The sequence below is a fragment of the Colius striatus genome, chromosome 1 (genome assembly GCF_028858725.1).
Source record: "Colius striatus isolate bColStr4 chromosome 1, bColStr4.1.hap1, whole genome shotgun sequence".
NCBI lineage: Eukaryota > Metazoa > Chordata > Aves > Coliiformes > Coliidae > Colius > Colius striatus.
This window is the reverse complement of record NC_084759.1, coordinates 156,409,276-156,542,024: the sequence shown is the minus strand read 5'-3', so window position 1 is coordinate 156,542,024 and position 132,749 is coordinate 156,409,276. Positions and strand designations below refer to the sequence as shown.

The 132,749-nt window shown below is 48.2% G+C and overlaps 5 protein-coding genes across 5 annotated transcripts; 2 read left to right on the top strand and 3 right to left on the bottom strand.

Moving 5' to 3' along the window:
- Positions 1–7,249: 7,249 nt before the first annotated feature.
- LOC133628050 (uncharacterized) lies at positions 7,250–14,467 on the bottom strand. The gene is made up of 5 exons (XM_062015844.1): positions 14,290–14,467; positions 12,457–12,645; positions 8,499–8,634; positions 7,778–7,957; positions 7,250–7,472 (listed from the first exon to the last, which is right to left on the bottom strand). Exons 1-5 carry the CDS (start codon positions 14,465–14,467, stop codon positions 7,250–7,252), a joined length of 906 nt encoding a protein of 301 aa, XP_061871828.1.
- A 9,018-nt stretch (positions 14,468–23,485) lies between these two features.
- On the top strand, positions 23,486–43,699 carry LOC104561819 (solute carrier family 23 member 1). Its single transcript, XM_010207651.2, has 12 exons — positions 23,486–23,539; positions 26,758–26,907; positions 28,197–28,354; positions 31,633–31,792; positions 32,901–33,082; positions 35,979–36,099; positions 36,366–36,522; positions 36,722–36,975; positions 40,553–40,717; positions 41,030–41,138; positions 42,202–42,297; positions 43,431–43,699. The coding sequence occupies exons 1-12, from the start codon at positions 23,486–23,488 to the stop codon at positions 43,697–43,699; spliced, it is 1,875 nt and encodes a 624-aa protein (XP_010205953.2).
- A 5,268-nt stretch (positions 43,700–48,967) lies between these two features.
- On the bottom strand, positions 48,968–64,230 carry STRA8 (stimulated by retinoic acid 8). Its single transcript, XM_062019351.1, has 9 exons — positions 64,198–64,230; positions 63,339–63,536; positions 60,664–60,739; positions 59,498–59,582; positions 58,944–59,096; positions 55,632–55,899; positions 54,391–54,464; positions 52,608–52,719; positions 48,968–49,042 (listed from the first exon to the last, which is right to left on the bottom strand). The coding sequence occupies exons 2-9, from the start codon at positions 63,528–63,530 to the stop codon at positions 48,968–48,970; spliced, it is 1,035 nt and encodes a 344-aa protein (XP_061875335.1). The 5' UTR covers positions 63,531–63,536; positions 64,198–64,230.
- Positions 64,231–64,478: 248 nt separating this feature from the next.
- WDR91 (WD repeat domain 91) lies at positions 64,479–84,389 on the top strand. The gene is made up of 15 exons (XM_062014872.1): positions 64,479–64,654; positions 66,281–66,460; positions 70,029–70,236; positions 71,114–71,196; positions 72,684–72,808; positions 74,705–74,882; positions 75,061–75,219; positions 77,282–77,481; positions 77,927–78,077; positions 79,516–79,610; positions 79,928–80,096; positions 80,877–80,985; positions 81,829–81,941; positions 82,685–82,882; positions 83,758–84,389. Exons 1-15 carry the CDS (start codon positions 64,532–64,534, stop codon positions 83,920–83,922), a joined length of 2,256 nt encoding a protein of 751 aa, XP_061870856.1. The 5' UTR covers positions 64,479–64,531; the 3' UTR covers positions 83,923–84,389.
- A 2,236-nt stretch (positions 84,390–86,625) lies between these two features.
- Positions 86,626–89,643, bottom strand: LOC133628012 (uncharacterized). The gene is made up of 2 exons (XM_062015740.1): positions 89,639–89,643; positions 86,626–87,718 (listed from the first exon to the last, which is right to left on the bottom strand). Exons 1-2 carry the CDS (start codon positions 89,641–89,643, stop codon positions 86,626–86,628), a joined length of 1,098 nt encoding a protein of 365 aa, XP_061871724.1.
- Positions 89,644–132,749: the final 43,106 nt, after the last annotated feature.

Below are 132,749 nucleotides of genomic sequence, written 5' to 3'. Positions count from 1 at the left end.
AAATGCCATCACTGCACAGCAGGGGATGAAGAGCTCTTAACAGACAGAAGGCCTCTAACAAGCTCTTGCACTTCCAGCCAGAGGTATTTAAAAGCTGGAACTGTGTGATTGGGGTGCTAGATTGACACAGCTCAGGAGGATGGCAGAGAACCTGAAATTGTGGAGGTACCCATGCAGAAGGATTTCTCACCTGATGCATGCTCTGTGATTCAGATTGGCTCTAAAACATACTGCTGACAGGAGAGGGCAAGGAAGGGATTTCTCACCACTGGACTGTTGGCATCCAAGGGGAGGAGATGGGGGAACTAGCTTTTAATGATCCAGAGAGTGGAATTAAATCTAAAGTCTGAAATAGAACAGAAAATTTGATAGTGGCCTCTCCTGAGGCAGTGCCTGCTGCTGCCCTGCAACCAGTGACAACAGTCTGCTGAAGGTACTGGTGAGGATGCAATGGGCCTTTGCTAGAGACAGGCATTTTTTTTTCACCTTTAACATTTCTCTATAATAAGGATGCTCTCCTGATCCTGAAAATAAGCTCCCAAAGCAGCTGTAACTGCTTCCTGTATATTACAGCAGTTCCTGAAGCTGCCACCTTCTTTGGTTCTTGGTTCATTTCTGTTGCAGAGTAGGATGTGCTGAGGGAAAGATGTGACTGTGGTCTGCGTCCCTGAAAAAATAGTCTTCAGGTGCTCAGGAAAGCATTTATTCCCTGCTACCATGCAAGAGCTTGTGAAGTCAGACCACTGACAAACTTGCTTAGCCTTCAGGAAAAAGTTTGCAACTAGAATGACTTTTAATGATGCTGCCGTCCCTGCCAAGAAAGGCAGCTTGATGGGTAACATTGGTGTTGAAACTTACCAGGGTCCAGGGTGATGTGTGGAGCTGCTGCTTCTGCCTCTCTTAGCTTGGCTTTACTGTCTAATGCTGATTCCTTGATCCTCCAAGTCAGGAAGCAACCTGGCACTTCACTCCTCTTCAACAACACGGAGCTCAGTTAGTTTCTCCTGATTAGTTTTTGTTGTTGAACTCCTCCTGCAGCAATAAATTCTGTACAGGAACCTTTATTGAAGGGAGAGCATCCATATGCTTCTCTCAGTGCATGGTCTGTTGTTCTGTATGTTGTATGGACACATACAGCTCTTCCTTGCATTAAGCAAGCAGTGCTTGACTAAAAGGCTGATGACCCAGGACTAGCAACACTTTTGGTAGATGATGTCTGATGGTGATGAAATTGGACTAAGAGGATGGACCAGACTTTTCCTCCAAAATGGATATGAATGTGTGTTGAGGGAAGGAAAGCATTTGTTAGCCATGAATATGTTGGTGAAAAGTTGTTTCATTTTCAAACACTTCTCCATCCAAGTGTAGTAATTTGAGAGTCAGCAGTGCTGGACTGATTGAAGGTAAGGGTTCCTGGCCATTTTTTTTTCTCCTTTAATAAAGAAATGATGTTTCTCTGGATTACAGCAAGGAGCTTGATGTCACTTTGTAGGCAAGGTGAGGAACTATTGCGTAATTTCATTTTCCTTCCTTTTGTAGTTTCTGTTTCCTACTTGCAAGTCAAGAGTGGGCAGGTATGTGCCCTTAGAAATGCAATGCCTTGACAGGGCTGCTCTAACCATACTTAAACCATCATTGACAGTTTCCATGACAGTTATTAGTCATGAAGTTGAGTTTGTATTCTAGTTGCTGAACCCCAAGCTTTTGTTTTCCTTCCCTTCCATCACAGACTCTGTCCAAGAAGGTGGGTAGTTTTCTGAGGTGCTTGTTTAATCATAGGCTTTAAAGATCATGTTTTTCAGGGAAAATACAGTGTGTTTGTGTTTTCTTGGGAGTAGTTTGGTTTTGATATTTTTGGCTTTGTGTTTTTGTGTGTTCTATTTTGAGTTGGGGTTTTTTACAGTTTGGTAGAGCTGGCCATGCTGCCATGGAGATTTTTGCCATGAACATGGGGTGTTTTTTTTTGCTTCTGGAGGAAACGGGGTCGTGCACCAATTTCCTCCCTCCCTTTGCAAGGAAGCTTAGAAAAATATATTTCAGATGGTTGCAGAACAGTTACCTGGGAGCTGCTGCTTCGTCTCTCTCCTCAGGGTGCATAGACGTTCCCTGAAGTTGCAAAGGAGCTCAGGTTTGGTGTCAGTCTCCAGCAAACATAAATGTATTTTGTGGTGGGTACTGCTAACACCCAGGACTAATTCCTTAGGGGAAAACTGTAGTGATACAATAAAAGCTTACTGCTTGGAATCAGTGAAGGAGCACTGAAAGGTGGCAAGGTGTTTGAAAGGTTAGGGGGCTGGAGTTGTTACTAGCCCTAGCTGAAGGGACTGTAGGTACTTGTATCTTCTTGAGGAGAATGAACTCTCCTCCCATCCCAGCTGCTGCTAACAGGAATTTTTTAGCTTGCACAGAGCAAATTATGTGAATTGCCTTTTGATATGAATCCAGATCTTAGAAGTAGTTGTTGCTTTGCATCTTCCAGTAGCATGTGGCTGTGTGGGTAGCTATAGAAGTGCTTTCCACTTCCCTGATGTGTTATCATTTCTTTAAGCTGAACTGCTTCCTCTTCACCCAAATCCCTGCACTTTTTTCTGTACTTCAGGATATGTTCCACTGATGGGAAACAGCTCTTAGATCTCTTCTGTTTATGGCTGGGATGGTAAACAAAGCTCCTAAAGAGAGAAAAGGTGAAGTATTGTTGTAGCTTTGTGCTACTGTGTAAGAAGTAGTGTAGCCTCAATGTGTTCTGGTCTACATGTCAGAGCACCATATGTGATCAAAATCTTCATCTTCCCATCCTTCTGGGGTTTGCCTTAGGCTTACACTGTTAGAATTATGTGGCAAAGTGAAGCCTCCTGGATTGTTACACACTGGCACAGGCTGCCCAGGGTTGTGGTAAATGAGATGCTGAGGGACTTGGCTTAGTGTTGGGCTTGGCAATATTAGGGTAGTGGTTGGACTCAATGATCTTAAAGCTCTTTTCCAACCAAAATGATTCTGTGATTCTATGAAATGAAGTTCTTGGCATACAAGTACAGGGAACTAGAGCGACTTGCAGGGATGCAGGAAGTTTGAGGTGAGTTGGGTGATCCTGTCACCAGCTTCGCTGATGAAAAGCACTTGTTTAGGATGGTCTGATGCAGTTATACCAGGTGTGGAAGTCATTCGGACACAGGTGGTGTCACTGTGGAGGAAAACAGTATAGAACAGTCCTTGTTAAGCAAATGGGCTCAAGACCCATCACAGGTCAGGCAGATCACTCTCCCATCTCCTGCATGAGATGGAGTCATTCATTGAGGTAGTACCATCACACAGTTACTATTGCTTTCTCCTGTTGCTGATTCTGGGTTGCTAGTTCTTTCCCCAAGTCCTCAGACCTGGAAATTTGCCAAACACCTCTCAATTTCAGAGATGCTTGGAGAGAGGATGGCACTTGCTCAGCACTCTACCTGCCAGCACAGCAACGCTTGAAGTGTTAGTCTGGAAAGCTTGTGCTGGTGGAGGGTGGCATTTTTCTCAAGATCACAATGAATACGGTTTTGGATAGCATTTGTATGGTACAGATCCCGGCATTAGTCTTGCCCAGATCTTCAGAGAGGGTCTAAAACTGCTTCTGTCAGTGTCAACAGTCCTAGGAGGCTGGAACACTGAGATTCACTAAAAAGTTTGAAGTTGTGACTAAAGCTTTATCTCTTTCTAGATAAGCATGTGGTCTGAGGTTTCCAGCAGGGAGTCTGAAGCTTAAAATGCTGTTTAAAAAAAAGCCGCAAAAGGAACAACTGAGGCTGCTTTCTCTCTTTGTTCAGATACAGTGCACTAAGCAACTGCTTGCAAGGTTGGCCTGGGACAGAATCAGCAATGAGCTGGCCTTGCAGCTATCTCTGTTCCTCTTCCTCTGTTCCTCTTCAGATGGTTTCCTCCAGTTCCAGGGCTCACCTTTCTGTTGGATATTGCATGAGTATCAATGAAATGAATAAATGTAAAGGTGAGATGTATAATGTATGATGTAATTGGATTTTGCATTTGATGTTGCATAAAACTTTGCAGCTACACATGTTGGAGCTTCTCTGTAAGGAGGCCAGGAATTGTGTCTGAAAACCCTTCTCCCTAGCACAGAGAAAGATGGAGTGTCTCTGGTGGTCTGCAGGGAGGAGACAGTGGGGAAGGGCAGCACATTACGTGCTTCTCTGTTGAAGAAACTTTTGGTAGGTCAAACAGGAACTGACAATGTGGTGAGAAGGTGTGGGACTACAGCCTTTTGTGAGCTCTGTTTCTTCCTGTTTACAATCTACTTCAATTACTACAATTTACTTGCTGATGATGCTCTCCCTGGGTGAAGCTGAGTGTGGCTCTTCACAACCTTTCCTCTTCTCTTTGCTGATCCATTGTGAGATGGAACTGAGACTAAGAGGTTGATAGGGAAGCTCATGGTAACGAGTTGGGCTTCCAGCCCCCTGTCTTTTCTAAATCATTTCTAAAATCTCAGTTGTAGAAAATGCTTGTTTCATGTTGACAGTTTTCTCTGTATGAAAAACTGCCGTGTCAGCTGACAGTGTTATGACACTGCAAAGTCAGCACCTTTCTGGACCTGTTTGGCAAAAGATTTTTGTATCTAAAATGCCCATCATTTCCGTTTTCAGGGAAGGCAGGTGTCAGTCTCTAATGTTATGGAGCAAAAAAAAATATCCCCCTTTTCATTTTAAAGCCTCACTCAGATCCAAGGAATAGCAAACTGTGTCCCAAATGGTTTGCATTTTTGGGAGATTTGTAATGAAGTTATTACATGACAAGGGAGAGGAACAGAGAAAGAAACTGATAGGAAAAGTCTTATTCCCATCCTCTGCAGTTTCCTGTCTGTGGTTTGGGAGGTTTTTTTCCTGCTTTCATCTCATAACAAGACAACTCCTTCCTACAAGTGGGCAGTGCTGAGTCCTGGGCTGAATTCCCTGCCATGAAACCTATTTTGGTGAGATAGAAGTGGAAGTGTAGTTTGTGGGTATAGCACCAGTGTACTCATCAGAGCCAAAACCAACCATAGTGCTGTGTCCATACTCAGGTCTGCATGGAGCTCGCCTTTTCCACAGGCCATCTCATGAGCGTCCCGGAGGGGAACAAAGAGCAGCTTACCTTGAAGCAGGATTATTCCCTTCCGTGTACATTAGACTTGGCTGGAAAAAAGAGGGTGGAGGAAAAAGGTAAGGTTAGGATGTGAACCGAAGGGAAGTGCAGAACAGGTCCTGTTTTTCCTGTCCCCTCTACAGCCTCAGTTGTCTTAAGAATGACAGAATCTCAAGGGCTGGAAGGGAACTCGAAATATCATCTAGTCCAACCCCCCTGCCAGAGCAGGACCTCCTAGAGTAGGTCGCACATGAACTTGTCCCGGTGGGTTTTGAATGTCTCTGGAGAAGGAGACTGCACAACCCATCTGGGCAGCCTGTGCCAGTGCTCCCTCACTGTAAAGAAATTCTTCCTTGAATTTCTTTAGAACCTCTTATGTTCCAGCTTATATCCATTTCCCCTTGTTCAATCATTGGACATCATTGAGAACAGCCTGGCTCCATCCTCCTGATACCTGCCCTTTACATATTTGTAAACATTAATCACCCATCCTTCTCCTCCAAGCTCAAGAGCCCCAGGTCTCTCAGCCCTTCATCATAAGGGAGATGCTCCACTCCATCATCTTGGTCAGAATCAAAGGGTGGTGGTTTTTTTCCTTTTCTTGGTGCAGTTGTTGGTAAATAGCCACTATGAGTGTTGTCATTTTTTGCAAGGGATCTGAAAAAGCTTTACCACCTGCTCCCGGCCTCCCAAAATCAGACTTTCCATAGCTTGGTGATGTGAAAAGACAACATAGGAAGTGGAACTAGGGCAGATTCCTTTATTATTTTGAAATAGCAAAACCAGTGTCCCTAGCCCTCTTTCCAGAAAGAAAAGGCAGTGGTTCCCAGACATCCAGCAGCAGATCTTGCCTTACTGTGAAAATGTGCTGCTTTACATCTTTTATGACTGCTTTCACTGAAATGTGATACACTGATAGAAATGAAGTCGGTAGACCAGAGCTGCTAGCCTTTGAAGCAGGATCGTTTCAATATTGCAGTTTGCATCCTGGAGCACTGGCTGGCAGGTGATGCTGGGGAGTTCGTGTCCGCACTGTTTGTTCTTCTTCCCTGCCCCATGCATACAGCAACTTTTGGGGCTGCCAGCACCACTTTAACACTGTAATGCCTCCCAAGATGCAAACAGCATCTCTGCACACACGATGACATGTTACTGGGCAAGCCCCACATGCCCAGGCTGTGTTGGGCATCCCACATCAGGCATAAATCTGTCCTGTGGTGCAAACAAGGGCTGAGGGATCCCAAAGCTGCTTGGCCAGGCTCTGCATGTGCTGCCTGGAATATTTCCACCCAGGAAATCCTGGACAGAAATGTAGGTGTCATTGCTTTCTGAATGCAAATGTTGGCAGTTAGGCTAGCTCTTTGGGTGCTGCTGTAGGTTCTGATATACCTGATGTGAATTTCTAATGCAGGAGAGAAGGGATGAAAAAGCTCAAGTGTTTTGGTTGGATGTTTTGTTTTGATTTGTTTGTTGGCTTGTTTGTTTTTTTTCTTCAAATGTACTGGATCCTTTGTGTTAAAGATTAATTCTTCTTTTCCTCTTGACTGGCTATCTTTGCACACTTGTCACTGCATCTTGCAAGTCTAAGATTGTGTGTGTAGAAGTGAGAAGATGCAATGAGATCTGAACAACAACAAAAAACCCCTTTAAATCTCCAGCCTACACTCAAGTGCAGTGAATTGTAAATGCTTCCAATTATCTAATGACATAGATTCCTTGTTCCTGGTAACTGTTTGTCTTCACTTTCAGCTGTAAAAGAAGCCTTGAAGAGAAAATCAGACTCTTGTGTTTAAAACCTGAGAGTCTGCACATGCTCAGCCTGTAGGTTAAGCTGGAGCTTCTCAGACTTGGCTTTATGCATCTCACGATAACGATCAATTAAGCAGCTTGTGACCCAGGAACTCTTGTTTGAAACGTGCATTTCTGGATATGGGGGGTGAGGGTAGGAAATAAAAGGATCATATCAAAAAAGCCTTTCAACACAAAGTGTCGAATTTTCTCCATTTGGAAACCCAGGTGCAGTGATTGGCTCCTGTGAAATTTCTCTCCTGAACTCTGCAGAGGTTCAAGGAACTGATGGTGTTAAAAGGTAAAAAAGGAGAAAAACAAAGAGGTTGAAAGGTAGTTGACATTTTCAAACTGGCCTCCCGAACTTGCTGAAGAGCTGCTGTTCCTCGTAGATGGTGTAGGCGAGGGGAGGGCAGTCTGTGGGGCGGTGGCCACGGCCGGGCCTGGTGGGCAGCGGGATGTGGTGGGACCTGCTTGGTGGCACGCCAGGCTGCAACACCAGCTGGGGCAGGGCCTGGGCCTCGGGGTGCCAGCTCTGCAGGGGTGGCTTGGGCAGGTTCTCAGGACTCCTGGGAAAGGCAAGAGGGAGAGGGGAAAGTAAGAGGGGGCTGTGCTGCCAACAGGAACCCACAGATAGCCCACCCAGGTGAGACTGAGGCGGGGTGAAGGGGAGCCCTGGTCCTCTGGCTCATCCCACTCATGAGAAAGAGTGGGGCTTCATTGCTGTTGGATGCCAGGTGGGGAGGGCATTGGAGGCTGAGGCAATGTGGGCTTTTACAATGTGGTTGCTCCTGCCTCCAGGTAGTTTTGGGAGTGTCTGTCACCCTGTGTGTGGAGCTGTGGGGGCAGTGCCAGCGCCGGGGCTGAGAGGTACCTTTGGAAAGACAGGTTATTGCAGCCTGAAAAGGCCCCTGGGAACACAGAGCTGGAGAGGGCTGAGAGGTGGTAATCCCGCCGGTGATAGTGTTTCAGCCTCCCAAAGGCGTTCCTCCCCCTCTCAGGGGCGGAGGGGTCACATTTCCATCCTCCTCTGACTTTCCTCCTATGCTGCTGCCTGCATGGTGGAGAGAGATGCCCATGGAGATGCTTTCTTTGTTCTTTGTGGACTGCTTTCTTTTACCACCCTTTCAGTGACAGAATTTTTTCTTAATATCCAATTTGAACCTCCCCTGGTGCAAGTTGAGGCCGTTTTCTCTTCTATAACTCAATACTTGGGAGATTGACCCCACGTGGATTATAACATCCTTTCAGGTAATTATAGGTAGATAAGGCCTTCCCTCAGCCTCTTTTCTCCAGGCTGAAACACACCAGTTCCCTCAGCTGCTTGTCGTGAGACTTGTTCTCCAGACCAGCTTCATTGCCTGTCTCTGGACATCTCACGGTTCCTCTTGTAGTGAGGGGCCCAAACATACCTTAATTTTGGAGTACCCGCTCTGGTGGTTTCAGATGCATGAACAGAAGAGGAGGGCTGTGCAGGGGGAAAGGTGTCCGTGTCCCGAGTGGGCTTCATGTCTCAGCAGATGGCAGCAGTGACTCTCCATCGACTCCACCACCCCTCCAGCTTACATCACTCCCCCTCCTTCCTCCATACTCACCCCCCGCTACTCCTCCTCGCCCTGTCCCGCCAGCAGCAGACGGCGAAGGAGATGGAGAGTACCAGGATAACGGCTCCGCTCAGCAGAGAGGCAGCCACCGCAGCTCGGGAGCCAGAGCCTGAAGGCTGCGATGGGGCTGTGGGGCAGAGCAGGGATGAAGGGAACATGGGATGGTTATGGGGGAGCGGGGACGGGGCGGGGGGCGCAACGCCCGCGGACGCGGGCGTTGCGCCCCCCGCCCCGTCCCCGCTCCCCTCCTCCAATAAGGTGAAGTGATGCTTCGAAGCGTGTGTGGGTTTAAAATGAAGAACCGGTTTAAAAAATAATGGATAACGTCCGTGGAGATAGAAAACATTAACACGTTCGGTGTGTGTCGCATAAAGCATAGGGGTACCTTAACTGTTCCTTTGAGGGGAGGGATAAAGAACCAAACCCCTCCCTAAAACAACAAACATCGACAAAGTGGGGGAAAGAAGATGGGAAGGGGAGCAAAAGATGAATGTGGGAAAGTGGAAAGGGGAGGGAAAAAAAGATGGGAAAAGAGAAAGAAAATGGAAAGGGAAAAAAAAATAGTCGGAAAGAGGAGAAATGTTGAAAAAGGAAAAAAGTTGGAAAGAATAGAAAACTTGGAAGAGAGGATGAAACAAATTGAAAGGGAGGGAAAGAAAAGTTGAAAAGGAGAAATGTTGGAAAAGGAAAAAAAAGTTGGAAAAAGGAAGAACAAGTTGAAATGGGGAAAATGTTGGAAAGGGAAAAAAGTTGGAAGAAAAGAAAACAAATTGAAAGGGGGAAATGTTGGAAAGGGGAAAATAAGTTGAAAGGGGGAAAATGTTGGAAAGGGAAGAAAAGTTGGAAGAAAGGAAAACAAGTTGAAAGGGAGAAAAAAGTTGGGGGAAATCAAGTTGAAAGGGAGGGGAAATGTTGGAAAGGGGAAAAAAGTAGGAAGAGGGAAAAACAAGTTGAAAGGGGGAAAAAGTTAGGGGGAAAATGTTGGAAAGGGAAAAAATGTTGAAAGAGGAGAAATGTTGGAAAGGGAAAAACAAGTTGAATGGAGAAAAATGTTGGAAAAGAAAGAAGTTGGAAAGAATAAAAAAAGAATAAAAAAGTTGTAAGGGAGAAAAGGTTGGAAAGGGAAAAAAGTCAGAAAGGTAAGAAAAATGTTAGAAAGGGAAGAAAAAGTTGGAAGAGGGAAAAACAAGTTTAAAAGGGGAAAGGGGAAAAACAATGTGAAAGGAGGAAAAAGGTACAAAGGGGGGAAATGTTGGAAAGTGAAGAAAAAAGAAGAGAGAAAAACAAGTTGGAAGGAGAAAAGTTACAAAGGGGAAAAGTATTGGAAACCAGGAAAAACAAATTGAAAGGGGGGAGAAAAAAGCTGGAAGAGGCAAAAAAAAAGCTGCAAAAGAGAAAAATGATGGAAAAAGAAAAAAATTGGAAAGACATTAAAAAAATTATGAAAGGGGAAACAAGATGAAAGGGAAAAATGTTGGAAGGGGAAGAAAAAGTTGGAAAAGAGAAAAACAAGTTGAAAGGAGAAAAGTTAGAAAGGGGAAAAATATTGGAAAGGGGGAAAAACAAGTTGGGAAAAGCTGGAAAGGAGAAAAGGGTTGTAAAAGGAAAAAGGTTTGAAAGGGAAAAATGTTGGAAGAGGCAAAAAGTTGAAATGGATTGAGGAAGCATGAGTATTTGAAAGAAAAATGGGCTTGTGATATAAAGAAAACACATAACTGGAAACTTTGATAGACATAATCATGGAATGGTTTGAGTTGAAAGGGATGTTTAAAGTTCCTGCAATGAGGAGGGATATCTTCCACTAGAGCAGGTTGCTCAGAGCCCTGTCCACCCTTGGACGCTTCCAGGGATGGGGCACCCAAAGCCTTTCTGGGCAACCTGTTCCAGTGCCTCACCACTCTCATAGTAAAAAATAGCCACTTCCTTTGGAATTTTCCTGGATGGATGTACAGACCCTCAGAGTGTACAATCCCTACCTGCAGTAATACCAATGTTCAGAGAGAGTAGATGAATTGCATCCTGATCAAACCATAAAGGGAAAGTAAATGATGTTTTCCTTGTAGATGTCTACATTTAGGGAATGGCTCTTATCCCAAGGGCAAAATATTATGGAAGAATTTGCTAACATCTGCAAAAATTGTAAGTTTAGGCTTTAAAAGTAATTAAATACTCAGATTAAAAACCCACAACCTCACGACACTTGCAAAATAACTGAGCTAAGACTCCTGAAAGTACAGGGATTTGTTTTTTGTTTCAAAGAGAACAAGTGTGTGGTGGTTTATTTTTTTTTCCCCCTCTTAAAACCTCTTTATTTTGGGGAACCCAAGCTGTGATTTAAAGTTTGGAGGTTTGGTTTTTTTCGCTCGCCCAATTTGTTTCTGCCTCCAGCAGTGCAGAAACTGCAGCCTCCATTTAGGGCTGAGAAGACAAGGTTTGCTAATGAGCTTTATGGATGTTTTACTATAAGAGTACCTGTAACCTATCGCAACGAAGTTTATTGCTTTTATTTTACCGTGTTTACTTTTATGAACACACTGACTGTGTATCACCAGGTTTTACAGCTCTGAATTGAGGTGAATTGCTTTATTTCTGCTTTTGTTTTTAAAGGGCAAGCTGCCTGGGGTAGCTCTGAGCTGGAGCATCTTCAAGGATGTCTTGTGGTTGAAGCACTTTGGTTTCTAATTTGACTTTTGTGAGGTGCCAGCTTTTAAAAACAACTTTGCTTATCTTGAGCAAGTGAAAGAGAAGGGGCAAAAGTGAATGTGGCAGACCTTTTTATTTTCATTATCTCTTTTTGGGGTTTTTTGTGTATTTTCAAGCTTTTGTTTTGTTTTGCCAGCTATTGCACCACAGGTTTACCAGTAAACTGCTTCTGAAAGGGCTTCGGGTCTTTGATTCTCAGTGTCCAGCATGAGCAATATAATTCACACATAAGCTTATGTAGCATTTACAGCTTCTGTGGTTTTGCTTGCCACTGCAAAAAATCTGTAACTTTCTTGAGGGCAATTTTCCTGACATCATTTTATGTTCATACACAAATAAGCAGTGCATGAGAGAAAGCTTTTAGAGCAATAAACTTTGCCTCTTCCACGTTAAGTCATTTGTTCTTGATGGGCTTGTACCACAAAAAAAATGTGAGGGTCATTTGCAACTGGCACATGCTCGGTACGCACTTACATAAACAGCACGTGCTGGGTAATTACAAAGCTCAGCCTTGCTCCTGCTGAAAGCTTTTGTCTGTGCCTTGGAGTCCCTGTGCCTGGGACCCTGAGACAGGTGTCAGCCAGTACCAGGTTTTGACCCAACTCTATGACTTCTACACCATTTACTGGGAGCAAGAGAAGGCCTGGCCATCTGCTGAGCCCGATGCTGGGTGAATTCATCTTTTGCCAGCCCCCTGCCTTATGTAGCTTGTGAAATACTGCAGTAGAGACCCTGCTGAAGCATGGCACTTCACCTGTGCTGATGACCACCACCGACTGGGTCAGACTGGACCTCTGCTGTCCCTTTTAGGGTGGCTGGGGCACCCCACTCCCTCCTCCTCTTGCCCTCACCAGCTTGACCCAAGTGAGGAAACCCCTATGCAGGAGCTGGTAGCTGTGCCTCCCTTTCTGCAAGCAATCGAGTCGGGATTGTCTGTACCTTGTTCATAGAATCATAGAATGGTAGGGGTGGGAAGGGACCTTTAGAGATATCCAGTCCAACTCCCCTGCCAAAGGAGGTCCACCTAGATCAGGTAGCACAGGAACGTGTCCAGGTGGATTTGGAAACTCCACACCCTCCCTGGGCAGCCTGTGCCAGGGCTCCTTCACCTGAACAGCAAAGACGTTTTTCTTGGTGTTTAAGCAGAATTTTTGTGTTCCAGCTTATGTCTGTTACTCCTTGTCCTGTTGCTGGAGACTACAGACTGGTGAGACCCTCTGTGTGGGCAGAGAGGCTGGCTCCTTACCCTGGCACTGGGGTGGGGGGTGGCTCCAGGATGATGCACTGTCATGGCGGAGACAGGAGAGCCTCTCGCTGCCCACCAGCTGATATCCCTCCTGGCACCAGTACACGAGCACTGAGCCCAAGGAGATGCCCGAGCCTCTGTCCACATAGTAGTATCCATAGCGTGGCGGGGGCAGAGCCATGCACGACGCTGGGGGAGAAGGGGAGACATTAAGTGCAGGTGCCACCAAAGCCCCTTCTGGGGCTGCTTTTGAAAAGGCTGCCTGGACCCTGTGTCATTCCTGTGAGTCTCTGCATTTAGGGATTTTTTTTTTTTAATATGCATAGTCCTAAAGAAGAGATGTAGGGCGGTCTAGTGGCTTTATCTGGTAAGTCCTCTAGTTGCAAACTTTGCAATGTAAGCAGCTACTGAACAGCAGAAGCGGGACTGGAAAGGTGCAGGATGGAGACAATGTGCAGAGAGCAACCCTTAGGAGGGAAAGGAAGAGGGCAGGCATCCTATAGTACTTCAGTAGTCTAGGGGAATACTGTTGGCTGAAACTCAAAAAACCACTACTCTATGCTTTAGAGAGGTACTTTTTCCATCTCAGACTTTATTTTTTTTCTAAGTTGTTACCCACAACTATTCAGAGCTACTCAGTTTATCCTGCTTAGATCATTCTTTATTCATTGCACTCTTTACATCTTTAGTCCTGTCTTTGTTCCTGCTTGCTAGTACCTGGTGAGAGCTGGGAACAAGGCAGGTTCCAAAAGGGGTGCCAGTCTGATTGTGTGCTTTCAAAAAAACCCTGGATATACTAACACAAGGCCAAGAACATGAGGACAAGTAGGTTCTTGTGTAACAGCTATCACAGATACCAAGAGCCTGAATTAAAGGAAAAGGCTCTGATCAACTCTAGTTAAGCCAAGCTTAAAACCTACAGGCAGAAATGTACTTTATCTAGCTTAAGGGGAACTTTTGAGAGAAATTCTGAGTGCAGCAATAAAGATAATGGGAGGGAGACGTTTGTTTTGCTCCTGCTTTTGCTGAGGTGATGTAGGCTAACATGAAACAAATCACGTTGAGTAAGATCAAACTTTTTCCATGTCCTGTGATATTGTTAACTGATAGTAGGGATGTCTGTATGAGTAAATTTAGTGGTGCCAGGGAGGCTGCCCAGGTGCCTGGGCTGCATCTATTGTATGGTTAAATTGCCCATCACTGGCCAGCACCTAGCCCAGCAATACCTCTCCATGATTTGGAGATCCTTTAAGTATTCCCACCAAGCATTTTGGAAACAAGATCTAGTTCAATGAGGTTTGGGTAGACGCAGGGTTCAATAGCACAGCGTGGGCTGCTCTGAACCGCTGCCTGCAGCGGGTAGGCAGTGACAGCCCCAAGGCCATGTCCTGCTTGCTAGGGAGCAGTGTGTGCTCTGCGCTTGGAAGTGGAGTGAAAAAAAGAATAATCACCTTCAGTATTTGAAGATTATTTGTGCCTTTAAAAAAATCTCCATCCTCATTTCTTCCGAAGGATCCCTGCTCAGCCTCTGGGGACAGGGACATGTTTAATGTGTCCATAGCCTAGGCAGGGAGCCGGCCCATCATCTTCTGCACAGAGGTCAGCATGGAGGAGGACTTTCCTCTCAAAGGAAGACAGTCAAGTGTTAAATTTCCTCTCTGTGCCAGTTGCTGGCACACAAAGCCCTGCATGCCCTCCACTGACTCTGCTCTGGGTCTGCCTTTGTGCCTGCCAGGACACCTTCATCAACACGTCCCCATGCCCTTCACCCGCTGTGCCTGCATAGCAGGCAGCGCCACAGAGGGAGAGGCAGGTGATTGCTTGCTCAAGTACCTGAGGTGTTGCTGTGCATGTAGGTCCCGTTGTCATTGTCTCTGGGCAGTCTCTTTCTGACGTGTCCTACCCCAGGTGAGGCGGTCCCAGGGCTAGCAGCATCACTCAAGGCAAAGCTCAGGCAGCACCAAGGCAGCAGGCAAAGGGTGATGCACTTCCCAAACCTTTGTCCCCTCATGGTTCGGCGCAACACAGCATCGTCAGGTGCCCAGTTGTCCCGAGTGCCTGCCGTTTCCCTTTTGCTTCTGAGCAGGAGTCAGCTGGGCTCTTAGGGCATTAAGCTTTGAGCACAAAGCTAGCAGCTGCTCTCCTCCCAGGGCTTACCTCTCCTCCACGTCTGCACAAGCCCTGTGTCCCTGCTCCTAGTGCTACCAGCCCTGCTCTGGCCACTTGGTTGAATGACTTCAAAGTTCCACAGAGAAACTAGGCATGGGAAAGAGAGAGAGAAGCAGGAAGCACTTGGGATCAATCTTTGACAGCTCCTTCCTGCAAGGACTAGTTGTCACCATCTCCCCAGGTGCTGGAGCTGAACATTGGGCAGCCCCCTCCTCCTCCAGCAGCCAAAATCCATGCACAAGCTGATACTCCTGAGCTGCAGACCCTCCCGTGCCTGTTTCTTCCCTCCTGACAGAGCCTAAGGCTGATTTTGTGTAAACAGCAGCAGAGTGGGATGTGAGTCACGGGAATCAAAATACTTTCATTGCAGCAACTCTGCCAGCTTTGCTGCTGTGGGAACCGCAGAGAAATCTGTGTTCACTTTTCCTTGGAGTTTCCTCCATGCAGCATCTCTCTGCCCGTTGCTTCAGGCTCCGATGTTTCATGTTTTATAGCTGGAGGGGCTCTGGTAGTGACCAGCTCTTCTCGCCTGGAATGGAGACTGCTCTTACCTCCTCCTACTCACCTGGTACCTTGTGTGCACCCAGGAAAGGTGCCCCATGTTGCCCAAGCACTTGAGACCAAGATGGTTTGGAGCAGGCAACGCTTCTGTGCCAAGGCTTGTATGCCAGCTGTGTGGGCAGTGGGGCTTTGTGGTGGTTTTTGGAGCATCTGCTGCTGTGGCTATCTTCTTCCCTCCTTGCACTTCCTGGAGCTCCCCTTGCCCTGCAGCAATCCTTTGCCCTTCCTGTCCTGCATCCTTGCTTGTGCTGGGACAATATAGGACTTAGTGCAAGTACAAGGGTTAAAACCCAGGCCGTTATTCATTAATAGCATTGAAATGAAGACAGTGGCCTCTGTAGCTGGGTGTGAGGACACACCCTCACAGTGCTCAGAGCTTGGCAGGGAGATGCTCTGACTCTGTGGGTTGGTTTTTGTTCACCTCTTTTATATAGCTGCAGCCAATGTGCTTGGCTGAGTACAGGTACCTGAGTGGGTCTGAGGGGCCAAAATGTTGCCTTGGGTGTGTGGGCAGCTCCCATTTGTAAAACCAAGCAGTGATCTTAATGGTCTTAGTGTGATTTACTACAGCCCATAAAGGGGAAAGAACAGTTTTGAGTGGACTCGAACCTCCATCCTATCCCATCTCATCCTAGGGATACAGCTGAGGTGGTCCATGACAAAAAGGTCTGCGGTGGTCTGTGGTGGCTGGGCAGAGGCTGGACCTTGCTTGTGGTCCCTCTCCAGCACTGGGAGCCCTCTTGCTCACACCCAGGGTGGCTCAGCAAGGCTCTGGCCCTCCTTGTACTTGCAGAGAAGTTCTTCGTCACCTCCATGGACCTTTGGACCTGGGAACGTCTTAATCCCACTCTCTGTCTCTCAGACACTGCATTTTGGTTTTGGCTGTGCTGGTACTTCTCTGGGCTTCTCTCCAGGGGATTTACTTGCTTTCTCTGGAAAATCTGTTTCAGTCTCTCGTGACTCATAATGATCCTTCTCAGAAACTGCTTTAATTTCTTCTCGTTCCTGGTTAATCCTTCTTAAATGGTGCGCTTTCCTTGGCTCCCCTCAGTGAGCAGGCCAAGCGTGGGGCGCATTTCTCCCCGCCTCAGTGAATATTGCTGGTTTCTTGGGTTTGGAGTTTGGGTTTGGGTTTTTTCCTTTCCCTCTGTGGCTGCAGAGATTTTGCTGCTTGTTTGTGCAGGGAAGGTAAGCTCTGAGGCATGCTGGGCTGCATGAGAGTGTAACGCTGGCAGCAGAGGAGCCAGACTCAGGGCATGTCTGGGGTGCAGACACAGTCTGTGCCTGTATAGCTTCTGATGATGGGCCTTACGAGCTGGACCACTGCCGCTGACAGATAAGGGACAGTGAGAAGAGCCAATAACCTCTGTTCCCCTCCCTGCTGCTGGATGTGTCCTGGTGCTATATAGCTGGGGACCGAGCACATGCTGTGAGTGTGGCCTTCAGCACGGGGCTGGCGGTGGTAAGCCTCCTCACATGTGCCAGGGAATGAACGGGCTCAGCAAAACCCCCAGCACACAATAACCACGCTTGAGCTTGTGATCAAAATGCTGAGTAGATGATATGGATTACTCCCTTTGCTAATGCTCTTAAGAGCTGTTCCTGGGGCCATGGGAGATAAAGGGCTTATTTTTGCAAAATCAATTTCTGCCGGGGTGGGATTTTGACACCGTTGCCTGCTGCCTGCTGTGCTGATGGCCTTTTGTGCAGTGCTGGGCTGTGCTTGCAGGGGTGACCCTGGCCTCAGGAGGGGATCCTGTCTGTGCCTCGACTCAATGAGCCTTTTCCTTGCAGGGAAGGCAAAAGGGAAGAGGGAGCTGGCATGGCCAGGGGGCTGCAGCTCGCCCAGCGCCAGGGTCTGGGGGGCATGTCCTTCAAGATCTGCTCCTCCATCACAGCAGCCTGCAAGGCAAAGCTCAGATGATGGCTTTCAAAGCTGGCTCTAGGGCCTCTTGAACCTGCACTCAGATCTCCCTGCAGGTTGATGGGAATCCACTTAGGGCCAATACTTTGCTGAGCCATGGTGACATTTTTCACTGCTTTCTCCTGTGACCATTTGAACCTTTTAAATAACCCTTCTGCAAAAGTGCCCCTCTCACATGTTACCACCTACATGAGTGTCACCCTGTCCTGGACAGTTTTCTCCTGAAGCTCCTGCTCTACAGTTCCAAAGCTGGGATCCCAGCTCTCCTGTCCCACAACCTCGCCAGGATGCCCCCAGCCCTCGGGATGGTGCATGGCAATCCTTCAACTTGTGCCATCCCTGTGCCCTGCCTCACCTTGTGCTGGTGCACCCAGACAGAGGAAGCAGCATCCTCATTCCTGTGGCACAGGCAGCCAGAGGGTGTTTGCATCAACGTGGCAACATGACACTTTAGAGATTCCTACTTTAATCTCTTGCAGGTGTTTTCTCCATCCTGGCGTGACCCACACTCCCATACTGTTCTCCTTGTTTTGGACAGTCTCTGTCAGCTCTGCAGCTTGTTATTATGCTACTTTAACACCAAAACCTACCAGCCCTCAGAGGAGAATAAGCACTTTTCTTCCACCTCATGATGTGAAGATGTCAGGAGAAGGGTCCTCAGAGGAGCATAGGAACTACAAGGGTAACCAACAAAGGCTATGTGGTGCTCTGCTTTGTGAAGTGTCAGTTGCAGTGCACCCCATGGCTTTGCCCACACAAGGGCTAGGCAGGAGCAGCCCTGCACATGGAGAAGGGCTCATGCCCTGTGACTGAAATGCTCCTCTGGCAGCTATGGAATCCACGACCTGTACCAGGGACAGGGCTGTTGTGTGACTGGATGAAGAATGACGGGAGGAAAGAAGAAGAGGCAGCTCGCAGGGGACATTTTCTGAGTGAGTGCAGGGGTCTTGCTAGAAAAAAGCCGGGGAAGCTTACATGTCACACCCAGCTGGGGGGTGTTGCTGTCTGTCTGCAGCCCGTGCAATTGCCTCAGGATGCTCGCATTTGCTTACATGGAAACCGACAGCGAGAATGTATGTGTACATGCCTCAGGGCCTCAGTGGTCTTTATACATCAGGTCGTTTGGAGGAGAAAAGGCAACTGAGAAATGTGGGAGGGGAAAGGTGAAGCACATCAACCATTCTCTCTCCAGGACTCAGAACTCAGTTGCTTGCTGTACCATAGAGATCCTGGTGCAAAAGTAGAAAGCAATGATCCCTGACTATTTAAGACAATTTACTTTGGTCACGTTTATTGACTTGTTGTGTTTTAACTAAGCATTTTTGCAGGTAAACTTTGTTGTATACCCCAAGTACATTGTAGTGTGTTACATTGGTTGCACTCAAGTGATGCAATCCCATTTCTCACGGGAAGTTGTTTGTGCACTTCAGCAGGCCAACACTAAAAGCACAGGCCTCATCCAGGTCTACTGAGCAGTGCAGAACTTTTCTGCCAAAGCCAAATTTCCACTACTGAACTCACAACTACGAATTTCCAGTCATGGGTAAGTCCTCTTTGTTCGCAGAAGGTTCTGCAGGTAGGATATAGAGGTGTTTTGTGACTAAATTGCACATTGTGAGTCACTTGCTTAGCTCTCTCAATAGTCCATCCTTCATGCAAGCCAACCAGAGCTAGATCTGTGGAAGAACAAACCATTCTCCAGAAAGATGATTCCAGGGTTGAGTGTTTTTTGTAAAGTCACCATGTCACACCTCTTCTGTACCATTCTGCTCTTCTTTTACAGCCCTGGATTCCCTCTAACCAAACCTTTTTCCAGTTCTGGTAGCTCTCACAGATTTGTGAGAGCACTGTGGATGAACCTGGGGCCATGGGAGATAAAGGGCTTATTTTTGCAAAATCAATTTCTACCAGGGGCTTGATGTGACTCCTCCTACACCTCCCTGGGATCTGTGTGCACAGCCTCACATGGAGGCACTCTTCTCACTCAACTTCAAACACATTTATGTGTGCCAGTCACTCCTGATTTTTTCATAGTTCAGGGAAGAAAAATATCTTGTTTTATCTAGCTCATTTGTGACTCTCATTTTAAGATGTGCTGGAAGTTTTAGAGGTGCCCGCTGAATGCAAAGGAAGCTCCACAAATCAGTGTCTGCATTGTGGATGGGCAAAGTCAGTGGGAGGACTCTCTGCCAGCAAACCTGTGTGTAGCCACTGTCAGTGGCTGGCTCTGCTACATGTTCAGATTTGTCACCACTCAGAATTTGGGGGGCTGCATGTGGCAGGCATTTACTACATCTATATCGACCAGTAGGGCCTTGGAAGTTGACAAGCTGGTGTCACCCAAACTGCAATTAGGTGAGGACTCCTAAGGAGTGTGGGAAGTTCCTTGATTATGGAGGTATCATCAGGGACACTTCAGGTTTGTATCTCAGGGTGACATTATAAGTTGATCCACTATGAAACACACCCTGGGAAAGACGTTGAGTTTTAGGGAGGAATGTAGCATAAGAGAGAAAATGACCCTGTCAGGAGAGTCAAGATACAGATAGTCCAGACTCTCCTTCTGGGTACAGGAGTCTTGAGGTCGAGCCTGTAGGTTTGAAGATTTGTAGATTTGTCTTCCATGTCCCCAGACTTTTCCTTGATTAGCTGTTTTTAACAGTCAGGTGGCTGTTTCTGCCCCCATGGGTATAAACTGATGCTCACTGGCATGAGCAGCTGGCCAGGTTGTTTAACTGATAGCAGGAGATATGCCAGACACATGTCTAAGGGGAATCCATTTTTTTCCCATTCCTAGGACATCATGAATAACAAACAGATGGATACCTGCCCACTTATTACTAAAAGCCATTCAGACAATGATTAGGCTCTCATGCTGTGCTCACACAGTCAAGGCCTTTACTCCATCAGCAAGTGGGCTGGGGGTGCACAAGTCGTTAGGAGGGGGCACAACTGGAACAGCTTAGCCCAACTGACCAGAGGGATTTCCCCACATCATATGGCATTGTGCTCAGCATATACAGCTGGGGAAGAAGAAGGAAGGGAAGCAGTGATGGTGTTTGTCTTCCCAAGCCACCGTTACACAGGATGGAGCCGGGCTGTCCTGGCTGAGCACCTGCCTGCCCGTGGGAAGTGAGGAATGAACTCCTTGGTTTGCTTTGCTTGTGTGCATGGATTTTGCTTCACCTATTAACCTGTCTTTATCTCAACCCAGGGGTTTTCTCACATTTAGACTTATGCTTAGTTTCTGGCTGGGGTTAAACCATGACAATAACCAGTAATTGATGACTTTACTCCTTAAGCATGCAGCTTTGCTAATTGAATAACTCCTTGCTCTGGAAAACTTCACAATGCAGTAATTTATTGCTAATCCTGTTGTATATACATAAATAAACACCGTACATACACATATGATTCACACGGATGTTTTCACGCGCACAGAGACTTCCTCCTTTCTTTGTTGATTTCCAAAGGCAGGGGCATTTCACACAGCCTCCATAAATTTCTACTTTGATATGTATATTGTGCTATTTCGAAACCTTCTTCTAGATTCCAGATTAAAGCATTAACCTTTTGTTGGCCAGAGACTAGTACTGTTAAATTCTTCATTCCTAACAGAACTACTCTGATGTCCAGGCTTTTGTCTACATAGGACTTATTTCCTGTGTTTTTCATGGAAATTCACCATCTCTTGATACTCTTAAAGTGGATTTTTTTTTTGCACTGCAGAGTTTCCCAGAACTGCAGAATTGTTTTCTGACCAGCTTTTTTTTGAGAAAAGGGATTGTTGTTGTTACTGTTTTTTTTTTTAATCACTGTTATTTTTTGTTCTTCTCTTCCTTTTCACATGATACTCATTGTGTGGGTAGGTTCACACACCAATCTAGGTGACATAGGCATTGTTATGCACCTGCACCTGAGGTTTATACAACAAAAGAGAAGAAGAAACCCTGGCTACTGCATGCCCAAGTCTCATCTGAAAACAAGGCAGGACGGAGGAGTCACTGAACAGATGCTGGGCTGAAATTAAGATGAGAGGACTTTTTTTGATAGGAAATCTACTGGGAAGACAAACTAGCCCCAGAGAGATATTGTACCGTGGCTTGACAAAAAAACTCAAAGTGAGAGAGATGGTGAAGCACAGAGAGCAGGTGATTCATGCAGTGGCATAGGGTTAATGGAGGGTATCAGAATGGACGGATTTAGATGTCTGCTTAGAGAACTGCACTGTGTCCATCAATAATTGCAAGCAGGAATGTACCTTCAAAAAAAAAAAAAGGAATAGAAAAATCTGATACTCTTTTTCTTAGAGCCTTGCAATGGTGCATCCTCACTGCTATTGCTTAATGGACACTGCCAATATATACAACAAAACAGAAAATGTGCAATGAACTGCAACCATACAGCACACTGGACAAGAAGAGATGAGTGTCTCTACTGCACCAGGAGGGTTTTGTGCTGCTTCCTCTGTGCTGGGAATTGGTAGAGTTGAGGGTGAAGTGTCCAGGGTATTTTGACCAGGAAAAGAGTTCTTGTTTAGAGCTTTCATAAAAACAAACCAACGAACCAAAAAAAAACCTCCCAAAAAATGGCCTCATGCCAAGATCAGTAGGGCTGGAAATGTACTCCCTGCAGTTAAAAAACGTGGGGAGATTCCTGTATAATGGTGTTGTCCAAAAAGCAGATCTGTTATCTGGTGTGCGACTCACCAGTAATCACATGCTCAGGAGACACATCGCTCATCTAATTTCAGGTTTGTGCCAGCCTGGGTGTTTGGTGAGGATTCCACAAATCAAGCACATCTGTCAGGAGTTTCTGTGCTGTATTTATACACAGAAGTTACAGAATTCGTGCACTCCCTGTTACAGTGATTAGTGGTTAGTGATCAGCATGCAATTATAATATGGCTTACATAATCATTTCACTACTGCACATGCCCTAAGAGGGTCTTTGGTGGTTTCTGGTGGTCCTTCATGAGTCAATGGTCACAATCTTCCCCTGCCTAAGTCACCTTCCGACTATTTTCTTTGTCATTTGGCAGACAGAGGTGGTTTGTGGCAGTCTCTTGACTCCTCGTTGGTTCTACCCAGGTTTCTGCTTTTCACTTGCATACACAATAGTGAATTGTTTCAAGCTTAACTGTTGTTCTTATAGTGTTCCTAGCAAAGCTGTCCTCATTCTTTTGAGATTTCAACATCAATGAGACTTCAGAGAGGAGATCTGGCAAAACTGTGGACACCTGATAATTCTGATGCCTTGAGATTTAGTTGTCCAGCAGCTCATAACTTCACTGATGGTGTTTAGGGCAAGGTTGTCTCATCCCGTAGTGCAGTCCTGGTCTGAAGAGAGGGTTGAGAACACCAAAAGTCCACAGGAAAAAAAAATAGGGACGAGAGTTTATTTCAGATGTGCTGCTTCCTGCATGAAAACCCAGAGATATTCGCAGTGGGTGATGACTGAGTACAGGCAACAGCGTGTCCCTCCTCACAGGAGCTCTCTGCAGCTGATCTGAGAAGTTCACTGCCTAGGGAAGGAGTTCAACAGATACTTAATCTGAGGAAGGCTGAGTGAGGTGGCTGGAAGAGCTTGATGGAGCACTTGTTACTTAATAGAAGAAGGGTAACTGTACTTCTGGATAATCATCATTCAGTTAGGAGCCTTATGATGGAGATAATCAGATGACCTGAAGTAGTCCTTTTTCTGTCTTATCTCTTTTATACCTCCCTGCTCTCATGTTTCGATTACTTGATTATCAGTTGCCTCCTTAAATAGGTTGTCAGTAAAATCTTAATTCTTATAATAGGATTATCATATGAGATGATGGTTGATGATATTTGTACCTAAGCCAAAATGCCGAACAAATGAAACCATCTAGAAATTGAATTTTCTATCAGCACAAAGCTCTTCAAACAGGCCCAACCCACATGGAAAATGCAAGTTGCCGTTGAATCAATAATGAAGCAACAAGGTTCAAGGTTGTGCCAGAAAAACAGGTAGCTGTCTTGCCTCTCTGACACCCCTCGATGCCCTCTGATGCCTTACCTATGAAGGAAGTTTTTCGTGCCATCAGTTACTGATTCACTCAGTGCAGGGAAGGGCTGCTTTCCAGTTTGGTTTGAATGCCAGTCCTCTAATCAGCTGGAGAAAAGGAGTCACTTATATAAGCCAAGCCAAGGGAAAGGAAATGCTTCTGTGATACAGCTCACATGAATAGCTAGGACTGAGTGCTGGTTGACTCCTGAAGTTCAGCCTCCACTTCTTCTCACTCTGTGTTTTTAGGGCTGTGTCGACTGGGAGAAGTGGCAATTTGGGACGCTTTCCTCTTCTTAATGGTCTTTCTTTTTCAAGGCAAGTCGGTGAAGGCAAGTGGAAGGCATGACCCTCTCCTCAGAAAAAGAGCTCAACGGGCTCAGTAACCCCAGCTTTGTGGTGAGTCTGCTCGTCTCTGAAGGTTAATTCTTGCATAAACGGGTGTGAGCCCTGCAAAAGGAGGAGAAGGAAAAAAACAGGGGGCTCAGACTAGCTGCAAGGATGCTGGTGTACAGTGAACCTTTGTCTCAGCTCCTCTAACAAGAATCTGAGGAATAATTTCCTCATTACAGCCTGCTGCTGCTGAAGATTCAGCATACTCTCTGTCACCCTTTTAGGTTCTTTTCTCTCTGTTATTTCTAAAATGTTAGTGTAGATGAATGTCAGTGCAAGTGTATCTGTACTGAAATGCAAGTGAGCTCATGGCTCCTTGTGGCTGTGTCCCCGGGTTGAGCATTTTGTGTGTTAATTAGTAAAATTATAATAGAAATTTAGCCTAGTAAGAAGAATCTGATTCTTTATCCTCTGGATCTGTTTCTAGTGGTGTGAATTGTCAGAGAGCTAGGGGAAAAGAGATTTGTGAATCAGCAGTGGAGGCCACCCTGCAGAATTACAGCAGGGTGGTAAAAGCTGTAAACGATGTGTCAGTTCAGGGGTGTGCAGTGCACTGGAAATGCTGCAGGCTATAGCAGCCATAGGGCAAGGGCCTCGGGCATGGCATCTCCCTTCCCATCTCACAGCTCCCTTCCTGTCTCCATTAGAAACTAAAAGAGCTGCTTATGCTCTGACAGCAGGTGTGAAGCACTGGTGTCTTGCTACCTTGACACAGACCACTCACCCAGGGGACTCTGAAGGAGGTATTTGACCTCCTGGTGTGTACAAGTCTCCCATTTCTTGGGTAACTCTCGGTGAGTTTGCAGTGAGCAGAGGTGTGGGTGCTGTGCCAGCCGTGGGCAGAGCCTCAGGTAGGTGCTCATAGCAAGCCAGAGGTTCTCTGTCACTGTTGTCAGTAGGGTTTCTCTTTCCACCTCTTTTGCCATAACACAGAACAGGCTCATGACTTTGGTTTAAAGCACCTCAAAGAAGGTAGAAGACAGAGGTCTTGTACCTGTGGTTCAAGCAGCTCAGTTTCTGACTGACTTCTCAATGTGTTTATGATCAAATGTGGTTGGGGTCTCTGATATTGTGCCTGGAACCCGAGGCACATGGAAAGTGTCCTCAGCCCCTTGATTCATGGGAGCAGCTTGGCTGAGAATCACCAGCAGTGGTTCCCCATCCCTCCTCCAGACTTCTTGTCCTCCCACCAGCATCTCAGAATCACAGACTGGCTGAGGCACCTCTGGAGGTCAACTTCTCCAACCCCACAGCACAAGCAGTGCCACTTAGAGCCAGTTGCCCAGGATGGTATCTAGACAGTTTTAAAATAACACTGAGGATGGGGAGACTCCATGACCTCTCTGGGCAACCTATGCTGTACTTGGTCATCCTCACAGTGAAAAAGTGTTTCCCGATGTTAAGATGGGACCTCCTATGTTTCAGTTCAAGCCCATTGATGCTGATCCTGTCTTATCCTGTTATCTCTGCTCCACTGAGCTCTGCTCACTTGCTCTCCTCCAGCTCCTGTCCAGGCCAGGCCTTCATGTGATGATCATATGAGACTGTTACTGGAACAGACTGCCTGGCTGGAATATGCCTCCTGGTTAACATGGGAAAAGTTGTAATGCAAGGAAAGGAGCTTACTGCTGTCCACCTAGCTTAGGATTCATCTACCCATGGTGTTATTCAGGAGCAGATGTCCCCAAATAACTCTGTGCATGGGCAGTATTAAGTACCTTAATGTACTTTTGTTAATCCATGGTCCAGGCTGTCTTGTTCTGAAATGAAAATGTCTCCATGGGGAGTTATTCAGGAAAACCTTTTGCTCTTGAAGTTCATGCTTGAGTTCAGCTTGCATTAACTCTGTCTTCACCAATCAATTCTGAATATCTGCAATGCTCCCAGACTGCCTAGGCTGGAAAATACACTGTGTTTGAAATGTGTTACGTAGCACATTTGCAACAGTGTGATCTAAAATGGCACTTTGGAGACTCAGTCATGAGAATGGAAACCTAGAGGTTTCAGGCAAATAAAGAAGCCCTTCAGGATTAATCTGTCACACCTGCAAAATTTACAGCTGAATGTAACATTAATGTTATATCTCTATTCCCTGACCACAGAATTGGCTGTTTGACTCCACTGGTAGGTAGGCCATGAGTGTTACTGCAGCCACCTCTCTTTGCTGGGTATCTTCAGGTTCCAGCAGAACCTGGAGGATAAGAAAAAGAAGAGGTTTGGTAGTGACAAACTGGTTGAGCCCCTCCTGACAGCAGGTTTCTGTCCTTGCCTAAGGGAGTAGGGCATCCCAGCTCAGAAAAGCCTTCTGCTGCCATGTGCCAAGGCTGGTCAGCCTCACCTCCATCCCTGTAAAGATGGTAGAACAACTCATCCTGGATGCTATCTCAAAACACCTGAAGAAAAGATGGTTTTCAGGGCGACTCAACCTGGATTCACCAAGGAGAAATCCCACTTGACCCACCTAATAGCCTTTGTTGATGGCATAACTGGCTGGCTAGATGAGCGGAGAGCAGTGGGTTTCATCTACCTTGACTTCAGCAAGGCTTTTGACGCTGTCTCCCACAACATCATCATAGAAAAGCTCAGGTAGTGTGGGTTGGATGAGTGGAGGATGAGATGGATTGAGAACTGGCTGAATGGCAGAGCCCAGAGGGTGGTGATCAACAGACCCAAGTCAAGTTGGAGGCCTGTGGCCAGTGGGATTCCACAGGGACTGGTCAGTCTTATTCAATATCTTCATCAACAACCTGGATGAGGGGACAGAGTGTATCTTCAGCAGGTTCAAGGGATCTCGGCCGGCTTGAGAGTTGAGTAGAGAGGAACCTCATGAGGTTCAACAAGGACAAGTGCAGAGTCCTGCATCTGGGGACGAACAACCCCATGCACCACTACAGGCTGGGGATTGACCTGCTTTTGGTTGCAGTTTCTCCATCTTAGCTAGACAGTAGTGATACTGATGTGCTTTGTCCAGATGTCCATTTTAGGCTGAGACACTCTCTAATGTTTCTTCTGATCTGGACACATATGTGCATATAAAAATTTGCCATAGGTGTTTGTACTTCTGTTTTAATTTTCCTCCTTGCTCTTCTTTTTCCCCCTGGCATTGTTGAAAGTTACGTATGAGGTGCTCCTACAAAATGTGGAGGGTGGCTGCAAGAGAGGCGGCTGCTGGGTGCCCACAGAGCTGGGCTGCAGCCGGCAAAGTGTCTCTCTCTGTTGTGCAGGATGGAGATGGGAGCCACTACTGCTCCTCACCGGATCACACTGCCCAGGGCCCAAAGGAAGCTGGAGGCATGGGCCAAGGTGTCAGCCAGCTTGCCTACACCATCACGGACGTGCCTCCCTGGTACCTCTGCATCCTGCTGGGCATTCAGGTGTGATGGGGGGGCAGGAGGAGGCTGAGGATGGGTGGAAGTTTAATGTCTATTCAGCTGTTTAACGGGGGTGAAACCTGAATTTGGGAATGCTTTACCTTCACTGGGTATGGCTGGGCCTGTGGGGCTGGGCCTGTGGGGCTAGATCTTGGTGAACTCAAGTCCTTTCCACCACTTCCCAAGCACCGACTGTTATCCTTGTGCCTATGGCTACACTGCACCCCTTGAAGTGCCACCCCTTAGGGGAGGCAGAGTCCTAAGGATGGGGGCATATAGTTAATAAGAAAAGGTGGATACCTCAGCTGAAGGTAGCCAAATGTGTAAAGGCTTGTGAACTTCTGCATTCCTGTGGCAATAAAAAATAAGCAGAAGGGCTCATGCTGCCTTGGCTGGTGTGACCAACCATCAGTGGTGGCTGGGCCATTGATACCCAGTGCCATCAATGTATAGAGCCTCAGGGAAGTGAGACCTCAGAGCAATTAAGGTAACAATGAACTGCGCTCAGAGCTTGGTGGGAATTTTGTACTTTGTTTCCTTAAACAGTAATTTCAAATTTAGAGTGTATTAAACCAAGGTTTTCTGAACACATCTGCATCATAATTTTAATAAAACGTGCCTCAGATGATCACAGTGAGTTTCTGAGTGCCACCACTGCAGTCCCATGCTCCGAGGTGAGAACTAGCAACTAAGGTTAATGCTTAAAGCAAAAGTAAGTTTTAAAAAAATATTTTCATGTTTAGTAATTAGCTGAAGGCCACTGTGATTCTTCTGAAAAATGCAATGTCTGATTTTTCCATTCTTTGGCATCTCTTTTTTATGGTTATCCGTAAGGGGTGAGAAAAGCAAAGCAGTAGCTATTTTCCAGCTTTAAATGCTGTCTGTGGTGCAAATGAGATGGATTGAAACATTTGCATTCACTTAGCCTGTTTGTGGTCTCCCTCCACCTTTGAATGTCCCCACCTTCCTGGAAGAGTAGCCTCAACAGCTTTGTCTGCAGGTGCTGGGGATAAACTCATCATGTCTGACAGTGGTCTGAGGAGTGCAGGGCACTACAAAAGGTCTTTGGGTGCAGAAAGCGGGAAAAGTTTGAGGGGATGTATTGCAGCTGTTGTAGGTGGTTTGCAACAGCCTCTAATAGAGCATTAAAGTGGCCCAAAAAATAGAGAATGGACAGTACTATCACCCAAACACAAATCTGTGAGTTACTTTTAGATTTCCCTCAACAACATGTTAATAATATACAGCCAGTTCTGTGTCTTCTTCACTCAGTCTTTCTCTGTGGCTCCTAGCATTTCCTGACAGCCATGGGAGGTCTCGTAGCCATCCCGTTAATCCTCTCCAAAGAGCTTTGTCTCCAGCACGACCTCCTCACGCAGAGCCACCTGATCAGCACCATCTTCTTTGTCTCAGGGATTTGCACCCTGCTGCAAGTCCTCTTTGGAGTCAGGTAGGCCAAATGCCAGAAGCGGCACACAAAAACAGTTTGTAGATGCAATTACTATGTGCTTGGGCAACAATCTGCTATAGAGTTTGTCTGTAAGTGAGGGTTGTTTGCTGCCTTTGGCAATCAGGGCATGTGCCAAAGCACCCTGAAATCACTGTACATTATAGCTTTTTCCTGGTACTTCATCCACCTTTTGCTGGGTTTGTAAGGAATCTGCAAAACAATAAAGCATTGAAACAGGCAGTAAACAGTATCTGTTTGCTCCATACCCCAGGGATCCTTCAGCTGAGGCCACATCCCTCTGATCAAGGGAGCACAGATCCCACAGGAAACTAGGGTGGGGGATAAATGGGGGAACTTGAAGCCCATCTGCAACCACTTAGGGTCTCAGGGAGGAGCTCTGTGGCACATTCTTTTACCTGGTGCCATTTCCCATGCTCAGGGATTTGTGGCACAATCTGAAAGCAAGGAAAGTAAAAATTCTTTGCTGCTGAGCTGTTGAAGAGCTGGTGGTGAGGAGACAAGCATGAGGTTGCCATTCACAACCTAGAAAATGAAGTACTTAAGTACTTGGCGTGACTATAAGCATTCTTCCTTGCCACAAGGACCCTGTACCTTTGCTTGCCTTGCAAAACTTCTTTTATTCCCCTTGTCATAACTCTGGGCTGCTTCTTGCTTTCCACAGGCTGTTTTTTTTCCCCCCTCCAATATGGTAAGAACATATGTTTCTTGATTCAAAGGCAAAAATCACACAGTCTTTGGCTTCCAAATATGAGGGACCTGATTAAAACTCATTTTACCATCAAGTCACTGGTCAACTGCCAACTCCATAAAATGTTTTTACTCCTCCTGTTTCTTTCCCCAGTATAGCTTTTCTATCTCTCTCTCTTCCAAAAAGTGACCATAGGCAAACTTTTGCCCTGCCTTGACACTCTGGCCATGAAAAAGAGAGACTCTGGTTCTTCCCAGTTCGCTTAAATTCAGGCTGGGGTACATGACCTTGGCTGTGGCTGCTAGTGCAACTCAGACTGGAGTCCTCCCAAGCACCCTCCCAAACACCTTGGTGAATACTTGAGAACTCTGACATCCCCTGCATGCTGCTAGCAAGGATGAAAGAGTGGCAGGAAGCCTCTCCTGTCTCTGAATAGCTAAATGAGGAACAACAGTTCAAATTAAGTGGTAAAGAGTTGTTCCTATGGGATAAGCTTGAATGGTTCTTGCTGTGCTGAGGACACAATTGCCTTTTTGCTGACTCCAACTATAAGGCATGAGGACATTCCTGGCGGAAAGGTGAGACTCAGCCTGTGGTGTGGCTGAAGGCAAACCAAGCCTGAGGAGACAGCTGGAAGCAGATCTGTTTTCTGAAACTCTGTAGTATTTACAAGCCACAAGACAGACAGAAAAGTTGTCAACAATGAGCAGGTGAGCAGGTGGGAATGCTTTTTACCTGGAAAAAATGCATCTACGCCACATTCTGAGGCCCTGGGGAGCCAATGATGGGTCCCAAACAGTCACTGGAAACACTATCCAAGAGGCTTCTGAGGGGACACTTAAGGTCACTTGCTATTATGGTGAGTCTCCCTTAGCAGATTCTTGGACATCATTTAGTGATCATCAGAGCATAGCAGTTCCTTCCCTACACCTGCAGCTTTCCATCTTGCAAACACTACTGGAAAGAGCTCAGTGTGCCCCATATGCATCGCTTCGCACCTCAGTTTTCCCTGAGACTACTCACACGAGTACTAGCTCGATGAAACATCTTGAGGGCCAGCAGATCAAGATCTAGAAATCTATTGTTAATTCTACAGTGATGGCACTTGGGCCTTCTCTGTTTCTTTCTATTAGTTTGGTTTTTTTTTTTCCTTGTCCAGCAAAATCCTTTGAAAGCTGCAACGTATTTGTCTGAAGGCTGTAAATAAGGGACTCTACAGATGACTGATATTCAAATATAACTCACTGGCAGAGCTTCAACTGTGCTTTGGTTGTGAGTGGTATGAATAATTGCAGTGGTATAAATGGTTTAGCTGATAGGGATGTGATGCTGTTGCAGTTTATTTTCCAGTCCTTTCCAGAGACTGGTTTAAATGCCTCTAGTTGGGTGAAATCCATGCCCTGTAAAAGCTCGCTTTCCCCAGCTCTCTGCACCATAGCTTTACTAAGCAGGCACTGTGAGAGTTCCTGGCACAAAGGAGAAGTTGCTTTGGGGCTGCTCCCAGGGGCACTTCCTAAACAGAGGAAGCAAAGGCTCCTCAGAGATTTCTCTCAGTAGGTCCAGAGCTGCTGTGTCAGCCTCCACTCTCAGGCAGTTTTGGGTTTTTCAAGGATGCTAGAGGAAGGACCAGAACAACTTGCACTGTAATGGGGTTTTAATGCCTGCAGGGCTTCGGAGAGCCAGTCAGGCCTTTTTGGTCTCTATCTCCATTTCTCCATGCGTGGAAAGAGAAGAGGTTGTCAGAGTCCACAGGAGCAACATCTCCACTGTACAAAACTCTGTATGAAGCCAGTGCTGAGCACCATTGGAGATAGCTCCTTGCTGGCCTGAGGCGTTTCTGTAGTGGGGGTTACTCTCAGCCAGAAGACATGTGGCATGGGTGAAGAGCCGAGGTCTCACCTAGCCAGTGAGCTCAAACCCATCCATATAGGTCAGGTCTTCTTTCCAATGTCAGTGGAAAGAAGGCAAAAGAAGTAGCTTTAAAACCCGGTGCATTAAAAGCCAAGTCACATTTTCTGCTGCCCTCAGTCTGAGGATGGTTGGGGCATGGAGAGTAACCAGTATATGTCCTTGTGTTCATGAGCAGGTTTTGAAGGAAACTGAGGTGACTGAAGTGCATGAAGGAACTGGATATCAGCAAGACTTGGGCCTGGGTTGATGCTGAGCTTTTCTTCAGAGTCTCAACATTTTTCTTCCTTGGTCTTCTCCCCTCCTCCAGCTTTTTCCTTTGGTGGTTGTTTTACCCTGTGCAGCTCCGTGGTCTTGTCACACCTTAGGAGGACTATTTTTTGCTTAATGCAGGGTAGCAGAGTTTGACTGCAGTACTGACATGCACCTTTGTTGCCAGTGTTTGGACCTGAGTTCTTCCCCTTGAGTCACTTGAGTGCAATGGGCAGCAATTCTCACCTACAGTCAGTGATGGAAATCTGCTAGAACACTTCAAAAGATACTGCCAGAGGCCATGGGCAGACTGTTTTTTAAGCTTATTTCGCTCTCCTTTCTCTCATTGCTAGGGAGCTGGGTTTCTTGCGTTCTTGCTCATGATCTTCTCCCTCTGCCCTCCTTCCAGGTTGCCTATTATTCAAGGAGGAACTTTTGCTTTCCTGACCCCCACCCTGGCCATGCTGTCTCTACCCACGTGGAAGTGCCCTGCCTGGACGCAGAATGCTACCCTGGTGAATGCCTCTTCACTGGAGTTCATCGAAGTCTGGCAGACACGGATGCGAGACGTATGTTACATTCTCAGCAACATCTGCTCTGTATAGGGGCTGTTTGCTTTCAGAAAAGCACCTGACCAAAGTGCTTTTCAGCAGGGCCATCACTGCTGAAGAACCCTCTATTCCCCACGGACCTTGGCCCTCATCCTGCTGCAGCTTCCTAAACATTCGTTCTTTGGCAAAAAGAAGCAGGTGCTTCGTGGTTGCTGAGCAGGGCACATGCAGACCTTGGGTGATTTATGGCCCTTGCAAAGTCTCCACTGGCCCAGCCAAATCCCTTCTCCATGAAGCATGGTTAGCATTGAGGAACAAAGAGAGGGAAGATGAAGATGTTTCCAAGGAAGAGACTCTGTCTAAGGACAGGAATCTTGTAAAAATAAATGCAAGGGCAGAAATAAGAGTGCATTCTTTGGTAGTCAAAAGAGAGGAGGAAAAGTCAGGGACCTCATTGCCTAGTTCTACATCTGTTGTCTTATCAAAGTGTCTAAATTTGCCGCTATTGATCCAGGGGCCCGTGGGAAGGAATACAGAGGACCCAGCCTGGGTTTATCACCAAAACTGTGGAGGCAGAGAGCAGCCTCACCTCTGAATACCCTGCCTGGATCTGACATGAGCAGTTAACACTGGCTGCTGAGCACTGATTGTCAAACACAGGAAAGCTCAGGGTGGTAAATGTGTCCTCAGAGAAAAGATAGAGGCTGTAATGACCCATCTGCCCTACCAGTGTGTTGAAGTGCCTCAAGTCCTTCCCAGAGGGGAGATGAGTGGAAGCCATGGCCCTGTTCCCATTTTTGGGAATCTTTCCCCCTGCATTTTGGGGGAGCAGGAGAAGCTGATGTATACTTGGGTGGCCCAAGAGGACAGGGAGGAGGGTATGTCTAGAACAAAATTAACCCTGGTGAGAACTAAACCCATCAGCCGAGGGGGATGTGGTGTGCTGGTACTTGGGTAGTCATTTCTCACACATAATGCTCATCTGGGCTTTGCTGAGAGGCCTCCGTATGGGTCTGTCAATGGAGGCTGAGCCTGGCACTCAAGCTAGATTTGCACTGACTTAGGAAGGAAAGGCTCAACAGCTGCAGCTCCTTCCAATCTCTGCCCTCTCCCTCTGTTTTTCCAGGTGCAAGGAGCCATCATTGTAGCTTCCTGCTTTCAAATCTTCGTTGGATTTTCTGGCTTGATTGGGTTTCTGATGAGGTTCATCGGCCCCCTGACAATTGCCCCCACCATCACCTTGGTTGCACTGCCTCTCTTTGACTCGGCTGGGGACGATGCTGGGCAGCACTGGGGCATAGCGTTCATGTAAGTCTCACTTCCCTGTGGGAAAGCTGAATGCACACAGGCTGCCTGCCTCTAATATGAAACCAAGTGTCACGATCTGTTGCAGGGTTGCCCTGGGTTCAAGGTCGATTTGTTGAGCACTAACATGTGGCAGGCTTGTGCAAGACATAGCCCTCCCCTCAGGAGGTTAGAGCCCTCAGCAAGAAAACAAAGCCCTCAAATGAGTTTAAAAAAAATCTGTTTTTTTGTGAAAATTCAAAGTTCACAGGTCAGTAGATAAATGCATCTCTCCTGCTTGTGATTCCTGTGTGTGGTTTCTGGAAGCAGTCTCCATCACAATTGTCTGCACATGCTGTCTTTACACACCCGCTGTTTACACTAAAGAGACATTCCTAAAACGGTGAAGCTGAGCACTCTGAGTCAAGTATTCCTTGAGTTAAAGTAACTGGTGATTTACATGTGTTTTTCATAGGACAAGGAGGAATTGCTTTCTCCACAGTGTGCCTGGAGAGCTCAGAAACCTCTGCAGTGTGGCTTTGCAGCATTGAGTGCTCCTTCAGGGGTATTAGTGTGCATGCCCTTGTGCATGAATGTATGAGGGTGCTTGGTGGCAGAGTTTCCTTGTTATTTCAGAAATGAGTTATTTTAAAAGTAGAAATGTCACTGCATGGTTCCCCTGCAGATTTGTCACCTTCATATCCCTGATGCAGGAATAACATATCCTCTCCAAAGGCTCCCATCAGTTTGCTACTACTTTCAGAGCTGCCTTTAGACACTGGAGGGCCAGGCTTGACTGCAGATCTGTGAAGGCAGTGTGCTGTTGCAGGGACATTTCTCCCTGCACCTGCCCTCCCAGACCCCAAAAGCCACCTTTCATCTCCCCCATCAGTTCCTCACCTAACTCATCTCTTCCACCAGCATTCCAATCTGACCCCAAACCCTGACTGCAACCCAGCTTTCTTTTCACCATTGTTTCTCCCACCCCATCTCTGGCTTGTCTTCTTTTCCAGCTCTGGTGATTCGTCCTAGCCTCTTCGCTTAGCCCATCTGAATTTTCCCTTCAAAGAGTATATCCTTCTCTGGACTATCTCCTTTCTCTGCCTCCTTTCTCCAGCTGCTGGCTCCTACCCTCAGACTCTCACTTGACCTCTTTGACCAACTGTACTGCTATATTAATGATGTCCTGGTCCTCCAGCCAGTGTCCCTACTCTCAACATAGGTTTCTGTCCGGTTCATTTCTGTCTCATCTTATACCTGTACTAATCCCAGTCCTTTCTGTCTTGCCTCAGACACCTTAGTCCCAGTCTGTTCACTGTGCTCTGAGCCATCTTGGTTATCTAATCTTTTGCTGCCTTCTTCATACTCCACGGGTGTGGAGAGAGAAAGAGGGAGAGTGACAATGGAGAAGATGGAAGACATGGACCATGTGGTCTCAGCTCTGCTGTTCAGCCCCATCACATCCCAGAGTCCCCATGATGGATGACACCCACTGTTGCTTCAAGAAACTGGTCTAGTACGTGCTTGCTTGCTCCCTGGTGATGGTGCATGCACAGTTTGTCACAGGGTAATGCTTGGATGTAGTCAGAAGGCTCACAATCTTTATGTAAGTGCTAAAGTCTGAGATGTTTCTGTGGACTGCTTGGGACACGAGATGGGTGATCATTGTTACAGACCGAGCATATCGGAGCATATTTTTGTGAGAAAGAGCAATATCCTTTACCCCAAATAACAAGTTCTACTAAATCTCAAATTTCTGCTCCAGTCATAAACAGAATCTGCTACTGCTCAAGGCAAAACGACCTTCTCATCACAGGCTATATGCTATGTCTATTTCCTGAACATCACTCATTGAACTAGGTTTAGGATACATTTTTCCAGAAATATTTGGCCTGAAGCAGGGGTTTTCCATGGAAATCTTCATCCTGAATGGGTAAATTTAGGCAGAATTATAAGTAGCTGAAACTAGAGGTTTTTAATAGAATGTGTCAGGCAACCTGAATAATAAGCAGTGACACCCACCTAAGATAGACAAGTCTTTGCAGTGATTCATAAGGCTGACGAGCACCTTTGTTAATATAAGTGCACAAAGTGTGTACCATTAGTTTATCTGGGCTCTGTAGCTCTAGAAACTATGAATGGAAACCAGTTTTTCCTTTTTTTCTTTTGAAACAGGGACTTTCACAGACAAATCAAATTCTCTAGGACAATAGGAAATTACTTCAAGTGGAGCCAGTAAAGATTTAGACTGGAGATTAGGAAGAACTTTTTCATTGAGAGGGTTGTTAGACACAGGCACAGGCTGCCCAGGGAGGTGCTGGAGGCATTTAAAAGCCATGTAGCTTAGGTGCTGAGGGACATGGTTTAGTGATGGGCTTGGCAGTGTGAGGTGAGTAGTTGGAGTTGATAATCTTAAAGGCTTTTTCCAACCAAATAATTCTATTATCTTTCTTTTACTCCATGCCGCTTAGTTTTTTGCCACTTGCAGAGCAGCATAGGTAAACCTGAAATCAGGAAACCAGTAAACCCTGTACTTCCAGCATATCTGAACTACACAGAGGTTTAGGGACAGTTTCTTATATAGCCTGCCTGGGCCTTGCATGTCTCTCGGGTCTTTCCTTTACTCGTGTCATTTTTAAGCTTCCCACAGCTGTGTCATACTCACCGATGCCCTATCTGGGAGGGTCACTCTTGAAACAAAAGGGGCAAAAAAGATATCTGCAAATGTAGAGGAGCTATGAGTATGATGAAAGGCTTGTTCCACCTCAGGCTTGCTGGAATGGGGAGCCACCCTCTGTTGCTGAGACACTAGTCTTTGGGGTGCTCTGGAGTCCTGGCTCCCTCGGTTCCAGGTCTTCAGTTAATGTGGGGACAGGCGGGCACCTTCTTTGTCTCATGGTCTGGTTTTCCCTTCTCCTAGGACTATTGCTTTCATAGTTCTGTTCTCCCAGTACTTGAAAGATGTCCCTGTACCACTGCCATCTTACCAGAGAGGCAAGAAGTGCCACTTCTCCCCGGTCTACGTCTTCCAGATCTTCCCGGTAGGTTGGAATTGCTGGAGATCCAGGGATCGTGGCAGAGGGGCCTGCCCTCACCTGCCCCAGGCTGCCTGGGCTCTTTCCTCTCACGTCTAGCTGAGTGAGTGCTTCCCAGCCCAGCCTGGGGACAGGGAGAAGAAGGTCCCCATGGTCCTGGCCACGGGGAGGGAGGGAGGGAGAGAAGGAAGGAGGGAGGGCCATCAGGACATCTCCTCCCACACAACTGTGCCAGAGATGTGACCATAGCCTAAGCACCACCACTGCTGCAGGTGCTGCTGGGGCTTTCCCTGAGCTGGCTGGTCTGCTACGTGCTGACGGTGACCGATGTCCTCCCTGCGGACCCCACTGCCTACGGCCACGTGGCCCGAACAGACACCCGTGGGGACGTTTTGTCCCAGGCTCCCTGGTTTCGGCTGCCTTACCCAGGTACCTTTACCCCACTTTGCCCCCTCCCACCATGCTGCTCCTTGCTGTGGCTTGCACCTCTACTTATGGCTGGCAGGGGGAAGTTAAATGCCCCGAATCAGGCAAACACACACAAACATTCCTGCTGTTCTCTCCACACCCACAACAGATTGCAGGGCAAATGTGCCTCACTGAGCTGAACCGAGCTCTTTCCTTGCAGGCCAGTGGGGCGTGCCAACCATCAGCCTGGCTGGGATATTTGGCATCCTGGCCGGGGTGATTTCCTCCATGCTGGAGTCCGTGGGGGATTACTATGCCTGCGCCCGTCTGTGCGGGGCCCCGCCGCCACCCAAGCACGCCCTCAGCCGTGGCATCGGAGTTGAGGGCATCGGCTGCCTCCTGGCCGGGGCCTGGGGCACGGGCAACGGCACCACATCCTACAGTGAGAACGTGGGGGCCCTGGGCATCACCAAGGTGAGCCACGCTGCAGGAGGGTGGCTGCGCTGCCATGCTCCTCCTGGGGGGCTTTCCCCCAGGAGGAATCATGTGAAATGTAAACTCTTTCTTTGGACTTATGAAACAAGATGGCGAAGGTTTATGTTTTAGCCTCTCCATAAAGTTCTGTGAACCCCTTGAATATGTTACTGCTTGTATAAAGGAAAGAAATTTCCAGAGACAAGCTTGACAATCAGATCATAGATTTTCACTAAGCTTTACAGCCATGGATGAGTATATCCAACAGCCAGCTGGAGAACATTTTGAAATCATTGTCAAATAAGCAGACATTGTCATGTCAGCAGAGCCGTGAGTCAGTAAATAAATGCAGAATTTGGCTTATGGCTCCCACACTATAATATTGCTTATTTCACTGGTTTTTACAAACCTGACTCACAATAACTGTGTTTCACAGACTGAAGCAATAATGTTTGACCGAGGTGTTTGATCCAGCAGCAAAGGCTATCTGGATATCTGCATGCAGCCCAGTTTAGCCTCTCACCACCTGTACTTTGTGACTATGAAATCTGTGCTCACTGATTGCATACCCAAGCCCATTCCAACCATATACCGGGCTGCATCAAAAGAAGCACAGTCAGCAGGTCAAGGGAGGTGATTCTCCCTTTCTACTCTGCTCTGGTAAGACCCAACATGCAGTACTGCATTCAGCTATGGGGCCCCCAGCATAAGAAGGACATGGACCTATTGGAGGACGTCCAGAGGAGGGCCACAAAGATGATCAGAGGGCTGAAGCACTTCTCTGTTGTTCAGTCTGAAGAAGAGAAGGCTTCCGGAGACCTTACAGCAGCCTTCCAGTACCTAAAAGAGATCTCCAAGAAAGCTGGAGAGGGACTTTTTACAAGGGCACGTAGTGACAGGACAGGAGGCAATGGCTCTAAACTGAAAGAGGGTAGATTTAGATTAGATATTGTGAAGTTCTTCACTGTGAGAGTGGTGAGGCACAGGAACAGGTTGCCCAAAGTGCCCGTGGATGCCCCATCCCTGGAAGTGTTCAAGGCCAGGTTGGATCGGGCTTGGAGCAACCTGGAGTAGTAGAAAGTGTCCCTGCCCATGGTAGGGAGTTGGAACTAGATGATCTTTAAGACCCCTTCCAACCCAAACCATTCTATGATTCTGTGACATGTAGTTTGCTGCATACATTGTGTGTATGGGATGTAGCATAGTGCACAGGTACCTACTCATAATTATCAGATTACCGGACATGTTTTCCCATGTACACTGTCCTTTGGGGGACATGCCATCCTTGCTGATTCAGGAGAGAGGTTTTCTTTAGATCCCAGTTCTGCTCACCTTGTTCACACTTAAGTGAGTAGAAGATGCAGTTTGATCTCAGCCTTAAATCAGTGTAAAGACTGTAACTGGGATAGATGGCGATGCTGAGGGCATAAGGCAGATTTCATGTCAGTTTTCATGTGGGAAACATATTTTCCCATAACAAATGGAAATGCAAAGGACTCGTTTCCACTGCTTAAACAGAGAGGTGTCCAGCACCACCTGAAACAACTCTGGAGATCTCAGATATCCACAGTGCCTGTCAGGTAAGGCAAAGAGAAGCTGCTAGCAGCTGCCAAGATCCAACATCTTAAATAGTACCAGGCACCTATATTTAAGCTACTTCATCAAGCCCAGGGTGCCGGTACTGAGCATTCATTTCCAAGAAAAGGAGGATTTTAAGGAGAGGTAAAGACCTCAGAGTCACCACTCAGATAGTAGGGGACTGTGTTCCTGACATAATTAGAACAAACTCTTAACTAGAGGCTTTAGCAGGGTAAGCTCACAGTTTTGGTGTCAGCGGATTAGGTAATTTGCCTTTAAGGCCAACTCTATATATTGGATAATTTGACATTTTGGCAAATTAAGAATCAGAAGCTTCATTTTATTTTTGGCACAGATAGAGCTGTCATCATTTATTAAATAACAGTTTTGATGGTAATGGTGTCCCAAGGTTTTAAGCCAAGGAATATAAAAAGCCTGCCTGAAAGCAATGCATGATTTTATTTTGAAACTCCCCACCAAATCTTTTTCCTTTATCTTTCACAATCAAGTAAGACTTAAATTATGTTAAAAGGACATGTTTAAGAAATATTAAAAAAGAGACACTACTAGTTACTGGGAACATATTTACTGAAAGCATTCACAGAAAGCCCTTCTTGTGAATATACATTCTTCAGATATTTAAAGGGAGGGATTAAAATATTTGATTGGATTATAGAACGTTTGCGGAGGATCACAGAGTTTCCCTGCCTAAGACACAAACATTGTAAATCTTAGCACGATTCTTTAAGCTGTCCAAGCTTTGGTGTGGCAAGGCCTATCTTGAATTAAAGTCTAATAAATATTGCTGACTTCTAGTTTCCATAGGCTGTAAATGTCTCTTTCACCCCTTTGTTTGGCGGCCACTCTTTTATTGTTTCCTGTTGGCATGCTCCAACAGATCTGAATGAAAGGCACAGCTTGGTGTGTCATCCCATCTTTGCTGTAGTGCCTAACCAAGAAAAGGCCACCCTGGCTCTTCCTAGGGGGAAAAAAAAAAAAAGAGCAAAAAATGTTTTTACTGAAGCTAGATGGGTCATGAGAGATAGAGGCAGGACAAGAGACCTCCTTGCTTCTCATTAGACATTTGTTGACCACAGAAAGGATATCTCAGATCCCAGAGCTTGGGATTTGAACAGCCAGCCAACTCTGGTCTCCCAAATCTTGATCTCCAAGCAATGGCATCATAGAATCACAGAATGGTCGGGGTTAAAAGGGACCTCTAGAGATCATCCAGTCCAACTCCCTGCTAAAGCAGGTTCACCTCAATCAGGTCACACAGGAACACATCCAGGAGGGTTTGGAAATCTCCAGATCAGGAGACTCAACACCCTCCCTGGGCAGCCTGGGCCAGGGCTCTCTCACCTGAACAGCAAAGAAGTTTTTCCTAGTGTGGAACTTTTTGTGTTCCAGCTTTTGTCCATTACCCCTTGTCCTGTCACTGGACACTGCAGAAAAAAGTGTCACCCCATCCTCCTGACATCCACACTTTAGGTACTTACAAGTATCGATGAGGATCAGTGTAGGACACCTCGCTGAAAGCCATTTTTAGATGGCAATCCAAACTCCAGTGGAATGATTGCCCAGCAAACTGACTGAGTGGTTGTAACACCAGCCTGTGGGTATGCCAAGCCATTTCTAGGTTGGAGCAAGAGCAAAGCTGTGCTTGGGGACTGCTGTGCTCTTATCTTTATAATGATTTTTTTGTTTGTCAGCAAACTGTTAAAGTCCTGGTAAGTCCAGGAAAGATGATAATGCCAAGTAAGTAGATGTGGACCCATGGTTGCTCTCAGTGCCTTTCATGGTAAGTATTTACTAGTGTGCACGTACTACACGCAGTGTGAGCATCCCTCCTCAGCAGCGGCTGCATCTGAACCTGCAACTGGACGTGCCACTGATTGTTTCATGCCATGGGGCAAGCCCTGCTCAGCAGGCTGGCACTGTAGCACACCATTCCTTGGCTCTCTGTGCCAGCCAGTGCCTCCTCTTCCTCCTGCTCCAGGTAGGGAGTCGGATGGTGATCATTGCTGGTGCCTGTGCCATGCTCCTGAGCGGCATCTTTGGGAAAGTCGGGGCGATGCTTGCCAGTATACCCACCCCTGTGATTGGAGGCATGTTCCTTGTGATGTTCGGAGTTATCACGGCAGTGGGGATTTCCAATCTGCAGGTAAGCAGCTGTGCAAGCACCATTTCACCCCTAGGGAAGGGCACTAGGCAGAGTCAGATAGAACTGCACTACAGCAAATGCAAACGTTTGCGTTGGCAGTTCCTTAGGTGAAGAGGAGAGGATGGACCCAGAGGGGCTAAATCGCAGAGGGCTCTCTTGGCACTGGGGGCAGCAGGATCACAGAAGAGCCAGGGCTGCTGCTCAGGTCTACTCCTGCATGCAGTGTTTACATCTGAGCCTGTCTCATGAACACAACAGTAATCCACAGATGTGGGTAATTCCAGACTTCATGTATACAATTTCTCTGTGCAGTACACAGATATGAATTCCTCCAGAAACATCTTCATCTTTGGATTTTCTGTATTTGCTGGCCTTACGGTTCCCAACTGGGCAAGCAAAAATAGTACCCTGCTGGAAACAGGTAAGCAGCAGCATGAGATGTATTTTCTGTAGCATAAAACTGAAGCAAAGGTTGGCCTAGAGAAATCTTTTAAAATGCTTTTTTTTTCCTGATAAAACCCTGAAACCTATGCTTTGACTATTGCCTTTTTATTTCTGTGAGAGTTATTCTTGCCCTTTGCTTTGTTGCATGGCTCTGGTGTGGAAATCGCTGCACCTGATCAGTGACTCCACTGCAACAGATTCCTATTGAGCTAAGGATGGTAGAGCACTTCTCTGGGACAAATTCCTAGTAGGGGGCAAGACAATACTGTGGGGCTGAATCTTGATCACGATCTCAGTAAATGAAGTTTTCTTACGTGCTCATACACAATAAAGCTGTGCTTCCAAAATGCAAGAGCAGACTCCTCTACTAAATTCCATCAGATTCACTTGAAACTTCCAGTCCTCCAACAGTTTACCTCTTCACTGTCTCTCCAGTGACTAACATGTTAATCACAAAGGCTGCAGTATCTTCTCTTAAGCTATAGGCACACTGGATGGGCTGTTGAAAGAGCTGGGCCCACAAATCACACACTGTGTAGACAGCTTATCAAATGCTCAGTACCACTGGGCTTTGCTCATGTCTATCTCGCCTTCCAGAGAAACACCACATCTGCTTAACTTGTGGTGAAATCCTGTGCTGTGTATGACTGTCTTTGGGGACCAAAGCTTGTGCTTTTCTAGAGAACTGCTTGGTGTTACGTTTTGGAAATGTAGAACACATTTGGAGCAGAAGGTGGCTTTTTGCTTTTTATTTTTTTCCTGGGACAGTGCTATGGCCTGCACTGTTTCTAGGCTCTAAATGTATTTATTAGTCATCTCCTGGCCACCAGCAGCTGGGTGAGGGAATAGTCATGCAGAATAAAACTGCCGGTCTGAAACTGGCAGTGAGATCAATCTCCCTTGCATTGACAAATATTAAGCTCTGCTTTGGGATTTGCAGGTCTTTTTTAAACAAGCATGCAGCTTCTTGGCACCAGGTATGTTGCAGGTCAAACACATGTCTCTCTGCACCATTGTCCTAAGGTTTCTTTTTCTGCTAGGAATCATCCAGTTGGACCAGGTGATCCAGGTGCTTCTCACCACTGGCATGTTTGTGGGCGGACTCCTGGGGTTTTTCCTTGATAACACCATTCCAGGTAGGATTTGCTGAAATGAGCTAAGCTACTAGTTTGTGCCTGCTCTTTGGTTTGTTTCATATAATTTTCTGTCTTTACAACTACTGCTTTATGGGTAGCAACCATGAAACACCATGTGACTCAGCTTCTTGAGAGGGGTGAGGAATAGGGGACATCATTGAAACGGTCTCTGGCTGGAAAACAGTAGCTTATCAAAAAACTACTTTTTCAGGAAGAACCCAGTCTGAAGGAAAACATTTATTTGGGCAAGATGCCTTCTAGGGAAAATGCCAGCCCAGAGCCACATTGCTGATTGAAAGCAGAGAGAAAGGCAACTACAAGGAGCCAACACATGCCTCCTCATGAGAGCTGCTAAAACTGAGGCTGAGTGATGCCACAGCAGTGGAAAGCAGTCAGAAAGGCTGGTGACTAAAGAGAACAATATAGCACCTGCAGCTGGCCCTCACAGCCAGCAAAGAGCTCTCCATTTTCATCAAGCCTGGAGAGCCATGGCATAAGATTAGGAGAGGAAACTCCCTTCTGTGCTACAGAAAAGAGCAGGAAGGACACTATTAAACAGACTCTTACTGTCTCAGGCTTCTGTTAGGGCCAGTCTCCTCTTGGCTCGTTAATTTTCTTGTAGCCCTTGATCTTCAGCTCCTAAGGGCAGAATTTACAGATGCCCTCACTTGCTTTCCCAAGAGAAACTCAGCTGCTGCAACCATTGCAGGCACTTAGCAATTCCGTGGCTAGGGTAAATGCCTGTGACTGACTAGAAACTGCTAGCCAAACTTTATTCCCCCACTCCTGGGCAGTTAACATACAGCCTTGCCTTCCTAGCACTGCATGAACACCCTGCTTTGAACAGTTGCTGGATGCCCCATGGCTTGGGAAAACCTATCTCAGTACGCTTGACTCCCATGGAAAGCATTGAAGGCTGCTTATCCAGAACCTGTTGCAGGAAGACTCTATCTAGAATCTCATGAGTGAATTTTTGTAGAGAGCTCTGGAGCTAGAAAGGTTTGAGTGCAAGGGACCTGTATGTTGTGCTGGGTCTGCTGGGATTTGAGCAGTGGGTGTGAGGCACACAAGGCAGTCCTCTGCGTGGGGCACCTGCTGATTTAAACACAACAATCTCATTTTTGCTGTTACAGGAACAGAGGAGGAGAGGGGGCTCCTGGCATGGAAGCACAGCCACAAAGGAGAGATGGACAACTCTCAGCGCATTTCCAAGGTCTATGACCTTCCCTTTGGCATAGGCACGAGATACTGTGCTGTCTCTTGGTTTCAGTATCTCCCCACTTGCCCCAAAAGACTACCTAGAGTCAAGAGAATGGATGAACTGAGAGCTGCTAGACAGGAAAGCAGTGTTAAAGCAAGCTCAGAAAGAGACTCTGAGATAGGTGCTGACACAAGGATATAAGCACGTGGCCTGCAGGTGATCTCATCTCAGAAGCACAGACCTGAGAAGCCCCCATCATTTGAACATGAGCTGTCAGCTGCTCAAGGCTTGAGCAGGAGAAGGGTAATGTCTTTCTCTTCCCAGCTCTGCCCCCTGCACCACTGGTCACCTCGAGGAAGTGATTTTTCTCCTCTCTGCTGCTTGCCTGCCCACCTCTAGGAAGAACATAATCCTTCTTTGGGGAACACCAAAGCCCAAGAAATGCCTGGGAAAGATGTTAAATTTCCTTCCTTGCACTGAGCCTTGAGGACCTCAAGGAGCAGCTGTTTAGCTAAAGCAGAGCTCCTCCTGACCGCTGTCCTCGCTGCTCAAGGGGCCACAGGTGCAGGCATCCCTGATGTGGGCCCTGCACCACTCTCAGGCATCCTTTGGGCTGAGGCTAATCCCCACCACCTTAAAGATCTATAATGGCAATGCTCACCTGTCAGCTTGTGCTTTACACCTCATCCTGGCCAAGGGGAGTGAGTGGGCATCTCTAGGTCATGATTCATTCTCATTCCACATTCCTACCATTCAAAGCCAGACAGAGGAATGTTGTTGTAAAAGAGGTGTCTAAGGTTAACAGGATGGATTGTCTTCTGAACATGCCTCTCCCACCTCAGACAGCAGAGGGAATCCAGAGACCTTACTTAGGTTCTTGACCCATCAGAAAAACCCAGCTCCACAGAAATAAATCCCACCTGGGGTGCTGAGAGGAGTCTCAGGGAAACCAGCTTCCCCAGGGCACCAGACCCTACAAAGATGAAGGAATGCTTATCGAAGATGAAGGAGAAAACTCTTCTGCTCACAATCTAATGAACCCCTGCTATTGCTACCTCCTGTGTCCCTCCACTGTACCTGTTTGGTCCGGTGTGATGACTGTGTGTTGATAACCACTTCTCTGGAAAACTGTTTGCAGTTTCTTGCTCCTGTCCACTATAAGCAAAAACAGCCTTAACCTTTATGGCCATACACAATGTGATTGCACGTGGTGCTGGTTGCCAGCATTGCTATAGCATAAGCTTGTGTTTCCTGCATTGAGATTTACACTTAGATATCTATTTTGAAAAGTAAATAAAATGTACAGTGCAACGTTGTTTCTCAGGGTGATTGCCATAGTGAGTGGCAGGTAGCATTCACAGAATCACCAAGTGATTCAGTTTGGAAGAGACCTCTGGAAGTCGTCTGGGCCAAGCCCCTGCTCAGAGCTGGTCCTGCTAGAGGAGGTTGCAGAGGACTGTGTCCATTTTAGCTATGGATGGAGAGCCATAGTGTCTTTGGGAAGTCTGATCCAGTATCTGACCACCCTCATGATGAAAAGCATTTTCTTGTGCATCTAACTGGAATTTCTGATATTTCACCTTGTCTCTGTCGCCTCTTGTCCTCTCACAGTCCTCCTCTGAGACAAGGTCTGAGCCCATCTTCTCTGTACCCTCTGTTGGACAGCTGAAGGCCATGATACGATGCCCCCTTCTCCCTCATCTCAAGAGTGAACAAAAGCTGTGTGATTTCATTGAAAAGCCTTTCTTCCTCCCACTTGTTACAGTCCCATTCTTTGGTGCTGCCAATTTGGCCAAATCCTGCCGTGCCATGTAGCCTTCAGGTGCTCCATCTTCCATGTCAGACGTTCCCCTTTCGTGCTACTGCTGAGATCCCCACAGGGAAAATGCGAGGTGGGAAGCACAAATGGGGAACCCTCAGTAATCTTACTGGCTCGGTGTCACCTCTGTGGAGGCTGCAACTCTATCTTTTTGCTTCTCCTTCTAAGACACTTTAGCATGCTGGCAAGTGCCAGAAGTTTGTATTTGCTTGAAAAAAAACACCTGCAAAGGTTTCCTACAAAAATCAGTCTTCAGTTGGCTTTTTGTTCCCACCCCAAGGATGGAGGATGTTGGCTGTCTCTTATGCTACCACTCTGCGCTCCCAGCCTACTGCCATGCCTCTGAGTCCCCATTTGGCTCGCAAGCTCCATGGAGTAGAGCTGGGCATGACTTTACATCTCCTGGCATGAGGGGGCTCCAGTCCCCAGTGGAGGCTCACTTGTTGCCCCAGCATATCTCAGGGCCCAGGAGGCACAGACAGCTGTGTGTGAGGTATGCTGGTTTGGGGCAGCTGTGTCTGCTGTTGCTAAGGCTTAGAAGGCACTTTTTGAGAAGCTGTTTATAACTCTATTTCAAGGTCAGGCTCCTAAACGTCCTTTACAATTCCCCCTTTGGTGTGATTGTTCTATATTTATAAAATATCCTTTTATTTGCCTTGGGGGGACACTTCCAAATCTTAAAAGTAGGCAGGGCCTAGGCAGCAGGGCCACCACTCCTACCAGCTGCATGGGACCACTTGAGGTTTGGAAACAGCTTTGGCTTTGCAACACAGTGACACAGCTTCTGTTTCTTTGCTACTTAATAAAAGGAAATGGAAATCAGAGGATCCTCAAGCATCAGACTGAACACTTGAGGGCTGTTCTGGATTGCTTTTGGAGGACAGCCAGCTACCTGTCAACTGAATTACTCTTTGTGCTCCTGTTGAGTCGCCAGTGCAGCAAGACTAACTGATTTCAACCAGGTGTGGGGTCACCCTGCTTGCAGCTTTGCAGAGAGGCAGACAGCTAATTGGAAAGTCCAGGCAGATGCCCCTGCTGTGCTGGCCAAGGAGACCTGGTGATGGGTATTTGCTTGTACCGTGGTGCACTGCCTCTAGTGCAGTTCATCAGAGGCTCATTTGTACAGTTTTCTCAGAAGACATGGTCTGGGCAGTGGGACTGTCCTGTGTTAGGCACAGTTTGTTGTTAAGTGAGGGACTGCCATGTTGCTGGACAGTTCTAACGTTCCGAGTCCTGCTCTGCTCTGTTCAGCTTGGTCTGCGCAAACCCCTGTAACGGCCGTGCTTCCACTGATACGTTCATGCTTTCCACTCCTCTCTCCTTGCTGCCTTTCTGCCTCCAGCTCCTTCCCACCACCCTGCCCCAGCAGTCTGCCAGCCTCCACTTACCAGATTTGGTTGTGAAGATTTTCCAGCAGACCAAGCCCTGCACAAGGCGGTACCACGCACATGCAGCACTGACACGCTCCGGGATGAGGGCTGCTTCCCTGCCAAGGCAGAGCAGACGGCACACATACACGCCAGGGCAGGACACCTATTGGCTGTGTAGAGTTGGCTCTGCAGGAGAGGAAACTGCCTTCCCACATTACACACAGGCCCGCACTCTTGGAAGTTGTGATCATGTGACAGAAGGAACTGAAGGAAAGTGTTCTCCATCTTCTCCTTAGTGTCATAACATCTCCTACAAAGCCTGCTACCATTTGGCGGAGTTGTTACTTTCTCATTGCCTGATCACACCTGTTGATTCACATTAATGTTCAGGCCCATCTTAACCTAAAATTCTCCTGGCGAAGCATCAGAAGCTGTCACATGTGATGATCAAATTCTATGATTCTATGATCAAGGGAGTGCATCTACATAGTGTATGGTGTCTGTTTAAAACTGGTGGCAGCCTGACAGTCATTTGAAAAGTAAATAGTTTCTTGTTTAACTCGTGTTCTGGAGTGGCCTTCAAAAGGATAGGGATGAAAGGCCAGTAAGAAAAGGCTATAACCCTTGAACATTACCTACTCACATAGCTGTCCTATGGTACATGCCAGTATTGCCAAGTTTGACCTCAGCTGAGGAACTGAAGATGAGAGAAGTCTGCACAATTTCTACAGCTAAAAGGCTTGTAGAAAAAAGTATCTTCAACACTGTGAAAAAACACCCCATTTCCCCCCAAAAACCGCACAAAGATAAGAAAACACAGGCAGAACGCTTAATGTAAACACTACTGTAAGTACTTTTATATGGCTCTTTCTAGCTAAAAGGAAAGAATTATTTGACCTTGGATGCCGTTCAAAGCCTGTACCTATATTTCAGTCAGCATGTGTCCCAAAACCCAGATTGCCCACGGGACACACATGCTTGGCATTTTGGAATGAGGGAGAGAGAGGAGGAAGAGGCATCATTGCTTATAGCCTTAAAGTAATGATATGCTGTACACATAAGCACCCTAGAAAAGCCAGGGAGAGGCAAAGCTGGAGCCTGGAGACCTGAGAAGGGCTCTTAAACCCAAACAAAATCTGCAATTATGACCCCCCCCCCCCTTCCCATTTTCAAACACAGCAGCCTGGCAAACATCCACCCGGGAGTGCTGCCACAGCTGTGACTGCAAGGGCAGAAGGTGCTCTGGAGGAATTATTCTCCCCTGGTACTGAAGGCTCCAGATGTGTTTACTTGAATAGCACTGCACGTAATGTGCTCTTATACATCAAGGCAGTACTGGGACAAACCCAGCCCTCCTGGATTCACCCTAAAAGCCTGGCTGCTGAAGACTGATGGATTCCTGAACATGACAGCTTTAGCTTAGATTTTTAAACATAACTTTTAGCCTTTCTGTTTGTGACAGCTGTTACCATGACCGCAGCATAAACACTATAACATCACAATTTGTCTTGAGTCTGCAAAAAGCCTTTAATGATAGCTCTGAGATGTGAAGGATTTTATTCATCTGCACAGCATTTTTAATTGCAAGACTCACTGAGCAGCACTACTCATCAAAGAAGGAGATGTGGCAGAGGAGCACAAAGTTGATCATTCAGCTTTACACACCTTGCAAAAGGAAATAATTCAAAGTGTATTATTGTGTCTGCACTTTTCTGGGTGATTTGGGAGTGTGTGGCCACTGCTGCTGTCTTCATAAAGAGATGGAAGACCCTCATCTCACTCTCTGTGAGGAAAACTCTTTTTCCTTGTCAGCCTGAGATGAAAAATTGCACTGGAAAAGTAATCACTGCCAAAGTGCAGGGCATTTTGTCATTTCTGTGGGTTGCAGTTTGAGAGCTGCATCCTGTGGCAGTGCCCAGGCTGCCGCTGATGTGACCTCTCTGCAGCTCTTCCACAGCTTATGTTGGGCAAAGTCACTTAAACTGCACGTGCTTCAGTTTACTTGTCAAGTGAGGTTAAATGTTAAAAAGCAATAGATAAAAGTGTTTCTTAAAATCTCATAAATATCTTAAAACCTGAAACACTTCAAGGCATAAATTACTCAACTGTTATATCAAGAAGCACAGACGAGGGAATGGGAAGTCAACTGTAACAAACCACTTTAACACAGTGCCTCCACACTCTGCTCAGAGAGGTGCTTCACTGGAAGAGGTGCAGTCTCTCCACGTACCTGGTGTACCTGGCAACGCCTGCCAAAACATTGGCACACAGAGATGCTCTTTAGAAATCTTCATCATCAAAGGTCTCGGTGCACCTCAGCATCACAGTCTCATAATCAAACTGCAGATCTTCTTCCTGAAAGCCCCCCAAAAAGTCACGCTGGTTAAAAACCACAGGAATTGACTGAGTCTCAAATATACAGTGGGCTGGTCAAGTGTTGATGTGTGTCAGGTAACATGCCATAAGGCCCTCCTCCTTCTCTGAATCTGTGACTGGCGCTTGTCAAGGGCTTGACATGGCTGATGAAGAATGGCTCAAATTTTCAGACAATTTCTTTCTAAAAAATCACAGGACTCTACCCTGTGCCTATTTATATCATTTAGACAGCTGTTACTGACTCTGGTAGCATGCAGGCTCCAAAAGAGAGTTTCCTTGAGCCTCCGACTTCTACTGATTTCTTGCTTTGCTGCTCTTTTAGCAACAGAAGGAAAGAAGTCTTCTCATTCACCAGCTTACAGGGAATAAGTGTCTCTTGAGAAATCAAAGTCTGTGACATGAAAGTGGCCATCTAGTTCACCTTCTGCATTGAGACCAGACTCTTTAGGGAAAGGCTGCTTTTAAAAACAGGTGCTGTTTAACAAATGGATTGCTTAAGGAGCACTAAATCCCACTTGCTTGTCAAGTGACTCATCGAAAATCCATAATTTCAAAAGAAAGTGTGTCTTTGAAGATGTAAAGGTGCTCAGTGCTTTTCAGAAAAAAAACCCCAAAACCACTGACTTTCACTAAGACATTGTAAAACCTTTGGACCTCAATCTAAATGAATTCTGTACTGTCTTTGCTGCTAAGCATCTCTTATGATGCGACCTTAAGACAAGAGCTCTTGAGAACTGACAAGGTTGCTTAACTAATCTCACACTCAGAAAGATTTCTCTCCTGTGTACCTTAGAAGCCTGCTCCTGTTCTAATTTTTTGGGTCAGTGTCCTTTTAAGAGCCCTCCCTTTCCCTATCCAAATGCTTTCCTTCCCCTTCTCGTGTGAGTCTCCCTCAAGCACCATATGCCACAGGGTGCATGCCCTTGGCAGCTTTGACAGCCAAGGCAGCAGCCCAGGAGGAGCTGCACTCAGTAGGTCTGTGACTACGAAACGGTGAGCACAGGCAGTCCAGCAACAGCACTTTGTACCTGGACAGTTAACCATAAATGGTGTAACACAGCACTGGTATGTAATGATCAGTCATAAACACCCCCACCTCAGCAGCTCTGCAAGTGAAAGGAAAGCAGATTGTATGCTGCCTTTCCTACTTCAGTCAGCTGCACATCATGTGCCTCACCTTGGTACTGTATGTGCTACCCACCTCTGTGTCTTCTACAAGATGTGTGCACAGTGCACCAGGACACCACTTGCTCGTGACGATAATTTATCCCAGCATTACCCAAACTCCTGGGCTAGTGTGGCACTGGCACAGGTACCACCGCAAGGGAAGGGGAGTGGTCTGCAGGGGCTCAGTCACACCCAGAAGTTAAGCAGAAAGGGCTCCTTTCCCTGTCAGACAAACCCAGGAGTCTCCAATGCTCTTAGCAGCCTAGTTTCTGGGGTAAGGTATGTAGCCTACACTGAGCTGTGTGCTGCTGCCAGAGTTGGTGTGTTTTTAAACACACCGTGCCTGAATTCCTGGACTCCTCCATGAATGTCTCCTATCCCTGCTCTGCAACCACTTCCACGATTACCTCAATCTGTTTGCTTTAAGATGGAGCTGAATTTCTGCTCTCAAAACAACAAAAAAAATCTTGTCAGTCTTTTTGTTGTTTTTTTTTTTTTCCTGCCTCTTGGCAGGACTCTCTGCATTTGCTGTACTGGAGTTATCTAAACCAAAGCAGACCGTGACCTTCACATTATCCGAACCCTCTAGCCTGGATGATTTCTGCACAAACTCTCCTTTTGTTGTCTTATTACAGATGACTCAAAGTTCCTGCACAAAAGAAGTACGGGCAGCCTTTTACTTCCTTTTGCATCCACAGAACTTAGTCAACTGCCAGTCTGCAGTACTTCAGCTTCTTTCGCTGCCTGTCTTCCCATCCCTCACACTCTCCTAGTCTTAGTTCAAATGTCCCTCTTTCAAGCATGAAAGAGGCCCTACTTCTTCTCATACCATCTCATCTGCAAGCTGTGAGATGGACTTGGGCTCATATACAACAATGCAGCACCAAGCAGAAAGACAAAATGATACCACCTGTTGCTGCCAGCCATGACATTCACTACACAGGTTTAAAACTGGAAAACACCATAACTTACCCAAAGCATTTTTTTTGAGGCTGCTCAGCCCTCAGCCATTTACATAAATACAGGAAGAGCTCTGCCTTTATGCAGAACACAGTTATTCACTGACCAAAGGGCTCTGTAGACCAGTCTCTGACAAGCGCCAGGAGTGATGTTTAGACAGAAAGTGCAACACTAGTGCATGCAGCATGCTCTGTTCCACAATATATGCTCCTACATTATGGCAAACTGTGCTGTGATGACCTTCTGAGCTGGAAGTTGTATCTGGGCCTTCAGATTTAGTAATTGGCAACAGATTGATGCCCCAGGAGTTAAATCTGGTAATTTCCATGTACAAGTATTTTTAATATGTTGTTTGTTCATTTCATTGAGTGTTTTCTAGTTCTTCTGGTGTTGGATGCAAGGGATAATCATTCTGTGCAGAAAATCCACTCTATTTAGGATCAAAATTCACTCACTGTGACCCTCAATCTTTTTTTTGTGGAAGAGTCCTACTCTAGTAGCTCCTGTTTAATGCCTTTTTTTTTTTTTTGCTGTGCCTTCTGCCATTCTCTGCACCTCCTCTAGTGCTACTATCTCCTTGAGATGAGGGGAATCAAATGGCACACAGCAGTCACTACGTGATAGATTCAGACAGTGCTGCAACACTAGTTTTTGCTTTGTTTTTTGTCCCAATTACCCCTCATCATTAACACTCTATTTCCTTCAAAGGAGCATCTGCTCAACTAACAGAGACTGGGTGGAAGCCAGGCGATGGAAAATAGCAAAACGATGACTACTCTGGAAGTACAATTGACTCTGAGCCCAAACAAGAACGCTCTGGCTGAGGGATATCTCCCTTTTCAGTGACACTCCTTGGCAGGAGGGCAAGAAGGGAGGAAGAACATGGCAAATGCAGTGATTCCTGGCACAGTGAACCTGCAACAGTAGGCTGAGGTTGAGAGGCAGCTCAGCAGCTGTTTATCAGCTCTTTCAAGAACAAGGAATACAGTACTCCTACAGCCTGCCAGTCGAGGGCTCAGGGTAGGGAACCTGGCAGCCAGCCAAGCAAAAAGTGGTCCTGTTGAGCTCAGAATGAAATGGCTGGGGGTTAATGGAGAACTGCAAAGTAAGCTTTGCCTGCTCAGATGAGATCACTCAAGCTTTTCCACGAGGAATTTTCATGCAAACAATATATACATTAAAAAGTCCTTATGTCATTTGAATAATATTCTAAGCAGCAATAACCCCTCACACTTTACCTCTCACAAAGGCAATTCTACTCAACTTTTGGAATAACACATCTGAAGTGATGAACTCCAAGTTCTTATTGGTAATGATTCTGGACCATATGATCAGAAGCACGGAAAATGGAAATCCCTTTCTGACAATGACAGAAATACATCACTCCTTCTCTAAGTAATCCTTTAGCAAAGCTCACCTGGCAAAATGGTGTGTTAGCAGAGAAGAGGCTTTTTAGGAAGTCTGTGATCTGCAGATAGAGCCTGTGGTGATCCTCTGGATTTTCAGAAGCGCAGCTTCCAAATGCCGAGCTAAAAATGGAAGCAGATACTATATTTAATCTCCAGTCCCCTCATTTTTCCTCCTAACTTTCCCTCTTCCAGTTTATTTATAAATTAAGGAATTTATATTTATATTTATATTATATAAGGAATCAAATTGCTTTCAAGATGATTCTGATATTAAAGACAGTAACCAAGCAAGACAAGGAAGAGCAGTGGTGGACATATTGACAAGATACTGTCTAACAAATACATGGAAGACATAACAAAGAACAGTAATACAAGAAACCAGTATCACAACAAAGAGATCCACAGATACATGACAGCTATAGTAACACTGTTTTGAGGAAAAGCATATTCCACTATAACAGAAAGCAACAATGATTATTTGGTAGTGTACTTTGTAGGGCTGTTGAGATTTGATTTCTTTTGTAAAGCTTTTGAGTGAATGCAGTACCATGAAATTATATATTAGCTATCACTGGCAGGCTTGTACTTGGGCAACTTTGGCAAAAAGCTTAAACATTCACTTTGGACATCACCTCTAAATCACCCTGTGATTTTACAAAGTTCTGCCACCACGCCTCTCTCCTGAATTACAAGTCACAGAGTGATGGGGAAGGAAGGGAACAGGATAAATATTGACTACTGAGATGCTAACCTAATTTGGGCCCTAGGACAGATTGCAAAGACTATGGCAATACATTGCATTATTAAGGGACACTTAATCTTATTTTAAAAGCAAACAGCAGTTGTGACCTAATAGATGTTATTTAATGGATATATATTTGTTAAGCTTTACTATGTTTTCAAGTGTATTCTGACCAACAGCCAAAACAACCTTATTTGCATTCATTCTGTTCTGGAAGTACAAGGTGGAATGGTGGTGAAAGACAGAAAGATTCACACTAAAGAGCTCTCTAAATATGGAAAAAATAAATAGAAAACAGGATTAAAAAAACCCATGACAGATTAAAAACATCATTTGCAAAGAGAAACAATCCTAACACAGACTAAGTAGTAGGGATGCGTGAAAGATGAGCCATAATGTGATTTTCCTCTTGTGGAAATCAATCCTTTTTCTTTCTTTAGTCTAGTGGGAAAAAAGATCAAAGGCAGTGCCAGCTTTGTATCTCACATGTTCTCTTTTAGGTAACTCATCTGACCTGCAGAGGAAAGGGATGTTATTATTTAATAGATCTTGTGTTTCTTTGATGTTACTGTTCAGGTCAACCATACTTCAGCTTCATCATCTCCTTGTGATTGGAGTACTTGAAAAAGGTAAGGGAGACAATGTTAAAAAATGGTTTTTTTGTCTCTTTAAAAGAGAGTACAGTTTAGGATTAGCTAACTTATCCAGGGAATGCCTTATGGTCCTCATAGACCTGATCAGTGAGAGAGAAAATGAAAACATTACAAATATTGTAATTTGAAAAGATGGAAAGCTATTCAGAGTGGTGAAAAAGATCAGAAGGACCCCCAGTTATCCTGAAGTGTCATTCTGATGTAAATGCCTAGTCATTGTTTCACCTTTGCACCTTAAGAGACAGTATTATTGTGAACACAACTGCTGGAAGCTGCTATTACAAAAAACTAAGCACAAAAAAGGAAGCCTTACTCCACAGAAAACGTGCTGTGAAGTATTGACACTGGGCTACTAACATACTCTATCTAGCAAAACGGGTTGAGTTTGTAGTTTACCTCTGGCTAGACATTCCCTGAGTGCTTCTGTCAAGGAAATCTGCAGCAACATCAAATGCATCTTCAAACATTGCCTATCAGAAAAAACACTTCAGATGTCAACACATCTAGCTACCTACAAGTTTTACCTAAGGCATCACTTTTAATAAGGAAGCCTTTAAATAGCATGATATTTTTTTCTTTCCAGTTAATGGGCATGTTCACAGATAGAGTAAACCAAGAGGATTTTGTAGAAACAGGAATAATAAGAAATAACTGTATTTCTCATCTAGGCACACAGGTCAGTTCATTTCCTTAGACTTCTGCTTCAACCTCTAGGAATTAGACTTAACATTCCATCTCTCAAAAGATCAGTAAAAAGCATGAGTTGTATCAGTGCTTTAGAGACCTGACTGTGGGACGCTGCTTACAGCTGCAGATCTCAGCAGTACCAATCAGTATCCCCAAATGTGATTCCAGGAGAAAGGAGCTGAGATGCTCCCTGTGACAGATAGATAAGCTCATTAGTTCACTCTGCCACAACGCAGTTCACACAATTTCTATGCCTGAAAGCACAGGACATGCAACATCCCTGTGACACTTCCTAAGGAGGTCAGTGATAGGAGTTGTGTCCTGTAACTCTAAAGGAACTTGTCGATGTAATTTACTTATATGCTAAAGGTGGACATCCATCCATCCCTTGCAGCTACTAAAATTACACTGGCCTGCTCTACTTCAGTCACTGAGTTCTTGGCTCTGCAGAGGTGCATGGTACTGGCAGTCATTAGCCCTGCACCACTGGAGCCAGCCTACAAATACTTTCTCTTTGCTACCCAGTGCTTTGATGAAAAAAAACCCACCCAACCCAAAACACAGCAGGCCTTGGCAAACTTGGTGTTCCCTCTGAATTTAGGTCATCTGTGCTCCTTGGAGAGTTTGCAGAGCACAGTAACTAGAATTCTTGTCCTTGCTCCCTCCCCCTGGAGCAAGTTAGAGCAAATTTAACTGTTACTTAGCACAGAAACTCTACGGACCAGTGGAGACTATCACTGCACTCCTATAGCTTGCCATGTATCTTACCAAGAGAGAATTCAGTGCAGGCATTTAGTCTGAGATTGTTCATTGTCTTCAATTCTGCATTGATGTAGTCTTGGGAAAGCTGGGTGACAACTACTGTATGTTTCCAATTAAAAGCTAGAGAGCCAATTAGCATCTGAAGCTTGGAGTTTCAGAGGCAGACATACAGGTTACTGAGCACTTACTTTCTCTGATGTGGAGACTGAGGAACCACTGGCTTCCTCACTGTTACCTCGGCTGTCCCTCACACTACCTTCAGTGGGTGCGGGCTTAGGATTCATGAGGAATTCTCTCTGGCTACAGTACTGCAAGATGCTGTCTCTCCTTTCTTCAGAAAGCTCTTGCCAGAGGTGGGAAACAGCCATGGAGACCTCAGGGAGAGGCACCTCCTCAGGGCAAACAAGTCCGTGCTCTACCAGCAGGTCCACTGTGTGCTTATAAAAATACAAGTATCTGTAATGAAAGGAAAGGGAGCATCTCTTAAGAGCAGGCTATGAGGCAGCTGTCTACTGTAAACCAGCAGGAGACTGGGGAGTAGCTCTGGATTCATAACGACTTCACTGACTCCCTCCACCAAGACTCTGTACAATTATTAAAGGTTACCCAACACTGAAGATTTTAGCAACTGTGTTCTGCCAGGATTTAATCCACAAAGGGCAGGCTCCAGCCGCAGCCTCAGCGGGACTGCCTCGCAACAGAAGCTCCATGCGCTGCAGGCTGTACTTGTTGCACAGGCAAACTTCATTCTGGCATTTCATAAATTTTGAGCTACTTGCCTTTGTATCCTGAGGCTTTGACACTGTAGGTCACTTTTTATACTCTTACTGGCATTGCACTACACTTAAAAGCCTTGGCTGAGGCCATATCCTGACTACACGTGCAGGTACGAAGAGTCTACCCCAGGCCTGGATGCTCTGAGTTAAATAAGCAATGGGAGCGAAATTTCCTCCATTTTACATCTGGGGAAATGCATCCCTAGGACTGGCTTCTGTGTAGTCTGTAGTGAAACTCATAATGGAACAGAAGTGTTGTAATTTCAACCCAGTGACTGAATTTCAGAAGGAGCATGCTGCTTCTGTTAGCACTACATGGCACAGTGAACCAGGGATAATAATGCCTACATAGGAAAGCAGCACTGAAGGTTATTTTGCATTAATTAAATGCTTAGAGCTTCTCAGATTAAAATAACAAGATCAAAGGAGTACAAACCAAGAGTTCTATAAACAACAGTCATTGCTACTAAGTTTGGGCTCAAAATGATTCCTTGGAAGCTGTCACAAATGAGCACGTTTCCTGATGAACTGAACGGTATTGTATAAGAAGGTAGTTCAAAAGAGTTCATGCTTTTCTTTTTTCTTTATAATTGTTCCAGCAAGCCAATATTGAAAATCTTAAGGTAATTCTGCATGCAAGCCGAAATACATTTAAACTCCACTTTCCATACTATGGAGTATTGGAGTTGATGGATACAAAATACCATACGGGGAGTAAGCGTTCTCTGTAAGGTATTGTGCTCACTAAGGATTCTGTATGTCCAGCTGCAAACAAAGCATCTGGAGTTTCTCAAGCAGAAGAAGATGAATCACTATCAGCCTGCTTTGCTAGAGAAATTAATCTTGAACCACGACTCTAACTCTTTCTTTCCCAGCTGGAAGGAGACAACCACGTTTTGACTGGACAGAGAACTGTGTAGTCCTACTGATGTAGCTCCTGCTGCTGGACACGGAATTTAAAAAACAGCGCAGTTTGTTGAAGCTCAGAGCATTTCTGATGCTGCCCAAAAAATGTGATTAGATGATCACCAAAATGCTGTTATTTTCTTTGCCGAAAAGTCCCCACTGTTACGTTATGCCTGTTACAAAAGATCTTTTTTTGAGAAGAATTAGCCACGATGAGCCAGCTGCAGCCAGCCCTAAGACCGTAGCATTAGTGCTAGAGTCTGCACAGTACAGGCCCTCGTATACCTTGTCAGTGAAGAAGGAGAAAGTCGGGTGTTTACAGCTCTGTCGTGCAGACTTTCATGAAGCAGGGATTACTTCCCCCAGAAAATCCTGATTCAGCACATTTGAAGCTCTTGTAAACAATACCTTACCACGGCCGCCTCTGATTCTCAGAGAAGCAAGAGCAGGAAGAGTTGTGGGAGGCTGGGGCCATCTGCTGGCACAGCTGCAGGCTCAGCTTGGTGAGAAACTCAATAGTCCAAGGGAATTTTATTAAAAAGCACCAGTGCAAAGCAAAAGAGAAGGAGGAAGTACAGAAGTTTTTGTTAATGGTGGTGATGCTGTGGCAGAGGATGTCAGCTGCAGCTGTGCATTCTCCTGCACTGCATATTCTATGCCCTGGAATGTTTAGGTGAAATGAGTCTGCTTGAAGGTACGAGATAGATGATACCTTTACAGTGAAATGATCACTTATTCTTTTTGAAAAGCATTCATGATCTTAAGTACCTCCTAGTGCTGTCTGACAGCAAGGGGAAGGATGTGATGAATACTCACTCTTCAAATACCATTAACTTTGAAAAAAAAAAATAGTTTTACCATTACAAGACCAAACTGAGAACAGTGGTCTTTGATTTTTAGGTTGTGCATCAGGCACTTGGGAGCTGACCCTAAAGGGAGTTACAGACTCACACCTACTGGCTGCAAGTGTAACACATGTGTTTAGGTTCCCCTCCTCCCTCCCACATTGCTGATACTTTGAGGAGTCCTTTCTGGTATCTTCCAGATCACTGCTACTCTGCAGCCTGAAGGCTGATGACTACACAGCCTTCCATAGTCACATCCAGCCATACCCCACTCTGATCCCACAAAAAAGTACTCCAAGCTGCCAGGAGCTAAGGGTCTATTTCGGAAAGGGGCAACAGTGTTTAAAGTCCTCATAATGCCATTAGACACAGCATGAACATCACTGTGGGGCAAAGTATTTGCCTGCCTCTAGTTCCTTTACTTCTCCAGAACACATAGATCCAGACTCTTGAGAGTTTCACCTGGTGCAGCAATCCCTATACTGCTAAAACCTAGCCCCATTGCAGGGATATAACTTGATAGTGGTATTGACATCACAAATACGCAGGGACACAATCCTGCATATCCAATCATTCTGGATGGAAAACCTCCTATTCCACCTGAGCTTGCCTGTTAAACCTCTGCTGTTAGCAGGTTTGTTGCATCTTACTCTGCAAGCCCTATGGACAGCATTAAAGTACAGCCACACAATGGCTGAGACACTTGAAAGAAGATATCTGCTTTCCTGAGGAAGGATGGAAAATCCAGAGGGATTTCCCAAGGCCTGGAGAGCTGGTGGGAGTCCATTCCCATGCCACAGGTAAGGGACTTGGAGGAGCTCAGCTTCATTTCCAGCAGAGCCAAAGCTGCTGGCACAGGGCTCTTGCAAGGCCGATGCAGTCTCCAGCAGGGCTGCACAAACAGCAGCGGCAGGACACACATTGTTAATGCAAGCTGGTTAAAAAACCTGAAGGTAATGTGAGGAGCTCCTACCGTTCAAATTCCACCAGATCCAGGGATGAAGTCCCTGAAGCCTGGATCAGCTCTGGCTTCTCACCCTCTTCCAGTGCTTGTTGTTCACATTCTTGAATCAAATAGGAGATGGCAGAGTCACTCTCACTTACAGCTTCCAAGGTTGATGCAGTGCTGGAATGAATACACAGGAAGAAAATCCACAGTAACAATTTCTTAACTGGATTAATAAGGCCCTTGTCACGGTCACTCCAGAGCCTGGAGCCACTCTTCTCAAGCCAGCTTTTTGCTCCTCGTTTTGTTTTGTGGGTGAAAGAGAAGTCCTGGGTGGAGATCAGCTACATAGAAGGGAAAGGAAATACAAGCAGTAACTGGAAATGAGACTAACAACATGCTTAAAGTGCTGCTGCACTGTATGGGATGACATGAGACCAGGTGAAATCTCTTCATCTTTTCCTCACAATGAAAGGCCTCCGCTTGGAAATTCAATAACTATGACAAAAAGGTTCAGAGACGCTGGGAAGAAATCAAGTGCAAAGTATTATCATCTTTCCTTGATTGGTATAAGCCCTTACCTGTGATTGCTGAAGTACCTCTTGACATATTCCTCCCTGATTTCCTCCATGCTGGACAGGTTCCCGTCCTCCAGACTGAAGGACTCTGCTGTCAGCAGAAAGGTTACAGTCACAGCAGTGGCACTTTTGGCATCCCTCTCACCCAATCAAACAGAATCATTTCAATAACTGGTTCTTCACAAGCCAGAGCTTTTCATTAGGCAAAAGTGATGCGAAAGGAGAAACTTCTGTGTCTCCTACAATGTAAGCAGCATTACTGGGAGTTTATGATCACTGAGAAACTTAAAATCTTAGAAACTTAGAATTGCCCATTTTAAGCAGCAGGATTTTTAATTGATGCCAATTATTGGAGATGCAAGTTGCATGAATAGCAGTGGGTTTTTTTTCTTCTAGCCAACAGTAACTTGGACACTTGAAGGGACATGAAAATATGTTAAAAATCTGCACCCCATCAGGCTCCAGTCCTACTTGTTGCTGCTGGAGGCAGTGGCCAGCATCAGTAAACAGAAGGCAGGCTGGCAAGTGTGTGAAGCCCGGCAGCTGCTGCCAGCACATCCCAGACCACCATGACACACGTGTCACAGGAGGTCACAGAGAGATGCATGAAGACTACTTGCCAGGCTGAAAGAAAATAAACCCACAGAATCTCTCTTATCTCTTTCTATTGGAGTAAATTTTTAACTAGAGGCTTCCACTTCCTATACTAGGAAATCCCCAACAGCTTATCTGTCTTCTGTTATGTCACACAGGAGCATGCTGTTCTGAAGTTTAACCTCTGTCTATGCTTGACTCTCTATGCTGGGTGCTCCTGACGGCTGTGACTCCTGCACATGTGCTCCTGCAGCCTCCTGGTAGGAGCCCAAGCATGCAGCCTGGGGACCCAAGCCAGCCTCATAGCTGCTGGGGGTGAATCTGCAGCAAGGTGAACTCTGTGGCTATGGGACAGCAGGAATTACTCATTTCCTTCCTTCAGCTAGGCTGGGAAGGGAGCAGGAGTAACTGAGAGTCAGAGAGAGACTTCTGAGACGCAGTGCTTAGTGGGCCAACAGACATTTTGCTATCCCTTGCTTAATGCTACAACTGATGTTAAATACCTGCCTCTAATTAACAAATACATAAAAGCCAAGTCCAGGCACTCTGCCCAAGGCAAATGATTGCATAGTTACCTTTCATCTTCAGCAGAGTGCCCAAGGTTTGTTCCAGCTTCTGCACAGATTTCTTAGCCTTACGCAAAACCTGATACTAAATATAAGAAGAAGTCAGAACTGATTGTTCTTTGCTCTGACCAGATTCATGTTTTAACATGCCTTGGTTGTTTTTTTCACTTTTCACCTTCTGTTATCTTAGTGTCTCTGTGAAACAATTATATTGTTTCACTAGGTATCCTTATCCAGAGGAAAAAGAGCAAGAACTAAAACTAGAGCAAACTTAAATATAGGATATAAATATTTGGGTATGTATTATGCAATAAACACACATAGCACTCAGTCACATAGACATTTGCTTCTTTCATCAGCAAATGGCCTTGTTTGGATAGTTCTCTTCTTGGAGTGTGTCCAGAAATACCATGCTGTGAAGTCTTGTTGGATGTCTACCAACCTTAGGCATAAGACTTTACTAATCATTTCCCATGAGAACTTTGCTATGAGAAGCCTCTGCCATGTTCTGCTCTCAGCTACACTGATGTAAACTGGAATAACTCCAGTGCTGCACACCATTCCTAGCAAGCATAACTGAGAACATATGGCCAATGCATTTAAACATACACATCTTGAAATATTTCAAGATTTCTGTCATTGATGAGACCATCCACCATCACTTGAGATAGGATGTCTACCTTGCAGAGCTTTCACACTGGATATTAGAGCCAGACACTAAGCACTAGGATTACAAGTGAACTTCTGTATTTAAGGCTCTTGAAGATATTGAACTTCCTTGGACTGCAAAAGTCACACAAGAGGTACAAGTGTCATGATTTAACCTCAGCCAGCAACTAAGCACGACAGAGCCACTTACTCATGCCTCTCACTCCCAGTGAGACAGGGAGGAGAATCAGGAAAAAAAAAATCATTAAAACTTGTGGGCTGAGATAAGAACAGTTTACTAACCAAAATGAAATAATAACAACTATAATAAAATACCTAACCATAACTGTAATAAAAAGGAATATAACAAAAAAGAGAGAGAAATAAAACCCAAGAGAGAAAAAACTCACCCAAATGATGCCCAGTGCAGTCGCTTACCACCCACTGACTGGTGCCCGAGCAGCGATCTGCTTCTCCTAGCCAATTCCCCTCAGTTCCTATACTGGGCATGATGTCATATGGTATAGGATTTCCCTTTGGCTAGTTCAGGTCAGCTGTCCTGGCCATGATCCCCCCCAGCGTCTTGTGCACCTGCTTGTTGGTAGAGCACAAGAAGCTGAAAACAACTTAACTCAAGGTAAGTGCTAACTAAACAACAACCAAAATGTCAGTGAGTAATCAACATTATTCTCATCCTAAATCCAAGACACAGCCCTGTACCAGCTACTAGGAAGACAATTAACTCTGTCCCAGGTGCAACCAGGACAAGATGATACTATGACAAAGCAATTTTAAGATTTGGTGCATGAAGACAGGCCCCTTAGACTTGTGAGATCATGGTGACTTCCGCTTGCGTCTCGTTCAGAACATGGCAAACTTAACTTTTCCCTCAACCTGCATGAGAGGTAAAGGGGCTCAGCAGTCATGAGCCCCAGAGAGCAGTATTCTACATGTTCAGAGCCTCAAAGATTTCTGTACTAAACAATCATGAACCTCTCCGTTTTACAAGCTGGAAAACAGAAAGTAACCACTCTAAATGAATCGGTGGCAGAGTTGAAGATAAAATAACTCCTGATGTTCTCTATTTGAGACAAGATGGTAATGTGCCTTGAGTATGGTAATATCCATACTTTCAGTAGAATTTTGGGTCAATTGCATCCTCATAAACAATTGTGTTTTGATTAAATAGCTTCTTTGTTTAGTGCAGAGCAATAAACTTTACTGGTGGTTGTTTTTTTTCCAACTTATTTTCCAGAGTGCCATGAAGACAGAGTGCACCTCATAAGCCTGAATGAATTACTCCCTCCCTTGTACTTCTGTCCTGGGACCTGGGACTATTCAGCCTGGAGGAGACTGAGGAGAGACCTCATCAATACTTAAAAGTATTTAAAAGGTGTATGTCAAGAGGATGGGGCAACACTTTTTTCTGTCCAGTGACAGAACAAGGGGTTATGGACAAAAGCTGGAACACAAAAAGTTTCACTTAAACACAAGGGAAAACTTCTTTCCTGTTCAGGCGAGGGAGCCCTGGCACAGGCTGCCCAGGGAGGGTGTGGAGTTTCCTTCTCTGGAGGTGTTCAAAAGTCGGCTGGACACATCCCTGTGTGACCTATCTAGGTGGACCTGCTTTAGCAGTGGGGTTTGACTGGATGATCTCTAAAGGTCCCTTCCAAGCCCTGCCATTCTGTGATTCGCTGTCCCTAAACTCACTACTCTGATTTCATGGGGAAATGCTGCGAAATCAAGATAACTTCATCATGGGATCCCTTGGTTTGTTTCCAAAACACTACAAAGAAGCTGCAAAAACCCTGTAAGAAAAATGCAGATAAGGCACATGATAAACCCATGACCCAGAGACTAAAAGGGAACAATTTGCATACTCTGAGCTGTCAGATTTAAAGTAAAAGAGATTCCGGAGAGCTACATGCTGTGAAATTACACACACACTAGCACCCATAATGATACAGTGGTCATCCTGGTTAAATTTAAACATATCCACGTATAATAGCGATGCCTAAATAGTCACTGCTCCGCACCTTTGAGGCCGAGTGGTCTGGCTGGGATAAAACGGCCTCCTTCAAGCTGCTGAAGAGCCTTGCCAGCTTAGCCCGGTGGTGTGCCTTTGACAAGCGTCGCTTCGTCACAGGGGGTTCTACCTTTTGCACGCATGCCAGGGGACTGGGACTCACTCTGGCACGTGTCTTTCTACACTGTCCAGCTGCCTCCATAAAAAGCTGCAACACAACGATCATTTATACTGAATAAATATGTAAATGAAGAACAAATCTCGTGGGCTGCAGATCAGGCAGACAACACAGGAAAGTTCAGGGTGACTGACAAGAGCACTTTAGTGTCATTTTTCCACAGGAAAACGTGGAGTTTGAAATCTTCTGTTTGCCTGAGGGACGTCATCTGGACGTAGTGTCTAAAACCTAATCTATCGTTAACAATGACCTATGTGGCACGAAACACAAGCGAGACGAGCCTCCCACTTCCCCAACAGGATCTGATGCTCCCTTCCCGTGGGATAGCTCAGCTTCACACAGCGCTGAGACTCCTCGGCTCCCACCAACCAAAGTTACCAGACGACAGACTCCTTCACGGCGTCAGAACATCGGAGCAGGCAGCGATACGCACAAGCGTGAGAGGGTCAGACCCCCGCCCAGGCCTCACACAGCCCAAGGCTCCGCCGGGGAAAGCCTTTCCCAGCCCCGTTACCGACCGCACGTTTGGCACAGAGGTATGAACACCTGCCCCTGCTGTTCCTTCTGCGGCCCAGGGGGGGAAGGCGGTCCCGGGGAAGCCCGGACGCCTCCGCGAACCGACCGACGGATCCCAGCCCCGCCCCTGCCGTGGTCGCCGCGCCGCTGCCCGCCCGCGCCCAGCAACACGAACCGCACGTGGCAGGCGGCCAATCGGGACGCGCCCGGCGCCTGGCAACGGCCAATAAGGAGACCGGAAAGAGGCGCGGCCCGGAAGCGCCGGCGGGGAGGGGAGTCACCACGGGGTGGGCCACCAAAGCAAGCGACCCACCAGGGCAGGCGGGCTGCACGTGCGCATGCGCACCGGCGGAAACTACGAGCCCCGGCGCGTCTTGCGCTGAGTGGGAGCGGCAAGGCACGCTGGGAACTGTAGTCCTCCTGAAGCTGGGCCGGGCCATTTCGCTCGAGGCCGAGGCTCCCCCTCCCTGCCCGTGGGCGGGCGGAGCCGGCGGCGCCGCAGGGCCCCCATGGCGGCGGCGGCGGAGCGGACCGACGAGCTGGTGCGGGAGTATCTGCTCTTCCGAGGCTTCACCGGTGCCCTGAAACAGTTGGACGCGGAGATCAAGGCGGACCGGGAGAAAGGCTTCCGGGTGAGCGGCGGCCGCGTCCCGCTTCCCGCGAGGCGCTGGGTGCGGGCGCTCCCCGAAGAGGATGCGGTACCCGCGCGGGCCGCAGGCGCCTCTCCGCGTTCCCGGGACTGGGCGAGGGGAGCGGGCCGGGCGGCGGCGGGGCGGCTCTCGGGACCCCCGCGCGTCCCCGCCGAAGCGGCTTGCCCCTGCCGCGGGGTTGGGTTAGGCTCCGGGGCCCGGGCGGCCGCGCAGGCGGGAGCCCTCCGCATCCCGGTGGCGGGAGACGCCGCCCGGCCCCGCCGCCGCTGATGTGCGCGCAAGCCTCCCGCCGGGGGCTTTACCCGGTCGGACGCTCTCTTCCCGCTTGGCTCCTAAGCGGCAATAGCAAGGAGCAGCGGCGGTGGGTGGCGGGCTCCAGCCCCTCACCTGCAATGCCCGGCTCGTCCGCCACCGCCGCCTGCTGACCTCGCGTCCAACCTGCCAGCCACCCGAGGGTTCTCAGCTTCGTACCCAAAGGAGCGGAGGAGAGGGCAGCGGCGGGAGGACATCACTTTACCAGGATATTTTCTTAGTCATGAGAGTTTTTATCCAGTGGCTTTATAGTATCGCTCCTTGGTTTGGGATGACAGCACTGGGCGACATTAACATAGAATTTGCCACACTCTAAGAGACACTTTTGGTCCTTTCTGCGAGTTTCATGTTCCTGGAGCAGCAGTTCTGGGCATCGAATGTGGCATTTTGAACCCAGCAGTACAACCACTACCTTTGTAATTCATAAAACATGTTGCTTTTATTTTTAAAGCACCAGCACTTTTTTTTTTTTTTCATGTTTAGAGATCAGCAAAAAGTTGGTTTAATTGGAATTCTGTTGTCCAAGAAGGGTGTGCTGGAGTCACAGACTCGTTTCCTTTATCTGTAGGAAGCCACAGAGAGAGAGAGGTGGGATGATGTCCTAAGACATTAGCTGTTGGGGGGAAGAAAAGCATGTATGAAGCAATTAAACATCTTTGGTTGTTGAATTTTGCATAGGATGTAGGTTTGGGGTTTTTTTATTCTGATGCCTACCTAGGCTGTCAGAAATCACTAGATGAAAAATCTGTACCCCCACCATCATCTGCCTTATGCATCTTGTGGAAATCATTGCAAAGAGACACGATGACAAAAAGAGTTCTGTTTGCAGACTTTTATGCCTGCCTGGTTTGTAGCTGATGTTATTAAACATCCTTCAAAGACTGCAGTGCAATGGATCCGTCTTCTTCGTGTTTGCTAAATAACTTCTTTTTTTTCCTTTTAGGCTGAAAATAATACTGTTTTCTTTATTATGAACCGACTTTTTAAAAAGAAGTGGAAAATTTTGCTTACATGCAAAAAAACCCCAGCAATTGTGTTTAAAAGAATGTGATCTCTTTGTCAAAGTGTGTTTGCCTATGTTCATTCATGTTTCTTCTTGTGTTTGAAAGGCTCTGCAAAGCAGAAGAACACTAATGCAAAATGCAGAGTGTTTTCCAGGATTAGGAAAATAGCTAATGCATACGCTCGGGCTTTATTGCTGTGTTATTTGTGCAGTTAAAGCTTCTCAGCATGAAGTTACAGAAAGTCTCCTGTGCTGGAATGAGCCCTGGTGTGACTGCAGTCTTCTGTCTTTAGGTGGATAAGATAGTGGAGCAGCTGCAACAGTTTGTTCAGAGCTATGATCTGGCTGCCCTGCGGGATTACTGGGGTTATCTGGACCGACGCCTGTTCAGCCGTTTGGAAGACGTGTACCGGCCAACGGTGAACAAGCTGAAAACCAGCTTATTCCGATACTACCTCGTCCATACTGTTCAGGTACTGTTTGAGTTTTCTTTCTTTCTTTTTTTTTTTTTTTTTTTTTAGGCTTCTATTTTTAAAAGATCCCGATCTATGAAACCAGAGCAATAAAATACCCTTGTCAGCCTCTGATGGGCCTCGTGGATAAGGAGCAATTCATGCAACTCATGTGTCATACATCAGGAGTGTAGTAAGGAGCTTGACACAGACTCACATGACAAGCTTGTAAGCAGGATAGGGAAAGCTCAGCCAAGAGGGTAATAGAGTTAGCTAAGAGCAAGATACATTTGGACATGAAGGCAGGTCCCCCTCAAAGCACATGTGTTGCTAGCTCAGTCTTTCTCAACCTTTGTTAGTAACTTGAATATCGGGAGAGATCACGAGATTCATGAACACCTCCTCGTGGGGCATTGCCTTGAGAATAGAGTAGGGCAAGAACAGTGCTCAAAGCAGTCTTTTGGGTTGGATATTAAGAAGAACATTTTCAGCTTAAGAACAGTTGTTAGTCACCGGCACAGGCTGCCTAGGGAGGTGATGGAGTCCCCATCCCTGGAGGTATTTAAAAGCCATGTATCATAGAATGGTCAGGGTTGGAAGGGACCTTTAGAGGTCATCTAGTCCAACTCCCCTGCAGAAGAAGGTCAACATAGATCAAGTTGCATAGGAAGATGTCCAGGTGGGTCTTGAAGACCTCCAAGGAAGGAGACTCCACAACCTCTCTGGGCAGCCTGTTGCACTTCTCCCTCACCTGAACAGTTAAATAGTTTTTTCTTATATTTAAATGGAACTTCTTGTGTTCCAGCTTCATCCCATTACCCCTTGTCCTGTTGCTAGATACCATAGAAAAAAAGAGATGTCCCAACCTCCTGACACCCACCCTTTAGATATTTGTAAATATTAATGAGATCCCCCCTCAGTCTCCTCCAGACAAAACAGCCCCAGTTCCCACAGCCTTTCCTCGTATGAAAGATGTTCCAGTCCCCTGATCATCTTGGTGGCCCTGCGCTGGACTCTCTGCATAAGTTCTCTGTCCCTCTTGAGCTGAGGAGCCCAGAACTGGACACAGGACTCCAGATGAGGCCTCACCAAGGCAGAGTAGAGGGATTTGGTTTAGTGGTGGGCTTGACAGTGTGAGCTTAGTGATTAGGCTTGATGATTTTAAAGGTCTTTTCCAACGAAAACGATTCTGTGATTCATAAGTGAAGAAATGGGCAGAAAAAAGCCCCAAGTACCTGTATGTTGGTAACAGTAATCAACTCCTCTGATGTAGAGTAAGGAACACTTGATCAGGCAGTGGCAGTGCAGATCAGGACTGGCAATCAACAGGAACGATTGTTTGTATTTCTTCCAGTCTAACCTGCTGGCAAGACTCAACCGGTCCTTCCAGTCACTGCAGTTCTTAAGGCATCAAGGGAGTTGGAGTGTCCAGAAGGGAAAAAGGTGACTTGAATTTTAGTGTGTAAGAGAGGGGAGAAGTGGGCTTCAAGTCTGTGTAAGGTAATGAGAGAGAGAAAATGAGTGAATATTTTTGCTTGTTTTGAATAGAAGAGAAAATAATGAGCTTACAATAGAGCAGAGGTGATCTTGCAACACTTGGAAAGTCAATGGAGTATGTTGCACAGGATGGGCACTGGCAAGCGGAACAGACAAATACCTGTCAGAACTTAATGTTTCATTTCTTTCTTACCACTTAGAAGCAACATTGTTCTCCTTGATTCCATTCCCTGACTAAAAATCTTTAGTGATGGCTGTTGGTGAGAGAGTCAAAATGGTGCTGAGTTGAGTTGGAGGCCTGTGGCCAATGGGTTTCCACAGAATTAGTTCTGGGGCTAGTCTTATTCAACATCTTGATGAACAACCTGGATGAAGAGACACAGTGTACCCTCAACAAGTTGGCTGATGACAGCAAACTCTGAAGAGTAGCTGATCATACAATTCTTTTGGTTAGAAAAGACCTTTAAGATCACAGAGTCCAACCGCTAACCTCACACTGCCAAGCCCACCTAGTGGAATCATGTTCCTAAGCACCTCATCTATAGGGATGTTGACTTCACCAGTTCCCTGGGCAGTCTGTTCCAGTGTTCTTGCAACACTTTCAATGAAGAAGTTTTTCCCAATATCTAGTGTAAACTTCCCATGGTGCGACTTAAGGCCAATTCCTCTTGTCCTGTCTTGGGGGAAGAGGACTACTCCCATGTTGCTACAGCCTCCTTTCAGGTGGTTGTAGAGAGTGATAAGGTCTTTCCTCAGCCTCCTTTTCTCCTGACTGAACAGCCCCAGGTCCCTCAGCTGCTTCTCATCAGACTTGTGCTTTAGATCCTTCACCTGTGCTGTCATTCAATGAGATCTTGACTGGCTTGAGAGTTGGGCAGAGAGGAAGCTCTTGAAGTTCAACAAGGGCAAGTGCAGAGTTGTGCACCTGGGGAGGAACAACCCCGTGCACCAGTACAGGCTGGGGACTGACCTGCTGGGGAGCAGCTCTGCAGGGAGAGACCTGGGAGTGCTGGTTGATGATAAACTAACCATGAGCCAGCAATTTGCCCTCGTGGGCAAGGAGGCCAATGGCATCCTGGCATGCATAAAGAAGCGTGTGGCCAGAGTTCCTAGGAGGTTCTGCTCCCCCTCTACTCTGTCCTGGTGAGGCCTTATCTGCAGTATTGTGTCCAGTTCTGGGATTCCCAGTTCAAGAGAGACAGGGAACTTCTGGAGTTAGTCCAGCACAGGTCCACTGAGATAATCAGGGGACTGAAACATCTCTTTTACGAGGAAAAGCTGAGGAACTTGGAGCTTTTTAGCCTGGAGAAGACAGAGGGGACCTTATCAATGGTTATAAATACCTGAAGGGTAGATGTCAAGAGGATAAAGTGAGTCTTTTTTTCTGCAGTGCCCAATGACAGGACAAGGAGTAATGAACACAAGTGGGAACACAGGAAGTTCCACTTAAACACAAGGAAAAACTTCTTTGCTGTGAGGATGATGGAGCCCTGGCACAGTTATGGAATCTCCTTCTTGGGAGGCTTTTCAGAACTCGCCTGGCTGTGTTACTCCGGTTGCTTGGGCTAGGTGACCTCTAGAGGGTCCTTCCAACTCGTACCATTCTGTGAAAAGTCTAATGCACATTTCTGGAAGTGTGGTGTTTTTCATGTTTTGTTTTTCCCTGTGCTTACCCTGAGGCATGACTGACCTGTCTGAATAACGTATCAGATGGAAATCTTTTCAGGCTACATCTGCTGTAGACTTGAGTAATGGGAAGTATTCTTTGGTCCTATATACAAAGGTTCACATCTTATGTCAGCGCACAAACTACAGAAGTTTAGCTGGAATCGGTGTGATTAGTTTAATTTGTCTCAGCCTTTAAAGGAGACTGTGGTGACTGCAAGGAATGTTAGATTAAGTGCATTTGTGAGCTTCTCTTAGTGTATTTGAGATTCTTTTGTTCACTGATCAATCTGTTAACTCTAACCACTCGCTCTGTTGGGTGGTGAAAGTCACTGTTGGTGTGTTTGTAACACTGAGCAAATATTGCCAGGACCCATGTGGTGACATTAATGGAAGCATAAGCCCTGTTGTTCTTGCTGTGTTTCAGACTGGCCGCAATGACAAGGCACAGGAGTTTTTCCTCAAGCAGGCCTCCGAGCTTCAGAACCAGACGGAGTGGAAGGATTGGTTTGTCCTGCCCTTCCTCCCAGCTCCAGACTCCAACCCCACCTTTGCCACCTATTTCTCACGCCAGTGGGCAGATACATTTATTGTGTCTCTGCACAACTTCCTGAGTGTCCTATTTCAGTGCATGCATATCCTTTTTTTGCAACTAATAGTTAAATCTCCTGCACCCTGGTGTTAGGCTTATTATTACCAGTGGTGCCAAGAATATATTCTTACAGAGCTTGCTACTTTCAGGTGATTGTTTAGAGCCAAGACTTAACAGGAAGCTGATATTTACCAGAGGATGTTGGAATAATTATTTTTCAGTTATCTGGTGATATGTTATATTTCCTGGGCACGAACAATTGTGGTTATTGCCAACTCTGAACTCATCCCTGTGTTAGTGGCTAGAAATCATCTGCACATCTTGTTCTGAAATGCTCTTTCTCTTTCCTTGGCATAGTACAAAACAGGCATGCAACCTTGGCTCATAGTTCATAACTGAACTATCATGTCCTGTTAGACCCTTCTGTGGGTACATACGTTCACAACATTGTCTAGTGACATCTTGCAATAACAGAACAGTTCAATGTTGGCAGAAATAACAGCTTTTGTCCCATGCTCCAGAATTCTGACTTTGTTTGCTGTTGCAAACAAACTTGCTCATGCGGGTTTACACTACAGCTGTAATACAGCTCATCTGGAACTATGTCTTTAGTGTACCCTAGTGCGGTAACATAACCTGCTTTGTCCTCTGCTTCTGGCGTGCAAAAAAAAGGGAAGAATCTTAAAAATCCTTGGAAAGCCTATGTGAAATAGTTTGTGCAACATTAAAGTACAAAGGAAGTTCAGAGTTGACTAAGCTGTTAGTCTTCTGGCCTGTGGCCTTCTGACATATGTCTCACTGGTAGTAGGGACGGGGCAGAATTGCTGTCTTACAGGCAAGTAGCGGTATGCAGTGCTGGCTTTTAGAGTTGAGCCAGGTGCACACAAGTTGTCGCCTTGGTTTTCTTTAACGCTTCTTACCAGTTCCAGTCATTTTGAACTTTGAAGCTGAATGTCTTCGGAGCAGCCTCCTGCAAGAAGAAAACGAATCGTTGCGGCATAAGGTGAGAGCTGAAGCCACTCTTTAGCTGCTGACTGTATGAGGCTGTAAGTTTTGTAAAATTGGTTCCAACGGTTCAAGAAAGTTGTAACTGTCTAGTTCAGTGCAGCTGTTCCAAGGCAGATACTTCTGTAAGTCCTTTGCTATTTTGGTTTGTCTTTCAACTGTTTCCAGCAAACTTGGGACTGTGATTACATTGTGAAACGTGTGTTTAGAGTATTGCTGTGTCTGCACTGGAGGTGACTGTACCTCTCCCTTCAGTTTCGCTTCCTCAAACATATCAAGTAAAAGCTCTCTCTGTATGAATATTCATTATGAATTAAGCTTTGTGCTTTACTTCCTGTTCCACAGAAAAAATGTTGTACACTGTGCTTCCTTTCAACTGTTTTGGTCGCTGAGCAACACTTTTTATTTGTCCTAAAAATGTTGAAGTAAAATAGAGTAATTGATTTTAAGAGAGTTTCACCCCTCCCTCAAAGGAGGAATCAGTGGATCAGGCAGACATTGACAGGAGGGTTCTGCAAAGATGGTCAGTGAATAGGGACAGCAGGATAATGTATGTTTTGAAACCGAGGTCTTATTTTGTATTCTGTGCTTTTAGTCAAGGCTGGTTTTTTAGGTTTTTTTTTTTTTTTTTTGTGCTATGTTGATTGATAACACTTACAAACTGGATAAGTGTTCTCTGGCAAATAGGCAGAGGTAAAACTAGACTTTCCTTTTTGGGGAACTGCTCAGGTCAGAAAAGGAAGCAGCTACCTATAGAATACACATTTAAATAAGGTGTTGTGAACGCATATTTGAATTTGATGCTGGTTGAAATTAAGTAGTGGTTCTGTTTTCACAGTTGAAACAATGCAAATACATGAATAGCAAACTGGATTTCTAAAGCCTCTTTTTCTTGTAATTTCTTTCTTTAAATAGTATAACAGGAAAAACAAGAGTTATGTCTGAAAAACAAATGTTCGGGAAAATTCATAGTCACTTCAAGTCACAGGCACAGACCACATCTGTTATAGAGTTGCATCCCAAGGTTCCTCTCTGTTAAGGAGGAAAAGAAAAATGTCTATTTCTCCATAACGTGGAGATAAATCTCATTGCTATGCTTGGGAGGGAGCTGAGCAGGGTGTGGAGCTGAATTTCACGGTGACCTCAGTGCACCTGCCAGCTCACCAAACCCAAGAAGATTACCACCTTGGCTCAGTGCCCGTACATCGCCCGTGCCTGAAGAGCTCTGCCCTGACTGGCTTTCATTAATGTCCCTGGAGTCACAGCCCAAGGAGAGGAGCAAAGGGTTTTAAACAGGCTGCAGTTTCAGGTGTGTAAGGCACTGATTGTTTTGACTACTTGGACTAAAGTAGTGCTCAGTCAGAGCTACTTTTTTTGCCTCCCCACCCTTCTGGGGTTGTTGAAATAAAAGGTCTAAACAACTTCATCAAGTGGGAAGGAGGTGAATCTCTGTCCCTCTGTTTACTTGTCTCTCTCCTCTTGTAGCTGTTTGCTCTGCAGGCCGAATCCTCACGCATGAAGAAAGAGGAACTGGAGATGGAACCAGCTGTTGTGCATCACAAGCTGCCGGCATATGTGGCCAACATGGATCGACTAGGGGACTCTGAGCTGTGAGTTCCTGTCCTGCAGGGAGAAGAGAAGGACAGGCTCTGCTGCTTTTATTGGGTCAGAGGGGGTGCTAAAGGGTCACTTCCTTTTTCCTCACCCTGGGAGTCAATGCAGGAAAAAATTCAGATGGCCTACGGTGGGTTTAAGGGAGATTCTTGGCAATCAGTGGGAGCCCTAGCACACAAGCATTGAAGCGATTCTGCTCTCCTCTCAGGGTTATACAAAGGTGTTCTGGACAGCCAGGGCAGTGTTAGCAGTGCAGTACTCTGCAGTACTGCTCAAATGAAATGGATTAGTTTTTGACTCCTGTTTGCTTTAGCACATTTGTTGCAGTAGGAGAGTGCCCTGTGTTGTTATTTAGACACTGTTAGTTTATGATCCAAAGGGGTCATTTTTATGCAGAGGTGCTTTCTTGCCTTTGCAAAGTCAATGGAAAAGGAGTTTCTTTTCCATGAGGCTCAGTTATACACAGAATTCTTCATAAACTTGCTGCAGTTAGAGTGTATTTTATGACTACATCTATTGTGTTCCTAACTGTGGAAACTGGGCAGCTGTACACAGTAATACAGCTTGTTTCATTGTTATTTAAAATCTTTATTTTTCCCCTAATACACAGTCATGTAAAGCAAGACTGTGTTTCAATTCATAACAGTACTAAGGTTTTTTTTTTTTTTGCTTTAAAAGGATCTGAAAGCAAACATAGCTTAACCACAAGGTATTAATAACAGGGGTGGCGCTTTAACTTTCTCATGTACTCCTTTCACTTCTGTTCAGTTAGGAGGAGGGTTGATCAAATTATCCTCCTCACAATGACAGATAGAAGTTGTAGCAGAAACCACACACAAAGCCTTTATTGTAGTCTAAATGTTGTCTGATTAAGTAGACTTAAGTGTTTGGTGAACTATCTTGCTAACTCCTGTGCACTCTTTGCATAGGATAGGTTACAGAATTTAATTTGAGAGATACATATATATATTAACTACTCTGTGGAAAGCCCTGATGTTTATCAGCACACATTGGGATAATTTATTCCCATATTCATTTTTGTCTATTTGTATTAGAAAAAGATGCCTTCCTTGTTTGTGAAACTTGTCTCTTGGTCTGCAGGCCGGTTCTAGTTTCTTTTTCTATATGTCTGCTCAACTCAAAGCCCAGCTTTGATAGAACAGATACTGCGTAGAGGTGAGGGTAGACACATTGAAGATGAATGTATCTCCTTTGCCCTGGGTGCTGCTCTGCTCTCAGTGGAAGCTGCAGCTGAGTGAGGTCAGGTGGTTACATTTGGGGAAGCAGCTGCTTGGCATTGTGGGCTGACAAGAAGTGTGTGTAATCATAGAAATGGACTTAAACTTTCTTATTTTCTTTGGGTCCAGTTTCTGAACTGTTGAAGGCCTGTACTTTAAAATTGCTTCATGTGACTTGCTGAATATCTGTGGGTGTTCAGTGAGACAGTAGATATTAAATGCCCCTTGAATTATGTTTTGAATTGGGAATCCCACCTGAAAAGATTCTTGGGAAATCTGGATTCCTCTGCCTCTCTCTTAGGGTCTTTCTAGACTGACCAGGTGGAGTGGAAGGAATTTGAGCTGGCCCTGTAGGATATTCAGCAACAGTTGAACCTACTGTGACATTGACATCTCTGGGAAGTGAGCTTTGATTGCAGTAATTATACTGATCTGCTCAAGACACCAACAGGCTGTTTTAAAATAGTGTTTTTTTTTTTAATGCATGGTGGGTCCATTCGCTTGGAAATGAACATCTGTCCTCCAGTAGTTCAAACAGCTGGCACTTGTTGAGTGGTCTTTGATCAGATTGTCTGGCCATGCTTTCGTAATCTGGGGATTTTGTTTGCTTGTTTGGCTGTTTTTTTTTTTTTAATGTGTTTTATTTTGTATTAGTGATATGACCTGCAGCCAGAGGAGTACTGCACATTCTCTTCAGTTCCGGGGAGGCTTTCTGTCCTCTTTTCTCTCCCAAAGTAAAAAGGGCCCTTCCAGACCAGCCCATCCAAGTGGGGCTTCTCCAACACAGACTGGCAGTATGCTGCTAGGGAAAAAAGAACCAACAAATCACCAGGTAATTCTCAACTGTATTTATTGAAGAGTGCTCAGCATCCATGGAGTGTGTACAGCTGCTATTCTCTGGAGGGTTGTGAAGCCCTTGCAGGTGTTTGGTTTCTTTACCTCCTCTTTTGCTCTTTGTTCTGTAGCCTAGCACAAGCACAGATTTGGCAAATAATTTCTCTGCCTTTCAGAGTGCCAAAGGAAAAGAAGGAACAGCGAGCTGTAAGGACAGCAAGAGCCACTTCAGTGGGTTAGTAGGAGGCGAGTCAAGTTCCCTGCAGCAGCGGCAGAAGCGCTTGCAAGAGCATGGGAAGGAGAGGAAGGAACTGCTGTCGAAGGGCACCTTCCAGGTACTGGGCAATACTGCAAGGCTTGGGAAGCAGAGGATTGATATTTCTGTAGTTTGTTGTGCTAGGTGATAAAACAAGTGCAAGTGTTCTCGTTTAAGCTTCTGAATTGCTACTCACATTTAACTGCATCAAAGGTTAATCTCAGTAGTTAATCAACTCTTGCCATACTCTGTTTATTTCTGTGTCCCTGGAAGGGAATCAGTTGTGACATTTCAAATGGAAGAAGAGTTGTGTTTTGTCATGATATTTTCAACAGTCTGGTCCTGGACAGGGAATGTTTTATCTGCCTTAATGGTTATTTTCAAATACCTTGTTATAATCCCCATTCTGTAGTGGCAACAGGCTTGGCTCAGCCATCCTGCCCAATTGAGTTCTATCCTGTGAATTCTTATGCTGGACAGATAAAAATGGATGGAAAGCTTTCCTGGATAGGAGTGGAGATAACCTTCATAGCAGCACTTACTTTTTCAAGTGGGTTTTTTTGTTCTTTTTTTTGAACACTATGTTTTGCCTGAGGTTGTGCCCTGCTTTCTAATCTAATGAAATAATAGGACCATGTCCTGGATTTTAACTGCCAAAGGTCAGTGAACTACTTATGTTCACCAGTGTATTGTCTGGCTTCCAGCAGATGTGTGATCAAAGGGTACAGAGCGCAGGGGGAATCATGTCAATGTCTCAGCCATGTTTATTTTGGCTGTGTGAGACTGCTTTGGGAGAGAGACAGTACTGAGGGACTGTTGGCTATTGGCCAGTATGTGTGACTGTTCTGTATGTGGGAGTGCTGCCCTAGAGAGATGTTACTCCACAACTGGGTATTGGAGGCTCTGAGAGAACTTGTTTCTTCGTGGCTCATCTAAAATGTTTTAATTAAATGTTGGCTAGAAAATTGCAAAGCCCAGTTTCCCAGTAAGTCAAACAAGTTTATTTTTCAGGATGTTCCAGGTTAAGGCAGTGTTTTCCTGGCTTTGTAAAAGTTGCTTCACGTGCTCTTGAGGAAGCTGATACTGTTTAGCTTTCTGTTATTTGCAATGCATGTGAGCAAGAAGGAAAGTGAAAGGCAGCGCTGTGTCTTTCACATGAGTGTAATTCATTGGTTATCTCCTCACATTAGCTAACACAGAGAGGCATTCCTGAATTGATTTCCCAATCTTTCCACCTTGTGATTTCAGATGATTTGATTATGCATTGTTGGACCCATTGCTCAAGATATGAAGCTGCTATGAATAAAGCAAGGGGAGAGGGACTCAAAGCCATAAGTACCAATACTGGTTTGGGACATTTCCTCTTCAGAGGATGATTTAGCAAAGGAATCCTTACAGATGTTTTACTGACTTACATGCTGTATCTGCTTCTTGTTCAGCTTCTGGTGGCAAGGGAAGACTAAGCTGTTTTCACACAATTCTGAGTGCTGTAGAGCAGGTCTTTTCTCATTGAGACACCTTAATCTCCTAAAATGTCATTTGTTCTGTCTACTCTGTCAAATTGGGTTTTAAGCTTCTGGACTCGTGTGTTGACTGATTATAACAGTAGAGTCATTTGGCTGCAGTGGTTGCCCCTGGGTGCAGACTAAATCTCTGGCAGACAAGGATAATACATCCACTGGGCTCAGCATCCAACAAAAACTCTTTGTGCAGGCAGACTAAATTGCATATTAACCAGGCTTAAGTTAGATTACTGAATGCAAGAATTCCTTGAAATACATTGGTTGTGAGTCTGTGCTCTAAGAGCATCAAAATGGGCATCTGATACTAGCTGAGGTATGCAAACAGATGTTGTGGTTCCTTTGAATTCTTACAGAAGGTGTATGACTGGGCACATGGAGGGGGATGTGAGTGACTCTACAAACCAAGGAAGCCACATTAAGCGGTGCAATGGTACAACATGCTATCCTTGTGCTGAGAAAGGTCTCTGGCAAAAGGAGTGTTGAGCTGACAATGCTTCTATTTCAATGTAGCTAGCTTCTTGGGTTTTTCTTCTAGCAGACTGGAGTGGCTTGATCTGGAGGAGAACTTGATCTGGAGCTGCTGCTTCCTTGTATTTTACATAGGATTTCTTCCTTCAGGGCCAAAGTGCTGAGAAGAAATCAGATATTAGCACAGGTGAGACGGAGCCATGCTCAGAGCTGCATGCTGAGCAAACAGATACTTCAACCAGAATGCCTGCTAGCAGTGCAGAGGCTGTGGTGGCCCGGCAGGAGCAGCCTTTCATCGTCCTGAGCCAGGACGAGTATGGAGAACACCATTCATCCATCATGTACTGCAGGTAATGGACTGGCAGAAAAAGGCTCTCTTGTAGGGGCCTCTGTAGAGGACCAGATGTTTCTGTCCCCTTTCTGCTAGCCGTGGTTCTGTCCAGCACATTGTGCATGGCCTCTCAGTTGTAGAGCAGTCAAGTTGGTGAGACTGAAAATAGCCAGTTGTTTGTGCAGTGAGAAGGGATGGAGACATTTGTGACTGTGAAATGCCAGCCTGGAGGAAGTGCCCTGGGAAAGCAGGATGGTATTGCTTAAAGGCATTATGCTTTGCATGTGGGGCTTGGCGTGGTTCATTGTGCCAGTTACCATGGACTGAACAGGAAATGGTGCAAGGAAGTTCTGATTCCTGCAGAATGAATTGGTGTGTGTCCAGGAGAAGGTTTACTGGGATACCAGCTCACATTTAAGAACTTCAGGGAGAAAAATATCCAATCAGTTTCCTTCTCCACATAGAGTTGATTGTTCTGGACGGAGAGTGGCCAGCTTGGACGTGGATGGGGTCATCAAAGTCTGGTCTTTTAACCCCATGATGCAAACTAAAGCTTCATCCATTTCCAAATCTCCTTTGCTGTCTCTGGAATGGGCGACCAAGCGTGATCGGCTGGTGAGTAATCTACCTGTGGAGTCTTGAGGGTCACAGCAGATGGTTGAGGGCTGTGTTGCTACAAGTTGCACATTAACTTCTAGACAGCTGCACTGTGAATAAGATCAGGGCTACAGTTAGTGGGACATGGAGAACTGAAGCCCCTGGGGCATAAGGAAAACTGGAGTGGGGAGTGTGCTGTGTCTGTTGAGCAAGAAATTTGCCACTGGTTGCCCTGAAACACAAGTTCCCAAGCTGTGGTGCTGGTAGAGCTGCAGAAAAGTAGCTCCTTTAAGACAGAACAGGCAACCACTTGTAAAGACAGGCAGAGGCAACCTGGTACAACAGCCCATGGGAACACTGCAGGAGGGACCAGTGGAGCTTTACTGAAGCTCTGAGCCAAATGCAGAGATGGGAGAGCAGGGCTGAGAAGCAAAGGTGTGGCATTGACTTTCTGCTTGTGCACCTGTTGAAAAGGGCTACATGTCTGGTTTTATACTGGTGCCTTATGAGTTGAAGGTTCGTGGATGCATAAGGGGCTTGGGGCTTGTTAAAATACCGGGACAGTTCAACTGTTTCCTATAGCACTGTTTCTCTAGTTCTGTTACTAGAGAGAAGCCTCAAATTATACACAATGTCCTGAGTCTTAGAACCCTTGATAGTGTTCCATGCCCTCCTTTGTTGAAGAGACAGGGTGGTGTGAGAAGGCAGGCCTGCAGCTGAGGGAATATTCTGCTCACATTCTGGCACTGGTGATGCATTGCTGCTAACCCCAAAATGCAAAGAGACGGTGCCACAGGTCTCTTTTCTTTTGCTCTTGGAAAGGAAGTTGTCCGTGCAGTTGTTATGTTTCTTCTGCTTTTTGGAGTTTATTTTCTACTTCCTGATAGAAAGATTCTTCTTTCTGAAATATATGAGGATTCAGGAGCAGATTAGGTTCAAAAGTGAGAAGGATCTGGCGTGCTTTGTTTTCTTTGATAATGTACCCCTCCATAGTTTTAGTTCTAATTTAAATTGTAGCACCACTTATAAAGCATGTGTGAGCCCTTCTGAGTGAATTTTATTCTACTCTGGATGAAAGGAGGTGGCTTCTCCTTGTTTTTCCCTTAAACTTGGATTGTTAATTCTGTATTATTCTTTCCTAGTTACTCCCCAAAATACTGAGCCTCCACATACGTTTTGCACCCTATTATGTTGAGCTACACTCTAGAAAGTGGCTTCTACTCCATCTTGGCACCTATCAGATCTTTTTTCCCTGCTGGAAAGCAGTACTTCTGTGGCTCTGGGGTAGTCCCCTTGGTGTGATATGCACAGAAAGATAGGATGCTCCCTAACGGAGTGACATTTAATTCAAATACATACATAGAATGAAAGTGACTCTGTGATGTTGGTGGTTGTTGGACAGCATCATTGTATTCCTCACTCACACTCCTTCCATCTCCTACTTGATGGTTTCAAGCTATTGCTTGGCAGTGGGGTCGGGACAGTTCGTCTTTACGACACAGAAGCAAAGAAGAATCTCTGTGAAATCAGCATTGACGAAGACATGCCCAGGTAACTCTGGAATACTGATTTGTGAGTGCAGAAGTATAAATGTTTGGGTTTGACTGTGAAAAGGCCAGTGATGTTCCTGCTGCTTTTCTGCAACAGTAGGACTATATAGCCTTCATCCAGAGGGGAGTCCCTGTCTGAGCAGTGTAAAACTGCTCAGTTAGATGGGAGAGACTCAAGACCTGTCTGAGCACACGAATCTCTCCTTCCTTTACAGTGCACCCTGTCTTACGTGGTCTTAATGGGAGAGCTCATAGTTGAGTGTTGTGCTTGAGACACCTGCTGCAGAGAGGCAATGCAGGCTATTTGCTGTGTTTCAGGATCCTCTCACTTGCCTGTAGCCCAAGTGGTGCCTCCTTTGTCTGTTCTGCGGCAGCCCAGAGCCTCATTTCCCACATGGACTTCTCAGCAGTCGCCTCCGGAGGCAAAAGCATGAACCAAGTTCCTGGGAAGCTGCTACTGTGGGACACTAAAACAATGAAGCAGCAAGTACTTGCTGGATTTCTTTCCTTTCTCAGTCTGCTGAGAGAGTTTTTTGTTTCAATGCGCAGGAGCCCTCTTTCTAAATTAGGCTGATTTCCTTTTCAATACCCTACTTTTCCCCCCTTCTTTTTTTGTCCTTTTTTGCAGGATAAAAATGAATGGTCTAAGTAGCTTCTGGGTTTGGGTGTTTTGGTACATGTTTTTTTTGGTGGCAAGTTGTTTTTTTGAGAGACTCTTCAAAATAGACCATAGCTTTGTTTCTATCCTGCCTGCAGAATTTGTGACAGGAAATGTCCTGAGTGGATTGGATGATATTTTGCTCAGACTTTCTCCAGTTGAACTATATTGAAGGGTTGTCTTTGCCGCTATTTCTCTTGCCCTCCCTGTTAAAGGGAAGTGCTTTTTCATCGGTGTCATCTCATGTCATCTTCTCCATTGTTTTGATATGGGTCAGATTCTGGCAGGGAATCCTCATCACATCCTTCACCTTAGCTCTTAAGAAGTGCCGTTCCTGACGTGTAGGAGAAAGCAACATGCTCAAGCTAATGCTTGCCAGAAGCTGGTTTTGTAGCCTTCAGGCCATGGCCAAGAAAGTTGTGGCTTGGCTGACGTGAATGTTTGTTTAATGTCGCAGTAAAATGCAGCTGCCAACCTTGAAGCCTGTAGTTGTGAGAGGTGAAGGGCTTCAAACTGGAGGAGTCCATGCTACATCCTCCCTTCCCTGGAGGTCAGCTCCTTGCACCCCAAGCTCTGTTTCTTAGCATTAATGCAGACTTTCCCTTCCAGCTGCAGTTCTCCTTGGAGCCTGAGCCCATTGCTATTAACTGCACAGCCTTCAACCACAATGGCAACCTGCTGGTCACCGGGGCTGCAGATGGGATTGTTCGTCTCTTTGGTACGTTGAAATTGGGCAGTGAGGTGGCCCCTCTGTTGCCCTAGATGTGTGCCCCTCACACCCTTTTTCTGCCAGCAAGGAGGCAGCTGTGGGACATGCCCGCACACCAAAGTGGAAGCTATTTTCTCTCCTCCACAACAGCTCTCGGGAGTGAATTGATATAAGCTTTCTGTGGGGGACATTGGCTGGAGAGCCTGGTAGTGCTGCTGGGTTTCTTGTTTCCTTCCTTCTGGGGAGCAGAGTTAACTTGCCCTTGAGGCATGAAGTCTTGGCTGTGCCATACAGCAGCACCACTGCCAGAGGCTGAATTTTGAGGAAAAGAGATGATGGGTGACCTTACAGTTGAAGGCAGACACCTCCCAACAGTCCTCCTTCCTTGAGCATTTTTTTTATTTCTTAGATTTTTGTCCTCTTTAGCCTGTCCTCATGATAAAGGCAGTTAGGGCCTTTTTCTGCGAAGGAGAGATCTGCTTCTTTCCCAAGTTCTGAGCTGGAGGCAGCCATCCCAGGTCTGTGGGAGGGGAAAGCTGGCAGCAGCTGTGAGTGTTGACAGGATAGCAAGGGGAGGAGAAGAGGAAAGTTGGTGGTGGGACTTGCATGCAGAGTACCTGCTGTTGACAATGAACATGTGAGCACACCCTGTAAAGCTGAAGGAAGGGGTGACTGCTTACAGGCAATGATTTATGTGCCTGGTGTAAAAGCCACATGCTACAGAATAAGCGCAGGGTACTCAGATCATATTAGGCTCTCTGAGGCTGGGACAGAGACTTTATGAACATAAAGGGCCTCTCTCTTCATCACATCTCAGTGTGACTGAATGTTCAGTACTGGTTCTCCCCTCAGACATGCAGCAGCACGAGTGTGCCATGAGCTGGAAAGCACACGATGGGGAAGTCTACTCCGTTGAGTTCAGCTGTGATGAGAACACAGTCTACAGCATAGGCGAGGATGGCAAGGTAGGCTCTGGGTGACCTGCTGGTCAGCTGTCAGTGAGATCCCTTCTGAAGTCTTTTCCATAGGGTGGGGGGATAGCAGTAAAAATACCCTCATAATCTGGAGGATCTGCAGGCTGCTAAGTGTAGTCTTGGGTGTGCAGTACCATGCTGCTGCATGCACTCTCTGCAGAGGCAGTATCTGGAAAATGTATTAACAGCTGTAGCTGACTCAGACCTTGTCTGCAAATCGTACTGTCGGTGCCATCCCCTTTCTAGGGAATCCATGTGAAGATGGCCTTTCTGTGCCCCTCAGATCACTGCATTTTGATCTGGGATTCACCAAAGAGCCGATTCTTGACACTCTGCATAAATTTCCTTGTCATCAGCTCCCTGTTGTTTGCAATGAAGGCTTCCATTTGTGCAGCTTCACAGTGTTCAGCAGTAGAGGTGTGGCTCAAGGAGAGTGCCACTTGCCTAAAGGTGACAGTCCTTGGCTGATCAGAGTTGTGTGAATTCCCACCAGGATCCTGCATGTAATGTGGAAGGACCTACAGGCAGCAGTGCTTGTGGAGAGGATAGTGCAATGTTTGCCTGGACAGTAGGAACTCTGTGTTTTCTGAATATAGCCACTTAGATAGAGATGTCAAAATGCCATCTTCTGTTTCTGAGGAGTAGCCACTTTGCTTAAAAACAAGGAATGGCCTCTCTACTTTCATCCCAGTCAATTCATCTTTGGGCTTTGTCATCTCTTTCTGTCATTCTAGTTTATTCAGTGGAATATTCACAAAAGTGGCTTGAAAGTGTCTGAATATGATCTTCCCAGCGAAGCGACAGGTCCTTTTGTTCTGTCTGGGTACAGTGGCTACAAGCAAGTCCAGTTCCCACGAGGAAGGCTTTTTGCTTTTGATTCTGAGGGCAACTATATGTTGACGTGTTCTTCTACTGGAGGAGTCATTTTTAAGGTAAGTCTGAAGTAATGGGGAGTACTTTTACATATCCATACAAGCTCTCATGACAGGGCTGCAATAGTGTTCTGGAAGTTCTCAAGCAGCAGCTACTTGTCACTGCTCTGTGAAAGATGCTGCTCCGTTTCATACAGTGTGAGTTTTATCAATATGTGGTGTTAAGGAAGTGTCTGAACCCTCTGTAAGTATTTGGCCCTCTGTATGTAGCTAGAATATGTGTGCTCCTTGTTTGTAAAAACTTAGCTTGCAACAGTTTTCCTTTGTGCCCAACTGCCTATGACAATTTTTTTTCTTGCCAGTTCAATGCAAAATGTGCAAAATTGTTGACTGATGCTCGTCTTCATTCTGCCTTGTGTGCTTGCTCATGCTGTGTTAGTCCCAGCCTGATTATCTCCTCTTCCTGTGTACTGAAATAAAATGAAGGGATAAGGCTCAGTGGTTCCACATACACAAACTTCTATGCTGCAGTAACAAGTAACTACTGACTGCATGCTCCTTGCCTGCCTCCGCTTGAGTCAGTACCCATCAGTATAAGCCATTGCAAGGCAGATTAGATGGGACATTTACTAGCATCTGGGGCATTTAGTGCACCCACATTAACATCAGCTATAGTTTAGGCTTGGATACTCCTAGCCTGGCTTGTTGGGTTACTGCAGCTCCGCTGATGCAAGAAGCTGAGTTGCTTGAGAATATGTGCTTCTGTCGTGAGACTGAAAATTTACTTTCTCCTGTGTGCTACGTACCTCTCAACAATTTTGTGCTTAACATATTGTAATAGAGAGTCTATAGCAGGCTTCAGCTTCTCCTGGGGGTGCACTGTCCCTGCTGCAGAAATTTGCCTCCTTACAAATCCTATACTTTCCTTCTTTTAGTTAAATGGTGAGGAAAAGGTTCTGGACAGCTGCCTTTCCCTGGGAGGACACCGAGCTCCTGTTGTCACAGTGGATTGGAGCACAGCCATGGACTGCGGGACCTGCCTCACTGCCTCTATGGATGGGAAGATTAAATTAACAACCTTACTGGCTCAAAAGTCTTAAAAGTGGACGGTGTTGAAGGGAAAGAAGAACAGGCTTGACAAAAACAGTGTTAGCTCCACAGGAACAAACTGCTGGGGAGGGAAGGCAAACCACAATCCCTTTTGTTGCCGTAGCTTTTGGCAAATCATGTGCAATAGAGTACCAGTATGGGACTGGATCAGCAGTGGCACTAAAAAAATAAGTCTCCCCTGACCTGTTGTGGCAGCGGAACTCCCTCCATTAGGGAGTCTTGAGTAGCATGTGGCTGGAAGGCTGCTGGGGTCACATCAGGGCTTATGCAGGTGAGGCTGGAGGAGGCATGCGTGAGGCAGCACAGTGCATGGTGATAACATGGATCAAACTGGAAAGCTGGTCCAAAACCGAAGTGTTCTTTCAGTATAACATTTGTTGTGCTTTTACTTTGTTGGCAAGTTGTTGTTTCTGCCATTTTTTTTCCCCATAAAAAGAAAATACTCCCTTGCACTTGATTTCTGTGCTCTGTTTGGCTGTTGCTGCAAAAGTGGAGGGTGGCTGGGGGACTGGTCTGCCAAGACAGTCTCCTGCATGGAGAAAAGATGCTTGTGCTTTCAGGAGGTGCCTGCACTTTTGCAATGTCAAGGCAAGTGCTGGGCTAAGGTATTGCATAGTTTTGAATGAACAGCTAAGCAGCTGAATTTCATCCCCTTACACATCACCACAAGAGCTGACTGCCACTTTTGTCCTTGGCGTTTATTGAGACTTTACAGTACCGTTCCTTGGCAGAGCTCTCATTTCTCGGTTCTGTGAAGAATGGGTCCAGTTGACGGTTTGAAGGTACTTTTGGTGTTATCCAAAGGCCGTTTAGTGTTAGAGTCCAGACAGACATTAACGTTCACCCCTTGCGTCTTCGGTGATTGCTGGGAGAGGAGGCTGAGGGTTATCTGAAGTTGTTTTTACCAAGTGTGCTTTGGCATCTTTGCAAAACGTGGCCTAGCAGAGCTATAATGACTAGCTAGCTATCTCCTTGCCTTTGAAGAGATGAAGACTTGGCCAGGTAGGCCTTCATAGCTGCGTCCTCCACTGCTGCTCAGCCAGACCCAGAGCGCGCTGGTGCTTCTCTGCTTCTGGGTCTTAAACTGGGGGCTGGAAATCAAGAATGGTTTGGCTCACCTCTGCGGCCATTCTTCAGTGGTGGCATCACACGTCACAGCATGCCTTGGTGCCTGAGAAGGCTGTTGCCGTCTTTGTGCCTGGAGGTGGTGGGTGCAGTCTTCAGCTGGTGTGTTCATTGGTGTAGCCTGCGGAAGCCTGGAGTTGCAGCTGAGGTGAGGTCAGACTCGGGCAGAAGGCTCATAAAAGCAGACAGGAGGTCTAGCCAAATAAATCTGGCTGTGAAGGATGTTTGTGCCTTGAAAGCATGGCATCACTGAGGCAAGAAGGGGAGGCCTCATTCATCTTGTCTGTCTCTGCAGGGTCACGTTCAATGTGGAGCATCTACAAGCACAGAGAGCCTGCAATCTCTCTGTGGCACAAATAAGCCAGCAGCAGGCTGAGCTGTGTCTGGCAGGCCATGGGCCCATGAGGCCCACTGAGGCATAGGCAGAGGCCTCCAGGCCTGAGGTCTGTCAGGGTGTCCCTGCCTTCAGCTCTGTCTCAGCTGTGCCTGGGCATGGGTCTCGCTGCTCCAGACCCCAGCCTGCCCTTGGCCTCCCCATGGCCCTGCCTGGCCATGGCTAGGCCGCGTCTGACTTTGATTTGCCACCATTGCGCCTGAACGCCGGCCTGGCCTGGCCTGACTTCCCGTCTTGCCCTCGCCATGCCCTTGTTCATCCCTCTGGGCTCTCAGCTGCCCACCCTAGGAGGTCCCCGTTCCTCTAGCTTGTGTCAGCTGAGGCTGGGCCATGTGAGTCCAAGAACTCTTTACCGGGTCTGCACTGCAGTCTCCTCCCTCTGGTACCAAGCAAAAGCAGCTCCTCCCTAAACACTTTATCTACTTGGTTTTTCTTCACGTACTTCCAAGCAAGGCTGGACATTTGGTTTCATGGCTTTGAACACCAGCCCCGCTACACACAGACACATCAAAGTGATAACTACATTCTCATAGATGTCTTTAGCTACATCCTTCACTAAGATTGAAAAGTTTATCCTTACTAATGATCATATTCCATCTAAGGTATTTTATTTAAGCTACATCCTTCTCTAATGTCAAGCATATTTCACTAACAATTGGCTCCTGCTTTTGTATAGTAGTTGGTTGGGATGTTCGAATAGATTTCAGCTTTGGTTTGGAAGGTCATGGTTTCCAGACTTCATCCATTCTGAAAACTGATTTTAGCTTGTCCACAGCATGCCTTTTTTCAACTGCATCTGTGGGGGTTAAGAAATGTCAGCAACTTGTACGCAGCAAGAGAAAAGGAACTCAGAGAGAGGTGTAAAGTTACTCACCTGTGTGGGAATCTGTACACTGGGGAGCCATCAATGCTGCGTTTGTCACCTGCAGACAGTATCACAACATGTTAAATGTCAATGCAGGGTGGCCAGCTCTGCTGGTCTTGCTCAAGGCCCCTGGGACTGTATGCTGGTCAGCCAGGCCGTCCAGCTCAGCAACCCTGCTGGGAGTCTTGGCTCATGGTTTTCACCCACCGTGACAACTCCATCCACGTTCATCAACATCATCATCTACTGCTACAACAGCAGCAGGAGCATCAAGAAAAGGAATTTCAATCAAGAAATCAGGAATCTCAATCAAGAGCCGAGAGGCGAGCTCCGAGCACGGCTGGCTGCCGCCAACGCTGCGAGCCAGAGACGCGCTACCGACCCCGCCGCGGCGGCCACAGCACTGAGCGCCAAGGGCCGCAGCGGGCAAGCGGCTGCAGCGTCGCGCGGCGGCGTCACAGCGGCGGGGGCGCGGCCACCGGGGCGGGCTGTGACGTCACGGGATGGGGGGGCCGGGGCCGGGCGCCGTTTATGGCCGCGGCGTGATGGAAAATCTTGGATGACGCGCCTTGTTATTCGATGTAGTGAGCCCTCCGCATGCCCCGGAGGTTGAGGAAACGGTCCTCTGGCAGGCTGGTGCCTCCCGAGGCAGGGGCTTCCGTCCTTACCGGTACAAGCCGCGCATATAGTGTAACCAGCCCACCCGGTCAAGCTGTCCACGACGGTCAGAGAACAGTCGTTAGCGAGCCGTGCGTGTAAAGTGGCCGTGCCCACCCAGCTGAGGCACTTAGTGACAGTGAGAATTTGGAGCAGTAGCAGAGCCTGAGTCCCAAGCAGTGCCAGGAAGCCCCCAGTGAAGTCAGAGAGGTGAATCCAGTGCCAGGTTTGGAAAAGAAACGTACCCAGGCCACCAGACAGGATTATTGTCTTGATGGTGGGCATGATGCGGATCACCTTCCAGCCCTCTCTGTCCTCTGTGCACTCCACATAAGCAACACAAATGGTGTAGAAGGTACTGAAGACCAGGCAGCCATACACACAAATCGTGGCTAGCACCATTCCTGGTAGGCTGATGCCCATCACCTGCAAATGCTCGTAGTCCAGGCACTGCAGCTCCCCAGCTGTCTCATTCCACAGGGAGAAGTTGTAAAAGCCAATGCGTTTGTCAGGGAGGTCAACCAGGTTGCCGGCTTCCCACAGCAGTGCGTAGAGCATCAAGGCCAAGGTCACCACAGACTCAAGGAGGATCAGCATGCAGAGCAAGCGCCCAGCACACCTCTGTTGCAGCAGATCCATCCTGGTTCTCACATGCTCTCTTGATTCCGTGGTAAAGCCTGCTCTGGGGACGCCTGCTGCAAAACAGGAAGGAGGGGATCCCTTGGTTCTAAGATGTTCTCTGAGTCTGTGTCACTGAGGTCTCGGGACTCCCCTCACAAATAAAGCAGGAGCATCTCAGTCCTGCCTCTGACTGTGCTGTGCATGTGTTACTGGGTCCAGAGGGGCGCGTTTTTGGCCACAGCAAAGGTGGCTTAACGATGTCGCGTGCTTGGACCAGCACTGGGAAGGCGGTGTCGCTCGCTTAGCCCCACACATGTCCTTTGCACCGTGGTGTCATGTTGGACAGCAGAGGCATTTGTCAGAAAACTACAGCGATACGAAGGGAGCAAAACACTGCTGTCTGGCAAGGAGAGGGTGAAGAGCTGTTCAGGGAAGAGCTGTTCAGTTTTTCTTTCAGTTCTGGGCAGACAAGGACATCCCTTATGATCTTTGGACTACTGAGTGAAATGCAGGCATGACAGGGTCTGAAGTGCAAGGATCCCCTTGCCTCTTTCCTTTCCCCCTGCCCACCAATACCTCTGTAACACCTGATGCCCCCGATGCCACTCATTTCCAGCATCCACAAGTCCCCGAGGCCCTTGCAAGCCCATACGTTTCTGGGCACAGCAGGGCAGATTGCCCACAGTCCTGCTCCTTGCTGAGGCTGGCAGACAGCAGGACAGCCTGTCCTGGTCCCATGTAGACAGGCAGCTGTCCACAACAAAAGAAACACCCTGGACCCACTGCAGCTACTGGCCCTCTGCTGAGGCCTGGGAGGTGGGAGACAGACCCACCATTGCCATCCTCCTCGCTCCTCTCTGTCTGCCTGGCAAACCTGACTCCCGTCTCCTCACCCAGAAAGGTGGATTGCCCTCAGTGCCCTCTTGCAGGCTTCTGCTTCGCGCTGAGAAACAGGACAGTGGTATCAGAGAGGGATATCGCTGGTGGCGGAGCCACGTGGCATCATCGCACTGGCCCCTTCCCCTGGTCAATACTTCACTTCTTCTTGTAGCTTCCCTTGGAGGTCTTCTTCAGCACAGGCTTCTGGAGAGACTTGAGGGTCACATGAAGGATACTGGTTGCTATGAGTTTACAATGAAGACACGAACGACCAGGAAATGATCTGTGCTTGGGCCCAGAGCATTCTGCAGAATGAGACCTCAGACACGTAATTTCACTGGGGTTTGTCTTTGCCCTGCCATTGTCTACTGCTTTGCCTGTCTTACGTGGGCTTTCCTGAAACCAGGCATTGCAGCTCTTTGTCTGTCTCGTGTAAGAGCTCACACTGACCCACTGTTCTCCCTTGTCTCCCCTGACCCATTGTGGCAGCGGAACTCCCTCCATTAGGGAGTCTTGAGTAGCATGTGGCTGGAAGGCTGCTGGGGTCACATCAGGGCTTATGCAGGTGAGGCTGGAGGAGGCATGCGTGAGGCAGCACGGTGCATGGTGATAACACAGCTCAAAGTGGAAAGGTGGTTGCAATGCTGTAAAGAGGCAGGTAGTGTCTGGCAACCGAGTTATTAGCAGTAGCTCAGCGCTGGTTCTTGATCTGAGCACAATCATGATTCAGGCCTCCCCTGAGGAAAAAGACAGAGATGTGTGCTCGTTGTGAGAGGAGCAGGACTGTGTGCAGGACTGGGTTTCACTCAGAGCAAGGGCAGAGAGAGACGTGCTGACGGCCTGCATGAGCCTTCAAAAACTGGACTCTCCTCACCCAAACGTGCAGCAAAACCAAGACAGTTTATGAAATACCAAACTGCAACAGAACACTTAGAATTTCTGAGATGAGGGCCATGGGCAGGACAAGGTGGAAGATGTTTTGCCAAATCACAGAATCGCAACGGAAAAGACACAGACGCCAATGAAAAGATTAATGTTACTTTACTTGTCTAGTTTAAAAATGTTACAGAAAGCAAGATAAAGCGTTCCCATACAACAATAAGCCTACGGCACTCTATTTCTAAGCAACAAAGAGCATAAGCAAAGCACTGCACCTAATCATTACCGCATGAGACTAGTGATAGTGATTAGGAAAGATACCTAATCCATTGGCCCAATACTTCGCTGTCATCCAGAGCCACAGTGGCTGGGGAGCCCCGGTTGCAGGGAGGATTTGGAGAGCCTCTCCCGGCAACTGGGAGGTCCTACGCAGTGCGTCCACTCGTAGCTAAGGTGTGACAGTTTGTGAAGATGGTTCAGATTTCCTTGATGTTTTCTTGAATAAGTGATTTGCAGAGGAGAGGGGTGGAATGTCATGGTTTAGGGAGGAGCTCCTTTTGCTTGGTACCAGGGGGAGGGGGCTGCAAAAGAGTTCTCTTACTTCTTCCCAGCCCATGGCTTCAGAATCACCTCCAGCCTGGCAGGGCCAATCTGACATCCCTGCCAGCACTATTTAAGGACAGGAATTTGAAGTGCTGGGGAGGAGGTGAAGGAGTGGTACAAGATGGAGGCGACCACGTGGACCCCACAGTCAGAGAAGGACGAAGGACGGAGGAGCACCAGACCAGAGACCTCTCTGCAAGCCGTGGTGAGAACGCAGGCTGTGCCCATGCGACCCATGCAGGGCCACGGCAGGACTGAGAGCCACCAGCAGCTCCAGGTGAGTGCGCCCGGACTGGCGAGAGACTGTGTGAGGAGGCGGCCGTGGCGCAGGCCGTGCTGGAGAGCCTGCGGGCCGCCGAGCAGACCCACACGAGAGGCAGAGAGGAGCTGCAGCCCTTGGGATGAATGCATGTCAGAGTGGCCTGTGCAGGGCTGCCCAGTGTGTGAGGGACCCCACGGAGGAGCGGGGTCCTTTATCTACTTGTTTTTTCTTCACGTACTTCCAAGCAAGACTGGACACGTGGTTTCACAGCTTTGAACACCAGCCCCGCTACACACAGAAACAGACACATCAAAGTGATAACTACGTTCTCATAGACGTCTTTAGCTACATCCTTCACTAAGATTGAAAACTTTATCCTTACTAATGATCATATTCCATCTAAGGTATTTTATTTAAGCTACATCTTTGTCTAATGTCAAGCATATTTCACTAAGAATTGGCTACTGCTTTGGTATAGTAGTTGGTTGGAGGTTCGACTAGATTTCAGCTTTGGTTCAGAAGGTCATGGTTTCCAGACTTCATCCATTCTGAAAACTTTTAACCGAGGTATTGATTTTAGCTTGTCCACAGCATGCCCTTTTTCAACTGCGTCTGCAGGGGTTAAGAAATGTCAGCAACTTGTGTGCAGCAAGAGAAAAGGAACTCAGAGAGAGGTGTAAAGTTACTCACCTGTGTGGGAATGTGTACACTGGGGAGCCATCAATGCTGCATTTGTCACCTGCAGACAGTATCACAACATGTTAAATGTCAATGCAGGGTGGCCAGCTCTGCTGGTCTTGCTCAAGGCCCCTGGCACTGCATGCGGGTCAGCCAGGCCGTCCAGCTCAGCAACCCTGCTGGGAGTCTTGGCTCATGGTTTTCACCCACCATGACAATTCCATCCACGTTCATCCACATCATCATCATCTACTGCTCCAACAGCAGCAGGAGCATCAAGAAGAGGCAATTCATTGCAAAATACAGCCAACAGATAGTTGTCAACGTGGAAGAAGTGTATAGGAGAAGAACTGTACAGGTTCCAGCAGAAATAAAGAATCCCCTCACAGCCACCAAAGAAACCAGAGCTCACCATCCTTTCCAATTTGTCAGCTTTGTTGGCTTCCTCAGAACAGCTGTTCTTCGTCTTCCCCTGGAAATTTTGTCGGGGCTCTTCCCATGCATATAGCACCGTCTTTGGCGGAGACTTCTGTGTAAGCATCACCAACCTGCACAGCAAGTTAGTATGGAAAGGGTGAAGCAGAGCAACAGTTGACTATTTTCATCTATTCTTACATAAGCAGCACAGCCATGGCTTGCTTCATCTGTACTGTGCTGGACAGGCCAGGAATTACTGAGAACAGCCAGCACACCAGCATCACACCTCGTTTGGAGAGCCTAAAGTTTACCTGCACAGAGGAGACAAGACTTCCTTCCTCCCCAGGAGAACTGCAGGCAGCCTGCAGTTGCAAAGCCTTTTGCGGCCTGTCTAAAACCATAGGCTCACGCACAGAAGCACCTTGCAAGCTTGCGGCGAGGCATGAATTTGCTCACAAACAGTGGTGTGTGTGTTTTTACGTTAGAGTTCAGTAAAGCTTGACTTCTATTCAGTGTGCTGTTTCTTGGAAGTGCCAAAAAGCCATGCCTGGAATGTTCTTCCTCCGGCTTGATCTTTCCTTCCTCCACTGCGTCCAGAAGCTCTTCTGTTTGGCATGCCTTATCGGACAGCGTCTTGATTTTCTCGCTTTTTTGCTTTGAACATAGAAAAGGTACATTACACAAGGAGCACCGGACTGGGCTCCCCATGCAGCAGCACATGCAGACAGCATTCTCCACAAGGAAGGTAACATGAATCTGCCCGGTCCAGTCTTCTCTCCTAGCACTTGACCACAGAACTCTCTCCTGTCAACAGCGCACAGCCTACCCATCAAAGGCATCACACCGCTGAACACAAGTGTCTTCAAAATGCCGCAGCACTAGGGGAAGGAGGAAACGTATTGACTTTTCCCCTGAGGGTGCCCTGCTCAAAACCCCGTGCGGTTCCCCATCGCCCACCCGACCTGTTCATAAATCACCTGCCCACCGGAAATTCAAAGACCAAGCCCGGAAACCTGGTCATTCCCAGAAGCCATTCATTTACCTGCCAGTTTTGGTGCTCCTCTGCAGTCTGTGTTATCTGAAAGCTGTCTCTCCAGTTGTCCAGGTGACGAGAAATCTACAAGCACAAAAAAGTCATGGTAGGATTTTCCTGGCTGAAGGTCACGCCTCATGGCAACAGCACCCAAGCACACAAAATACTGCCTCTGGAGGTGTCCATCCCTTTTCTGTTGTGCATTTTCATTTTTGGAGCTCTTCTTGATGCATTATGGACTCACAAAACCCAGCCAAGGAATTCACAGTCAGTACAAGGGGAAGGCAACCAGAGGACAGGACATTGAGGAGTTCCTGTCACAGTCTGGTGATACCACGCAGGCCTCTGGGGTGAAGCGCTTGGCACCACCAGAGCCCAAGGAAAGTCACAAGGGACAGGATACCTCTACTGCATGACTGTGTGAAGTGCTGCCTGAGGTCTCAACCTCGCAGATGGTCTAAAGCAGAAAATACCTAGGCTGGTGCATTGCTGTCAGCTCCTTAACAAAGATGGCGTTAAGTAGGACTCGGTGTTAAGTAGGACTTGCTATCTCTCCAAGGCTCCCCAGGAAAACCTCAAGCTGAAATTTGCCCACATGAGTACAGGACTAGGCTGTGTAGCTCATGACAAGAGATGGCTCTGATTAGCTTACTGAGGAAAAGGCGTCCACGGTATTCTCCAGGATTTCAATGGTCCTGGCTTGGTCCTGAACTGTGGCTTCCAGCTTGGCCGTTTCCAGTTGGAGTCTGGAAAAGGAAGAGAGGTTTGTTCACAGGAGTCCATAAGAGCACAAATCACAAAAGGAGAGTGTGAAAGAACCTCATCTAAAAGAAATGCATCTTTGAAAATCATGTAGCATTATCTGACCGGGATGCAGAAAAACAGTCCTGTTGTTTTCACACCACTGCAGAAAGCAAAGCCTTGCCCCACTGTGTTACTTCCTTACCGCTGGACACGGTCTTTCAACACTGGGATATCTGTGGATGTGTCCAGATGGGCCTCCAGAGTCCTTAAAATAGTTATTTCATTCTCCTTATCCCTTAAGGTGTTCTTCAGGGACTTGGCATAAAGTTTAGTGCAGACACGCTCTTTATTCAATTCCTGCACCTGTTAAACCACCACAAGAATTGCCAGTTAGGTTTGATAAAAGGGAGCAGGCTGCTTAGACTCTTGTAGTGACTCCCTAGGCCCACGTTGCTTCATCTTTGACACCAGCCTCCTCTGATATCTGCAATGATTTCCTACAGCGTTGACTAAATGCTGCCACAACCCTCCTCCTCCTCCTCTCTCAAAGACTCCAAAACGGTTTGTAGCCACTTGTTGGCAACTCAGCATAGTTAGGATTGTCTCCTGCTCCTCAAGTGACTTTGCAACTCCGTAACAATGATGGTGTGATGAGGGACCAAAGCCACTTCACAATTAGGAGCCCTTCTAATCCTAGGTGCCAGACTTATAAAACCAGGGGAGTCATTTGCATGTCACTTAACCTACACCTGCTGCCAAGGTGTCCAGTGTACTAAGATCACTTTAGTTCAGCCCTACATTGGCCCTTCAAGCAGTGCAAACAGACAGGCACCAAAGGCAGCAGTGCTGTTCCTGATCAGCCCAGCCCCCTCATCACAGCTTGTTGCACACTGAACCACCCTGGGTTACAACAACTGTGCTACAAAAACACCCGAGCCCCTGCCAAGAGACAGGACTTCTCCATACCTGAGCTTTAGACGTCTTCAGATCCTCCTTTAGTTTCTGTATTTGCTTGATACGCTTCTTGTCAAGTTCAAGTGAAGCTTCTGCCAGGGCTGCCCTCTTCAAAGCGTTGTTAAGCTGCTGCTTCAGCTGCATGGCCTGTCTCTAAACCAAAAGGAGTTCCACGATCATGGGGAAATTGGGAGGATGATGGCACGAGAGATGCTTTAACTAGATAATGCATGAGTGAGAAATTTTCTGCAGTGAGGGTGGTACGACACTGGAACTGGCTGCCCAGAAAAGTCGTGGAGGCCGTGACCCCGAAAGCATTCAAAATGAGACTGGAAGGGACTTTGCCAAACCAGACCTAGTGCAAGACATCCCTGCCCATGGCAGAGGGTCGCATTATACGATGCAAGTTAAACCATTCTATGCTTAGATGACTAAGTGAATTCAGTGAGCAGCTGAGGGAACTGGACTTGGTCAGCCTGGGAAAAGGAGGCTGTGGAGAGACCTTATTGCTCTCTAAGACAACAGAGGCTGTAGCAAAGGGGAGTTGGTCTCTTCTGATAGATCGCAAGTGATAGGAGAAGAGGAAATAGCCTCAAGTGTACGAAGGGAGGTTGGGATTGCACCTTGGGAAGAATGCCTTCAGTGACAGGGTTATTGAGCCCTGGCACAGGCTCCCCAGTGGTGTTTAGGGACACGGATTAGGGGCAGACTTGGCAGTGCTAGTTTGCCGTTGGACTCGCTGAGACTCTCTCCAAGCCCTAGCGGTTCTAGAGCTTTACCTGAGAATCAGAGATGGAGAAGAGTTCTTTCTTCCAGTCTGCCACTGCCGCTGCTGAGACACCTGCAGAGAAGAGAAGCAGCATGACACTGTGAAGCTGTGTCCCCACAGAAGTTTACAGCCATAAGCATCCAGTGCAACAGGAACTTACCTTTGCTGCACTGTGCTGACAGAGGCTGGCTGTGCACAACAATGGAGCCCTTCTTTTTGTGTATTGGTTTAGTTGACCTTTCATCATCCACCTGCATGATGTCAAAGAGAAACGTGAGAATTGGCACATACTCCTCCTCGACCTGTTCACACACACAAAGCTCCTGCTTTAGCCACTGCGTGTAACAGTGTACCATGTGATGGAATGAACAGAGAGGCAAACATAGGCAGCGTGTTGGGCATCTCTGTTGAATGGGGCTTTTGAAAGAGGCCAAAGTACAGCTGCCCAGGAGAGATACCATCTTGGTAGAAATAGGTACATGTCTTGACTTTAGGCACAATGGGCAGCCGTGTGAGAGTGGCTGGATGCAGGGAAGAGAGCTGCGTGGTACAAAACCAGCAAGCCTCACAGTGACAGCCTTCTGGCATTTCCCTGCCCTGTACCAGGCAGAAAGCTTTAATTTTTCGAGTCTGTCCTAAACTCCCAGCTCATAGGCCAGCTGCTAGGAGACCCGGGTCATTAGCTCTACCTCGCTTCCTCCCAGCCCAAACTCAGCAGCTTGTTGCAGCACTGCCAGGAAAAGGGCGCAGTTTTGAGCGTGTGGCAGAAGTAGTGACCACAGGGGGAAAGCAGCCCAAAACTCAAGCCAGCCCAGCATGGCCCAAATGTCTCTTTAGAGAAGCCAAAGTGAGGGTGCTGGAAAGCTGCCTGGTGGGAGAAGTCTGCTGCTCAACAGCCGTCTAAATGTGACTGGCAGTGTCCTTGGCTGCCCAAGAAGGCCAATAGCCTGCTGGCTTGTGTCACATATTGTGTGACCAGCAAGTCTAAAGCAGCCTCTCTGTTTTACATGTGGAATTCTGTGTCTGCTCTTAGGCCCCTCGCTCCAAGTGGTGCTGGAGCATTACCAAAGACAAGCCAGGAAGCTGGTGAAGGGTCTGGAGCATGAGCGCTAAGAGAAACAGCTGAGGGAAGTTAACATGGTCAGCCTGGAGAAAAGGAGGCTGTAGGGAGTCCTTCTCACTCTCTACAACTAACTTCCAGAAAGGAGGCTGTACCCAGGTGGGGTTGGGTCTCCTCTACCAAGTAGCAGGTGATAGGAGAAGAGGAATAGCCCTTAAGTGAGCCAAGGGAGGTTTGGATTGCATCCTGGGAAGAATGCCTTCAGTGACAGTGTTATCGAGCCCTGGCACAGGCTGCCCAGTGGCGCTTAGGGACACGGATTAGGGGCAGACTTGGCAGTGCTAATTTACTGTTGGACTCGCTGAGACTCTCCCAGCCATAGCAGTTCTAAGGCTCTACCTTAAATTCAGAGAGGGAGAAGTCATCTTCCTTTTGCTCTGCCTTTGTCACTGGCGAAACACCTGCAGAGAAGAGAAGCAGCACAACGCTGCTGTGAGTGCTTCTTTCACTCTGCTTTCTGCAGCCCCTTCACCCCACAGAAGTTTACAGCCATAAGCATCCAGTGCAACAGGAACTTACCTTTGCTGCACTGTGCTGACAGAGGCTGGCTGTGCACAACAACGGAGCCCTTCTTTTTGTGTATTGGTTTAGTTGACCTTTCATCATCCACCTGCATGATGTCAAAGAGAAACGTGAGAATTGGCACATACTCCTCCTCGACCTGTTCACACACACAAAGCTCCTGCTTTAGCCACTGCGTGTAACAGTGTACCAGGTGATGGAGAGAACAGAGAGGCAAACATAGGCAGCGTGTTGGGCATCTCTGTTGAATGGGGCTTTGAAAGAGGCCAAAGTACAGCTGCCCAGGAGAGATACCATCTTGGTAGAAATAGGTACATGTCTTGACTTTAGGCACAATGGGCAGCCGTGTGAGAGTGGCTGGATGTAGGGAAGAGAGCTGCGTGGTACAAAACCAGCAAGCCTCACAGTGCCAGCCTTTTAGCATGTCTCTGGCCTGTACCAGGCAGAAAGCTTTAATTTTTCGATTCTGTCCTAAACTCCCAGCTCATAGGCCAGCTGCAAGGAGACCCGGGTCATTAGCTCTACCTCGCTTCCTCCCAGCCCAAACTCAGCAGCTTGTTGCAGCACCGGCAGGTCAAGGGTGCAGTTTCGATTCTGTGGCAGAAGCGGCGATAACATCAGGAAAGGACCCCAAAACTCAAGCCAGCCCAGCATGGCCCCACTGTGTCCGTAGAGAAGGCAAATGTGGCTACTGGAAAGCTGCCTGGTGGGAGAAGTCTGCTGCTCAAAGACCATCATAATGTGACGGGCAGTGTCCTTGGATGTTCAAGAAGGCCAGTATCCTCTTGGCTTGTGTCAGATATTGTGTGACCTCAAAGCCTAAGGCAGCCTCCCTGTTTCACATATGGAATACTGTGTCTACTCTTGGGCCCCTCGCTCCAAGTGGTGCCGGAGGATGTCCAAAGACAAGCCAGGAAGCTGGTGACAGGTCTGGAGCATGAGTGCTAAGAGCAACAGCTGAGGGAACTGGACATGGTCAGCCTGGAGAAAAGGAGGCTGTGGGGAGACCTTCCCACTCTCTACAACTAACTTCCAGAAAGGAGGCTGTACCAGGTGGGGTTGGGTCTCTTCTACCAAGTAGCAGGTGATAGGAGAAGAGGAATAGCCCTTAAGTGAGCCAAGGGAGGTTTGGATTGCATCCTGGGAAGAATGCCTTCAGTGACAGGGTTATCGAGCCCTGGCACAGGCTGCCCAGTGGCGTTTAGGGACACGGATTAGGGGCAGACTTGGCAGTGCTAGTTTACTGTTGGACTCGCTGAGACTCTCCCAGCCATAGCGAACAGAGAGGCAAACATAGGCAGCGTGTTGGGCATCTCTGCATCTCTGTTGAATGGGGCTTTTGACGGAGCCGAAGTACAGCTGCCCAGGAGAGATACCATCTTGGTAGAAACAGGTATATGTTTTGACTGTTGGCACTATGGCAGCCGCGTGAGAGTGGCTGGATGCAGGGAAGAGAGCTGCGTGGTACAAAACCAACAAGCCTCACAGTGACAGCCTTCTGGCATTTCCCTGCCCTGTACCAGGCAGAAAGCTTTAATTTTTCGAGTCTGTCCTAAACTCCCAGCTCATAGGCCAGCTGCAAGGAGACCCGGGTCATTAGCTCTACCTCGCTTCCTCCCAGCCCAAACTCAGCAGCTTGTTGCAGCACTGCCAGGAAAAGGGCGCAGTTTTGAGCGTGTGGCAGAAGTAGTGACCACAGGGGGAAAGCAGCCCAAAACTCAAGCCAGCCCAGCATGGCCCAAATGTCTCTTTAGAGAAGCCAAAGTGAGGGTGCTGGAAAGCTGCCTGGTGGGAGAAGTCTGCTGCTCAACAGCCGTCTAAATGTGACTGGCAGTGTCCTTGGCTGCCCAAGAAGGCCAATAGCCTGCTGGCTTGTGTCAGATATTGTGTGACCAGCAAGTCTAAAGCAGCCTCTCTGTTTTACATGTGGAATACTGTGTCTGCTCTTAGGCCCCTCGCTCCAAGTGGTGCTGGAGCATTACCAAAGACAAGCCAGGAAGCTGGTGAAGGGTCTGGAGCATGAGCGCTAAGAGAAACAGCTGAGGGAAGTTGACATGGTCAGCCTGGAGAAAAGGAGGCTGTAGGGAGTCCTTCTCACTCTCTACAACTAACTTCCAGAAAGGAGGCTGTACCCAGGTGGGGTTGGGTCTCCTCTACCAAGTAGCAGGTGATAGGAGAAGAGGAATAGCCCTTAAGTGAGCCAAGGGAGGTTTGGATTGCATCCTGGGAAGAATGCCTTCAGTGACAGTGTTATCGAGCCCTGGCACAGGCTGCCCAGTGGCGCTTAGGGACACGGATTAGGGGCAGACTTGGCAGTGCTAATTTACTGTTGGACTCGCTGAGACTCTCCCAGCCATAGCAGTTCTAAGGCTCTACCTCAAATTCAGAGAGGGAGAAGTCATCTTCCTTTTGCTCTGCCTTTGTCACTGGCGAAACACCTGCAGAGAAGAGAAGCAGCACAACGCTGCTGTGAGTGCTTCTTTCACTCTGCTTTCTGCAGCCCCTTCACCCCACAGAAGTTTACAGCCATAAGCATCCAGTGCAACAGGAACTTACCTTTGCTGCACTGTGCTGACAGAGGCTGGCTGTGCACAACAACGGAGCCCTTCTTTTTGTGTATTGGTTTAGTTGACCTTTCATCATCCACCTGCATGATGTCAAAGAGAAACGTGAGAATTGGCACATACTCCTCCTCGACCTGTTCACACACACAAAGCTCCTGCTTTAGCCACTGCGTGTAACAGTGTACCAGGTGATGGAGAGAACAGAGAGGCAAACATAGGCAGCGTGTTGGGCATCTCTGTTGAATGGGGCTTTGAAAGAGGCCAAAGTACAGCTGCCCAGGAGAGATATCATCTTGGTAGAAATAGGTACATGTCTTGACTTTAGGCACAATGGGCAGCCGTGTGAGAGTGGCTGGATGTAGGGAAGAGAGCTGCGTGGTACAAAACCAGCAAGCCTCACAGTGCCAGCCTTTTAGCATGTCTCTGGCCTGTACCAGGCAGAAAGCTTTAATTTTTCGATTCTGTCCTAAACTCCCAGCTCATAGGCCAGCTGCAAGGAGACCCGGGTCATTAGCTCTACCTCGCTTCCTCCCAGCCCAAACTCAGCAGCTTGTTGCAGCACCGGCAGGTCAAGGGTGCAGTTTCGATTCTGTGGCAGAAGCGGCGATAACATCAGGAAAGGACCCCAAAACTCAAGCCAGCCCAGCATGGCCCCACTGTGTCCGTAGAGAAGGCAAATGTGGCTACTGGAAAGCTGCCTGGTGGGAGAAGTCTGCTGCTCAAAGACCATCATAATGTGACGGGCAGTGTCCTTGGATGTTCAAGAAGGCCAGTATCCTCTTGGCTTGTGTCAGATATTGTGTGACCTCAAAGCCTAAGGCAGCCTCCCTGTTTCACATATGGAATACTGTGTCTACTCTTGGGCCCCTCGCTCCAAGTGGTGCCGGAGGATGTCCAAAGACAAGCCAGGAAGCTGGTGACAGGTCTGGAGCATGAGTGCTAAGAGCAACAGCTGAGGGAACTGGACATGGTCAGCCTGGAGAAAAGGAGGCTGTGGGGAGACCTTCCCACTCTCTACAACTAACTTCCAGAAAGGAGGCTGTACCAGGTGGGGTTGGGTCTCTTCTACCAAGTAGCAGGTGATAGGAGAAGAGGAATAGCCCTTAAGTGAGCCAAGGGAGGTCTGGATTGCATCCTGGGAAGAATGCCTTCAGTGACAGGGTTATCGAGCCCTGGCACAGGCTGCCCAGTGGCGTTTAGGGACACGGATTAGGGGCAGACTTGGCAGTGCTAGTTTACTGTTGGACTCGCTGAGACTCTCCCAGCCATAGCGAACAGAGAGGCAAACATAGGCAGCGTGTTGGGCATCTCTGTTGAATGGGGCTTTTGACGGAGCCGAAGTACAGCTGCCCAGGAGAGATACCATCTTGGTAGAAACAGGTATATGTTTTGACTGTTGGCACTATGGCAGCCGCGTGAGAGTGGCTGGATGCAGGGAAGAGAGCTGCGTGGTACAAAACCAACAAGCCTCACAGTGACAGCCTTCTGGCATTTCCCTGCCCTGTACCAGGCAGAAAGCTTTAATTTTTCGAGTCTGTCCTAAACTCCCAGCTCATAGGCCAGCTGCAAGGAGACCCGGGTCATTAGCTCTACCTCGCTTCCTCCCAGCCCAAACTCAGCAGCTTGTTGCAGCACTGCCAGGAAAAGGGCGCAGTTTTGAGCGTGTGGCAGAAGTAGTGACCACAGGGGGAAAGCAGCCCAAAACTCAAGCCAGCCCAGCATGGCCCAAATGTCTCTTTAGAGAAGCCAAAGTGAGGGTGCTGGAAAGCTGCCTGGTGGGAGAAGTCTGCTGCTCAACAGCCGTCTAAATGTGACTGGCAGTGTCCTTGGCTGCCCAAGAAGGCCAATAGCCTGCTGGCTTGTGTTAGATATTGTGTGACCAGCAAGTCTAAAGCAGCCTCTCTGTTTTACATGTGGAATACTGTGTCTGCTCTTAGGCCCCTCGCTCCAAGTGGTGCTGGAGCATTACCAAAGACAAGCCAGGAAGCTGGTGAAGGGTCTGGAGCATGAGCGCTAAGAGAAACAGCTGAGGGAAGTTGACATGGTCAGCCTGGAGAAAAGGAGGCTGTAGGGAGTCCTTCTCACTCTCTACAACTAACTTCCAGAAAGGAGGCTGTACCAGGTGGGGTTGGGTCTCTTCTACCAAGTAGCAGGTGATAGGAGAAGAGGAATAGCCCTTAAGTGAGCCAAGGGAGGTTTGGATTGCATCCTGGGAAGAATGCCTTCAGTGACAGGGTTATTGAGCCCTGGCACAGGCTGCCCAGTGGCGTTTAGGGACACGGATTAGGGGCAGACTTGGCAGTGCTAGTTTACTGTTGGACTCGCTGAGACTCTCCCAGCCATAGCGGTTCTAAGGCTCTACCTTAAATTCAGAGAGGGAGAAGTCATCTTCCTTTTGCTCTGCCTTTGTCACTGGCGAAACACCTGCAGAGAAGAGAAGCAGCACAACGCTGCTGTGAGTGCTTCTTTCACTCTGCTTTCTGCAGCCCCTTCACCCCACAGAAGTTTACAGCCATAAGCATCCAGTGCAACAGGAACTTACCTTTGCTGCACTGTGCTGACAGAGGCTGGCTGTGCACAACAATGGAGCCCTTCTTTTTGTGTATTGGTTTAGTTGACCTTTCATCATCCACCTGCATGATGTCAAAGAGAAACGTGAGAATTGGCACATACTCCTCCTCGACCTGTTCACACACACAAAGCTCCTGCTTTAGCCACTGCGTGTAACAGTGTACCAGGTGATGGAGAGAACAGAGAGGCAAACATAGGCAGCGTGTTGGGCATCTCTGTTGAATGGGGCTTTTGACGGAGCCGAAGTACAGCTGCCCAGGAGAGATACCATCTTGGTTGAAATAGGTACATGTCTTGACTTTAGGCACAATGGGCAGCCGTGTGAGAGTGGCTGGATGCAGGGAAGAGAGCTGCGTGGTACAAAACCAGCAAGCCTCACAGTGACAGCCTTCTGACATTTCCCTGCCCTGTACCAGGCAGAAAGCTTTAATTTTTCGAGTCTGTCCTAAACTCCCAGCTCATAGGCCAGCTGCAAGGAGACCCGGGTCATTAGCTCTACCTCGCTTCCTCCCAGCCCAAACTCAGCAGCTTGTTGCAGCACTGCCAGGAAAAGGGCGCAGTTTTGAGCGTGTGGCAGAAGTAGTGACCACAGGGGGAAAGCAGCCCAAAACTCAAGCCAGCCCAGCATGGCCCAAATGTCTCTTTAGAGAAGCCAAAGTGAGGGTGCTGGAAAGCTGCCTGGTGGGAGAAGTCTGCTGCTCAACAGCCGTCTAAATGTGACTGGCAGTGTCCTTGGCTGCCCAAGAAGGCCAATAGCCTGCTGGCTTGTGTCACATATTGTGTGACCAGCAAGTCTAAAGCAGCCTCTCTGTTTTACATGTGGAATTCTGTGTCTGCTCTTAGGCCCCTCGCTCCAAGTGGTGCTGGAGCATTACCAAAGACAAGCCAGGAAGCTGGTGAAGGGTCTGGAGCATGAGCGCTAAGAGAAACAGCTGAGGGAAGTTGACATGGTCAGCCTGGAGAAAAGGAGGCTGTAGGGAGTCCTTCTCACTCTCTACAACTAACTTCCAGAAAGGAGGCTGTACCCAGGTGGGGTTGGGTCTCCTCTACCAAGTAGCAGGTGATAGGAGAAGAGGAATAGCCCTTAAGTGAGCCAAGGGAGGTTTGGATTGCATCCTGGGAAGAATGCCTTCAGTGACAGTGTTATCGAGCCCTGGCACAGGCTGCCCAGTGGCGCTTAGGGACACGGATTAGGGGCAGACTTGGCAGTGGTAATTTACTGTTGGACTTGCTGAGACTCTCCCAGCCATAGCAGTTCTAAGGCTCTACCTTAAATTCAGAGAGGGAGAAGTCATCTTCCTTTTGCTCTGCCTTTGTCACTGGCGAAACACCTGCAGAGAAGAGAAGCAGCACAACGCTGCTGTGAGTGCTTCTTTCACTCTGCTTTCTGCAGCCCCTTCACCCCACAGAAGTTTACAGCCATAAGCATCCAGTGCAACAGGAACTTACCTTTGCTGCACTGTGCTGACAGAGGCTGGCTGTGCACAACAACGGAGCCCTTCTTTTTGTGTATTGGTTTAGTTGACCTTTCATCATCCACCTGCATGATGTCAAAGAGAAACGTGAGAATTGGCACATACTCCTCCTCGACCTGTTCACACACACAAAGCTCCTGCTTTAGCCACTGCGTGTAACAGTGTACCAGGTGATGGAGAGAACAGAGAGGCAAACATAGGCAGCGTGTTGGGCATCTCTGTTGAATGGGGCTTTGAAAGAGGCCAAAGTACAGCTGCCCAGGAGAGATATGATCTTGGTAGAAATAGGTACATGTCTTGACTTTAGGCACAATGGGCAGCCGTGTGAGAGTGGCTGGATGTAGGGAAGAGAGCTGCGTGGTACAAAACCAGCAAGCCTCACAGTGCCAGCCTTTTAGCATGTCTCTGGCCTGTACCAGGCAGAAAGCTTTAATTTTTCGATTCTGTCCTAAACTCCCAGCTCATAGGCCAGCTGCAAGGAGACCCGGGTCATTAGCTCTACCTCGCTTCCTCCCAGCCCAAACTCAGCAGCTTGTTGCAGCACCGGCAGGTCAAGGGTGCAGTTTCGATTCTGTGGCAGAAGCGGCGATAACATCAGGAAAGGACCCCAAAACTCAAGCCAGCCCAGCATGGCCCCACTGTGTCCGTAGAGAAGGCAAATGTGGCTACTGGAAAGCTGCCTGGTGGGAGAAGTCTGCTGCTCAAAGACCATCATAATGTGACGGGCAGTGTCCTTGGATGTTCAAGAAGGCCAGTATCCTCTTGGCTTGTGTCAGATATTGTGTGACCTCAAAGCCTAAGGCAGCCTCCCTGTTTCACATATGGAATACTGTGTCTACTCTTGGGCCCCTCGCTCCAAGTGGTGCCGGAGGATGTCCAAAGACAAGCCAGGAAGCTGGTGACAGGTCTGGAGCATGAGTGCTAAGAGCAACAGCTGAGGGAACTGGACATGGTCAGCCTGGAGAAAAGGAGGCTGTGGGGAGACCTTCCCACTCTCTACAACTAACTTCCAGAAAGGAGGCTGTACCAGGTGGGGTTGGGTCTCTTCTACCAAGTAGCAGGTGATAGGAGAAGAGGAATAGCCCTTAAGTGAGCCAAGGGAGGTCTGGATTGCATCCTGGGAAGAATGCCTTCAGTGACAGGGTTATCGAGCCCTGGCACAGGCTGCCCAGTGGCGTTTAGGGACACGGATTAGGGGCAGACTTGGCAGTGCTAGTTTACTGTTGGACTCGCTGAGACTCTCCCAGCCATAGCGAACAGAGAGGCAAACATAGGCAGCGTGTTGGGCATCTCTGTTGAATGGGGCTTTTGACGGAGCCGAAGTACAGCTGCCCAGGAGAGATACCATCTTGGTAGAAACAGGTATATGTTTTGACTGTTGGCACTATGGCAGCCGCGTGAGAGTGGCTGGATGCAGGGAAGAGAGCTGCGTGGTACAAAACCAGCAAGCCTCACAGTGACAGCCTTCTGGCATTTCCCTGCCCTGTACCAGGCAGAAAGCTTTAATTTTTCGAGTCTGTCCTAAACTCCCAGCTCATAGGCCAGCTGCAAGGAGACCCGGGTCATTAGCTCTACCTCGCTTCCTCCCAGCCCAAACTCAGCAGCTTGTTGCAGCACTGCCAGGAAAAGGGCGCAGTTTTGAGCGTGTGGCAGAAGTAGTGACCACAGGGGGAAAGCAGCCCAAAACTCAAGCCAGCCCAGCATGGCCCAAATGTCTCTTTAGAGAAGCCAAAGTGAGGGTGCTGGAAAGCTGCCTGGTGGGAGAAGTCTGCTGCTCAACAGCCGTCTAAATGTGACTGGCAGTGTCCTTGGCTGCCCAAGAAGGCCAATAGCCTGCTGGCTTGTGTCAGATATTGTGTGACCAGCAAGTCTAAAGCAGCCTCTCTGTTTTACATGTGGAATACTGTGTCTGCTCTTAGGCCCCTCGCTCCAAGTGGTGCTGGAGCATTACCAAAGACAAGCCAGGAAGCTGGTGAAGGGTCTGGAGCATGAGCGCTAAGAGAAACAGCTGAGGGAAGTTGACATGGTCAGCCTGGAGAAAAGGAGGCTGTAGGGAGTCCTTCTCACTCTCTACAACTAACTTCCAGAAAGGAGGCTGTACCAGGTGGGGTTGGGTCTCTTCTACCAAGTAGCAGGTGATAGGAGAAGAGGAATAGCCCTTAAGTGAGCCAAGGGAGGTTTGGATTGCATCCTGGGAAGAATGCCTTCAGTGACAGTGTTATCGAGCCCTGGCACAGGCTGCCCAGTGGCGCTTAGGGACACGGATTAGGGGCAGACTTGGCAGTGGTAATTTACTGTTGGACTTGCTGAGACTCTCCCAGCCATAGCAGTTCTAAGGCTCTACCTTAAATTCAGAGAGGGAGAAGTCATCTTCCTTTTGCTCTGCCTTTGTCACTGGCGAAACACCTGCAGAGAAGAGAAGCAGCACAACGCTGCTGTGAGTGCTTCTTTCACTCTGCTTTCTGCAGCCCCTTCACCCCACAGAAGTTTACAGCCATAAGCATCCAGTGCAACAGGAACTTACCTTTGCTGCACTGTGCTGACAGAGGCTGGCTGTGCACAACAACGGAGCCCTTCTTTTTGTGTATTGGTTTAGTTGACCTTTCATCATCCACCTGCATGATGTCAAAGAGAAACGTGAGAATTGGCACATACTCCTCCTCGACCTGTTCACACACACAAAGCTCCTGCTTTAGCCACTGCGTGTAACAGTGTACCAGGTGATGGAGAGAACAGAGAGGCAAACATAGGCAGCGTGTTGGGCATCTCTGTTGAATGGGGCTTTGAAAGAGGCCAAAGTACAGCTGCCCAGGAGAGATATCATCTTGGTAGAAATAGGTACATGTCTTGACTTTAGGCACAATGGGCAGCCGTGTGAGAGTGGCTGGATGTAGGGAAGAGAGCTGCGTGGTACAAAACCAGCAAGCCTCACAGTGCCAGCCTTTTAGCATGTCTCTGGCCTGTACCAGGCAGAAAGCTTTAATTTTTCGATTCTGTCCTAAACTCCCAGCTCATAGGCCAGCTGCAAGGAGACCCGGGTCATTAGCTCTACCTCGCTTCCTCCCAGCCCAAACTCAGCAGCTTGTTGCAGCACCGGCAGGTCAAGGGTGCAGTTTCGATTCTGTGGCAGAAGCGGCGATAACATCAGGAAAGGACCCCAAAACTCAAGCCAGCCCAGCATGGCCCCACTGTGTCCGTAGAGAAGGCAAATGTGGCTACTGGAAAGCTGCCTGGTGGGAGAAGTCTGCTGCTCAAAGACCATCATAATGTGACGGGCAGTGTCCTTGGATGTTCAAGAAGGCCAGTATCCTCTTGGCTTGTGTCAGATATTGTGTGACCTCAAAGCCTAAGGCAGCCTCCCTGTTTCACATATGGAATACTGTGTCTACTCTTGGGCCCCTCGCTCCAAGTGGTGCCGGAGGATGTCCAAAGACAAGCCAGGAAGCTGGTGACAGGTCTGGAGCATGAGTGCTAAGAGCAACAGCTGAGGGAACTGGACATGGTCAGCCTGGAGAAAAGGAGGCTGTGGGGAGACCTTCCCACTCTCTACAACTAACTTCCAGAAAGGAGGCTGTACCAGGTGGGGTTGGGTCTCTTCTACCAAGTAGCAGGTGATAGGAGAAGAGGAATAGCCCTTAAGTGAGCCAAGGGAGGTCTGGATTGCATCCTGGGAAGAATGCCTTCAGTGACAGGGTTATCGAGCCCTGGCACAGGCTGCCCAGTGGCGTTTAGGGACACGGATTAGGGGCAGACTTGGCAGTGCTAGTTTACTGTTGGACTCGCTGAGACTCTCCCAGCCATAGCGAACAGAGAGGCAAACATAGGCAGCGTGTTGGGCATCTCTGTTGAATGGGGCTTTTGACGGAGCCGAAGTACAGCTGCCCAGGAGAGATACCATCTTGGTAGAAACAGGTATATGTTTTGACTGTTGGCACTATGGCAGCCGCGTGAGAGTGGCTGGATGCAGGGAAGAGAGCTGCGTGGTACAAAACCAGCAAGCCTCACAGTGACAGCCTTCTGGCATTTCCCTGCCCTGTACCAGGCAGAAAGCTTTAATTTTTCGAGTCTGTCCTAAACTCCCAGCTCATAGGCCAGCTGCAAGGAGACCCGGGTCATTAGCTCTACCTCGCTTCCTCCCAGCCCAAACTCAGCAGCTTGTTGCAGCACTGCCAGGAAAAGGGCGCAGTTTTGAGCGTGTGGCAGAAGTAGTGACCACAGGGGGAAAGCAGCCCAAAACTCAAGCCAGCCCAGCATGGCCCAAATGTCTCTTTAGAGAAGCCAAAGTGAGGGTGCTGGAAAGCTGCCTGGTGGGAGAAGTCTGCTGCTCAACAGCCGTCTAAATGTGACTGGCAGTGTCCTTGGCTGCCCAAGAAGGCCAATAGCCTGCTGGCTTGTGTCAGATATTGTGTGACCAGCAAGTCTAAAGCAGCCTCTCTGTTTTACATGTGGAATACTGTGTCTGCTCTTAGGCCCCTCGCTCCAAGTGGTGCTGGAGCATTACCAAAGACAAGCCAGGAAGCTGGTGAAGGGTCTGGAGCATGAGCGCTAAGAGAAACAGCTGAGGGAAGTTGACATGGTCAGCCTGGAGAAAAGGAGGCTGTAGGGAGTCCTTCTCACTCTCTACAACTAACTTCCAGAAAGGAGGCTGTACCAGGTGGGGTTGGGTCTCTTCTACCAAGTAGCAGGTGATAGGAGAAGAGGAATAGCCCTTAAGTGAGCCAAGGGAGGTTTGGATTGCATCCTGGGAAGAATGCCTTCAGTGACAGGGTTATTGAGCCCTGGCACAGGCTGCCCAGTGGCGTTTAGGGACACGGATTAGGGGCAGACTTGGCAGTGCTAGTTTACTGTTGGACTCGCTGAGACTCTCCCAGCCATAGCGGTTCTAAGGCTCTACCTTAAATTCAGAGAGGGAGAAGTCATCTTCCTTTTGCTCTGCCTTTGTCACTGGCGAAACACCTGCAGAGAAGAGAAGCAGCACAACGCTGCTGTGAGTGCTTCTTTCACTCTGCTTTCTGCAGCCCCTTCACCCCACAGAAGTTTACAGCCATAAGCATCCAGTGCAACAGGAACTTACCTTTGCTGCACTGTGCTGACAGAGGCTGGCTGTGCACAACAATGGAGCCCTTCTTTTTGTGTATTGGTTTAGTTGACCTTTCATCATCCACCTGCATGATGTCAAAGAGAAACGTGAGAATTGGCACATACTCCTCCTCGACCTGTTCACACACACAAAGCTCCTGCTTTAGCCACTGCGTGTAACAGTGTACCATGTGATGGAGAGAACAGAGAGGCAAACATAGGCAGCGTGTTGGGCATCTCTGTTGAATGGGGCTTTTGACGGAGCCGAAGTACAGCTGCCCAGGAGAGATACCATCTTGGTTGAAATAGGTACATGTCTTGACTTTAGGCACAATGGGCAGCCGTGTGAGAGTGGCTGGATGCAGGGAAGAGAGCTGCGTGGTACAAAACCAGCAAGCCTCACAGTGACAGCCTTCTGGCATTTCCCTGCCCTGTACCAGGCAGAAAGCTTTAATTTTTCGAGTCTGTCCTAAACTCCCAGCTCATAGGCCAGCTGCAAGGAGACCCGGGTCATTAGCTCTACCTCGCTTCCTCCCAGCCCAAACTCAGCAGCTTGTTGCAGCACTGCCAGGAAAAGGGCGCAGTTTTGAGCGTGTGGCAGAAGTAGTGACCACAGGGGGAAAGCAGCCCAAAACTCAAGCCAGCCCAGCATGGCCCAAATGTCTCTTTAGAGAAGCCAAAGTGAGGGTGCTGGAAAGCTGCCTGGTGGGAGAAGTCTGCTGCTCAACAGCCGTCTAAATGTGACTGGCAGTGTCCTTGGCTGCCCAAGAAGGCCAATAGCCTGCTGGCTTGTGTCACATATTGTGTGACCAGCAAGTCTAAAGCAGCCTCTCTGTTTTACATGTGGAATTCTGTGTCTGCTCTTAGGCCCCTCGCTCCAAGTGGTGCTGGAGCATTACCAAAGACAAGCCAGGAAGCTGGTGAAGGGTCTGGAGCATGAGCGCTAAGAGAAACAGCTGAGGGAAGTTGACATGGTCAGCCTGGAGAAAAGGAGGCTGTAGGGAGTCCTTCTCACTCTCTACAACTAACTTCCAGAAAGGAGGCTGTACCCAGGTGGGGTTGGGTCTCCTCTACCAAGTAGCAGGTGATAGGAGAAGAGGAATAGCCCTTAAGTGAGCCAAGGGAGGTTTGGATTGCATCCTGGGAAGAATGCCTTCAGTGACAGGGTTATCGAGCCCTGGCACAGGCTGCCCAGTGGCGCTTAGGGACACGGATTAGGGGCAGACTTGGCAGTGGTAATTTACTGTTGGACTTGCTGAGACTCTCCCAGCCATAGCAGTTCTAAGGCTCTACCTTAAATTCAGAGAGGGAGAAGTCATCTTCCTTTTGCTCTGCCTTTGTCACTGGCGAAACACCTGCAGAGAAGAGAAGCAGCACAACGCTGCTGTGAGTGCTTCTTTCACTCTGCTTTCTGCAGCCCCTTCACCCCACAGAAGTTTACAGCCATAAGCATCCAGTGCAACAGGAACTTACCTTTGCTGCACTGTGCTGACAGAGGCTGGCTGTGCACAACAATGGAGCCCTTCTTTTTGTGTATTGGTTTAGTTGACCTTTCATCATCCACCTGCATGATGTCAAAGAGAAACGTGAGAATTGGCACATACTCCTCCTCGACCTGTTCACACACACAAAGCTCCTGCTTTAGCCACTGCGTGTAACAGTGTACCAGGTGATGGAGAGAACAGAGAGGCAAACATAGGCAGCGTGTTGGGCATCTCTGTTGAATGGGGCTTTGAAAGAGGCCAAAGTACAGCTGCCCAGGAGAGATATCATCTTGGTAGAAATAGGTACATGTCTTGACTTTAGGCACAATGGGCAGCCGTGTGAGAGTGGCTGGATGTAGGGAAGAGAGCTGCGTGGTACAAAACCAGCAAGCCTCACAGTGCCAGCCTTTTAGCATGTCTCTGGCCTGTACCAGGCAGAAAGCTTTAATTTTTCGATTCTGTCCTAAACTCCCAGCTCATAGGCCAGCTGCAAGGAGACCCGGGTCATTAGCTCTACCTCGCTTCCTCCCAGCCCAAACTCAGCAGCTTGTTGCAGCACCGGCAGGTCAAGGGTGCAGTTTCGATTCTGTGGCAGAAGCGGCGATAACATCAGGAAAGGACCCCAAAACTCAAGCCAGCCCAGCATGGCCCCACTGTGTCCGTAGAGAAGGCAAATGTGGCTACTGGAAAGCTGCCTGGTGGGAGAAGTCTGCTGCTCAAAGACCATCATAATGTGACGGGCAGTGTCCTTGGATGTTCAAGAAGGCCAGTATCCTCTTGGCTTGTGTCAGATATTGTGTGACCTCAAAGCCTAAGGCAGCCTCCCTGTTTCACATATGGAATACTGTGTCTACTCTTGGGCCCCTCGCTCCAAGTGGTGCCGGAGGATGTCCAAAGACAAGCCAGGAAGCTGGTGACAGGTCTGGAGCATGAGTGCTAAGAGCAACAGCTGAGGGAACTGGACATGGTCAGCCTGGAGAAAAGGAGGCTGTGGGGAGACCTTCCCACTCTCTACAACTAACTTCCAGAAAGGAGGCTGTACCAGGTGGGGTTGGGTCTCTTCTACCAAGTAGCAGGTGATAGGAGAAGAGGAATAGCCCTTAAGTGAGCCAAGGGAGGTCTGGATTGCATCCTGGGAAGAATGCCTTCAGTGACAGGGTTATCGAGCCCTGGCACAGGCTGCCCAGTGGCGTTTAGGGACACGGATTAGGGGCAGACTTGGCAGTGCTAGTTTACTGTTGGACTCGCTGAGACTCTCCCAGCCATAGCGAACAGAGAGGCAAACATAGGCAGCGTGTTGGGCATCTCTGTTGAATGGGGCTTTTGACGGAGCCGAAGTACAGCTGCCCAGGAGAGATACCATCTTGGTAGAAACAGGTATATGTTTTGACTGTTGGCACTATGGCAGCCGCGTGAGAGTGGCTGGATGCAGGGAAGAGAGCTGCGTGGTACAAAACCAACAAGCCTCACAGTGACAGCCTTCTGGCATTTCCCTGCCCTGTACCAGGCAGAAAGCTTTAATTTTTCGAGTCTGTCCTAAACTCCCAGCTCATAGGCCAGCTGCAAGGAGACCCGGGTCATTAGCTCTACCTCGCTTCCTCCCAGCCCAAACTCAGCAGCTTGTTGCAGCACTGCCAGGAAAAGGGCGCAGTTTTGAGCGTGTGGCAGAAGTAGTGACCACAGGGGGAAAGCAGCCCAAAACTCAAGCCAGCCCAGCATGGCCCAAATGTCTCTTTAGAGAAGCCAAAGTGAGGGTGCTGGAAAGCTGCCTGGTGGGAGAAGTCTGCTGCTCAACAGCCGTCTAAATGTGACTGGCAGTGTCCTTGGCTGCCCAAGAAGGCCAATAGCCTGCTGGCTTGTGTCAGATATTGTGTGACCAGCAAGTCTAAAGCAGCCTCTCTGTTTTACATGTGGAATACTGTGTCTGCTCTTAGGCCCCTCGCTCCAAGTGGTGCTGGAGCATTACCAAAGACAAGCCAGGAAGCTGGTGAAGGGTCTGGAGCATGAGCGCTAAGAGAAACAGCTGAGGGAAGTTGACATGGTCAGCCTGGAGAAAAGGAGGCTGTAGGGAGTCCTTCTCACTCTCTACAACTAACTTCCAGAAAGGAGGCTGTACCCAGGTGGGGTTGGGTCTCCTCTACCAAGTAGCAGGTGATAGGAGAAGAGGAATAGCCCTTAAGTGAGCCAAGGGAGGTTTGGATTGCGTCTTGGGAAGAATGCCTTCAGTGACAGTGTTATCGAGCCCTGGCACAGGCTGCCCAGTGGCGCTTAGGGACACGGATTAGGGGCAGACTTGGCAGTGCTAATTTACTGTTGGACTTGCTGAGACTCTCCCAGCCATAGCAGTTCTAAGGCTCTACCTTAAATTCAGAGAGGGAGAAGTCATCTTCCTTTTGCTCTGCCTTTGTCACTGGCGAAACACCTGCAGAGAAGAGAAGCAGCACAACGCTGCTGTGAGTGCTTCTTTCACTCTGCTTTCTGCAGCCCCTTCACCCCACAGAAGTTTACAGCCATAAGCATCCAGTGCAACAGGAACTTACCTTTGCTGCACTGTGCTGACAGAGGCTGGCTGTGCACAACAATGGAGCCCTTCTTTTTGTGTATTGGTTTAGTTGACCTTTCATCATCCACCTGCATGATGTCAAAGAGAAACGTGAGAATTGGCACATACTCCTCCTCGACCTGTTCACACACACAAAGCTCCTGCTTTAGCCACTGCGTGTAACAGTGTACCATGTGATGGAGAGAACAGAGAGGCAAACATAGGCAGCGTGTTGGGCATCTCTGTTGAATGGGGCTTTTGACGGAGCCGAAGTACAGCTGCCCAGGAGAGATACCATCTTGGTAGAAATAGGTACATGTCTTGACTTTAGGCACAATGGGCAGCCGTGTGAGAGTGGCTGGATGCAGGGAAGAGAGCTGCGTGGTACAAAACCAGCAAGCCTCACAGTGACAGCCTTCTGACATTTCCCTGCCCTGTACCAGGCAGAAAGCTTTAATTTTTCGAGTCTGTCCTAAACTCCCAGCTCATAGGCCAGCTGCAAGGAGACCCGGGTCATTAGCTCTACCTCGCTTCCTCCCAGCCCAAACTCAGCAGCTTGTTGCAGCACTGCCAGGAAAAGGGCGCAGTTTTGAGCGTGTGGCAGAAGTAGTGACCACAGGGGGAAAGCAGCCCAAAACTCAAGCCAGCCCAGCATGGCCCAAATGTCTCTTTAGAGAAGCCAAAGTGAGGGTGCTGGAAAGCTGCCTGGTGGGAGAAGTCTGCTGCTCAACAGCCGTCTAAATGTGACTGGCAGTGTCCTTGGCTGCCCAAGAAGGCCAATAGCCTGCTGGCTTGTGTCACATATTGTGTGACCAGCAAGTCTAAAGCAGCCTCTCTGTTTTACATGTGGAATTCTGTGTCTGCTCTTAGGCCCCTCGCTCCAAGTGGTGCTGGAGCATTACCAAAGACAAGCCAGGAAGCTGGTGAAGGGTCTGGAGCATGAGCGCTAAGAGAAACAGCTGAGGGAAGTTGACATGGTCAGCCTGGAGAAAAGGAGGCTGTAGGGAGTCCTTCTCACTCTCTACAACTAACTTCCAGAAAGGAGGCTGTACCCAGGTGGGGTTGGGTCTCCTCTACCAAGTAGCAGGTGATAGGAGAAGAGGAATAGCCCTTAAGTGAGCCAAGGGAGGTTTGGATTGCATCCTGGGAAGAATGCCTTCAGTGACAGTGTTATCGAGCCCTGGCACAGGCTGCCCAGTGGCGCTTAGGGACACGGATTAGGGGCAGACTTGGCAGTGGTAATTTACTGTTGGACTTGCTGAGACTCTCCCAGCCATAGCAGTTCTAAGGCTCTACCTTAAATTCAGAGAGGGAGAAGTCATCTTCCTTTTGCTCTGCCTTTGTCACTGGCGAAACACCTGCAGAGAAGAGAAGCAGCACAACGCTGCTGTGAGTGCTTCTTTCACTCTGCTTTCTGCAGCCCCTTCACCCCACAGAAGTTTACAGCCATAAGCATCCAGTGCAACAGGAACTTACCTTTGCTGCACTGTGCTGACAGAGGCTGGCTGTGCACAACAACGGAGCCCTTCTTTTTGTGTATTGGTTTAGTTGACCTTTCATCATCCACCTGCATGATGTCAAAGAGAAACGTGAGAATTGGCACATACTCCTCCTCGACCTGTTCACACACACAAAGCTCCTGCTTTAGCCACTGCGTGTAACAGTGTACCAGGTGATGGAGAGAACAGAGAGGCAAACATAGGCAGCGTGTTGGGCATCTCTGTTGAATGGGGCTTTGAAAGAGGCCAAAGTACAGCTGCCCAGGAGAGATATCATCTTGGTAGAAATAGGTACATGTCTTGACTTTAGGCACAATGGGCAGCCGTGTGAGAGTGGCTGGATGTAGGGAAGAGAGCTGCGTGGTACAAAACCAGCAAGCCTCACAGTGCCAGCCTTTTAGCATGTCTCTGGCCTGTACCAGGCAGAAAGCTTTAATTTTTCGATTCTGTCCTAAACTCCCAGCTCATAGGCCAGCTGCAAGGAGACCCGGGTCATTAGCTCTACCTCGCTTCCTCCCAGCCCAAACTCAGCAGCTTGTTGCAGCACCGGCAGGTCAAGGGTGCAGTTTCGATTCTGTGGCAGAAGCGGCGATAACATCAGGAAAGGACCCCAAAACTCAAGCCAGCCCAGCATGGCCCCACTGTGTCCGTAGAGAAGGCAAATGTGGCTACTGGAAAGCTGCCTGGTGGGAGAAGTCTGCTGCTCAAAGACCATCATAATGTGACGGGCAGTGTCCTTGGATGTTCAAGAAGGCCAGTATCCTCTTGGCTTGTGTCAGATATTGTGTGACCTCAAAGCCTAAGGCAGCCTCCCTGTTTCACATATGGAATACTGTGTCTACTCTTGGGCCCCTCGCTCCAAGTGGTGCCGGAGGATGTCCAAAGACAAGCCAGGAAGCTGGTGACAGGTCTGGAGCATGAGTGCTAAGAGCAACAGCTGAGGGAACTGGACATGGTCAGCCTGGAGAAAAGGAGGCTGTGGGGAGACCTTCCCACTCTCTACAACTAACTTCCAGAAAGGAGGCTGTACCAGGTGGGGTTGGGTCTCTTCTACCAAGTAGCAGGTGATAGGAGAAGAGGAATAGCCCTTAAGTGAGCCAAGGGAGGTCTGGATTGCATCCTGGGAAGAATGCCTTCAGTGACAGGGTTATCGAGCCCTGGCACAGGCTGCCCAGTGGCGTTTAGGGACACGGATTAGGGGCAGACTTGGCAGTGCTAGTTTACTGTTGGACTCGCTGAGACTCTCCCAGCCATAGCGAACAGAGAGGCAAACATAGGCAGCGTGTTGGGCATCTCTGTTGAATGGGGCTTTTGACGGAGCCGAAGTACAGCTGCCCAGGAGAGATACCATCTTGGTAGAAACAGGTATATGTTTTGACTGTTGGCACTATGGCAGCCGCGTGAGAGTGGCTGGATGCAGGGAAGAGAGCTGCGTGGTACAAAACCAGCAAGCCTCACAGTGACAGCCTTCTGGCATTTCCCTGCCCTGTACCAGGCAGAAAGCTTTAATTTTTCGAGTCTGTCCTAAACTCCCAGCTCATAGGCCAGCTGCAAGGAGACCCGGGTCATTAGCTCTACCTCGCTTCCTCCCAGCCCAAACTCAGCAGCTTGTTGCAGCACTGCCAGGAAAAGGGCGCAGTTTTGAGCGTGTGGCAGAAGTAGTGACCACAGGGGGAAAGCAGCCCAAAACTCAAGCCAGCCCAGCATGGCCCAAATGTCTCTTTAGAGAAGCCAAAGTGAGGGTGCTGGAAAGCTGCCTGGTGGGAGAAGTCTGCTGCTCAACAGCCGTCTAAATGTGACTGGCAGTGTCCTTGGCTGCCCAAGAAGGCCAATAGCCTGCTGGCTTGTGTCACATATTGTGTGACCAGCAAGTCTAAAGCAGCCTCTCTGTTTTACATGTGGAATACTGTGTCTGCTCTTAGGCCCCTCGCTCCAAGTGGTGCTGGAGCATTACCAAAGACAAGCCAGGAAGCTGGTGAAGGGTCTGGAGCATGAGCGCTAAGAGAAACAGCTGAGGGAAGTTGACATGGTCAGCCTGGAGAAAAGGAGGCTGTAGGGAGTCCTTCTCACTCTCTACAACTAACTTCCAGAAAGGAGGCTGTACCAGGTGGGGTTGGGTCTCTTCTACCAAGTAGCAGGTGATAGGAGAAGAGGAATAGCCCTTAAGTGAGCCAAGGGAGGTTTGGATTGCATCCTGGGAAGAATGCCTTCAGTGACAGGGTTATTGAGCCCTGGCACAGGCTGCCCAGTGGCGTTTAGGGACACGGATTAGGGGCAGACTTGGCAGTGCTAGTTTACTGTTGGACTCGCTGAGACTCTCCCAGCCATAGCGGTTCTAAGGCTCTACCTTAAATTCAGAGAGGGAGAAGTCATCTTCCTTTTGCTCTGCCTTTGTCACTGGCGAAACACCTGCAGAGAAGAGAAGCAGCACAACGCTGCTGTGAGTGCTTCTTTCACTCTGCTTTCTGCAGCCCCTTCACCCCACAGAAGTTTACAGCCATAAGCATCCAGTGCAACAGGAACTTACCTTTGCTGCACTGTGCTGACAGAGGCTGGCTGTGCACAACAACGGAGCCCTTCTTTTTGTGTATTGGTTTAGTTGACCTTTCATCATCCACCTGCATGATGTCAAAGAGAAACGTGAGAATTGGCACATACTCCTCCTCGACCTGTTCACACACACAAAGCTCCTGCTTTAGCCACTGCGTGTAACAGTGTACCATGTGATGGAGAGAACAGAGAGGCAAACATAGGCAGCGTGTTGGGCATCTCTGTTGAATGGGGCTTTTGACGGAGCCGAAGTACAGCTGCCCAGGAGAGATACCATCTTGGTAGAAATAGGTACATGTCTTGACTTTAGGCACAATGGGCAGCCGTGTGAGAGTGGCTGGATGCAGGGAAGAGAGCTGCGTGGTACAAAACCAGCAAGCCTCACAGTGACAGCCTTCTGACATTTCCCTGCCCTGTACCAGGCAGAAAGCTTTAATTTTTCGAGTCTGTCCTAAACTCCCAGCTCATAGGCCAGCTGCAAGGAGACCCGGGTCATTAGCTCTACCTCGCTTCCTCCCAGCCCAAACTCAGCAGCTTGTTGCAGCACTGCCAGGAAAAGGGCGCAGTTTTGAGCGTGTGGCAGAAGTAGTGACCACAGGGGGAAAGCAGCCCAAAACTCAAGCCAGCCCAGCATGGCCCAAATGTCTCTTTAGAGAAGCCAAAGTGAGGGTGCTGGAAAGCTGCCTGGTGGGAGAAGTCTGCTGCTCAACAGCCGTCTAAATGTGACTGGCAGTGTCCTTGGCTGCCCAAGAAGGCCAATAGCCTGCTGGCTTGTGTCACATATTGTGTGACCAGCAAGTCTAAAGCAGCCTCTCTGTTTTACATGTGGAATTCTGTGTCTGCTCTTAGGCCCCTCGCTCCAAGTGGTGCTGGAGCATTACCAAAGACAAGCCAGGAAGCTGGTGAAGGGTCTGGAGCATGAGCGCTAAGAGAAACAGCTGAGGGAAGTTGACATGGTCAGCCTGGAGAAAAGGAGGCTGTAGGGAGTCCTTCTCACTCTCTACAACTAACTTCCAGAAAGGAGGCTGTACCCAGGTGGGGTTGGGTCTCCTCTACCAAGTAGCAGGTGATAGGAGAAGAGGAATAGCCCTTAAGTGAGCCAAGGGAGGTTTGGATTGCATCCTGGGAAGAATGCCTTCAGTGACAGTGTTATCGAGCCCTGGCACAGGCTGCCCAGTGGCGCTTAGGGACACGGATTAGGGGCAGACTTGGCAGTGGTAATTTACTGTTGGACTTGCTGAGACTCTCCCAGCCATAGCAGTTCTAAGGCTCTACCTTAAATTCAGAGAGGGAGAAGTCATCTTCCTTTTGCTCTGCCTTTGTCACTGGCGAAACACCTGCAGAGAAGAGAAGCAGCACAACGCTGCTGTGAGTGCTTCTTTCACTCTGCTTTCTGCAGCCCCTTCACCCCACAGAAGTTTACAGCCATAAGCATCCAGTGCAACAGGAACTTACCTTTGCTGCACTGTGCTGACAGAGGCTGGCTGTGCACAACAACGGAGCCCTTCTTTTTGTGTATTGGTTTAGTTGACCTTTCATCATCCACCTGCATGATGTCAAAGAGAAACGTGAGAATTGGCACATACTCCTCCTCGACCTGTTCACACACACAAAGCTCCTGCTTTAGCCACTGCGTGTAACAGTGTACCAGGTGATGGAGAGAACAGAGAGGCAAACATAGGCAGCGTGTTGGGCATCTCTGTTGAATGGGGCTTTGAAAGAGGCCAAAGTACAGCTGCCCAGGAGAGATATCATCTTGGTAGAAATAGGTACATGTCTTGACTTTAGGCACAATGGGCAGCCGTGTGAGAGTGGCTGGATGTAGGGAAGAGAGCTGCGTGGTACAAAACCAGCAAGCCTCACAGTGCCAGCCTTTTAGCATGTCTCTGGCCTGTACCAGGCAGAAAGCTCTAATTTTTCGATTCTGTCCTAAACTCCCAGCTCATAGGCCAGCTGCAAGGAGACCCGGGTCATTAGCTCTACCTCGCTTCCTCCCAGCCCAAACTCAGCAGCTTGTTGCAGCACCGGCAGGTCAAGGGTGCAGTTTCGATTCTGTGGCAGAAGCGGCGATAACATCAGGAAAGGACCCCAAAACTCAAGCCAGCCCAGCATGGCCCCACTGTGTCCGTAGAGAAGGCAAATGTGGCTACTGGAAAGCTGCCTGGTGGGAGAAGTCTGCTGCTCAAAGACCATCATAATGTGACGGGCAGTGTCCTTGGATGTTCAAGAAGGCCAGTATCCTCTTGGCTTGTGTCAGATATTGTGTGACCTCAAAGCCTAAGGCAGCCTCCCTGTTTCACATATGGAATACTGTGTCTACTCTTGGGCCCCTCGCTCCAAGTGGTGCCGGAGGATGTCCAAAGACAAGCCAGGAAGCTGGTGACAGGTCTGGAGCATGAGTGCTAAGAGCAACAGCTGAGGGAACTGGACATGGTCAGCCTGGAGAAAAGGAGGCTGTAGGGAGACCTTCCCACTCTCTACAACTAACTTCCAGAAAGGAGGCTGTACCAGGTGGGGTTGGGTCTCTTCTACCAAGTAGCAGGTGATAGGAGAAGAGGAATAGCCCTTAAGTGAGCCAAGGGAGGTCTGGATTGCATCCTGGGAAGAATGCCTTCAGTGACAGGGTTATCGAGCCCTGGCACAGGCTGCCCAGTGGCGTTTAGGGACACGGATTAGGGGCAGACTTGGCAGTGCTAGTTTACTGTTGGACTCGCTGAGACTCTCCCAGCCATAGCGAACAGAGAGGCAAACATAGGCAGCGTGTTGGGCATCTCTGTTGAATGGGGCTTTTGACGGAGCCGAAGTACAGCTGCCCAGGAGAGATACCATCTTGGTAGAAACAGGTATATGTTTTGACTGTTGGCACTATGGCAGCCGCGTGAGAGTGGCTGGATGCAGGGAAGAGAGCTGCGTGGTACAAAACCAACAAGCCTCACAGTGACAGCCTTCTGGCATTTCCCTGCCCTGTACCAGGCAGAAAGCTTTAATTTTTCGAGTCTGTCCTAAACTCCCAGCTCATAGGCCAGCTGCAAGGAGACCCGGGTCATTAGCTCTACCTCGCTTCCTCCCAGCCCAAACTCAGCAGCTTGTTGCAGCACTGCCAGGAAAAGGGCGCAGTTTTGAGCGTGTGGCAGAAGTAGTGACCACAGGGGGAAAGCAGCCCAAAACTCAAGCCAGCCCAGCATGGCCCAAATGTCTCTTTAGAGAAGCCAAAGTGAGGGTGCTGGAAAGCTGCCTGGTGGGAGAAGTCTGCTGCTCAACAGCCGTCTAAATGTGACTGGCAGTGTCCTTGGCTGCCCAAGAAGGCCAATAGCCTGCTGGCTTGTGTCAGATATTGTGTGACCAGCAAGTCTAAAGCAGCCTCTCTGTTTTACATGTGGAATACTGTGTCTGCTCTTAGGCCCCTCGCTCCAAGTGGTGCTGGAGCATTACCAAAGACAAGCCAGGAAGCTGGTGAAGGGTCTGGAGCATGAGCGCTAAGAGAAACAGCTGAGGGAAGTTGACATGGTCAGCCTGGAGAAAAGGAGGCTGTAGGGAGTCCTTCTCACTCTCTACAACTAACTTCCAGAAAGGAGGCTGTACCCAGGTGGGGTTGGGTCTCCTCTACCAAGTAGCAGGTGATAGGAGAAGAGGAATAGCCCTTAAGTGAGCCAAGGGAGGTTTGGATTGCGTCTTGGGAAGAATGCCTTCAGTGACAGTGTTATCGAGCCCTGGCACAGGCTGCCCAGTGGCGCTTAGGGACACGGATTAGGGGCAGACTTGGCAGTGCTAATTTACTGTTGGACTTGCTGAGACTCTCCCAGCCATAGCAGTTCTAAGGCTCTACCTTAAATTCAGAGAGGGAGAAGTCATCTTCCTTTTGCTCTGCCTTTGTCACTGGCGAAACACCTGCAGAGAAGAGAAGCAGCACAACGCTGCTGTGAGTGCTTCTTTCACTCTGCTTTCTGCAGCCCCTTCACCCCACAGAAGTTTACAGCCATAAGCATCCAGTGCAACAGGAACTTACCTTTGCTGCACTGTGCTGACAGAGGCTGGCTGTGCACAACAATGGAGCCCTTCTTTTTGTGTATTGGTTTAGTTGACCTTTCATCATCCACCTGCATGATGTCAAAGAGAAACGTGAGAATTGGCACATACTCCTCCTCGACCTGTTCACACACACAAAGCTCCTGCTTTAGCCACTGCGTGTAACAGTGTACCATGTGATGGAGAGAACAGAGAGGCAAACATAGGCAGCGTGTTGGGCATCTCTGTTGAATGGGGCTTTTGACGGAGCCGAAGTACAGCTGCCCAGGAGAGATACCATCTTGGTAGAAATAGGTACATGTCTTGACTTTAGGCACAATGGGCAGCCGTGTGAGAGTGGCTGGATGCAGGGAAGAGAGCTGCGTGGTACAAAACCAGCAAGCCTCACAGTGACAGCCTTCTGACATTTCCCTGCCCTGTACCAGGCAGAAAGCTTTAATTTTTCGAGTCTGTCCTAAACTCCCAGCTCATAGGCCAGCTGCAAGGAGACCCGGGTCATTAGCTCTACCTCGCTTCCTCCCAGCCCAAACTCAGCAGCTTGTTGCAGCACTGCCAGGAAAAGGGCGCAGTTTTGAGCGTGTGGCAGAAGTAGTGACCACAGGGGGAAAGCAGCCCAAAACTCAAGCCAGCCCAGCATGGCCCAAATGTCTCTTTAGAGAAGCCAAAGTGAGGGTGCTGGAAAGCTGCCTGGTGGGAGAAGTCTGCTGCTCAACAGCCGTCTAAATGTGACTGGCAGTGTCCTTGGCTGCCCAAGAAGGCCAATAGCCTGCTGGCTTGTGTCACATATTGTGTGACCAGCAAGTCTAAAGCAGCCTCTCTGTTTTACATGTGGAATTCTGTGTCTGCTCTTAGGCCCCTCGCTCCAAGTGGTGCTGGAGCATTACCAAAGACAAGCCAGGAAGCTGGTGAAGGGTCTGGAGCATGAGCGCTAAGAGAAACAGCTGAGGGAAGTTGACATGGTCAGCCTGGAGAAAAGGAGGCTGTAGGGAGTCCTTCTCACTCTCTACAACTAACTTCCAGAAAGGAGGCTGTACCCAGGTGGGGTTGGGTCTCCTCTACCAAGTAGCAGGTGATAGGAGAAGAGGAATAGCCCTTAAGTGAGCCAAGGGAGGTTTGGATTGCATCCTGGGAAGAATGCCTTCAGTGACAGTGTTATCGAGCCCTGGCACAGGCTGCCCAGTGGCGCTTAGGGACACGGATTAGGGGCAGACTTGGCAGTGGTAATTTACTGTTGGACTTGCTGAGACTCTCCCAGCCATAGCAGTTCTAAGGCTCTACCTTAAATTCAGAGAGGGAGAAGTCATCTTCCTTTTGCTCTGCCTTTGTCACTGGCGAAACACCTGCAGAGAAGAGAAGCAGCACAACGCTGCTGTGAGTGCTTCTTTCACTCTGCTTTCTGCAGCCCCTTCACCCCACAGAAGTTTACAGCCATAAGCATCCAGTGCAACAGGAACTTACCTTTGCTGCACTGTGCTGACAGAGGCTGGCTGTGCACAACAACGGAGCCCTTCTTTTTGTGTATTGGTTTAGTTGACCTTTCATCATCCACCTGCATGATGTCAAAGAGAAACGTGAGAATTGGCACATACTCCTCCTCGACCTGTTCACACACACAAAGCTCCTGCTTTAGCCACTGCGTGTAACAGTGTACCAGGTGATGGAGAGAACAGAGAGGCAAACATAGGCAGCGTGTTGGGCATCTCTGTTGAATGGGGCTTTGAAAGAGGCCAAAGTACAGCTGCCCAGGAGAGATATCATCTTGGTAGAAATAGGTACATGTCTTGACTTTAGGCACAATGGGCAGCCGTGTGAGAGTGGCTGGATGTAGGGAAGAGAGCTGCGTGGTACAAAACCAGCAAGCCTCACAGTGCCAGCCTTTTAGCATGTCTCTGGCCTGTACCAGGCAGAAAGCTTTAATTTTTCGATTCTGTCCTAAACTCCCAGCTCATAGGCCAGCTGCAAGGAGACCCGGGTCATTAGCTCTACCTCGCTTCCTCCCAGCCCAAACTCAGCAGCTTGTTGCAGCACCGGCAGGTCAAGGGTGCAGTTTCGATTCTGTGGCAGAAGCGGCGATAACATCAGGAAAGGACCCCAAAACTCAAGCCAGCCCAGCATGGCCCCACTGTGTCCGTAGAGAAGGCAAATGTGGCTACTGGAAAGCTGCCTGGTGGGAGAAGTCTGCTGCTCAAAGACCATCATAATGTGACGGGCAGTGTCCTTGGATGTTCAAGAAGGCCAGTATCCTCTTGGCTTGTGTCAGATATTGTGTGACCTCAAAGCCTAAGGCAGCCTCCCTGTTTCACATATGGAATACTGTGTCTACTCTTGGGCCCCTCGCTCCAAGTGGTGCCGGAGGATGTCCAAAGACAAGCCAGGAAGCTGGTGACAGGTCTGGAGCATGAGTGCTAAGAGCAACAGCTGAGGGAACTGGACATGGTCAGCCTGGAGAAAAGGAGGCTGTGGGGAGACCTTCCCACTCTCTACAACTAACTTCCAGAAAGGAGGCTGTACCAGGTGGGGTTGGGTCTCTTCTACCAAGTAGCAGGTGATAGGAGAAGAGGAATAGCCCTTAAGTGAGCCAAGGGAGGTCTGGATTGCATCCTGGGAAGAATGCCTTCAGTGACAGGGTTATCGAGCCCTGGCACAGGCTGCCCAGTGGCGTTTAGGGACACGGATTAGGGGCAGACTTGGCAGTGCTAGTTTACTGTTGGACTCGCTGAGACTCTCCCAGCCATAGTGAACAGAGAGGCAAACATAGGCAGCGTGTTGGGCATCTCTGTTGAATGGGGCTTTTGACGGAGCCGAAGTACAGCTGCCCAGGAGAGATACCATCTTGGTAGAAACAGGTATATGTTTTGACTGTTGGCACTATGGCAGCCGCGTGAGAGTGGCTGGATGCAGGGAAGAGAGCTGCGTGGTACAAAACCAGCAAGCCTCACAGTGACAGCCTTCTGGCATTTCCCTGCCCTGTACCAGGCAGAAAGCTTTAATTTTTCGAGTCTGTCCTAAACTCCCAGCTCATAGGCCAGCTGCAAGGAGACCCGGGTCATTAGCTCTACCTCGCTTCCTCCCAGCCCAAACTCAGCAGCTTGTTGCAGCACTGCCAGGAAAAGGGCGCAGTTTTGAGCGTGTGGCAGAAGTAGTGACCACAGGGGGAAAGCAGCCCAAAACTCAAGCCAGCCCAGCATGGCCCAAATGTCTCTTTAGAGAAGCCAAAGTGAGGGTGCTGGAAAGCTGCCTGGTGGGAGAAGTCTGCTGCTCAACAGCCGTCTAAATGTGACTGGCAGTGTCCTTGGCTGCCCAAGAAGGCCAATAGCCTGCTGGCTTGTGTCAGATATTGTGTGACCAGCAAGTCTAAAGCAGCCTCTCTGTTTTACATGTGGAATACTGTGTCTGCTCTTAGGCCCCTCGCTCCAAGTGGTGCTGGAGCATTACCAAAGACAAGCCAGGAAGCTGGTGAAGGGTCTGGAGCATGAGCGCTAAGAGAAACAGCTGAGGGAAGTTGACATGGTCAGCCTGGAGAAAAGGAGGCTGTAGGGAGTCCTTCTCACTCTCTACAACTAACTTCCAGAAAGGAGGCTGTACCCAGGTGGGGTTGGGTCTCCTCTACCAAGTAGCAGGTGATAGGAGAAGAGGAATAGCCCTTAAGTGAGCCAAGGGAGGTTTGGATTGCGTCTTGGGAAGAATGCCTTCAGTGACAGTGTTATCGAGCCCTGGCACAGGCTGCCCAGTGGCGCTTAGGGACACGGATTAGGGGCAGACTTGGCAGTGGTAATTTGCTGTTGGACTCGCTGAGACTCTCCCAGCCATAGCAGTTCTAAGGCTCTACCTTAAATTCAGAGAGGGAGAAGTCATCTTCCTTTTGCTCTGCCTTTGTCACTGGCGAAACACCTGCAGAGAAGAGAAGCAGCACAACGCTGCTGTGAGTGCTTCTTTCACTCTGCTTTCTGCAGCCCCTTCACCCCACAGAAGTTTACAGCCATAAGCATCCAGTGCAACAGGAACTTACCTTTGCTGCACTGTGCTGACAGAGGCTGGCTGTGCACAACAACGGAGCCCTTCTTTTTGTGTATTGGTTTAGTTGACCTTTCATCATCCACCTGCATGATGTCAAAGAGAAACGTGAGAATTGGCACATACTCCTCCTCGACCTGTTCACACACACAAAGCTCCTGCTTTAGCCACTGCGTGTAACAGTGTACCAGGTGATGGAGAGAACAGAGAGGCAAACATAGGCAGCGTGTTGGGCATCTCTGTTGAATGGGGCTTTGAAAGAGGCCAAAGTACAGCTGCCCAGGAGAGATATGATCTTGGTAGAAATAGGTACATGTCTTGACTTTAGGCACAATGGGCAGCCGTGTGAGAGTGGCTGGATGTAGGGAAGAGAGCTGCGTGGTACAAAACCAGCAAGCCTCACAGTGCCAGCCTTTTAGCATGTCTCTGGCCTGTACCAGGCAGAAAGCTTTAATTTTTCGATTCTGTCCTAAACTCCCAGCTCATAGGCCAGCTGCAAGGAGACCCGGGTCATTAGCTCTACCTCGCTTCCTCCCAGCCCAAACTCAGCAGCTTGTTGCAGCACCGGCAGGTCAAGGGTGCAGTTTCGATTCTGTGGCAGAAGCGGCGATAACATCAGGAAAGGACCCCAAAACTCAAGCCAGCCCAGCATGGCCCCACTGTGTCCGTAGAGAAGGCAAATGTGGCTACTGGAAAGCTGCCTGGTGGGAGAAGTCTGCTGCTCAAAGACCATCATAATGTGACGGGCAGTGTCCTTGGATGTTCAAGAAGGCCAGTATCCTCTTGGCTTGTGTCAGATATTGTGTGACCTCAAAGCCTAAGGCAGCCTCCCTGTTTCACATATGGAATACTGTGTCTGCTCTTGGGCCCCTCGCTCCAAGTGGTGCCGGAGGATGTCCAAAGACAAGCCAGGAAGCTGGTGACAGGTCTGGAGCATGAGTGCTAAGAGCAACAGCTGAGGGAACTGGACATGGTCAGCCTGGAGAAAAGGAGGCTGTGGGGAGACCTTCCCACTCTCTACAACTAACTTCCAGAAAGGAGGCTGTACCAGGTGGGGTTGGGTCTCTTCTACCAAGTAGCAGGTGATAGGAGAAGAGGAATAGCCCTTAAGTGAGCCAAGGGAGGTCTGGATTGCATCCTGGGAAGAATGCCTTCAGTGACAGGGTTATCGAGCCCTGGCACAGGCTGCCCAGTGGCGTTTAGGGACACGGATTAGGGGCAGACTTGGCAGTGCTAATTTACTGTTGGACTCGCTGAGACTCTCCCAGCCATAGCGGTTCTAAGGCTCTACCTTAAATTCAGAGAGGGAGAAGTCATCTTCCTTTTGCTCTGCCTTTGTCACTGGCGAAACACCTGCAGAGAAGAGAAGCAGCACAACGCTGCTGTGAGTGCTTCTTTCACTCTGCTTTCTGCAGCCCCTTCACCCCACAGAAGTTTACAGCCATAAGCATCCAGTGCAACAGGAACTTACCTTTGCTGCACTGTGCTAACAGAGGCTGGCTGTGCACAACAATGGAGCCCTTCTTTTTGTGTATTGGTTTAGTTGACCTTTCATCATCCACCTGCATGATGTCAAAGAGAAACGTGAGAATTGGCACATACTCCTCCTCGACCTGTTCACACACATAAAGCTCCTGCTTTAGCCACTGTGTGTAACAGTGTACCAGGTGATGGAGAGAACAGAGAGGCAAACATAGGCAGCGTGTTGGGCATCTCTGTTGAATGGGGCTTTGAAAGAGGCCAAAGTACAGCTGCCCAGGAGAGATATCATCTTGGTAGAAACAGGTACATGTCTTGACTTTAGGCACAATGGGCAGCCGCGTGAGAGTGGCTGGATGCAGGGAAGAGAGCTGCGTGGTACAAAACCAGCAAGCCTCACAGTGACAGCCTTCTGGCATTTCCCTGCCCTGTACCAGGCAGAAAGCTTTAATTTTTCGAGTCTGTCCTAAACTCCCAGCTCATAGGCCAGCTGCAAGGAGACCCGGGTCATTAGCTCTACCTCGCTTCCTCCCAGCCCAAACTCAGCAGCTTGTTGCAGCACTGCCAGGAAAAGGGCGCAGTTTTGAGCGTGTGGCAGAAGTAGTGACCACAGGGGGAAAGCAGCCCAAAACTCAAGCCAGCCCAGCATGGCCCAAATGTCTCTTTAGAGAAGCCAAAGTGAGGGTGCTGGAAAGCTGCCTGGTGGGAGAAGTCTGCTGCTCAACAGCCGTCTAAATGTGACTGGCAGTGTCCTTGGCTGCCCAAGAAGGCCAATAGCCTGCTGGCTTGTGTCACATATTGTGTGACCAGCAAGTCTAAAGCAGCCTCTCTGTTTTACATGTGGAATTCTGTGTCTGCTCTTAGGCCCCTCGCTCCAAGTGGTGCTGGAGCATTACCAAAGACAAGCCAGGAAGCTGGTGAAGGGTCTGGAGCATGAGCGCTAAGAGAAACAGCTGAGGGAAGTTGACATGGTCAGCCTGGAGAAAAGGAGGCTGTAGGGAGTCCTTCTCACTCTCTACAACTAACTTCCAGAAAGGAGGCTGTACCCAGGTGGGGTTGGGTCTCCTCTACCAAGTAGCAGGTGATAGGAGAAGAGGAATAGCCCTTAAGTGAGCCAAGGGAGGTTTGGATTGCATCCTGGGAAGAATGCCTTCAGTGACAGGGTTATCGAGCCCTGGCACAGGCTGCCCAGTGGCGTTTAGGGACACGGATTAGGGGCAGACTTGGCAGTGCTAATTTACTGTTGGACTTGCTGAGACTCTCCCACCATAGCAGTTCTAAGGCTCTACCTTAAATTCAGAGAGGGAGAAGTCATCTTCCTTTTGCTCTGCCTTTGTCACTGGCGAAACACCTGCAGAGAAGAGAAGCAGCACAACGCTGCTGTGAGTGCTTCTTTCACTCTGCTTTCTGCAGCCCCTTCACCCCACAGAAGTTAACAGCCATAAGCATCCAGTGCAACAGGAACTTACCTTTGCTGCACTGTGCTGACAGAGGCTGGCTGTGCACAACAACGGAGCCCTTCTTTTTGTGTATTGGTTTAGTTGACCTTTCATCATCCACCTGCATGATGTCAAAGAGAAACGTGAGAATTGGCACATACTCCTCCTCGACCTGTTCACACACACAAAGCTCCTGCTTTAGCCACTGCGTGTAACAGTGTACCAGGTGATGGAGAGAACAGAGAGGCAAACATAGGCAGCGTGTTGGGCATCTCTGTTGAATGGGGCTTTGAAAGAGGCCAAAGTACAGCTGCCCAGGAGAGATATCATCTTGGTAGAAACAGGTACATGTCTTGACTTTAGGCACAATGGGCAGCCGTGTGAGAGTGGCTGGATGCAGGGAAGAGAGCTGCGTGGTACAAAACCAGCAAGCCTCACAGTGCCAGCCTTTTAGCATGTCTCTGGCCTGTACCAGGCAGAAAGCTTTAATTTTTCGATTCTGTCCTAAACTCCCAGCTCATAGGCCAGCTGCTAGGAGACCCGGGTCATTAGCTCTACCTCGCTTCCTCCCAGCCCAAACTCAGCAGCTTGTTGCAGCACCGGCAGGTCAAGGGTGCAGTTTCATTCTGTGGCAGAAGCGGCGATAACATCAGGAAAGGACCCCAAAACTCAAGCCAGCCCAGCATGGCCCCACTGTGTCCGTAGAGAAGGCAAATGTGGCTACTGGAAAGCTGCCTGGTGGGAGAAGTCTGCTGCTCAAAGACCATCATAATGTGACGGGCAGTGTCCTTGGATGTTCAAGAAGGCCAGTATCCTCTTGGCTTGTGTCAGATATTGTGTGACCTCAAAGCCTAAGGCAGCCTCCCTGTTTCACATATGGAATACTGTGTCTGCTCTTGGGCCCCTCGCTCCAAGTGGTGCCGGAGGATGTCCAAAGACAAGCCAGGAAGCTGGTGACAGGTCTGGAGCATGAGTGCTAAGAGCAACAGCTGAGGGAACTGGACATGGTCAGCCTGGAGAAAAGGAGGCTGTGGGGAGACCTTCCCACTCTCTACAACTAACTTCCAGAAAGGAGGCTGTACCAGGTGGGGTTGGGTCTCTTCTACCAAGTAACAGGTGATAGGAGAAGAGGAATAGCCCTTAAGTGAGCCAAGGGAGGTTTGGATTGCATCCTGGGAAGAATGCCTTCAGTGACAGGGTTATCGAGCCCTGGCACAGGCTGCCCAGTGGCATTTAGGGACACGGATTAGGGGCAGACTTGGCAGTGCTAATTTACTGTTGGACTCGCTGAGACTCTCCCAGCCATAGCGAACAGAGAGGCAAACATAGGCAGCGTGTTGGGCATCTCTGTTGAATGGGGCTTTTGACGGAGCCGAAGTACAGCTGCCCAGGACAGATACCATCTTGGTAGAAACAGGTATATGTTTTGACTGTTGGCACTATGGCAGCCGCGTGAGAGTGGCTGGATGCAGGGAAGAGAGCTGCGTGGTACAAAACCAACAAGCCTCACAGTGACAGCCTTCTGGCATTTCCCTGCCCTGTACCAGGCAGAAAGCTTTAATTTTTCGAGTCTGTCCTAAACTCCCAGCTCATAGGCCAGCTGCAAGGAGACCCGGGTCATTAGCTCTACCTCGCTTCCTCCCAGCCCAAACTCAGCAGCTTGTTGCAGCACTGCCAGGAAAAGGGCACAGTTTTGAGCGTGTGGCAGAAGTAGTGACCACAGGGGGAAAGCAGCCCAAAACTCAAGCCAGCCCAGCATGGCCCAAATGTCTCTTTAGAGAAGCCAAAGTGAGGGTGCTGGAAAGCTGCCTGGTGGGAGAAGTCTGCTGCTCAACAGCCGTCTAAATGTGACTGGCAGTGTCCTTGGCTGCCCAAGAAGGCCAATAGCCTGCTGGCTTGTGTCAGATATTGTGTGACCAGCAAGTCTAAAGCAGCCTCTCTGTTTTACATGTGGAATTCTGTGTCTGCTCTTAGGCCCCTCGCTCCAAGTGGTGCTGGAGCATTACCAAAGACAAGCCAGGAAGCTGGTGAAGGGTCTGGAGCATGAGCGCTAAGAGAAACAGCTGAGGGAAGTTGACATGGTCAGCCTGGAGAAAAGGAGGCTGTAGGGAGTCCTTCTCACTCTCTACAACTAACTTCCAGAAAGGAGGCTGTACCCAGGTGGGGTTGGGTCTCCTCTACCAAGTAGCAGGTGATAGGAGAAGAGGAATAGCCCTTAAGTGAGCCAAGTGAGGTTTGGATTGCATCCTGGAAAATGCCTTCAGTGACAGTGTTATCGAGCCCTGGCACAGGCTGCCCAGTGGTGCTTAGGGACACGGATTAGGGGCAGACTTGGCAGTGCTAATTTACTGTTGGACTCGCTGAGACTCTCCCAGCCATAGCAGTTCTAAGGCTCTACCTCAAATTCAGAGAGGGAGAAGTCATCTTCCTTTTGCTCTGCCTTTGTCACTGGCGAAACACCTGCAGAGAAGAGAAGCAGCACAACGCTGCTGTGAGTGCTTCTTTCACTCTGCTTTCTGCAGCCCCTTCACCCCACAGAAGTTTACAGCCATAAGCATCCAGTGCAACAGGAACTTACCTTTGCTGCACTGTGCTGACAGAGGCTGGCTGTGCACAACAACGGAGCCCTTCTTTTTGTGTATTGGTTTAGTTGACCTTTCATCATCCACCTGCATGATGTCAAAGAGAAACGTGAGAATTGGCACATACTCCTCCTCGACCTGTTCACACACACAAAGCTCCTGCTTTAGCCACTGCGTGTAACAGTGTACCAGGTGATGGAGAGAACAGAGAGGCAAACATAGGCAGCGTGTTGGGCATCTCTGTTGAATGGGGCTTTTGACGGAGCCGAAGTACAGCTGCCCAGGAGAGATACCATCTTGGTAGAAACAGGTATATGTTTTGACTGTTGGCACTATGGCCAGCCGTGTGAGAGTGGCTGGATGCAGGGAAGAGAGCTGCGTGGTACAAAACCAACAAGCCTCACAGTGACAGCCTTCTGGCATTTCCCTGCCCTGTACCAGGCAGAAAGCTTTAATTTTTCGAGTCTGTCCTAAACTCCCAGCTCATAGGCCAGCTGCAAGGAGACCCGGGTCATTAGCTCTACCTCGCTTCCTCCCAGCCCAAACTCAGCAGCTTGTTGCAGCACTGCCAGGAAAAGGGCACAGTTTTGAGCGTGTGGCAGAAGTAGTGACCACAGGGGGAAAGCAGCCCAAAACTCAAGCCAGCCCAGCATGGCCCAAATGTCTCTTTAGAGAAGCCAAAGTGAGGGTGCTGGAAAGCTGCCTGGTGGGAGAAGTCTGCTGCTCAACAGCCGTCTAAATGTGACTGGCAGTGTCCTTGGCTGCCCAAGAAGGCCAATAGCCTGCTGGCTTGTGTCAGATATTGTGTGACCAGCAAGTCTAAAGCAGCCTCTCTGTTTTACATGTGGAATTCTGTGTCTGCTCTTAGGCCCCTCGCTCCAAGTGGTGCTGGAGCATTACCAAAGACAAGCCAGGAAGCTGGTGAAGGGTCTGGAGCATGAGCGCTAAGAGAAACAGCTGAGGGAAGTTGACATGGTCAGCCTGGAGAAAAGGAGGCTGTAGGGAGTCCTTCTCACTCTCTACAACTAACTTCCAGAAAGGAGGCTGTACCCAGGTGGGGTTGGGTCTCCTCTACCAAGTAGCAGGTGATAGGAGAAGAGGAATAGCCCTTAAGTGAGCCAAGTGAGGTTTGGATTGCATCCTGGAAAATGCCTTCAGTGACAGTGTTATCGAGCCCTGGCACAGGCTGCCCAGTGGTGCTTAGGGACACGGATTAGGGGCAGACTTGGCAGTGCTAATTTACTGTTGGACTCGCTGAGACTCTCCCAGCCATAGCAGTTCTAAGGCTCTACCTCAAATTCAGAGAGGGAGAAGTCATCTTCCTTTTGCTCTGCCTTTGTCACTGGCGAAACACCTGCAGAGAAGAGAAGCAGCACAACGCTGCTGTGAGTGCTTCTTTCACTCTGCTTTCTGCAGCCCCTTCACCCCACAGAAGTTTACAGCCATAAGCATCCAGTGCAACAGGAACTTACCTTTGCTGCACTGTGCTGACAGAGGCTGGCTGTGCACAACAATGGAACCCTTCTTTTTGTGTATTGGTTTAGTTGACCTTTCATCATCCACCTGCATGATGTCAAAGGGAGAGGTTAGAACTGGCACAGACTCCTCCTCGACCTGTTCACACACACAAAGCTCCCGTTTCACCCACTGCACGTAACAACGTATGAGGTGATGGAAAGAACAGAGAGGCAAACATAGGAAGCGTGTTGGATATCTTTGTTGAGTGGGCCTTTTAAAGATATGATCTACGTAGAAACAGGTACATGTCTTGACTGTTGGAACTATGGGCAGCCGTGTGAGAGTGGCTGGATGCAGGGAAGAGAGCTGTGTGGTACAAAACCAGCAAGCCTCACAGTGCCAGCCTTGTAGTATTTCCCTGCCCTGTACCAGGCAGTCCAGCATGGCCCCACTGTCTCCTTAGAGGAGGGAAAGTGTGGCTGCTGGAAAGCTGCCTGGTGGGAGAAGTCTGCTGCTGAATGGCCGTCTAAATATGACTGCCAGTGTCCTTGGCTGGCCAAGAAGGTCAATAGCCTCCTGGCTTGTATCAGATACTGTGTGACCAGCAAGTCTAAGGCAGTGGGCTTGACCTTGTTTTACATGTGGAATACCGTGTTTGCTCTTGGGCCCCTCACTCCAAGTGGTGCTGGAGACCCAGGTCATTAGCTCTACCTCGCTTCCTCGCAGCCCAAACTGAGCAGCTTGTTGCAGCACCAGCAGATCAAGGGCTCAGATTCCACCTTTTTCTAGAAGCAGCAAGAGCAGAGGGAATGGAGCCCAAAACTTCAGCATTCCAGTGTGGTCCTCCTGGCTACTTTGAGAAAGCCAGTGCTGCAGGCCTTCTGTAGCTGCCGACCAGCGTTTTCCAGCTGTGCCCGCCGCGGCACACATCTGATACGTTCTTGGCTCTTCCTACCTCTCAGTACCATCAACCTATGTCCTTCCACCACTCTCTATCTCTGTGCCTCTCTTTTAAATCATGGGATGCAGGCTTTCTAAGAAAGAAAAGTTGTGTATGCAAGTTTTAAAGCAGCTACTGCAAGCTGCTCAATGTTTCCTAAGACATGATCCATTGTGTGAGTTGTTGCGTTGTATTCATTGCTTTATCTGAGGTAAACAAGCTGGGGTGCAAAGGGAACTGTGCATCTCTGTTGAGTGCGGCTTTCAAAGGATCTGAAGCACACCTGCATGTCAAGAGTCCAGTTACACATGTGTTGTAGAAGCAGTGGCAGACATATCAAGCCAAATATCAAGCCAGCCCAGCGTGTTCCCAATGTTTCCTTCAAAGAACGTACCTGACTATGAGGAGCACAATCCAAGCTTTTCTGTTTCTCTGCTCTCTCTGCTGGTATTCCATCTACAAAATAGTTAAGAAGCAGAATATTTTTGCAAGTGCTCACTGCTATTCCCCATCCTCTACCCCTGCATCCATTTGACGGTTTATTGTTCTTCCCCAGACGCCTGTGATTTTTTTCTGTACCTTTTCTAGGAAGG

Bases quoted from the DNA above. Each gene is read 5' to 3' on its own strand.
- LOC133628050 (XM_062015844.1), bottom strand. From the start codon at position 14,467: ATGAGGGGACAAAGGTTTGGGAAGTGCATCACCCTTTGCCTGCTGCCT. The intron at 12,646-14,289 runs GTACTTGAGCAA...CTTCTCCCCCAG, and splicing joins CATGCACAGCAACACCTCAG to CGTCGTGCATGGCTCTGCCC. The intron at 8,635-12,456 runs GTAAGGAGCCAG...TCTGCCCCACAG, and splicing joins CCCCCCACCCCAGTGCCAGG to CCCCATCGCAGCCTTCAGGC.
- LOC104561819 (XM_010207651.2), top strand. From the start codon at position 23,486: ATGACCCTCTCCTCAGAAAAAGAGCTCAACGGGCTCAGTAACCCCAGC. The intron at 23,540-26,757 runs GTGAGTCTGCTC...TCTGTTGTGCAG, and splicing joins TCAGTAACCCCAGCTTTGTG to GATGGAGATGGGAGCCACTA. The intron at 36,100-36,365 runs GTAGGTTGGAAT...CCACTGCTGCAG, and splicing joins ACGTCTTCCAGATCTTCCCG to GTGCTGCTGGGGCTTTCCCT.
- STRA8 (XM_062019351.1), bottom strand. From the start codon at position 63,530: ATGGAGGCAGCTGGACAGTGTAGAAAGACACGTGCCAGAGTGAGTCCC. The intron at 60,740-63,338 runs GTGCGGAGCAGT...TCTTATATTTAG, and splicing joins CAGACCACTCGGCCTCAAAG to TATCAGGTTTTGCGTAAGGC. The intron at 55,900-58,943 runs GTAGGAGCTCCT...CTTTCATTACAG, and splicing joins GATCTGGTGGAATTTGAACG to ATACTTGTATTTTTATAAGC.
- WDR91 (XM_062014872.1), top strand. From the start codon at position 64,532: ATGGCGGCGGCGGCGGAGCGGACCGACGAGCTGGTGCGGGAGTATCTG. The intron at 64,655-66,280 runs GTGAGCGGCGGC...TTCTGTCTTTAG, and splicing joins ACCGGGAGAAAGGCTTCCGG to GTGGATAAGATAGTGGAGCA. The intron at 71,197-72,683 runs GTGAGAGCTGAA...CTCCTCTTGTAG, and splicing joins ACGAATCGTTGCGGCATAAG to CTGTTTGCTCTGCAGGCCGA.